The following is a 121,896-nucleotide window of genomic DNA, read 5'->3' on the forward strand; positions in this document are numbered from 1 at the left end:
AGAGAGAGAGAGCAATGGCCATGGGGAGCTCCTTTTGGTCCAATACAGAGGGCTGAGGTGTGGCTAGAGCTGTCATCTCATGCATTCGGCTACCCCTTAATATTTCTAATTAACCCTCCTGCTCCTGCTGTGCCTGTGTTGCACAATTATTCTTATGAAAATGTTAAGGTTTAGCCTGGTGCATGGTGTGGGAGCAACTCCTTCCGCGCACTTAGCCCACCCATTGGACTGAAGGGAGCTCCCGCATCACATCACATTTGCATATCTGGTTTTCGTTAATTTCTTTCTTACTACTTTTAATTTATTTCTGATTGTCATATTCTTCCATGCATTCTCATCCTTGTTACTCTTATGCATGCAGTCCTATATACTTTGAAATAAGGTTTGATTGGCTTGACACACAGGAAAGACGAAGAAATAAGAGTTGATGAAGCTCCGAGCCTTGGGGGAAGATGGTATATTCTTACCTCCAGCATACGCTTAAATGGTGTCCGTGATGTTTAATCCATTCTCACTCTCAAGTTATCTTGAAAAATTGACACTACTTTTCTGGTTTGTCTTCTCCGATCACCACGTTAACCCATTCTCACTCTCAAGTTAGCAACGTCAGCTTACACCATCGAGAGGGAAAGGGGCGGAAGGTGACGGATAGCAAACTATTGCAACCAAAGCACAGCAGAACATGTAAATATCATAAGTAATTGTATATTGTTTCCGATGTTGTGCATCTTAAAACAAGCTAACTTTGGAACTTCTACAAACAACATTGGAAACAGTCTTTGAATATGCCAAAGCCTTCTCGATTAGGCCTGAATTTATTTATTTTTACCAGGTGTATATCCATTAATCTTACATTAGGCGCTCGTAGATTTCATCTCTAATGAGCAGATCGGGTCCTGGGAAAATAGAAATTGAAGAGAGAAGAAAAAAATAGCCAGTACCCATAGAAGTATGCTACAATAACTAAAGCTCCATTCACCATTCCCTTTAAGCAAATGCATTGCAAAGTTAACAACTGTTTTTCCTTATCAATTTAGCAACGCAAAACATTTCTGATGCATAACCAAAGACAAGAAATTTATTTTTTCATCTAGGCACAGGCCCAGTGCAAATCACCTTCACTTTTTGGAAGCTAACAACCAAGATAATCTAGTCAACAGTCGATGCCTGAAATCTGGCCTTCATCTGTAACACGAAAGAAAAGAGAATACTGGTATGACAAAGTCTAGATAAGACAGAACTGAATATCAACAATGCAACCAAATCGTGATGTATGTGATCCCCAACTTCCCTCCAATTTAAGCATTTCCTCACACGCCAAACTTACTCACCTGCATGTCGAAAACATAAATAAATAAAAACCCCAAATTACAACTTTGCAGACTCCTTTCATGCACATGCATTGAACATACCATGTCAAGCAACAAATTCAAAATTCTATTAAATCTGGATGGAGAGCGATGACAACAAAGCTCAGTATTCATGTCATTCAACAAATTCAAATTAAATGTTCCAGATAAAATGAAGTTGCCAGAAAGATTGGGCAAGCAAACCTTTTAGCTCCATAACCCAATCTCCAATCTCCAATCTCCAAATTCAAAATAAAATGAGTAGATTGACAGACTTAAACATCATACCAGGAGGCCCCAACGACAGCATACATTTAAAAACAATTCATCAAGCTCTTTGCTTTCTCAAGTTAGACCCTTATCTATTTGTTTACGTTAAGTCTGTACTGAAACTAATTGTAGACCTACCAATTTAAAGACGATCAGAATTCCAAGGTGAAGACTTTCGGCTTGCTGAGACCTTTCAATGAACCATCCAAAAGTTCTGAAGCAACCCAATCCAACAAGACACAGCATGCCATGAAAAATGCATCAAAGATACTAGATATGCAGTAAATCATAATAACAAATTCATGTAACATCCCCCTGACTAGTTAATTGATGGTTGCAACATGGATGATAGGACAAAGGGACTCCATCAAAAAGCCTCATGAAGCAATAGGGGAGATTGTAGGGGTAAATCCCCAAAAGTCTGCAGACCCATGTATTTGGTATTCAGCTCCAAGTGTTCTCATATTTATCATCTGAACTAAAGTAAAGCTGGGTTGCAAATAGTGATCCGAACTAACCATCAATAATTGCGTTTTGTGATTACTATCATGCTTAATTAAGTATTTGACATTCATTTCCTAGAAACGTCTAGAGTTGAACATTACTCTAATCTAAAACCCTAAAGCCTATGCCTCACCAGAATGGAAAGCACAAGCAAAATCCAGTGCAGCTTCGCAGCAGAAAAAAACAACAATTGAACTGAAAAAGTTTCTAATTTGATCAAAACTTTGGCCCAAAAAATGAACTTTCAAGGGAATTCGACAAGCATTCAACTTAAAAGTCTAAAAGTCCCCAATTTGACCAAAATTTTGGCCCAAAAAATGGAATTTCAAGGGAATTTGACAGTCATAAATTGCAATTCCAAGAGGCAACACAACACCAAACCTTGAAGAAACGGCAACAGAATAAGAAAGGGCAATTACAGCAACAAATTGAGAGGTCCAAAACAAATACCTCAAAGAAGTGAGGATCAGTCGGCCTCAACAGCCTCCACCTTGGGACCTGAAATTCACAAAAGGAAAAAGAAAAGGTGAATTAATGAAGAAAAGAGGGGAAATGATATGATAGGAAAGGAAAGGATAGGGTAGGGTAGGGTAGGGAGGCGGACCATGGAACTCATGAGGACGATGGTCCTTGCCCCAACCGATGCCGCGAGTCGACTCGAGGTACTGCTGGACGAGGTGGCGGCACTTCTGGAGGTGGTTGATGCCTTCGATGCGGTAGCACCAGCGGAGTTTCTCTCTGATGATCTTGGCCTTCTCTATGTCGATCCACTTCTCTCGCACTATGTGCTCCCTCATCTCCAGCATCGCCACCGGGTCCTTGTACGGATTCGCCGGATCGAAGTCATCCGGCGGCGACTCGTCGAAGTCCACAACTCCCTTCCTCCTCCCCATTTTCACACTTCCACTCACTCGATCTCTCTCTCTCTCTCCCTCTCCCTCTGTGTGTTTTGCCTTTGATTTCACAGCTCTGCTGTCTGTAGCTGCAACAGGCTGTTTGCCTTTGGGTGCTTGGGCTTAAGATTCACTAGCGGTTGGTTTTGGGCCTAGTTAGATGGGCTACTAAGCTCACAATAGTTAGATGGGCTACTAAGCTCACAAATTATTGGGCCCAAAATTATTTGGGTCGTGGAGGTGAAAACTCGAGACCAATTTCTACGTGTGATTGTTGATGATGACCACCACAGAGATAGCACAGAAGACGGACCGTCACAGTCGGGTTGAGGACACGTGGCAGAAACCCACCTGATGGATTTTGAGACGTAGAGCTGAGAGAGTTGTGCTCCTAGTTTCACGGACTGGTTCGGAAGTCTCACGGAAGATCAACGGTGCACGGAAAGACCAAACAAACCAATATTCCCAAGAAAAAAACATTTGAACAACATAACTAAAATTTTCAAGTAAAAAATTCAAGTAAAAGATCAAAACATTTTTTGACGTGACAATCCTTAGTTTAACCTTAATCAATGTGCGTAGCTTGACGTCTCTTTCAGTTTTCCCAGGTTAGATTCTGTTCTCATATTTTCTTGCATTTCGTAATTTGCATATGCATGATTGCCACCGACATTACTCATTTCGTATGAACAGCTGAGCCAAGTTTCTAATGTATATTGGGTTCTAGTCTGGTTGAATGTTTCAGGGTGGTTGTTCCATTTTACTTTTCTCTTTGCATTATTGAGGAGCATACATTATTTTGTAACTAGAGTGCAGTTGTAGCAAATTGTGTCTCAGATGTTTGAAATTGCTATTTTCTTTTCAAACCGGCCTTGTGATTAACATTTTCTTTTCTTCTTTGCAATGCAGGCTGCAGCAATTAGTAACTCGGGGCTTGACCGCCACAATTTGCACTGCAGCTTCTTTTTCAGGTCATTGTCTCAGAGTTATTATAAAAACCATTCCAGGTTTGTTTTGCCTTTGTCAATTTCATTGATTATGAAGTATGAAATATATAATGTTTATGATTACTATTGGTACTCGATATTATTCCATAGCAACAAGACATTAGTGATCATCTTTTCATTCAAGTATTAAAAGGCAACTCTAGCAAATAGCTTGAGCTGGCTTTTTATCTTCAGCCCCTTTCCTAAATGTAGGCAGGAACACTTCATAAAAAGCCTTCGACTAGTATATGCAATTAGTTTTGAATAAACACTTACTTGCTGTGCAGCAGCCATAGAAGTTTCTCTCTCTAGTGTTCAAAAGGAGCAGACTTGCCCCAACCAGAGGCACATAAATAATGTTTACCATTACCATGAGTTTTATAGTTAAGCTCCAAAGCTAGATGCCACTCCCAAGTAGCTGATCATGGATTCCACATCAAGTTACAGCAAAACAGAAAATGGAGGGGTCACCAGCTCAAGTTTTCATGCTGGCACAGATAGTTCAGAACAAGTTGTAAATGGTAATGGTGAGACTGAAGGTGAGGAAAGCTAGCTGTCTCCAATTGACACAGCTATACATCTCTAATGTGTAACAATCTAAAACTTTTTCTTGTTTTTGAAATTGATTTTGCAGGCAAGCGGCGAACATATTTAGTGGAGTGGTTAAATAGTTTACTTCCTACTTTAGGTTTACCAAAAAATGCTTCAGATGAGGACTTGAGATCATGCTTGATTGATGGTACCATTTTATGTCGGATATTGAACCGGCTTAAACCTGGTTTTGTGGATGAGGTTGATTGATAGTCTTTTCTCATCCCCTTTTTTACTTTTAACTTTATGAGTTGTTCTACAAGTTAGTGATTGGATGTCTGCTTTACTTTCAATTTGCATATTCTATTATAGGGGGGTAAATCAGATCAGGATTCAGTGCCATCCTCAGAAAATGTTGCAAGGTTTCTGGCAGCTATGGATGTACTGGGGGTTCCCAAATTTGACATGTCGGACCTAGAGAAGGTATCTGTCAATATCACTTGTATATTTACAGTTTCTTTGCAATGTGCATTTGAAATCCAGTTTTAATGTTTTGTTCTTAAACAATTTGTAAGTATATGCTTTTCGTGCATATGTAGGTTTATATAGCATAATTTTTTGGTATATGCATTATGAATACCTGTATTGAATGTTATTTTGGCTTAACATACTAGTCATAGTGTACTTGTTGGGTAATTGCCTCCCAAAGATTTTCTTGTTCGTGTATGTCTTCTGCCCTCCTTCCCACCCACATGCTCTCTCTCTCTCTCTCTCTCTCTCTCTCTCTCTCAGCCACATTTTTCGGATTCATGTTATGCAGGGATCTATGAAGACTGTCACAGACTGTCTTTTAACACTTAAAGCACAGTTTATGCCAAATGTTATGGGAGATGGCTTTTCTATAACAAGTCCAACTACTAAATCTGACAACCAATCTACCCGTGGCCTTTTATCTCCATTATCCGTAGAAGAGAGGCGGAAGGTCTTGTCTGAGTCAAAATTTCAGCGCGCATTGCGCAGTCCTGTTATGTCAGGTATGGTTATTCACTTATACAGATTATATCCGTTGTGCATGGTAACTGGCTTATAGATAACAGTAAAATATCATTCAAATAATAATTCAAGTTAGCATGGTGTGATGGGCAAAAGAAATTAGAGATGTAGCACACTTTAGCAGTTTGGTGCCGTATCAAAACCATGTGCTAATTTTCCTTAGTCAAATTTTGGTTTTGCTGATATGATATACCTTTGTTTGGTTCAGTTGAAAAAAAAAAAAAAACTTTTGCATGCTGTTTTCTTAATCCAAACAGTTGATGTTTGATGCAAATTTACTTTCCACAGAGCCATCAGCTGCACTAATGCATCACGTTGGACATAAGTTCCACGAGGTGTTTCAGATGAAGCAAGGATGCTATGCTGATCTTCCTGCTGCAAAAATTTCAGAAATGATGAAACCCAACAGTTTAGATGTAAGTTGTCAATGGACCAGGAAACTGAATCAGGTTTTCGTTTTGTGATCTCATCAGTTTGATGCATCCTTAATGCATTTCAGCATCTCTTGTTGCAGAACGCGCCAACTCAGTCACTTTTGAGTGTTGTAAATGGAATTCTTGATGAAAGTGTTGAAAGAAAGAGCGGTGAAATACCTCATGTATGGAAATCAGAAAGCACATGATTGTGAAAAATAAGTACCTGTATTCAAATACAGTATGTTACATGCATATTCAAGAAATACATAGTTTGAAAAATCTGGTCTGACATTGCATTTGTTGCACAGCGTGTGGCTTGTCTTCTGAGAAAAGTTGTCCAGGAGATTGAGCGACGTATATCAACTCAAGCAGAGCATTTAAGAACTGTAATATGTTTTTATGAACATTTTTCACTTGTGACCCCATTAAGAAATGTTGTGTTAATTTCTTTATGGTTTTGTTTATCCAGCAAAACAACCTTTTTAAGGCTCGTGAAGAGAAATACCAGTCAAGAGTCAAAGTACTTGAAGCCCTTGCTTCCGGTACAAGTGAAGAAAGCCAGGTATGAAACATAATTCGAATCAATAGACCAGGAGCTGACAGCTTTCTATACAAATGTTTTGATGCGGTACCAATGCGTTACTTTTTAAGTGAAAATTTTCTGTTACAGCTCGTCATGAACCACCATCTTCAGCAAATTAAGGTATTTTTCAGAGACAATAAATTTATTTTCTTTCCTTTGTGCTATGCTATCCACTTCACCAATTGGCAGCACCAAATTTTCTTTTCACATGCCTTTACATTCTTGCCAAATTCTCCTCAGAGTTTTTTCCATTACGGATGTAAAGAAATTACTTTACACCTGATCATCTATCTGTTTAAGCAGTGAAAGAATATGTATAGTTTTGCTACTTTCCACCTGCAGTTAGCAATCTTTCCTCATTATATGCATTTCAGAATATCTTTTAGTGGGAATGTTTACCATTGGCAGAATGAGAGAACCAGATTGGAAGCAAAGAAGAAAATCGATGATGAGGATGTGATCAGATTGCTGAAAGAGAAGGATCAGAGCAACCTTGAAATTTCAGGTTTAAAGCAAGAGTTGGATATAGCCAAAAAGACATATGACTTGCGTTGCTTGCAAATGGAGACAGAAGCTAAAGGCGCTAGAGCAGAACTTGAACGTCTCTTGGAAGAGTCGACGAATAAGGTAAAAGAGCTTGAGGCAAATTCTGAGTCAAAGTTTCAGCTTTCTAAGGCAGAGATTGAAGAGAAAGTAAAAGGACTTGAAGGTCTCTTGGAAGAGTCAAAGAATAAGGTGAAAAAGCTTGAGGCAAATTCTGAGTCAAAATATCAGCTTTCTAAGGCAGAGCTTGAAGGGAGAGTAAAAGAACTTGAACGTCTCTTGGAAGAGTCAAAGAATAAGGTGAAAGAGCTTGAGGCGAATTCTGAGTCTAAATATCAGCTTTGTAAGGCAGCGCTTGAAGGGAGAATAAAGGAACTTGAAGGTTTCCTGGCAGAGTCAAGGAATAAGGTGAATGAGCTTGAGACAAATTCTGAGTCAAAATATCAGTTTTCTAAAGCAGAGCTTGAAGAGAGAATAAAAGAACTTGAACGCCTCTTGGCAGATTCAAGGAATGAGGTGAAACAACTTGTGGCAAATGCAAAGTCAAAATGTAAAAGTTGGAACAAGAAAGAGCACGCTTGCTATAGCTTTATGGATTTTCAACTTGGTTCATTGAAGGTATTTTTTTAATGTTAAATTGTATTTTTAGCTTTAATTGTATATGATGAATAGTATACATTTTTAGAAAATTTATGAAATATTCAGGAACTGAGATTATCTTCGGAGTCCATTAAGCATGAAATTTTGAAGGCAGGACAAAGTTACACGGTGGAATTTAATCAATTAGGTGGGTTTGTCTATTGGAAAACTCTGTCTGTTTCCTACAGTTAGTGCTATAAAATTTTCATGGCTTATAACTGTCTTTTTTCAGGAGTGAGGCTTCAAGCGTTAGCAGATGCTTCTGAGAACTATCATGCACTCCTTGGTGAAAATAGGAAGTTATTTAACGAAATTCAGGATCTCAAAGGTGCCAAAAAGATAAATTAGCTTTCTTTGGCTTGCATCTGATAGAAAACATTAGAGTTCTCTTCTTAACTTTCTTGTGCAGGAAACATTAGAGTGTATTGTCGAATAAGGCCATTTCTTCCGGGACAGAGAGAAAAACGGACATCGGTAGAACATGTTGGTGAAAATGGGGAACTGGTAGTTGCAGACCGCTCCAAACCAGGGAAAGAGGGTCATCGATTGTTTAAGTTTAATAAGGTCTTTGGTTCAGATGCAACTCAAGGTTATCCACTATATATATATATATATATGTCATTTTGTGTCTTCAATGTTGGATAAAACTTGTTTGATTGATCTGTTTTGAGAAACTTTTTCTTGAACATGATTTGGTCATGACAAACTTATACGACTAATTTAACTGTTGGCAGCGGAGGTATACTCTGACACACAACCGTTGATTCGATCCGTGCTTGATGGATATAATGTTTGTATTTTTGCTTATGGTCAAACTGGATCTGGGAAAACTTACACAATGGTACGGACCATCGTTATATCCTGATTTTGATCACACAACAATATTTTGAAAAGTTGTGAATGCTGATGATCTTTTATGTCTATTGTTTCCTCTCAGACTGGTCCTAATTCCTCAACTAAAGAGAACTGGGGGGTCAATTATCGAGCCTTAAATGACCTTTTTGACATCTCACAACGTAGAAAAAGCTCCATCACCTATGAAATTGGAGTTCAAATGGTTGAAATATATAACGAACAAGTGCGCGATTTACTATCCGGAGATGGTACTCAGAAAAAATATCCTTGTCAGTTATGAATTGTGCTTAAAATGGTGTTAACATTTGCATTTTGTTTTCACATTACTCTAAAACACTATATTATGTGAGTCAAAATCGTAGTTTCATTGATTTTGGTAAGAATCCGTTGCTTCCCTTGATTTCCACACACTTGGGATTATGACACACTCTCAACCGAATGGGTTAGCTGTGCCAGATGCTAGCATGCACCCTGTCAAATCAACCTCGGATGTGATACAATTAATGGGTTTGGGACTTAAGAACAGAGTTGTTAGTGCCACTGCCCTAAACGAAAGAAGTAGTCGCTCCCATAGGTTTGTACATTTCATCTTGATGGAAACCTATCTGCACATTATATATTTTCTAGTGGTTTGATGTTCACTTTGAATATGTGTATGCAGTGTTGTTACTGTTCATGTACGCGGGATGGATTTGAAGACTGGTTCTGCTTTGATTGGTAATCTTCATCTTGTAGATCTCGCTGGAAGCGAAAGAGTGGACCGCTCAGAGGTAATTGGAGATAGGCTAAAGGAAGCACAACACATAAACAAATCTCTATCTGCACTTGGAGATGTCATATTTGCTCTTTCACAAAAGAGCTCTCATGTACCATACAGAAATAGCAAGCTTACTCAAGTCCTTCAAAGTTCTCTCGGTACTACTTATTTGCTAGTTAGTTTCATTGAGTCAAAGACTTGCTATAGAGTTGCTTTCTTCTTCTTTTTTCCCTAAGATTTGTCTTCCATCTTGCATAGTTTTATAAGATTTATATAGTGCTAGAATTTTCTGGTGTTTTGTAACAGGTGGGCAAGCAAAAACGCTTATGTTTGTGCAGCTTAATCCTGAAACAAGTTCATATTCTGAAAGTTTAAGTACTCTAAAGTTTGCTGAGAGGGTTGCTGGAGTTGAGCTGGGGGCTGCACGAAGCAACAAAGAGGGCAGGGATGTTAGAGAATTAATGGAACAGGTCCTCATTGTGAACTCGTTTGATTTGCTTTGAAGATCAAAAACTTTTTAAACAGATCAACTACCATGTATGATTGATGCTAAGAAATCCTTTTTCAACCGAGAAAGTATGCTCGTTATAGAAAACAATATTTAACATTCCTTCTGAAATATCAAAGAAAAAAATTGTAACTAGTTTATTGGGCATGAGATATATAGTCAACAGCAATAAATAATGCATCAACAAGAAAATTGTTGCTTCCTGGCTTTGCAGGTGGCATCTCTCAAAGACACTATTGCTAAGAAGGATGGCGAGATCGAACGGTTGCTAAAAAATGATGTCCACGGTGAGAAGCGTGGGACAGGCTCGTTTAGGTATGAATCTTCCCATCCAAGCAGAGTTTCTAGAGGCGGGACTACTCCTAAGTGAAGCCAAACACCGTTAAGTGGGAAGGGCTTAGGACTTAAGGCAGCTTCTGATCCTGAAAAATGTGTGTTTTGTACAGTCATAAGCATTCTGAAGCTGAGCTCCAGAAGTCCATGCATGACATTAAACACCAAAATGATTTTCTCCGGCAATCAAAGGTTGCCGGAGGTGATATAGGTCAGCATAAACATGCAGATGCTGAGATGTTAGCATTTGGAGATGCAGATAGTGAGGAGAAATTAAGTGACATGTCTGACGGTGGTCTTTCTGCTGGAACAGAAACTGACGGCTCTGCAGACAGCATGAATTACCCTGAAAGTGCAAAATCTGATAACTCGGAAAGGTGTGTTACTTTCTCACTGCTTTCTCTCTTGCATTGCATACTGTTAGGCAGATTAAAATCACCCTATGCTGATTTATAAAACTTTATGTAATGCTTTTGGACAGTGCTTAATTGGGTTAACCAAACACTTGTCTGTTCATTTATTAAAATTTTCTGTCCTTGTAAAGGAATGACTAAAGATTTGAAACTATAAATTCAGTGTGCGTTGGATTGGAGCCTGCCTCATATGTGAGCAGCTAGTATATATAGTATATATAAAACTGCTGTTTGTAATTATGAAAGGTGGTTTTATTTTCTGCAGGCCTAAAAGGCTTAGTAGGATTCCGCGACCGTCACTAAAACCAGGACAAACTTCAACATCTCTAGCATCAGGATCAAAGAGCTCTCCCAAGGTACCACCAGGTATTTTTGACCACTCTCTGCGGCGATTACTGTTTTGCTTAGTGGATAATTAAATACACGTTTAGAATTATGTTGTAGAGTAATTAATTATTAACATTTGCCACAATGGAATTACTGGTTTCAGGCTTAAGAAAAAGTAACAGCTCTTCTTCACTGAAGCCTTCTTCCAGAAGATGGCAATAAGTAGTAGGGCAGTCGACGCTACCATTTGTCATTTTGATTTTACATGTATAGTTTTTTTTTTCTTTTCCATGGTTTTCTAGTTAGTTGTAATTGTTTGTTGTGAGGTTTTAACAGCTGCCCTAGCTTTGTAATTGCTGAATTTTTTTGCTAAGTAAGGTCTAAATCAACGTATAGAAGAATCACACGACGGATTGAAGGCTTGTACAAATCCAAATCTTAGACAACAAGAAATGTGGACAGGAATAATACAATTTACACTTGATAATGAAAAATTGAGAATGTTTTTCAAATTGACAGAATCGTACATTTTGATTGATTTAAACAACAAAGAATAAATAATGCATATTACATGTGTGACAAGCAAAAATGAAGGTGAACCCCAAATTGACAAAAGTTTTAAAAGCATTTCACTGAGCCTGAACGAATGCTTTCCCAATTTACTACTCGTCTGTATTATTGGGTCTAACTCAAAAAGGTTCCATATCAATGACCCTTCAACTAGGGGCAGGTTGGGTGGATTAGCAGGCCAACCTAATCTTAATTCATCTTCCAGTTGCAATTCTAGCTGCCGGAACAGGGAATGATCTGGCTAGAGTTTTGTCATTGGGATTGGGGGGAGGTGGTTTGGGCTCAGTGGAGAGACAAGGAGGCCTTTGCCCAGTTTTGCACCACATAGAGCATGCTGCCATTATCACTGATGTTGTTGAGAATGGGGAGACCAACCATGTAGTAAGTGCTGTGCAGAAGCGAGCTCTTCTTCAAGAAATGGCGCTTATGCTGACTTAGAAATTTCCTCTTGCTGCTTGCTGGTTAGATTAGTAATCAAAGTTTTCAGTGTTTCTCAACAAGATTAGGTTGAATTATAAGGTGCTAATGTTGTATTTAACGAGTATAGCCGCACGGCTATACTTTCTAAATATTTAAACAGGACGGCTATACACTTTAAATATATTTTAATATTCAAACGTATAGCCGCGCGGCTATATTTTTTTAATGTATTCGAATACTGAAATAGTATAGCCGCATGGCTATACGGGTTAAATTTATTTTAATATTTAAATAGTACAGCCGCGCGGCTATACGTTCTAAACATATCCTAATATTTAAATAGTATAGCAGTGCTGGAATACGCTTTAAATATATTTGAATATTTAACGAGTATAGCCGTGCGGCTATACCGTTTAAATATACTCGTATTTACCTTTGAAATATATTTTAATATTGAATAGTATAGCCGTCCGGCTATACCGGTTAAATATATTTTAATATTTTAAAAGTATAGCCGCCCGGCTATACGCTTTAAATTCCGCGCAGTTATATGCTTCAAATGTATATTCAAATACAGATTAGCGCTTCAAATGTATATTCGAATTGGATTTGGGTTTTGCTTCGATTCCTACATTCTGAACTTTCCCTCTCTGCGTGGATCAAGCTAATTCCAGGGTTTTATCTGATCGGCATCTCCACGGAACGTCACTGTAAGTTCCCCTTTTTTTTTTTTCAAAAACTTTCACTTTTCATTTTCTGAAATCTTCAATGTATTTATTGATTATTATTTCAAAATCGAGAAATGTATTCGTAGTTACATATTAGAATATATGTATGTAAGTTATGCTTTGCTTTTAGACTATTCCGTTTGGTTTCTGAGAAATTGGAATAGAAAGTGAAGTATGAAGCGGGTTTTGTGTGAAATTAAAATATCACTAAATTATGATACAACTGTGGTGGACTTTGTATTTCCTTCATGTTTACATGTATTTTGTATCTCTCTGAATTTTGATATGAAACTAATCAATGATCATGGTAGCAAGTGCTTTGCATTTGGAATTATATTTGTTTTACTTGTGAAACGTTTTCAGTTTTTTTATAGGTTGAAGCGCTTACAGTAAGTAGCACCTATCAAAAGCATTGTTCGAGTCTCTGTTGCACATGATGAATTAAGTAGGATGATGAGCTGGGTTGTCAAATGAGTTTAAGGCTTTTGATAATGTTATTGAATGACGAAACCATATTGGAGGATATATGAGTTTGAGCCTAGTTAAACTGGGATTGGGCAGTTTGATGCTTATGTGAATGTAGATCAAACAAGTAGTCATTGAGGATGGATGATGATGGTGACGCTGATATTTTTTTTCTCCAATTGGAACAACAAGAATCCAACTGATCGCCTTTTTGTTGTCTCTTGCCTTATCGCTGTTCTAGTTGGAATTTTGACTGTACCCTACTCTGCATTCCAATGGAGGAGAAATATCAATCTAAGTTGGATGAAAGCAATAGCCAGGTCAAAGAAAAATCCAAAGGCACGTCACAAAGTTCCTATAGCTCCTCATACTTGGGTTTTAGAATCGGTATCTTGTGGAAAGAACTTGAATTCCTGTGTATGCTTTAAGTCCAGGAGCCCTTCTCAAACTCTTGGGCCGATGACAGCTTCAGACAGTTTGTCACCATTGCAGTACTTGAGGTGCAGCGGCTCACCTAAGCTGCTCTTCTAGTGCGCACAAGGATTGCAAGTGTGTATCCATGATGGGGTATGAGCATGTGATGCACCAATGGACTGTCCGTAGGAATGAGGTAACAGATCAACCTGATGAAACTTCTTTTTGCAGCTATTGTGAAGATCCATGTAGTGGGTCTTTTCTTGGTGCATCCCCAATATGGTGCTGCTTGTGGTGTCAAAGACTGGTACATGCGGATTGCCACAGCAGCATGTCCAATGAAACAGGTGATATTTGTGATTTAGGTCCATTCAGAAGGTTGATTTCTATCCCATCTTCATGTAAAGGAATTGAGCCAAACTTCCGCTGGTGGATTTTTGAGCTCCATTACTCAGGGGGCCAATGAGATAGCATCTTCAGTACGTGCAACTATTAGGAGTCAGAGCAACAAGTCCAAGCATGGAAATGAAACCTCTGTTGACACGGGAAATAGTGGTAGTACTGGGGATATGTCCACAGAAAGCACAGCTGATACTCATCAAGTTGTTAATGGTTCTCATGAAATTGAGGAAAACCGTAATGGTACTGTAAACGTGGATTTGCAGCACCAAGATGGTGATGTAGATAGGAAATTGGATTCTAAGCCTAGTTTCAAAAGGAGCTCGTCAAGCAATAAGAAGGATGAGTCTCAGGTTTTAGGGATGAAACAAAAATACGAGTTGATTGATTTGTCACCAGATGCAAGACCCTTGTTAGTTTTTATCAACAAGAGGAGTGGGGCTCAGCGTGGGAATTTACTGAGGCAAGGATTGAATATTCTTCTCAATCTTGTTCAGGTTTGATTTCTCTACCATCTTGATTATTTGGAAAAATATATTTGCCTTAATTTGTTTAGCCAAGTGAGGTCTTTAAGTAAGGTTTAAGGTTGAAATTTCTGTGGTGTAAAATAGATTTCCCTTCTTTTCTTTTCAAGTGAGCCAAGTAAGGTTATTACTAAGGCTTAAGGTTTAAATCTCAGTGGGATTGAAAAATTAAGATTTGCTAGTTTAGCCCCCTAGTGAAACAGGAAGTCCTAACTGTACATTCTAATTGCTGATGATTATCAACATCACATGCTGGGCTCTCTCCTCAGTTGATTTCTATGGAGTTTGGTGAACCTATTCTCTATTAATATTTGTGATATATCATATATTGTTGCTTAATTGTTGCATGTTTTTGTGTTTCATGTAGATTTTTGAGCTGAGCTCAACACAAGGACCAGAGGTGGGTCTTTTTTTATTCAGAAAGGTGCCGCACTTCAGATTTCTTGTTTGTGGGGGAGATGGTATTGTTGGTTGGGTTCTGATAGAAAAGCAAAACTTTGTGTCTCCTCCTCCAGTTGCTATTCTACCTGCCAGAAAAGGGATTCATCTGGCTAGAGTTTTCTCATGGGGAGGTGGTTTGGGCTCAGTGGAGAGACAAGGAGGCCTTTGCACAGTTTTGCACCACATAGAGCATGTTGCAGTAACCATTCTTGATCGTTGGAAGGTAGCAATTGTAAATCAACATTATATCCATCAAGCACGGATCAAGCAGCTCCAATCGGCAAAGTTTATGAACAACTGTCCGGGTAAGTAATCATATTACCTTGTGATCATCTGGTTTATAAATGGGATACACTTAGAGTAGTTAGTTGGAGTGCTGGATTTTGGTTGGATTTTTCTGGTTCTCAGGTTCATAGAATGTCTGTCTGTAGTTATTGACTTGAGTTATGGCTCCAACAAACTTCACAAATCAGCTCACATTAGTTTTTCCGCATCGATGGGGAATTTTGGTGCTACCATTGTGCCCGGAGCTCATCCACGGAAGGGAAAAAAAAAAAAATATATATATATATATATATATAGCCGAGCGGCTATACTTTTTAAATACATTAGCCTAGTGGCTATACTTTTTAAATATATTCGAATATTTAAATAGTATAGCCGCCCGGCTATACCTTTCAAAATATATTTTAATATTTAAAAGGTCGCCGCGGCTACACCTTTTGATATATTTTAATATTTAAACAGTATAGCCATGCGGCTATATTGTTCAAATACGCTCAAGAAACCCAAAAATAAAAAATTGAAATAAGAAGTGAAAAAGCCATGCTCTGGATTTGGGTTTTACTTCAATTCCTACACTCTGAACTTTCCCTCTCTGCGTGGATCAAGCTATGGCTGATCGGCGCGATCCATCTCCATCGCCATGGAACGTCACTGTAAGTTCCCTTGTTTTTTTTCAAAAAGTTTCATCGAGACACGCTCATGAATATGTATTCGTAGTTACATATTAGAAAGTATGTACGTATGTTATGCTTTGCTTTTAGACTATTCCTTTTGGTTTCCGAGAAATTGGAATAGAAAGTGAAGTATGAAGCGGGTTTTGTGTGTTGCTTTGGTCTCTAAAGATGGAGGTGCTCTGTTTTCCCACAGGACTGTCATTTAAATTAAAATATCACCAAATTGGGCCTCTCATAAAGGTTCCATATCCTCCCTTTGGTAAAACCTATACAATCGCCCCAAATTGAATTAAGAAAAGAAAAAAAAAAAAAGCAAAAAAAGAACAGCCTTAGTCTCTACTATAGCCCACACCTTCCTACCTGCTTGCTAGCCCAACTAATGACCCTTCAGACCCTTCAACTATGGGCGGATTGGGTGGATTATTCATGTAGTTGGTAAAAATATGAATTCAGTCCAACACAAATAACTTCGACCCGAGTTACAAAAGGGTTTTTTTATTTCTTTGTAACAGTTTTTTTTATTTTAAATATAAGTAATTGTCTAAACTATAAAGGAATGAGATAAAGAAAAAAAACAAAAGTGACACCATAATTTAGGGCATTTGAATAGTCAGTCACTTTATCAGCCCTTGACCATTCGAAAATTGAAAGGCCTAATAGCAATCCTCCACGTCAATACTAAGTCAGCCAAAGCCAGGAAGTAAGGCCAAACATAACAAACAAAGAAAGAGGCCAAATCCACGACCACATGTTATACGATGCTTCCAAAGACAGAAACCCATTACCCCACACTCGTCGTCCTATCTTCCACCCACCTTCTTCATCCTTTCCCCCCATCCCCCTCCCTCCCTCTCCCTTTCATCTCCACAACTACTTGGAAATTTCTATTCAACTCTCAAATCGCAATTTAGCTTAGCTTTAAATCTGGTCACAAGGCCAGGCAGCCGCCCCTACTCAATGATTTATTTATTTTTATTCATGGGCCCATCAACTTTGATTTGCCCCTTCTGTACACAAGAAAACACAACTAAAAACCCAGAAACAAATAATATAACAAATTCCAAATAAGATCCAATACTCACTTCCTCCAAAATACAATTACAAGCGGAGGATTATGAGAACCCAAACAAGTCTTTAGCAGGAGATTACAAGCTTGTCCCATGAAATGAAATCTCCCAACCAAAAGTCACATACCAACCATCTCCCAACAGATAATGGCTGACCACTTCTATGAAAGAAACCAAAACAGCTCTACCCAGAAAGAGAGAGGGAGAAAAGACTTGGCCCCTTTCCCCAACACTCTCTCTCATTCTTAAGACCTTTTATTCCTCAAAATGGAACATCTCCCATCACCTTAATTTACATATACATATCTTTGAGTTTACACAAAAAAACTCTGAAGAAATAACATTAGATTGGACTTGACTTGTATATACAAAAATTACACACTCAACTCAAAAGACCCCAAAAAACCTTTGCTTCCTCCTCCTCTCGATGATGATCCCAAAGCACCCTCTCTCACAAAACTCTGCTTTTTTCCATAATGAGAGACAGGGTTCTTCATTCTTGTGTGAGCCTATAACTGCCTAAGCTACAGCAGAGATGCTGCAGTTTCTGCGGTCCCTGCTAAGACAATCAAACCCTTCAATGCGCACAGCAACAGGCTTGTCCCCTGATTTCATCCGAACACACCCTCCGTTGCGCGCAGACAATGAAGACGGCGGTGCTGGAAAAAATGAAGCCATCTTGCTGCTGTTGCCAAATTGCTCATCTTGGATTACAGGGTTTGATGCCCTGCTTGGTGGAGACCCACAGAAAAATGGTGGCGATGAAGCCAGTTGGTTACTGGATCTCTCTTCACAATTTCCCTGTACTCATGAATTAACCAAAGAAAAATTGGGAAAGCATTAGTTTTTCTATTCCTGGATTTGAATTCAATTTTGGAAGTTTGAGCTAAAACATGAAACAAAATTTAAAAAAAATTATGAGTTCAAGGTAGAAAAAACAAACTTCAAATCAATTGATTGTTGACAAATCACAACCAAATATAAGTCGGAAAAAAAAAAAAAAAAAAAGACAGCCCGATACTAGAAATTAATAAATGAAAATTAGCTCAAAATAAACGTTCCATGATGAGAGAGAGGAACCTTGGTGAGAAGAAAATCCAGAAGTTCATCAGACCCTGCTTGAGGATCTCCGATTTCCGATTGGCTGTGAGAAAGTAAGAGCGAAAACCATGAGCCCGAAAGAACAACCTTTGACTCTAATAAATGAAAATCTAAACAACGTGATTATAAAAAACAAAACAAAACAGAGGAGTGTGAGAAAAAGGTATATACTTGAAATATCTGAAGGGTTTGATGGAGTCGTTAAGGGAAGGATTTATGATGTTCAAACGACGTGGCTTTGGGCACACAACTGAATCCACCATCTTCATCCCCTCACAACCTGCCATGGCGTTCTGCTCGTAAGCGCACCTGTTCATCTTTGTCTCTTTTTTTCGAGATCTCACCACCAACGCCTACGCACACCCAGATTTTCTTTCATCAAAATTAACTCTAACCAAAAAAAAAACAACTTTGGGATCAAACTATAATTTTTAAACAATTTATGTTTTTCTGTTCTTCCATGTAACAAAGGTTCAAAATTTCCTGAAAACCAAACAAACCCAGAAGGCATATGAGGTAATCCTCAGTTTTTCCTTAGAACTTCGCAGATCTATGAATAAACAAGCCTCTGGCTTATGATATAGGACACTTATAAAGAAGAGGGAGAAACAAACAACCTTGAGCTGCCACAGGAGGCTCCTCCGAGAGGAGGAGGAGAAAAAGATTGAGCGAAGAAAAAGGTCTGTAAACAAAATATTTTTTGGGCGTCTGAGAAGGAGAGAGAGATAAGGGTTGGGTGGGCCGAGTATTTATGATTCACAGAAACAGGGGAGGGGACAGAGAACGAGTTATGTTAAGCTGTGTGAGGGTGCATGGTTTATCCGATTGTAGACAGTACGATATGTGTGATGATAGCCCTTTGTTTGTGGGGTCATTTTGACATCGAGATTGGTGGATGGATGAGACCGATTTGGTCCACACGATACACGTATGCTTGCTCTTTAATTAAATTGAGATCCGGCCCTCCAGCCTCTGTTCTTTGCATCCTCGGTAAGAATCCAATCAATAAATAAATAATTCCTGTTTTACCACAAGCCTACAAAGGAAAATATCTCATTTTCTCATATATTATATTTATAGTAGTTCACTGCACAGTTGACCAATCACCATTGAGCACGTATGATGCTGCACAATTGAACCGTTTATTTTCTTTCCTGATTAAAGAAAAAGGCCCATTTTGACAAAAGCTTTTCTCTGAACAAAAAGCAAGATTATGATCGAGGAAAGTCATATCTCTCATCCAAAACTTAGATTTTTTATGACTTAAAATTAGTCTATATTCAAACAAAATCCACCATATTTTGTATTTCTTTTAAAATCAATGAGTTTTCTAATATACCCAAATTTTTATGAAGTCTTTTAAAGTCGTGATTGAATATATCCAAATTTGAATGGAGTTTAAAAAATCCGAATTGAATACACCCAGAATTATATAGACTTCTATAAAATCATGATTGAATATACATGAACTTTTAAACTTCTTTAAATTCTTTTAAAACCTAAATTGAATACATCCCCCCTAATGCATATTTTTATTTACGTGATAAGGTGATGTTGATATAGATATCACGTTTGCGATGAGGCTTGACCAGCTGACCTTATCATTTGAGTATAAACTTAATCAATTGACTTAACTCGACTAACTGACCTTATCATTTGAGTATCAATTTAATCAACTGACTTAACTCACATTTGCTATGCATAAAAACGTTTATGGCATGCAGAAGAGGAAAGGGGTAAGAAAGAAGGGAGGGAGGCTCCATGATTCCAATCCAAAGTGGAAAGGACAGAAAGAGAGATGTTATGCAGACAGAGGAATGGAAGTGGGAACCACAACCCAATTTGCTTTCCTTTTGCGTTCGATTTCTTCACATGGCCACTGCCCATCAGCTGTTCAGTTGGTAAGCTTAAGTTGGCTTCTATTAAATTTGAAGGCAGTGGTCCACGGCGTACCTACCACCAATCCTTTCAATTGCTGAGCTCATATCATATCATATCATATATGCATAATATTAATGCACACATTTTTATATATATACATGTGAATAAAGCTCCAATGTCTTGGTTGGGCTGAAGGATTTGCCCAATGTCCTAAATATAAGGCCTGTTAGGCCGTGGGTTATGAAGCCATAGTTTAACGGGCCTATTAGGCCATATGAAAAACATTAGCAGATGTTTGCATGCCCCTTTACTCGAATTCGAATCTTCGATCATTCTTTTCTTATATTAGAGTAGTTTAAAATATCGTCATTGTCAAAATAAAAAACAAAAAAACTGCGTCATTTTAATGAAACTAGGGGGTTATAGTATCTGATCTGAAATGAAATCAAGCTACTTCCATCCATGGTGCAAATGATAATGCTTCATTTCCTTTCCATACATGATGATTGCCCAACTACAACAAGGCCATGGAACTTTAAAAAAAGGTCAATAAATCTCATTGTAGCTTCAGGTACACATCTTTAAACTAAAACGGCTGATTTATTGGACTAAATTTTATTTCTTTTTTCATTTCCCATGTAAGTGGGTCCATATGATATGAGCCTACCATATAATTTGATAGATATATATCCCTTGAGTGTACCATGTGCCCTTTTTTATTCCACTGCATCTGCATTGCATGTGTAGCAGCAGCAGCCTTGCCCTTTTGCACACCTTCTTCCTCGTCAGTCTTCTCTCCTTTTGATTCAGATCAAATCCCAGCCTTGTAGATAAACTCTAATTTAAAAAGCTAATAAAGCTAAAGTTATTCTTGTCTATATCTCTTCATGTTCCTTGCTTTCTTCCCCTCATCTTTCACCTTCAACCAATATCCTCTCTCTCTCTCTCTCTCTCTATAAACATTCTCTCCTTCCTGGATTCCAAATCTCCAAAATCCCATGTGGTTACTTTTATTTGTAGGATCCCTCCATCATATTATATAAAAATAAAAATAAAAATAAAAATAAAAATAATATGTATTAATATACAAAAGGGTACCTATAGCTAGGAGGATATTCATGTTTGTGCAGTCCTCCTCCTGGTGCACATTCATGTCGTGATCTAGTCATCAAAGCAAGCTGTGGGTCATTGTGCAGGGAAGAAAAGTGGTGAGGAATCTCTGTGATATATCCCATCCATTATTCTCACTTTGCTCATCTTCGCTTCACACCAATGCAATTGTTCTTCACTTAACTCTGTCATTCTCAAAACCCTTGAAACTAGTTTTAGGTCAATTAGACCCATCAGTATCTCCATCTCTTCCTCCACCTTCAACTTTCTTTTTCTCAAGCATTTGTGAGAACGCCGAAGATCTTTCACTTTCATCTTCTTCTGCTCATCATCCAATGGAACAATAAAAAAGTCGAGAACCAATATGATAAGCTGATAACATTACATATAATTAAGCAGATGTGATTAATATAATATATTCACTTACTTTTTGATTAATTTTCTTCGTCAAATGGAGAAGAGTTGGATCAACTGAACCTTTTCGTTTCCTTTTAAACATGGATGCTAATTTCTGGCAGGGTTTCTCCTTATCAGCCTTGAGAAAATTCATGAACGTCCGGATTCCATCTTCCATTATCATTAAAAACGCAGCTGACGAGATTCTTGAGCCAAAACCTTCATCCTTTTGATTACCATCATCTTCTGAAGCTTAAAACATAAAAAAACCAAGGCATTAATTATTTATTTATCTTTGATTGATTTGATCCCTAGACCTTTTGCATTTCTTTGTTACTCGTGAATCGTGATGATGTAACTATTACAACTTTAATTTAACTATGATGCGCATACATTCAAATTATTGTTAAAGAAAAAGGGTATGAAAAGAAGTTTAAAGTACAATCTGGCTGCAGGACTACCTCGATATTCTGGCACTTGCAGTAACTTTGGTGCCAAAAGCCTCATCCTAGCATAAATCTCTGGTCTCCTGCCCTGCTCATAAGGTTCATTCTCTATGTATCTCTGCAGAAGAACTTGGAATTGCTGAAACTGCTGCGCTAATTGGCCAGGACAGCCGGGATCAAAATCGCCGTGTGACGCTCTTTTTTGTTCGAAATTCTTGTAGTTCCAATTAAGTGCTTCCCATGTTAAGCAAATTTGAGCAACATAAGCAGCCTCCAGTTCATGATAAGGGTTGTGACGTACGTCCGATGGCCTTTTTGTAACCATGGCGATTTTATGAACTATCCTCTCCGAAATTGATCTTGGACAAACTTGAATAGACCTGAGTGATTCTGGAAAATGAAAATATTGCGTTATGATTATCAGATTAATTAGCTTCAAGCTCCCAAAACAAAAATACATCCACTTTAAAAAAAGAAGAAGAAAAAATATAGCTATAGAAACAAAATGACCTGTTTCATGGAGCTTTTGGGCACTAATTCTGTCTAGGAACATCATTTCTTCATCGTACTTTTGAAAAACTGTGTAAGACTCCCACTTGGGGCAGCTTCTCCGGGACGACGAAGAAAATGGATCTTCTGTCGCAGAGTCCCTGCAATTAATTGAGCTTCTCCATTCAGAAGAGCTTTTAGAAGTTGATCCAACAGTTGAGTCGCCAAAAATCTCATCCTCTTTATTTTCTTGAACTTGGAACTTGTTGGTCTCCAATTGGTGTGGCCTAAACACTAGACAATTTTCATCACCAGGCAAATGTGTCTGATCTGCCTTGTTTTTTTCAGTGTTCTGTTTCCCACATTTACCTGCATCAATAGCATAAGCAATTTCAGGCTGCAGAGTACATGTACAAATAAGATTACAAGTACAACATGTGACTAGCTATAGCTAGTGTAACAAACGTAGATGCTTGATGTGTTCGTCACCATTTTTGGCATTGCTCCGCATGTCACTTTTGCGTAGGTCTATAGTTATCGGAGCGGTGGACCACACTTGATCATTTTGGAGAGAATTGTGAACCAAAACGGTCTCTTTCACTGGGATTTCCTCCGCATCATGATCATAATATTCAGATTCGGTAACTTGTGGTGAGCCATGCAAAGATTCATCTTCTTGGTCTTCAATTATTAAGCTCTCAGGGGCGCTAATGAATTGATCTTCAGAAGAACTTGTTTGATGCTGGCTCTGAAGGTTGCTGTTCGGCAAAAACATCAGTGATTCACCGCCAAGAATGATGTCAGCCACCAGATCATGATCATTTTCTGTGCAGCTCTGATGACCATGAACATGAAACTGCCTTTCTGCTTCTAATTCCCCTTCCTCTTCTTCTTCTTCTTCTTCTTCCGAAAACAGATAGTTTTCGTATCCATTCTGGTTTCTGCAATATAACAAATTAATGCATACAAAACGGTGAAGATTTAAGTAATTAATATGTCAAAGGAAATAACTAAATAAGCAAACACAAAGTGAGCAAGAGAGGTATTGATGTGTAGTAGCATGCCATGCAAGGTTAATTTGTTAAGACCTCGGGAAAATTGGGTTGCTGCCAACAAAGTAGAAGAATTTGGCAAGAACAATGGAGGAGACATAGAGGAAGAGCAGGAGGAGGTGCAAGGAGGATGAGACATTGTAGAAAAGCCTAGCAAGTGCTTCCTCTGTTGAACATGGCATTTTTTTTTTCTCTCCAAAATGAGTTTCTATCAGGCTCCTCTCCTTCACAAAGCACATAGCAAAGTGGAGTGGTGCCCCTTCAAAAAAGTTAAAGCGTGTGCTTTGGTTGCTTTCGTAAAATCTCTTCCTTCTTGTTGGTCAAAATGGTTCATTTGTTTTCCAAGAAATGCCCCATGTGTCCTGCAATGTAGCAAGTGCCAACTTTACCTTATTACTGATTAATTTTATGCTCTATACATACACCGTATAGTATAGTTTCCCATTGTACATTGATTTCACAATCTATCAATTGAATACACACCCTTACATTTTTTTTGTTTTTTATTGAATTGCTTTCTGAAAATCTAGTCTTTGGTAGAGGGTCAACCCAACGCTCTTATGAATGAGAAAAACTTATCTATATCGGGAATACCACCGTTACATCATACATGTAAGTCCTTCTCTGAATAAAGGGTTTAATTTATTTTACATGTGCTTACATTGTGTGAAACAAATAAGGAGAATTATTTATAATGCGATAGCTTTGTATTAAATGCACATCAACCTTGTATTGTAGCTTGTATTTATTTAAAATATAAAACATTTTTTCTTTTTCAGCTTTGAATCAAAGTAGAAAATCCTATTCTACAAGAAAGGGGCCTATGCTATATCCAGTCCAAATAAACAAATGTAAACAAAAATAAAATAAAAAATAAAAAGAAGAGACCAAAACCAAGCCCCACGCATTGGTAGACATGTATGCATGCCACTTTTTTAAAGAAGTATTAAGATATTATTTCCCAATAAAAAGAAGTTAAAATCGTATATAATTTAAGTAAATGTGGATTGTGGGCAGTTTAAAGTATTCTTTGCCTCCTAAGTCCTAATGGAATAAAGAGCCTTTTATAAAGGTAAGAATGGGGGTGTTGTCAATTGGAGCTTCTGTTTTGGAAATCTTCTTAGTTGTTTCTTGTCTTTAACTTTGCCTCTAAGATTTCTGCGAACTTGTAGTTGTTGATCCACTCAGCGGTTGATTACTCAAGCAGGCACGAATCAAATCATCAGATTAAGTGCTAAACTATTTGTATTAATCTAATCATCGCACTAAGTATCTTTGCTTGACAAAGACCCACACATCATATCGGATATGTTAGTTGACACAAAGCCCAAAACTTCCCATTTCTGGATTGCACACAAGTCCGAACCCCAATTCTTGGTACCCCAATAGTAAACACTCTCCTCTATATGAGTCTTTTTTTTTGGGTCCGGCTCCTCTATATGAGTCATTGGAAAGCCCAATTGCATCATTATGTGAAAATCTTTTTATTTGTTGTGAAACACATGTGTGGATGTAGCAAGGAAGACTTTTTGTGCATGCAATAATAGACTGATGTAAGTGAAATAATGTTTTTGGTGGGTGGAATGTTTTCACCTCCAATTCTCCCGCAAAGCATTAACTGCTCTGTTCTTGTAACCTGCTCTAGAAGAGAAAAAGTGAGAGAGCAATTAGAGAGTTAGAAGGTTTTATCCGAGAGAGAAAATTCTATCAGTATAATACATTAAGAGTAAAAATAATCTCATCCTAAATATTCAATGGTACTTTCATACTCTGTCTATTTTATAATATTATTTTTTATTTTTTTATTTTAATGAAGGTCTCAAACTTAGAGAGAATGACAATGACCTTCTCAACTAATGACATGATTACTTATCAAGAATGAGTATTGGAATGATTCTAATTTCTAACATCCTTTGATAACATATAAGGAATAAAAAAAATTATGTGGTTCTATTTTAAAATCTGTAATCAAATATCCTCAAAATCAGGAATGGGATCAACTAGGGGGAGTAGTTGATCTAATTCCAATACCCTAATTCCCCTATCTAACTTCCTCGATTTTTCCCAATTCTTGGTAAATTCTCCGATTCATGGCTTTTCCCATTCCTCATTCATATATGAAGTCCTGTGTTCGAATCCCGTTTTCCCAATATCATTTGTATTAAAAAAAAAAAAAAGTTGGAGAAAACAAGCCAACTCTTATGGCACGTATGAATGGAGTTGCAAGTTTTCAAACCAAAAGTCATATCGTCCTTTTTGTTAAATAATCAAACGTGGGTAATGTAAAAAAATAGTTGTATAATGAACATGTTGTAAGTTTTCAACCCAAAAACATGTGGATGAATATTTGTTGTTTCTAGAAGCACCGGCAAAGATGCAGGAAAGATATGTACATGAAAAGTTGGGAGTTAGGATTGAAATTGATGTGAAGCTTGGAAGACAAAAGGAGGGTGGTGAGTGAGGAAGAAAAGATCCAACAAAAAAGCTTACCCAAGCAAGATACAGTCGTGTGGGTTGGTGACCATTTTAACCACTCTCATGTAAACTTTTGCCACCCTTAATCATAATTTAACTAACAAAAAGTACATAAATAAGCCACCTACAAGCTACAGCCCACAGGCTACAGCCCACAGCCACGCACATGAAAGATCTTTTAACTGTCAATTATGCAATATTCTTTGTCACAGAGACAAAACTATCATATCATGATTCATGTGCAATTCCAACATGCCACCTTAATATATTAAAATACTGCACTGCACCGTATCAAGCAATCTTTTATATATTTGATCAGATTATAATGTTTATGTACATTTGAAAACATAGCCAATGGGAGGGGAGGGTAGATTAAGGGTTCGTCTAGGAGTGATTTAGGTGATTTTAAGTGATTTTATGGAGAAACACAGGCGAAGAATTCCTATAGAAAATGATTCTAGCTTATTCAAAATCACTCCCAAACAAGTCCTAAGGAACTATATTTAAAAGGAAAATGCTAGGCTCACTACATTTTTCATATCACATCGTGTACCACCTCTCTAATATATGTGGGCCCCATTATATTGGTAGGCTCACCTCTATTAGAAAGGTGGTAGACAATGTGGTATAAAAATGTGGTAAGCCTAATATTATCCCATTTAAAAAGAATATCCACAGTCACAAGAGAGATGATATCATACGTGTGACATATTTCAATATAAATGAAAAGGATGGTTACTGTGGAATGTAGGTTCCCCATGTATTGGGATGGTATAGTATTCTAGTAGTAGCGTAGCCAAATAATTATTGGAATGGTTTCGGTGGGTAGAAATGGGTGAAGGTGGTTGGACTGGATCATAGAATTATACAAACAAGTAATAATATAAATATATATCTACTTATGAAATGAAATCTGCTAAGACATATGCATTATTAACAAAGGCAACCCTCGTGCCCAAATAATTGCCACCATCTCTTGAACAAAATTTGATTTTAAAAAGACATGTACACAATCTTCATATCCACCTTGATTGACTAATTCCTAGTCAATGCCACACCACAGGTCTATGTACAGGTCTATGTGGGTTTTTTTGGTAATAATAAAAAATCTCATAATCTTACAGACGACTATCAGAAGAAATATGCATATACCCCCTCTTACTTGTTCATATACATGTATATACAGCAGTGGTGTTTTGGTAATTTAAACTAATTAAGAAAATTTGTACTTTGCAATCACCATCTTTGTCAAAGTGTTAGCTGTAATTATCAAAATATAAAAAGACTACAGGCTAATGGCTATGGCTGCTTCTTCTTGAAGATTTGAGCTCTACACAATCCAAGGGGCACACCATTAATACCTCATCATCTTGGTGGATTTATTTGAAGCTGGCCTGCTAGCTACTTGCTTCTGCTGATTGCTTTCTTTTGCTTATCAAAATTATCCCACTTGGTTCAATATTTTTCTGAATCAGAATTAAGAATATGCAAGACAGTCTTCCTCCAGGGTTCAGATTCCATCCCACAGATGAAGAGCTGATCACGTACTATCTGTGCTGCAAGGTTTCTGATGTTAGCTTCACATCGAAAGCTGTAGCAGTTGTTGATCTCAACAAGTGTGAACCTTGGGACCTCCCAGGTATACATATATATATATATACTCCTGAGATTAATTATAAGCCTCATCATCTGTTATAATTGTGTTCTTCATACCAGATCATCTGCCTTAATTCCTCTATTACATCTTATTTTCATATAATATACGCTTGTGCCTGGAAGGTCTAGGATTTCTTTCGTTCTAATTCCTTGAGGCTTTTAGTAATGATATCTTCATGATCATGATATTTCTTTCTTTTTTTTTCCTGATGTGTTTGCCAAAAAGAAGAATGGAGTTTGGAAATGAGGAAAATTATGTTTCTCTTCTTTCCTCTCTGATTTGCTTGACCAAACCATACCAAATACCTAGACAGAACTAACTCCCACGACATTTTTTTCTTAGTGGACTTTCCTTAGCTGTAGGACTATTTTTTTTGTATTTTAAAAAATGCAATAAGACCTTTAACAGTATCTTCAAACACGGCATGAATATTTCCTTCCGATTTTGTTGATAGCATCAATATGATATGCAAAGTGATGACATGGTGATTTTTCTTCAAATTAATAACTAACAAACTAATGATGTGGTGGTGCAGGCAAGGCTTCGATGGGAGAGAAAGAGTGGTACTTTTTCAACTTGAGAGACCGAAAATATCCAACTGGACTTCGAACCAACCGAGCCACAGAAGCTGGGTATTGGAAAACAACTGGGAAAGACAAGGATATCCATCGAGCAGGTGTGCTGGTTGGGATGAAGAAAACCCTAGTTTTCTACAAGGGTAGAGCTCCCAGGGGTGAGAAAAGCAACTGGGTCATGCACGAATACAGACTAGAAAACAAACATCCTTTCAAATCCTCAAAGGTAAACTAGATAAGCACAACAACATATAATCATATACTTAATTAATATTTGCTAATTAATTCTTGAGGGCTAATTATTTCTAACTTTCTCATGTAATTAATATGCAGGAAGAATGGGTGGTTTGTAGGGTGTTTCAAAAGAGCATATCACTGAAAAAGCCACAGCAAACAACAACATCCTCACAGCAGCAGCAGCAGACATCTATTGAGTCCCCATGCGAAGAAACAAACTCAATCGTGAACGAATTTGGAGACATCGAGTTGCCAAACCTAAATAGCAACAACATTGCAAATTCATCCAGTGGGTTGATCAGCACCATGTCCTCAACACAGAGCTGTTACAATAATAATATTAATGATCATAGTAGTGACGTGAACATGAGTTTGAACATGAACTGGGGCGCAGCAAGAGAGGCAGCTGCAAGCGCTCTTCCGACGTTAACGTGGCCATGGCCATCGAACTTGCTAACTCCGTCGAACCTTTCGGTGAATTCATTGCTTCTTAGGGCATTGCAACTTAGGAGTAGTAATACAGGTGCAGCTACCCTAGATCCCTCTTACTCATATAATAATAATAATATTAATATTAATATGGAGCAAGGCATGCCGCGGCCAATGTCTCAGTTTGGGTCCGGCACTAGTGCAGATATGAATTCAAATTTCCAAGCTTCTTCATCGACGAGAGATATGATGGAAGCCGTGCCGCCACAGCAGCATCCGGCGCAACCATTCAACTTGGACTCCATTTGGTGAAGTTTTAGTTGGCCTGAGATCGAATGAATAACCTAAATAACATCTTGTAAACGAAATGCAACTATATATATATGACTCACTCAGTACACGGATCGACTACTTATGATCTATTCATGTAGATCGATCCATGTCGAAAAATAAGGTTAACTGCCTAGTTTATGGTTCTGTTTAATTATGTTCCGGAGTAGTTAAGTGGCCCAGCTCAATGCACGTCAGCTGGTGGGGAAAACTCCCCAAGTCATCTGTTGTTCTTCTGTTAATCTTGTACGTAGCTCTTATATATTATGTATGCACTACTTATAATATGTATCTCAACACATGAAAATCCTTGTTAATTAAAAAGCTCTCTCTCTCTCTCTCTCTCTCTCTCTCTCTCTCTCTCTCTCTCTCTCTCTCTCTCTCTATATATATATATATATATATATATAGGAAAAGTTAATATAATCTAGTAGTATAGAAGTTGATATGGCATATTATTATTGACTAGATTGCAATTGTTACAAATTACTCGCTTGTTCATCGAGAATTTCTAGTTGCAAGAAGAAAAATTGGAGTTAAGAGACTATATCTGAGGTCCTGTGTTTATATCATTCCTTCTCCAATATCGCTCGTATTAAAAAAAAAATGTTACAAACCATTAAACTCTTTGATTACAAGGACCTTGATTTCATTGATAAAAAAGAATCAAACTCTTTTACAAAAAATAAAATAATAATAGTAATAATAAAAATGAGTCATTCTATAACGCCCTTATATGAGGCCATATATCTTAACCATTAGATCAAACTAACCAATTTAATTCAACGGTTAAGAGATGGAGCCTCATCTAAGGGCCTTATAGAATTCTACTAATAGTAATAATCCAGCCCACTTGTCAAAAGAAAAGAAGAGTCCAGCCCAAACATAATAAGTTGTCCTTAAAAGCGCCAGGCCCATTAAAGAACAATCACCGCACCCTCTTAAAGCGCGCTCTCTTTTTTTATCAATTTTTTTTTTTTTTCGCTTTTGACATAAGCGCGCTCTGTAGTCTCTCTCTCTCTCGCAGTCTCAGCGGACAATGGCGGGAAAGCAACTCGCCGGCGACAGTCTACCTGCGGATTTCGCCGGAATGTCGAAGAACCAGCTTTACACCATCATGTCTCAAATGAAGGCATTGCCTTTCCCTCTCGAATTTTTCTTTTTCAATTTTCCTTTCAAAATTTACTTGCCTTCCAAACACCTAAAGAAGACCTATGAGTAATGTTCGTGTTTGTTTTCTTTGTGTTGTTAAATACAGAATCTTATAGAGCAGAACCAGCAGCAAGCCAGGCAGATCCTCATTCAGAACCCGCTTCTGACCAAAGCTCTTTTCCAGGTTACTAATTTTTTCTTTAGGGTTTTAGGGTTGTTTTTTCCTCTTTCGATTTTCCCCTTTATGCATAGATATGTAAATTTGTAATGTCTTACTTTTTCTTTCATTCATATGGTTTTGTGTAGTTAGGTTTAGTTTGTGTCAATTTTGTTCTTTATTCCTTATTGCCTTCGTTGAGAAAATTTTGTGTGATTAGGATTCAAATGATATGAATAGCTTTGTTTCGAAGTTCCTTACAGTAATTGTTTCTTTGCTAAGTGCTAAGTTAGTGTACGATTTACGTTTCTGCTAAGTGCTAAGTTAGTGTATGATTTACGTTTCTGCTAAGTGCTGAACTTTTACCAAACGGCCTGTCTGAAATTTTTTACTGTCCATGTCAAGGGACTTACATCCATCACTTCAGGACCTTGAGTTTGTCTCATGATGTTGAGAGTTCATTGCTTAGTGGTCTCTAATCGGTTTCTTAATTTAAGTAGCTTTTGTCTGCGAACTATCCCTTTTACCTTCAGCTGCTTGTATTAATGCTGACTGTATTTCTGCAATTTGTATCCGTTCACCAGGCACAGATTATGCTTGGAATGGTGCGCCCACCTCAAGTGGTATGCTTTTGTCTTTGGAACCTTATCTTTTTTCTGTTTTTGTGTTTCTATTATATGCTAAACAGAGGTTGCCTGTAGATTCCCAGCATTCAGCCATCAGCATCACAGCATTCCCAGCAGTCTACACAACCAACTCAGCAATCAAACATTCAGTCTGCTTCCGTGTCGCTGGGTCAAGTTGGTTTGCAGGACCAAACAGGGCCATCTCAGATCCAAGCTCCTCCGAGAAAGCAATATCAAAACCAATCTGCAATGCCTAGCTCATCAGCTGCTGTTCCATCAATAAATCTTCAGTCTCAGCCTATGCCTTCACACCCTCTGCAGACCCCACAGCAGCCTAAGGGACATCTGAGTCATCAAATGACCCCGACATCGCTTCCACAGTCCTCTCAACTTCCAAATATACCCTCACATCCTCTTCATTCTTCTTCACAGCCACCTTCGCTTCATCAAACCCAAATGGCTACTGCTTCCGGCCAGTTGCAACAGTCATTACAGACATCAGGAGTTCTGCATATGCCAATGCAACCACCGTTGCCACCACAACCAAGACCACCTTCCATGCCTAACTTCCATCACCAGTATCCGCAACAAATGGGGCCAAACATGGGTTACCAACATGCTAATTCTCAACATCTTCCACAATCCATGTTTCATGTAAGATGAAGTGTATAGTTCACCAGTCATTATCAAATGTATCGCATATGATGGGATTGGGCTAATTGTCTTTTTCACTGATCTGCTCAGTCAGGTACAAAACCCCCTGCTAGTGCTGGGCCATCATTTCCCCAGGGACAGCCACCACTTCCAAGTCAACCACCACCTCAATCTTTGTATCAGGTAAATGTGTTTGGTTTATGTTTTTTCTTTCAATTTAAAAAATTGTATCTGCATAAACCTTGCAACTGTGTTCTTGATGTTTATATCATTAAAGAATAATGTTTGATCTAGTGAATGGGTTACATTCAATAATAGGAAAATACCATTTGCACCAAAAGATTGGCAAAGTTGGGCATGTTGTTAAGAGTCTTGTATCTAACAGTACTGTATTGAAGAAAAAAAGGGTCATCATTATTTTTATGGTTGGAGTTGCTTGGTTATAGGAAATGTTTCATTAGTTGCCAGAATAAAATTTTAGTTTGTGGGCATGGTCGGTCTTCATTTTTCCGCTTCGAGCTTTCATTGAGAGTCGTTTTTGTGTTTGGAATGTCAGTTTCTGGTGGGTTGGGGTTCGCCTTTAATGCTCTTCTAATTGGGGTTTCATGCCAGGTTTGGTGGATAATAATAATTGAGCTCACCTGATGATTTTCTATTTTAGGGTGGAGGTATGCATTTAGGTTCAGAGTTCAACAATCAAGCTGGATCTTCCATGCAAGTGGACAGAGGATCATGGATGTCTGGCCCTTCGGAGAGTTCAAGTTCAGGACCGCCACAATTGGTTCCTGGTCAAATGGGCCCTGGAAGCCAGTCGACTCGCCCCCCACCTGTAACATAGCTGCAACTTCTCATATTTGACTTCAGCTGGAGCTTTTATTTATAGCTTGAGTTTTCCTGTCACGCCATCTGACTTTTGTGCTCATTGTGCAGTTGACCCCTGATATGGAGAAGGCACTGCTTCAACAGGTCATGAGCCTCACACCAGATCAAATTAACCTCCTGCCTCCAGAGCAAAGGAATCAAGTGCTACAGCTACAGCAGATATTGCGCCAATAAACTTGTGTGAATTTTTGAAAATTTTCATACGGAAGTTGGACGGACAGCTTTAAACTTAATTTTTTTTTTTCTCAGAGATACGATGGGCTATTTAGTAATCGAAGTTATGTCACATAAATTTGTTACTTATCAATGAGTTTTTAATTGATTGTATGCGGAGGAAGTTGATGCAGAGTGTCTTGTAACGCGAAGGTGTTGTAATTGTATCTTTGGAAATATGCTGCCAATTACTTGGCGAAGTTTTCTTGTTAGAATATAAGACTTGAATTTCCTTCATCTACTCACCTACGTCCAATCCAGTACAAGTGTTGTTCATAGGATCTGATGGCACAATTTCTCGAAACAGAGCACTAATCTTTTTGTTCTAGTTGGCAAGAGCATTGCTTTGCTGCTTTTGCCTGATTTTCGTGTAATTACAATACCAGTCCAATCGTCAGAAAGTTACAATGTAAAGAATGAATGAATGAACTACTAGATGTAACCTTCTGGTGTTAAATCTACATCCACTGTAGTATACACATACAGAAACGAACAAATGTTAACAAGACTAAACCAATATCACCTAAATATGAAAACAATGGGTTGACTAACTACAATATGGGACGCCCTTCTATAAGGAAGAGAGAGAGCTTGGTGTTAGTGACATTGGATTAATGTTGTTGAGCAACAAAATACATTAGAATTGTACGTATGCTAAAAGCCAAGAACAAGTAGATGTGTGCACTCTCGAGTCTCAATTGATAACATCTTGTTTCAATGTTTACTCCGTTGCTGCCAACTCCATCCTCTTCGAAGAAAAACTCCATCGCATCCATGTCACGGTCCAAGTCTCACATAAACATTCGCATTTTTAGACAGAAGCCACAACGCAGCATGATTAGCATCACATGGCTAATTCTCATAAGCATATTTTGCTGTTGTCAACAATTCTTGCTCAAGATGCTTTTCAAAATGCACAACTATTTAATCTTCGTCTTCCCAATCAAAGCCTTCATCATCGTCACTACCATCTGAACCCATGCGTGAAGCTTCATCCTCACTCTGCAGATAAGAACCAAATATTTTACTCTCATTGATGCATAAATTCATAACAGGCTCTTATTTTTTCAACTGATCCTACATAAATAGTTAAGGAAAACAAAAAGCTGTCCTAGAGAAAAATTCGAACTCCAACCCAGGCCATCTAATCCCACAATTTGAGAGACAGGATGGTAAATAGATGACAATGAGAAACAGCATATCTCACTTGGACAAATTCAGAGGCACCATGAATCTGGTCGGGATCTCTTGAGCTCCAGGTACTCTCATCAGCTATATCTTCAGAAACACCCTGCTCAAAATAAACAAAACTATGGTCATACACATGAGCGAACACCCCCCATGCAAAAGCACAAAATCTACCCTTATATTGCACAAATAAATTTGCTTTAAATAATGTCAAAGACAAAACTAAGCAACATATAGGAGCATGCACATCACCACACTGGTATATTAAAAGATTCTTTTTTCTTTCAAAAGGGGGTAAAAAAAAAAGGTAATGTGACTATTAACTTACAATTTCTGAACTCATTTGCTCTATGGTCTTCTCCAATTCAGATATGTGCTGACTAAGAGCCTACATAAGATCAAGTATGAGGTGAAGGCCACATCACAGAGAGAAAAATATCAGTGGACATGTAATTCAACAGAAAAACTGGGATAGAAGAAAAGAAAAAGAGAAACCTCATGGCGTTGTATGGCCACTGAACGTTTTAATGCTTTTGCCTTAGTTAGAAGGTTCCTTGGCCTCAAGGTAATGGGTCGCTGATAATTCTTTCCACGATAGTAGATTAGAGCATATCCTTTGGGGACTCTTTCTATTGCCACAAGTATTCCACCACTCTCAAATTCCAATAACCTAGCTGTATCTTCAACAAAAGCAAGGGTCTTTTGCTTGCTTATTAATTTCACAAGTTCTCTGTGCTTCCAGTGCAGATGCATGTTTTCGACAACGCCATCAAAAACACCGCGTATGCCTGGTACAATATGAGATAAAGACCATCAGTGTTTCAGCTCAAAGTTCCATCTTCACCCAAAAATTTAAAAAAAAAAGATTACTCACCAAGAGGCAAGTATGCTTTCATTCTCAAACCAACCCTGCGAAACATAACCCGTTCCTCATCAGTGACTGTTTCCTGATCATAATCAGGACCTGCAGGAAGCATTGACGATTCTATCTTGGATAGGAGTTTCTCTGCTCTTAGCTTTTTGGCTTGGGCCTGTCAATGGATTCAGAATCTCAAACTCAGATATATTTGTGAATCTACATACATATTTTAAACAAAGATTAAGTTATATATCTAAAGAGTGTAAATGGTATATTTTGGAAAAGACAACGTATGTTGCAAAAAATGGCACCACCCTCGTACACTGGATCTGGATGTACACAACAGATAACACAAAGTCTAACTCCCAAGATTCAGAAAGTCTACCATATCGGGGAATACAAAAGAGAAATTTCAAAGACAAAATCAGCATATAGTGACATATGGACAGGGTTAAAAAGATTACATATAGGCATATATGACTTAAATACATATACAAGTTACAACATGCCTCTCCTTTTCTGAGATTAACAAGCCTTCTTAAGATTCAAAAATAATTATGTGAAACTTAATTCCGGAGCTACGGACAATAATGAAAGAGGCCCAAAGTCAATGGTGTACTTCAGAAGGAGTGGGAGTGTGAGACCCTTACAAGCTAAAAGAAGGATAGAGAAAATACTTACAACACCTAGTTTATGCTCAATTCGTTTCACAAGCCTGGCATTCTTGGCTTTTGAATCTTCTTCAATCATCTTTTCACGTTCTTCAGCCGATATTTCTCTTCCCCAACGGGCTTGGGCCTCATAAAACTCAGCCAAAGTTCCTGCAAGTGCCTGTCCTTCCTCTGCACCTGAAGAAGCTGCATCTATTGCTTTGATCCGCATTTTCTCTTCAACATCTTGAACCTGTTTCGTCAATTCCTGTCTTTCAGCCAGAGCAGCAGCTACACTTGTAGGGAGAAAGTCCTTTCCACGGTAAAAGACAATGTAATATTTGTTTCTGAGCAGTAAAACGCCACCTGTTAATGTCTGCAAAATAGAAGAAATTATAAACCAGTGCCCTTTCGTCTTTATTCTACACAGGTTCCAGAAAAAGATTGAAACCCCATAAATAAAATAAAATAAAATAAACCTTAAACCTATTTGACAAAGAAAGAAAGAGATTGTGAACTAAGATTTGCTAGAAAATGCAAGGGAAAAGTGCTTCACATCAATATCAAGTAATAACAAAAAAAAAGTGAAGAACAAGAGACAATGTAGGACGGACCTTCAGCTCTTCAGCCATCAATTTGTTGTTTGTATTCTGGATACCTCGTTTGACAGCAATCTTTGCCACAGAGCTTTTCTCCCAAAGTTTAATAATAGCAGATGCCAATCCTTGGTGGTTTCTATTTCTCCCTTCAAGAAGTTAAGCATGAAGTGTTATGTCAAATATTGACGTGGTAAACTAAAGAAAACTACACAGAAGGAGAATTTTACCAAGGGCAAAATGACAAGGAAGTGATTTAGCAAGTTTCCGTAAATTAGTCATCTCTGCATTAGTCAGCCGTGATCGCATCCCAGTAGGGAGAAGCCTGAAAGGTGTTTTGTAACCAGGAATTGTCTTGGGAAGTAAATCAGCATCAACAGGAAGTACTCCTGTACCCCACCACTCAACAAAACGCGGACCTAAATCATCCAATAGGCTGTTAAATTCAGCTTCCTCCTCCGTCATGTTCGGAAGATGTGCTGGGATTTTTACAGCTTTCTCATTATTATCTGGACCTGAAGTTGCATCATTGCCACTTCTTGTTGCCGAAGTTTCAGCTGAAGAAACATCTGGGATAAATAGAGCACCTCCTTCCCTATCAACAGTTTGGGATTTAGAAGGCCCTTTGTAGTTGCTCCCACGGTACACGACCATGACACTTCCCGATCTCCATAAAACTAACCCTCCTGTTCGACGCTGACCATCACTACAAGCAGTCAGTTACATTAAGAAAGTAAATTAAATAAACAACAGTAATAGAAAATGGTGCCAACAACTCCTTCCTGTTCATTTCTAAATTCAAGACAGGGTTCCAAGTTGTATTCAGCAAGAATTGCATCCAATGCACAATGTAGACACAAATGTAAAGAATGGATCATAACACCATGTAAACTGAAAATTCAAGAACTGAACAAACCTCAACAATCTCGTGGGCTGTCTTCATATCTAATGCTAGCACCTCATGGAACTTGAGCCTCACCAGCTCCTCCTTCCTCCACGTATCATGAATCTTCTCCAGCACGGCCTGCGTGATCCCGGCCTTAGGCACACTGATCCTTTCCCTAAGCACCATGCCCATTCTCCTCAACCGCTTCAGCTCCTCGTCCTCAATTGTCAATTCTGCCAATGACGGAGCTTTCACTCTCCTCTTCCTCAATCCTTTCACCTCCTCTTCTTCACTTATTTCGTCCTCCTTCTCCCATGGCAGTGCCACCTCATCATTGCTCTTCTGCTCGGCCAATACATAATCGGGCCGGACCCACTCGCGCTGTAACAAATCGCCGAGCTTCTCTTCTCCGCTTTCGGCCGGCTGCATTGAATCCTGACCGTCCAATCCAAGACCGTCGTCTTCTTCCTCATCGTCGGACCCTAACCCTAGGTTCCGCAACCTAAGCACGATTCTCTCAATCGCACTCTGGCCTTTGTTCTTATCAAAGTATCGAGTGGTGTTTGCTTTAACGGCTTGGTCACGGCCGTGCGATTCGTTTACCTTTTCGTTGACTTTTTGGCAGGGTAATTCGGCCGGAGAGTTTCGAGGGGGCCACGTGTTGAGCCAAGGAGCGGAGGGGGGTTTGGATTTGTGTGAGGGTTTGGCGTTCGGGTTTCCGCTGTGTTCGGTGGCTTTGAGAGAAGAGAAGGGTTTAAGGAGGCGAAATGACGGTTTTGAGGCTGAGAAGAGGAAGTTGAGAGAGGAGGATGAGTGAGAAGTGAGTGGGAGTGAGCTCCTCAGTGGCATTTCGGAAATTTTCGCGGTTGTGAAGGCCATTGTAGTGAGTAAGAAGTAGATTGAGCTTATTGTCTCTGCTGCTGATGGTGGTGTTCGATTTTCTCTAACATTCTCTGATTGCTCGGAACTGAGAAAATTGTGGAGAGAAGGGAGGTTGCAGAAGACTGTCCCTGTAGTTACAGTTGGGGGGAAGAAAGAAGATGATAAGATATTTCTGGGAAAATTTCGGATATGTTTCTTTCTATATATATACCTATGGAATTTGATTGGGAGGGCGCGTCTGTAATTTTATCGGTGGAGCACTCCTCGTGATTTACATTACATGGACAATTGATTTTGAGAGTTTCTTTTTCTTTTCTTTTTTCTTCTTTTTATTTTTTATTTTTTGAAGTAATGTTAAATACATCTCACTATATATATGCGTGTTAATAATTTTCATTAAAATTCCTTGGCAGAACAAAGAAAGTTAAAAAGCTCTTTATTTCATATATATATTAATATAAAAAAATACAATTATGCAGAAAAAGAAATGCTCTTTTTTTTATTTAAAAAAAGAGCTAATAAATGGCCAAGGCCTTGATTTGGTGCAGAAAAATTGATCAAGCATCCATGACAAGACATGACCCATATACAATTATGCAGCTTTATGGTGATGAACCTCAACTGTTAGGGCTCCATGTACATATACGTACTCCCTATCTGTAAAGGTCTTCGTGTTAATTAACTGGAGTTAATTTATATATACACACACACACACCCCAGAAATAACCATTTAGGTTAAAACTCAAAATTGAAAAGAGAGTGGCTCAGATTCCAGAAGATCTTCTGCTAAGAGAAGGAGATGAGTTAAAAATTTCCTGGCCAAGCTCCTTGATCTTGTTAAGAAGTAGTGTTTGCTCAGTCTCAAGTTGAACCATGTACTCTTCTTGTGTATCCTCCAGGGCTTCTAACTCACTCATTGCTGTTGACAGCCCTTCAAGATTGCCATCCTCAATTAGAGACTGAAACTTCATCATCATTTGTTTCATCTGACCAAACTCACAAGTGTCAGAAAGAAAGAAAAAAAAGCTGTTGGAAGTCGTTTCGTAAAAATTCTAAGAATCTAGCAATGGAAAACAAGTATTCTCACCTCACTAGAGATTTTGTGTGCTTTATTTATAGATGGTTCAGAATCTAAACTCGATCTTTTCTCCAACTCTGGGACTCTTCTTGTGACCTGAACATGGATCTCCCCCCTTTTCACACCCTGAAGGGGTATCCACTTGTCTGACATCTGGTTTGGAGGCAATCTCTGATATTCCACGACACAGTCACCTATACTTGACGTCGGTAGTAATGCATTGTGGTCTTTCACATGCAAGAGTAGGGGACTGCCATCATCAGGGAATTCCAGGGTCTGATTCCAGTGGGGATTTAGAGTTTTGTACATAACCTGCAAGGCAAGACATCAAGCATCTAGAAGAGACCTTTCCTTCTGTTCTTTTATTTTTCTTTTTGGGACCAATAGCAAAGTAATAAGAGATCACAAAGAACATAAAAAAGATCATCACTATGAATGTGATTGCTCAAACCTTTGTTCTTTTCTTCAAGTTCCCATATTGAACCCTCACATACGGATCACTTGTCCCTCTCAGATCAGCAGCAATAAGGTCTTTTGCTTCAATGAGAACAAGTTCAACCCAACCATTATTTGAACCCGCAGCCTGAACATGCCAAGAAGAGGAGCAAAGGAACAGAACCAAATTAAACAAGACACAGTATAGCAGAACAATCTAGCCACCAACACACTGATAATAGCAGTAACATTGATCCACACACATATGAATGAGCAAACAGACTGAAACATTATGTTCCCATACCCTTGATCCTTCAGAGCCTTCAACTCTGACTGCTTCTATTTGAAGCCTTAATTCTCCCGAATTTACTTTTTCCAGAGGGATCCAAACGTCCCTGATTGACCCCTCTACCAGTCCCTCTAAATTAACTCGTGCACTGCCGATGCTGTCGTCACCAAATGTGTCTTCATTGTAGCATTTTATCATTAGGTATTCACCATCTCCTATCTCATCAAATTCAAACTTCTGATTCCAGACGGGACTCAAAGCATGAGCAGTACTTGTTCTTTGGAGACTCTGAAAAGAAGGTTACCGTGCATATATAGTGTTTATAATGTTAATTTTTAATTCGCACATCCAAGGAAATTATGAAGGGAAGAGAAAAAACTACCTTTCCATATTGCAATTTAACATATGGATCGCACTTTCCAGATCTGTCTTTTGAAACAAGATCTTTTCCTTCCAAAACAGTTATGTTCACTTTCCTTCCAGTTCTTGGTAGAAAATTTGATGACCCAAAAAGTGATCTTCGTGAGCTAACAAGAGAGTTATCCACATGCGAACCATCAGAGAATTGCCATTCTTTTAGGACAAGCTTCACTGTCAACTATATGATGCATTGAGTAAAAACTTGTTAAAATTAAAGAAAAACAAGAGATATAGAAATCAGTCATAAAACTTTAAAAATGTTACCTCCCCTGAATTGACCCCCTCAAACGGAACAACCAATTCAACTTCTTTTCCGCAGAACTCAGCATGCTTCGCTATCACACCAGAGTCGGGTCCTATTGCCCAGAATATTGTTGAATCATCCTCACAATACTTTATCTGCTCACAGGAAGAACAATTCAACTTAGTTCACACTCAACAAGTTGTTGACTTCTGTGCGGAGAATATATACTGAGACTAAGGGCTAGTAAGGAAAAACACTTTTTATGCATCATTAGCTAGCTGTCATGTGTTTCTTGCATTGTCAATTGGAGTCATGGATAAGTTTAAGTCACTTCTCGAAAATGACAAGCATAATTAACATTTCAGCTTCTCAACCTAAACAATTCTATTGGAAATTTGGAATGGAAATTGTGCTACCTATCCCCTTTTGTGGTAATAAATTTAACCCTACTACAGGCTTAGGAAATACAGTACATGAACAACACTCAACAAAGGTTTTTAAGCACATTTTTCAGCTTTGCATGTCGCATGTATCAAACTGTAACTCAAAAAGTACTTGTCAAAAACCACCAAGAAACAAAGACTACATATCATTGTACTGACCATGACTATAATTTGAAAATAATTAAATTTTTGCATCTTAAGGATAGTACCTTAATTTCACAACTCGCCAGATAGTCATACTTCACATTGTTTGGCGTACACTCGTATAGATGGAATCGAAGATTTCCTGTTTCTTCATGTAACACCATGTTAAATTTCGAATTCCAATTAGGGTTTGAGCCCAAACTCACACGTGTTTTCCTAGTTAACTCTTCAAGTTCAACCTCCACAAATGTCTGCAGATCTTTATCAACAAACTGCTCTTCTGAACTTTTATCAAATTGCCTTCTGGATGGGCTTCCTCTCAAACCATTCCTAGAAAGTTTACTTGCTGAGATGACTGTCACATATATAATGCCTCCAACGGCCTTTTTCTTTAGATTTACAGCTGGCATAGTGTGACAACGGCGGCGAGGTTCAACCATCGTCTTAACTAAGGTGTCACTAAAAAGTTTAACCTGCAGAGAAAGCAATATATTATTTGTCAAATTATCAAGCTTTGCAAAAAAAATGTAGCTGATGCATGGTTTTGACCATCTAAGTTTTCAATAATATAAGGTCGTATGTTTATTTACAGCCAGACTAACGTATGAACATGATACAGTTTCTTAGAGACAAAAATACCATTGTGATGGTCCCGGTGATAGAATAATTATTAGACCAAAGATTATAGAAGAAGGAGCTTTCCATGACCATTTCATGGAATGAAGCTTTGTAGAGAGGGTTATCAAATTAGTACCAAAAAGTCTTGAATAATCTTTTTAAGGAGGCAAATTCTAGAGAATTAATTCAGCTGAACTTAAGTTAATGCAGTACAAATCAACTTTCATGCTTAGGAGTCAAACCAGCCAAGAAGAAACGCCAGGAAGCTCTGTAGCAGGCAGCGATTGGCTTCCACCACTTCCAAAGGCAACTCCTATCCTCACTTCAGGAACTGACAGAAATGTGTACAAAATTGCTTTCCCATTCAAAACCGGCATCAGGAGAAGCTGCAAAAGGCAATTTAGTGGATAAATAACTACCCGAAAAAGACAACTGAAACTGCTTCCTAAACAATCAGTGCCTTCATAAACAGTAGAATATTGTAGACTCGTAGAAATATGACATTACATTCACAGAATTCCCTTTAAATACGGTATTACAAAATACATAACAGGAAGACTGCACCCAATGATCTGTAGTTTACATATCAAAAATCTTGACGAAGAATAAATAATGCATGTCTGCCTGTCTATGTAACTAGTTTCATTTGATAGAATCCTTTCAAGCTGAACTGTATGAGAAAAATAGAAAAGGCGGCTACTTTACGTACATCACCCTTGATGTGGAGACTATTTATAACAATCCGTGCAGTCCCCATAAATGGCTTGGCAAGCTTTGCAAGCAACAAAATGCTCATATCATTTGTATCCCAGTCAAAACCCAAACGCATGATTCTCTGTCAAAATGAGCATAGACAACGTATACAAAGATGTCAGGAATTTAGTACTGATATATCAATATCCTTGCTTCAAGAATAAATATGAACCACTGAGCAGATGTAAAACAGTATAGTTCAAGACAAAACACTACATAAGAATCATGCTCAATAAAGTTTGATAAAGAAAATAGAAACCAAACCTGATCACCTGAAGTGGACCAACGAGTCCCATGGAGACCCAAGCTAGGCGGGGATGAACCTAATGAAAACTCCTGCAATTCAACTCTTTCCTACATGAAAAATGGTCATTCTTTAGTTACTCTTCAAATATAGCATATAGTACGGATGAATTCAAAGGTTCAAATTTTTATAAACAAACAAAGGAATAGATTACTTACTATAAGCCTTGATTTTCTGTGCTTCAACCGTTTCTGCACAAAAGAAACTTATACAATTAGCTTGATCCATTGACAAAATTTGTCTCTGTGCATGTTCAATGGACAAACTGAGACGTCCTATTAAAAGCACAAAAGGGCAACGATAATGACCAAAACTTCTTTCAGCATTATAAGCATTCAGTTACTGAATTCAAATGACATTTAGGAAAATATACAATCAAGGAGTATCTGAAATTTTCTGCTCTGCAAGAACATTCAGACATTGACTAGGCATAAGTGAAAATCTTAAAAACCATATTTAGCCTGACATAAAAATAAAAGGACAAGAATATTCTCACCTCAACAATGGATGAAAATCTTATTGAAAGCTTTGGGTTCATATAGTCAGGCCATGTCTCAATCAGTAGCCTATTCAGCCATTCGCAGTGCTCCAGTGGAGTAATGGGCTATATAAATCAAAAGGATCACAAAGAGAAAATTCAGCTTTGATAAGCTAAAATTTCATACAAGAAAAGGGAAAAAAATGAGAACAAATACGGCACCGAGGTGTTCAGTATGACTCTCTTCCATTTCTTGTTCAAGTCTTCAACCAGTATCCGACGCTGATAATTCCCATACTGCAGATAGAATAAGTGACAGCTTATGTTACATCCAAGTATGTTTCCAATAGTTATCATACTTATAAAAAGGACCATCTTCAATATAATCTCTTCAAAGTCCTAATTTCATCAGTTTGGAAAAACATTACATCTCAACATGAGGAAACAACTTTATTTGGACTGAATAAGGAAACAACTTCACGCATCTTTTTAGTAAAATTGAGGTGCAAAGTATTCAGACGTGAAACGCAACAGAACAGGAACAGTTGCCAAAACAAAACAGAATCGAAAATGATGGGCACTAATCAGTAATAAATGAAAATAAATCACAACCATTGTATAAAAATTTTAAATTCCATATCATTTATGAGCCAATGGAAATCTTGAAAAGGGATGATAAGATTCCCACCTCTACAGACGAACTGCCTTGAACTTAAAATTACAAGACTCTATTAGAAAACAAAAGGAACAGAGTCACAACACCAATTGACAGAGAACTATAATACAAACAATAAAGCCAGCCAGCAGGATTAAAACACTTCAAAACTCCAGACCATAAGTCACATTGACCTATCAATTCTTCCTTCCAGACTTACATAACCAACAAATATAAAACAGAAGAAGCAAATTAAACCTGTATAGTCGCCCACACAGCAACGGCAAGTGGAACCCAATTGGAGAAAGAGAAAACCCATCTCTCAATACCCCAAGCAAACAAAACCAGAGGTATCAAAAACGGAAGAAAAGGCTTCTCTTCCATCACATAGTTGAAGAACTCAACAGCATCCTCAACGCTCAAGCCTCTCACTTTTCTTCTACTCATTTGAGCAGGAATCCAGATATCTCAGACTTTACTTTCCTCTCTCTCTCTCTCTTCTCTCTCACTCTACATATATATAACAACTAGAACCAACCAAGTCTCATCCTTTATTAAGAAAAAGCACCGAAGACAATAAACCCACAAAGGGAAAATAAATTCTGATCAGTTTTCTTTTTTCTTTTTGCTAAGAAATTCCTGATCAGTTTTAGACTTGGTTTTATGAGAAAACGGATAAAGTTGAAGATTATATTCACTGTTTCAGATACTTTGCCAGTTGAAGAAGCTTAAACGGTGAAAGAGCTGAGAAAGAAATCTGAAGCAGTTGGCTTTGCCTTTCCATTTTTAGAGAGAGAAGAAAGAGCGGAAAAGTCAAGCCAGGGACACGGAGGAGAAAAAAGCCCAACCTTTTCTTTTTTGTTAAAAACTATGAAACGAGGCGTGAGCTAAATTGTCCGTATAACCGCAGCTTATAGAAACTTAAAAGCGCTTTTGGTCCCCGCTTTAGCGTTTATCTATGTGGGCCCCCACCAAGAACCCGTCTTTTACTCCTGTTGTGGCTCTCCGATTTGGCTGGGCGGGACCCACATTAAGAAAAATAGAAGAATCTACTTGGCTTGATTGGATTATGAGTCTGATGTTGGAGTGATCCAACGGTTGATAATCATCTGATAATGTGCTTATACCAATTCTTTTGATGCGCGAGTTTGGTTTGACCTGGTGGGATGTATAGGCACTGTACTCGTCAGAACTGGTTGGCAGCAGCTTGGGCATTATTGACGTTGAAGCTGGGCTAACTCCACTTACCACCCACTCGCTTTTTCCCACGCCACGTCTGCATTTATGTGGAACACCATTTGTTGTTTTCATACGTGGTAGCATTTGGGAGCAACCACATGATTTCCGTTGCGTTGTCATTTTCTCACTACGTATTTCTTCATGTAACTTATTAAAGAATGAGACAAATAGGAAAAATAGGGCGACGCAACGAAAGTAGGGAAGTATTTCTCTTACCACTTACATTTCTATGTGAAGCGATTGGATTGTGTATTACATGCGCAAATTATACTTTGTGTAAACTCACATATCTCCGGAATGAAATAAGAAGAAGGGAGAATACAACAAAGGTGTTGAAGTATTTATTTAACCATAGGTACTTCTCTGGGATGCGGTTCTCAAATTAGCAAATTAGCAAATTAGCGTTAGTGTAAACTCCTTGAGCCCCCGTCCGTTGACCGTACAGCCTGAAATCCATGGATCTAGATTTGGTGGGTGTGTGTCTCTTTACATGGGACACCAACTATCTTAAGTTTTCACTTTTACTAAGGGTTATTTCCAACTTCTAGGACCAAAGAGCATTCGAATCTGTGTTTGTGTAACCCCATTGACCAGCACAAACCATGGTCAACCAGTCATGCTTTTTTTCACATGATTATTATTCCCTCAGCTTAAATAAAATGGGAAAATATTTTTAAAAAATATTAGGGAAGTAAATTAATAATAAGTGAGTGTGGCAAAAAAATAATAATAAGCAAGTCAGACGAGATTGGCTATAAACCTCGACGTCTCAGACTAATCAAGTTGAGTTCGGGAATCGTAGAAAATATCTAATTTAATTTGATTCTTAAACATGGCTGTTTGGTGGTGCAAGAGACAAAGACAACTTGGCTACCTACCGCCTCCACACAAAGCAATAATTAAGTTAGCGTCAACCTTCAATTATATTCTGCATATATATGTGCTTAGTTAAATTAATTAAAGTGAATGTAATCCTCATTCTACATTCGAGTTTAAATTTCTCTTCTCATAATTTGAATTAAATTAAAATAGAATATTGCTTGTATCAAAAGAAATGAAACTTTATAGAAAACAAAATATTTTAAAAAATGAGGCGTATATCCATTACAATTGAGAATGAATATAAAAGAATATAAAGATGGCAATTGAATAAATTGCAAACATAATATACAAAATGATTATAAGTTGCAACAATCAAGAATATGCATATACCGCTTAAAAATGGCACATCATGTATTTTTTGAGAAATTTAGAATGATTACTCGTTGAAAGCGATGATAAGGATACATTTAAACATGTCAAAAGGGTGTTAGTTGGATTGGTAATGTGTGTGAATTTTCCCCCCCTCTTTCTTCTTAATTTTGGCAACAAAAAAAAAAGGAGATGTTTAAACCCATCCTTATTATCCTCACCTCCTTTGCAATAAAGTGACTTTATTTGTAATTTTATTTATTCTATGGGTCAAGACTAGATTAGAGAAAGTGATTGATCATGCAATACATTCACATATACTTTACAAGGATGATACAATATTTATTAGAAATAAACTTTTTAATTAAATACCAGACACAGCCAAGACCTAGACTTTTATTTTTTAAGAGTTCTCTAGAAGCACATGTCACAGACTCATAATGACAATAATTAACAATGATCTATCCAATTTCAATGTGTGAACATAAGGGAGTGGAGTACGGGTATCATTCCAACTTTATGTCTCTCATTCTGGTGATGGATTAAGCTCTTTCATTCAATTCAAATACGAGTCAAATCAGGCACACTAAAAAGAATAAATAAAAAATTACATCGTCATAATCATGAGATCATCAAGTTTACGGTTCGATCGTCACTGTGGGGGATGATGAGATGAGATATTATTTCCCACCCATCTTTTAAATTGACAGATGTTTTATCAGCACTAGCTAGCTAGCTGTATCCTATATGAATGAAATCATCACTGTGGGGGACGATGAGATGAGATATTCCCCACTCATCTTTTGAATTGACTGATGTTTAATCAGCACTAGAAGATCATAGATGAGTTTATTGAATTATTAGATTACTGTGATGATGAGATTAAATTAAATACGGATAAATACACGAAATCTAAATGCAAAAGCTCGAGCTCCTTCCTGCGCGTCACTCTCTCAACCTGCGTGCTGTCTGTTTCGATCAAATGTGAAGAGAAAAGTATATATGTTTAAGAAAAGCTATATAGCTCATGAAGGAGGGCACAGATTATGAGTTCTTGGTGGGTGGACCGCATATGTATTAATCATGACATGTTCTTCGGTTTCTTCCCGGCCGGGGACCAGCTATATATATCAAGGACTCAATCAACTATGTGACTTTATGGACTACAGCTTGGCACTAGCTTCATTTCGGATATGTGTCAGTTATATTCCTTCTCCTTGTAAACGTAGTTAACTGAGTACTTTTTGAGAAGAATAATTCATTTATAAAACCACAGACAACTTACGTGAGCATATGAAATAATGTGAACACCAGCAGGAATTTCATTAATGCCGCAGATCGAGCTGCCTAGCCCATCCCATTCCCATGCGTGCAGCCCTGTTTTCACAAAGAATCACTGTTTAAAGTCATTGCCTTAGGCCCAATGGGATAGACGGCATACCACTTGGAGCTAGTGGCAGAAGAAATGAGGTAGCTAGGTAATGCGGTTGACATTGGGTTCGGGTGAGAGAGGATTGACTTATAATCCTGTGCTGTGTAGCTAGCTGGCTAGTTAGGGACACAACTGTGTTTTGGTCGAACAATTAGCCAATCATTTGGACACCAAAAGCTTTAATTAAGCAGTCTTTTTCTAGGAGTAGTTGCACAGGAAGGAAATAGATGGCAATTGTATTTTGTTCTCTTTTTCACGCATTTGCTAATTAACTAAGAAAATTGAAACCACCTGCTAATTGGCACCATAACCAATTTTAGAAGTTCTCCTCTAGCTTTTGCTCTTGGAGAGTCCAAGCCTTCTGTTTTTTTTCTTTTTCTTTCTGGGTTGAAAGTCCAAGTGGGAGATGAGATTTGAATGCATGGAAAGCGTGTAAATGGATGCAACTCGTAAAGAGAAAGAGGCAGAGAGCTACCTAAGAAACACGAGAACATCTTGCTGCTTTGTCTTTGCCCCCAGCTTCCTAGAAGATGAACTCGGGAAAAAAAAAAAAAAAAAAAAACTCCCAACTGCTCCACCGATAAGCCCTCAGATTCCAACACCTCACCTCCCATCCCATACATATCTCAACGGTCATCCCATCTGTCACACCTCAATTGGCCCAATCCCACAATGTCGGAAACCACCAGCACACACATTTTAAATACATATATCGATCCATCCAAACACACATATGGCAAAACACGAGAGCCAATTCCACTCATCCAATCATAGGCACGCCCGCACTCGATTCATGATCACGATACATTTGATTTGAGTACGGAGCTTCCTTCCCAAAATTCTACCCTCTAAATTTGTTTCAACCAATCCCACCTAAATAGGAGCAAGGCTTCATCACCCTCTTGAGCACACGTACGTTTCCTTTATTTTCCAAATTCCCATGCCTATATATATTTCACCCTCATCTGATTTCTTGTACTTTTGAGAGGCCCTTGCATGCGCTTTGCTTTGCTTGCGCTAAAAAAAAGTGTCCCCCCAAGTGCCAAATTCATAGTTTTGATATATTTACAATGAGCCCACATGCAACCAACAAAAGGGACGTCAACGTGATCATCAACAACAATAACAATAATAATAATGGTTTGTATCCGCCTCCCTCATTGAAGATCAACAAGGACTCCCATTTCATCAAGAAATCGCCCTCCTCCTCCTCTTCCTCCCCGTCCTCGTCCGCCTCCTCGTCCACGTCATCGCTAGTGAACGCCGTGGCGGGATCTGCTTGTGCGAGGCCGCCGCCGCAGCAGCAGCAGCGCCACCCGGTCATTATCTACACGCATTCGCCCAAGATCATACACACGCATCCGCGGGATTTCATGGCGTTGGTGCAGAAACTCACGGGCCTCTCGCGCTTCGACGAAGATGCACAAGTGGCGCCCCCGCAGCAGCAGCAGCAGCCGCAGCGGACGACGAAAGCCGAGAGGGGGGAGGGTTTGTTGGAGGAGGAGATGATGAGTGGTAAGGGCGCCAATGTTGTGATGAGAAACGAGGATAACGACTCGTCGTCGGTGATCACGGCGGAGGAGAATTGCAGCAGCACAAATATTATTAATAGTAATATTAATCTAGGGGTCAGCGTAGGCGTAGGAGGAGGAGGGGATGGGCATGTTCAGATGAATTCATGCTTTGTGCCGCCCAATCCTTATATCGGAGGGATTCCGGTTTTTACCCCCAACGCCGCCGATTTCTTTAGCTCCAATCCCATCAACCACCTTTTTACAATATGATCATCATCATCATCATTATCCACGATCCATGACGATCCATGAGGAGGAGGCCTACGTACGTGACCAATTAAGGGAAGGATTTTCACTCTTTTTGTTTAGAATTAATGTTTGATTATTGGTTTTGGTTTTTATTTATTTATAAATATGGGTGCCTGTCATGTCAGCTGCCAATAAAAGTTCTAATTTTCTGGGGTAGAACCTTTCTTCTGTGATGAATATTGTCAAAACACTGTTGAAATTTGAGTTAGCGTTTGATTGTTCCTATCACTTCATAAGTACCGTGTTTATATCTTAATCTAATATATATATATATATATATATATATATATATATATAAATAGCTAAGCTATACAAAATTTTGGTTCCTCTCTCTTGCTTCATTCTTCCCTTTTGGATTTCTGTTTATGCAAATGAAATGGATGGATTGATTTACATTATAGACATTTACGAAACAGGCAAAGATGGAGAATTTGTTAGATTATTGAACAGTTGCAGCAGCAGCTCTACGATTTATCCTTCCTTCCCAGTTGCATACCGAGAAAGCCGGAGTTGAAGCAGATCCTAATTAAAATTAAGTATAAAATGGACAGAAGAGATAAGTTAACCCACATTTGCATTTTCTGATCAGGATTCTAATTATTAACAACTTTATACAGAACAGCAGGGATACAAACCAAACCTTTTTATTTTTTTCCACTTTTCTTAATTTTCATGAGTTTATTTCGACTTCCTTCCTTGTTAAGATATACACTCACTACTCTCTATGTGACACAGAAACCGTTACATAAACATACAATACAAATAATTACAGCATCATTTCTTCTTTTTCTCTTCCTTTTCTCTTTCAAGTATAACGGGAGCCGCCGGTATGCTGAACCACCACTCTCGCAATCTTCTCATCCATCTCTCCGTGCTAGCTCTTCTCATAGGCGAATACCTCGTGAACATCTCCAAAAACATTAATAGAAAAACATATCTACTGGGCATGAAGGCCAGAGTCAAAGCTGCAACTACAAGAGCTACCGCAAATTTTTCGCTTGCCTGATCACCATCACACAAAAACCCAACCAAGTATGAGCACTTTACCAAAAAGTCAAATATAGCAATAGAATTTACTACGAGCATACATAATGATACTAACCAAAGTCGATGTGTTTATAGTAAATATATTAGCCATAGTAGAATGGTGGAGGAAAAAAGCAAGGACAAAAAGAGAGAGGAACCTGAGGAAAAAGGGACAGTAGCAAGGCGCGTATCTTGAGAAGAACAACATTCCCATCCTGGATGATCCCTTCAGCTTGGGAAATTGCATTCTGAACAGCCAAAAGCTGTTCCATTGTATTCATTGCCGGAGGTGCTAACACCTTAACCTCATGAATAGACTTCCCTTGGCTAAAATATCGGGTGAGGACCATGAAGACCGCAATAAAGACAAGCATAAGTGCAAAGGCATAGCTCAGCCATCCCCTGAAATACACACCTTTGTAAGCCTACAGGAAAAGAAGCCTACCAGTGTGCTGTGTGGAAAGAAACACAAGAGCATCAAAACCCTAAGAAACCCCATTGTCCATAGTCTCTTTCTTCTCTAGCTACCCCGCTTTCTCCCGGCCACATTTCTCTCCCATCCCATAGAGTTTTTAAGAAATTTAGTAACATATTTTACAGAATGCATTTCTAGGGGTTGTTTTCTATAACCCGAAATTATGTTGCCCCCCGAGCTCCTGCATAAGTCTGGATAAAGATTATTGAGTAAAGCAAGAAAGTGAAATTTTAACTGGCGGTTTACCTGCAAATGATGTAAGTGAAAACACCACAGAAAACCAAAGACTTCATTGGATCCTCCCAGAATGCTAAAGAAAGAAGGCACTTCCCCAGTTCCATAAATGGAAACAGTAACTCCTGCAAGTACTCAATAGATTTAGAAAATGGAGCAACTCATAAGCTAGGTGAGAGAAGAGTGCAGTAGATTCAGATTCATCGCCCAAGGGCATGTGATAAGCATCAAGTGGTTATTTACAGTAAAAATTAAAGGACTAATGGCAAACAATGCCTCAAAGGGAATGATATGAGAGATTCTATGGCGTCTTCTGTCCACTAATTAGGATCACTAATCAAACATATAACCAAATACCTTCATCACTGCAAAATTTGTATCGATGCCTTCCACTTTGACTCCATCTACTGTTGCTTGTGCTTGCGCCACTTTTTCATAGTTGTTTTTAGATTCCTTAACTGCTCTTTCCAGCAGAGTAACTTCTCCCACAGTTATCTCACCCACGGCAAGCCCAGCCTCAACAGAATTATTAGAACTTGTTCCAAATGCAAAGCCCAAGTTAGAAATCATATCCAAGGCTGAGATTGAATACATTCCACCTCCAGGCTTAGAATAGCTAGACCTATCTAATTCCCTTACAGTTGACATATCTGCAAGGGTTTCAAGTATCAAATCTCCACCTGGTAATTGATCACAAAGATTGAACATTAAAAGAGCCTCGTAGCGTAAAGGATTTGCAGAACAAATTTCTTGAATGGCCTGTAGTCGCAGAATCCCAAGCACAGCCTTTGAAAGAGCTTCATCCCGTTTAACCCCCTTGATCTGGAAATTATTTATAAATCTATGAACATATAAAATCTCTCTTATGATTGCTAGCCAATAATCACGACGAGTATGCCCCTTCAGCTCAGGAAACTCAATTACAGCTGGTTCTGATCTACAGAAGAAACACTACGGAAAGTTGATAATCAAGTTCTAATAAGAAGACTTTCTTTAATGGCTAGATCACAGAACAAGTTTAGATACTAAAACAATAATAAGTATATAAAAAACAAATCTCGCCAAAACAAATAAGTAATGCATAACTTACAATGAAATTGATTTATAAAAGACTGCCTTGTCAAAAAGTCTAGTACCCCATGGGCCAGTCAACTCAGGTTTCACAACCTGTTTTAGGTCATCTGATAGATCATATCGTTTTGCCTTGTCATAAGATACAACACGTAGAGCCTCGAAGTAAAACGCATGGTCTGTCAGAATTAACCTTCCTGCTCACAAATGATAAACATTAAAAAAATGGCTAAATACTGGATTATAAAAACACAGTTAATTTGGAATTACTTATCTTCATGTGTAGTAAATGCCATAAGAAGAAATGACATGGATTTGATATTAGGTATTTAAATGATTTAACAGTCCCCAACCTACCAGGCCATGTAGAAATTCCTACATGCTCAAGAACTGGTTGGGTAGTGACTGTTCCATCCACTTCCAGAATCTTCTCTCCTCTTGGTGATCGCATGGCAGAAAGAAGTGATGACTCTGATTGGGTCCTCATTTTCCTTATTGCTCTGTATGAGAAAAATTTCAAAATCGTAGAACTAGATATGAACGTCTGGTACAGGGTACAAGAAACATGCTTCCAGAAATCCCATAAACTTGAACTTTAGCAAATCCCTTGTGGAATTTGAATTCCATCAACTAACCAAAGTATGCATTCTTGGTTATCATAAGACCATTTCAATTAACATCCACTTGAGAATGACCCCAACTCTCTGCCAGTGCAGCTATAATAGAATATTGAATACGTTGCCTTGGTGGATTGCTTATCTCCTTTCGTATTTCTGTTCTTTTTATCTATAAAGTTCTAGCTGCCTATCCTGTGTGCATGTGTGTATGTGCACACCACCAAACAAAAGAGGCTTTCCATCTAAACAATAGCTTATGTCAGCAGTTCAGAGAGAAAGTTGATTCCTAAAATTCAGAAAAATGAAAAGGATAATAGCAACCTCCACCTTCCTCTCCCTCCCTCCCCTCAACCCTTAAGGCCCCTGGAGAAGCATACAGGTATACCCAAAAGAAAATAAAAAATAAAAAGGGAAAACGGCAAGTTAAAGGGGGAAAGAGGGAGAAAAATGAAAACTCAAATGGAGAGTGTGTACCTTTCTAGTCCACTTAGGTACTTGTCATATGTGGAGAATTGAAGCCTTCCACCAGTTGATGCTGTAAGCACCTCAAATATGTTCTCACTGATAATGACGTTTGCAATAGTAGGAACTGCCGAAGCTATTCTAGAGAAAGCCTCTACCCCAACTGATAAATCCTCATCTAACTGCACAAAAGCCGTGGGCCCCTAATGGACACATAGACATTAAAATTAAAATAAACCAGAGTGCTAAATAATCCCTTGAACACTAAACTATTATTTACCCAAACAGTCAAAACACTTCTTATTAAAAAGAATATGACAAAGATCAGAGATGTATATATAGTGATATCACTGATATGCACACTAAGGAACTTAACCTACTTAAGTGTTTAGTAAGCAATGCAAGTAACAATGGGCATAGACATCTCCAAGCACTGGGAAAAAAATTTCTAATGAAAATTGCAATAAGGTAGGGTAACATGAGATTTTTCTAACTTATGATTTCAACAATTTACAATATATATCAGGATTTAAATATCAAAATATCAACCATATAAGATATAAGCTTCTAAGAAAAAGGAAACAGCAAAACTCACAAACAATTAAAACTTACTGTTAGTATAGCTTGGCTTGTTGCAGCTGGAGCCTCCCAAGCTAGCATCATGTCATAAGTCAGGCGTCGAAACTTTCTATCAGCCAGATGACCTGTTACTTGAGTTGACAGAGCAAGTGCTCGAAAGCAGCAATATTCCAAAAAGTTTTTTGCATAGCACAGTGGAAGCTTTATAGATTCAGAAGCCTCTGAATTGAAGCCTTCACGAAGCTCAGTTGTAGGAACACCAAGGATTCTGCATAATTTATTTGTTATTATTGGCAAATCATTTCTTGAAACTAGTGACCATATTTTGCAAGTAAGCTATGAAGCCTGATATTCATATGAAGCACTCAACAATGAACAACAAGGTTCTAATGGAACCAAGAACATAACTTGCACAAATTTCATCCACTTTTACTGCGATATTGTAAGAGTTAAAAAGAGTATAAGGTGCACAGCTGCAAACTTACTTTGAGCATCTACGGACAACTATGTTTGCAATAGGAGATAGCTCTGGTACCCAATTGGTCTGGGCTGAGGGAGACCTTTCCATCTCCTCCAATTCTTCATCAAAAGGGCTTCGATTTCCAAGCAACCATTTAAAGGATCCTTCTCTTACAAGATTCTCGAGCATATTTCTGGTTTTGCTTGCCATGGCCATCCCTAGTTTTCCCCCTCACTATGTATTTAAACTGTAAAGGAACACACTATCATATATGTCAAAGTTCTTAAATTTAACAGAACGCAATTTAGCCCTTCAATCTCTGAATTACTTTTCATAGTAGTCAGTAAAGTTTAGCCTTTCAATATTATGATCTCACTTATCATAAGTTGATAACAAATTTCAGAAACTACAACATCTACCGAGCCAGCAAGTTCACATAAACAACCAGATTAATCAGCAAAATCACTTGCTATTCGAAATCCCAACAACCAAATTTCAGCAATAACATTACCAATATCTTTAACTTGCCACAGACCGATTCTAGATTACTTACCACAAGACCAAAATCAATCAACCCCAATAATCAAATTTCAGCAACAACCTAAACCCAACAACTACTTTTTTGGTCGAAAAACCCAACAACTACTACCAGCCAAAATATAATACACTTACCACAAAATGCACTTTCAAGCCCGCCCCTTTCTCAGCAATCTCAGCTTTTGAGAATAAAATTCTCCAAATTTCTGCAACATTTCACAAAAACCACACGTTCTGGACCAGCATCTACGAGCCCACTTCACCAATTTCCGAAATTAACAGAACAACAAGAACATGTGCTGCTAAAGCAAAGAAGAGTCGGTCCGAGCAGCCACGTAGAAGGTGCATCACTATTCTGTCGTGGTTTGGGGTTTATTATATCACTATACATGAAGGAAAACTCTGATTCTTGGATAAGAATAGAATTCGCGGCAACAGTGACAAAGGAGTTTTCGTCATCTCAAGCTTTCTTCGTTGAGAAAGCGGTAGCGGGTTATGATCGAATGAGCTAAGGTGCAGTGGATACTTCAATAGGTTCAGTAAAATAATTTCTTCTTTTTCTAATACACGGACATGAATCATGCGTTACGGCAGTCGATATTGTCATACGATCAAACCAAAATCGACATCGCCAAGTGTCATTCCAAATATTTGCCACGTGGCACAGTGATGGAATCAAAACAGTACACAATGCCACCATTTACATCACATCATTATTGGTCTGATCATCATTTTCTTTCTATTTTTTGGGCTTGATCTGATCTTCATCACTCCCAAAAAAAACTTACTTGTAATGGTAGTAGCATTATTTTACAATCATCGACATACGTTATTATGTTGTTAGTCGAGAATAATAAAATAATGATATTTATATGTTATTATGTTATTAATTAAAAATAATAAAATAATATTATCCTCATTATATGAGAGTTTCTGTTCATCATCACATAATCTTTCTTCATATCTTCATCAACTTGTTTAGCTCAGATTCGGAAATTCTTTTAACAGCAGCCATCCTCTTGCTTCAAAAAAACAAAAGGTGGCCTTTTGTTTTTTTTTCTCATGTTCGTTTTGTCGGAGAGATGTGAGGAACTAAAAGCCCACCTCGGTTGAATATGTAGTGTTTCAATTAGAGCCCATTTGTGAAGAAAAATAAGAAAGCCCGCATGGCCTCCCATTTCTACATTTCCACAAGAACCAAATCCATCCATCCATGTGTCGCAACTGGGCTGACAGAAACTAAAACAATTCTAGGGATTCTTGCTGCAGTCTCTTCTGCATAAACAAATACAAACAGTCCAACATGTTTCCCTAGCCAATGCTGCCCTGCATGCAGAGGTACTAATTAAAGTAATGATTAATTATGGGGTATGTTTAGTTTTAGCTTAACCATCACCATTTATTTTAGATTAGAGTGGTAGTGGTGAATCCAATTACATTGACGACTCTATGCAGTGCAGGTGTTATCATGACTCTATGAGATGCATGCATGCACACACTAAACACTAGAGGGAGGTTTAGGTTTCTTTTTCTTATTCTTATTCTTATTTTTAGTTTTGCCATGTAGTAGTTAGTGGGTGGTACAATGATTTAACATTTTGGAGAAGCTAACATCTTCCACTTCCAATTCCAAAGTTGTATTTGTTCTAGGGTCCTTGAACTTGCCCATATAAGTTGTTACTACTTTCCCAACTACACCTAATATCTGATCTACTCAATCCAATCCAAGTTGGGAATATTTTGGCACTATCCATTAACTATATACCATGGGACCCTTGAGTCATCTTCCTCCTCTTTGTTCATGCATATGCTCCAAAAGACAAAGCATATACCTGGTCAAAAGGGGGGGTCAAAGAAAAGAAGAAAGATTGAGTTTTTGAGTGGGATATGAAGAAGAGAAACAAATTGAAAGTGGTTTTCGATGGAGGAGGTTCAAAAGCCCTTATCATTTTGAGAAGCTGGGAGAACCCACATTGCCCATGCTCTGGCCCATTCTAGCTGTCCTCTGCCCCTCCAAGTTTCATGGATGCAATGCATCTACACCTTTCCTTCCTCTCACAACAAACTTGAAGACAAAAGAAAAAAACTATCCTGTCTATCTTCTCTCTCCCCCTAATCATTCACCACATGAATTGGCAACCTCCATCAGATTTCATGTATCCATCTATTTGTGGGATCAACAGCTTCTTACCCCCCCTGGATGATGGATTCAAGTCAAGAAGTTGCTTTGCTTGTCAGGTGTCCCTTTCAAGTCTCTGAAACTTTGGCCATCTGTCTCTGCTTACTACAAAAGCGAATTTGGTTCATGGGTCGTATTCAAACCATTAAGTGCCAGTGAATTACTTCCAATGTTTTACCAGACAGAAGATATATGTGTCTCAGTTTTCCAAATTTCCCATGATCTTATATACACAACTTACAAGTTGATGCCAATAATGTCGTTCACACATTAGACAACATGTACTCGCTATTACTAATCATCAAGTTGACAACTTACTGCTTATCCACCACTTATATAGTTTATGACTCAATCTGGTTTCAGACAAAGGGGCTGTTCAACTTATTTACCTGCAGACTGATAACCCTTTTTGTTTTTTGGGTTACATTGGGAGGAAAGAAACCTAGGTGCCAAGCTAGGAGGAAGGGGGAGGGCCACAACCACTGTGGTAACTAGGGCTCACATTTTAGACCAAAAACCGCAAATACCAATCGAGGTTTTACCACATCTAAACCGACCTATCACGAAAACTGATCGCAATATACGGTTTATAGAATCGACCGCAGTATGCGGTTACGGTTGTGGTTTCGCATATCCAAATAATGTGGTATACCACAAACCGCAATATAATTTAATTAATTATTAAAATAAATACTTATAATTATTTTATATTAACTAATAGAGGCTAGGACTTCATCATTTAGATGAATCTTTCTCTCTTCTTTTTTTATTTTTTTTTATTTTATTCTTCCTCCCTCTCTCTCCCCCTCATCTTCTTCCTGTCTGTGGGACTCACCTAAGCTTTGAATGTATTAATAATGAAGTGTATTCTCCGCCAATCTTTTGAAGTCCCTCTATTGTTTTTTAAAAAAATATTAGCCTTTGTGAATTAATATAACTTAATTAGTAAATAATTAAACTTTTATCTAATAGGAACTTTTTTTTTTTTTGGACAAAGAAGCTTTCATTAAAAAACAGAATAGGCATATAATTAGTGTTGTTATTAGTGGGTTAGTCGAGATAATCTCAAACTTGCAATCAACTATTTAGTTGATTAATTGTGCTTTAGCAGTATTGTTGATTGTATTGGTTTATTTTTAATAATAAAGTTCATTCTCTCTGTATATAAGTTAAAGAATATATATTTTTTATTTTTAAAAATAGAAAGTTCTTATTTCAGCAATATTTTTAAGCATGAATGTCCTTTTTTTTTTTTTGCTGATAAAAAATTCGGTAATGTTATGTTGTTCCCTATACCAACAATTGTGATATATCGTAATATGTCGGTCGATTCACGATTTCATTGAAAAGTTGCTGTAACCAAACCGCAACCACCTCTAGTGGTAACCCCGCTCGACTGATAACCTTTTTTTTAGTTCTACATAAATGTGGCCCAAGCTGAATTATGTTTGCCCATTGAAGTAAATGATATTTACTCCATTTACATCAACTTGATTTTATATGTCTTTTGATCTATCTGATTTAGATAATTGGATTTGCTAATTTATGCATTGTCTGCAAAGTTAATTACTGATTATAGTTATAGAACCACAATTAGGGGAGAAAATTTTGACTGTATATTAATGTTGATAAATTTGCCCACATGAGTGAGGGTGTTACAAGTTTTGGTTTTCCACCACTTGCGCCAGACATAGCAATAGCATGAAGTGGGGACAAATTGGATTTTAAAAATGAATAACATGCTGCAATGCGATGCAAATATTAGGACACGGAGCATCTTCACGTGTTGAGGGGCCAAGTTGAGTGGAAGCTACCATATCCTCCATATCCTTCTCTTTTCATTCTCTCCAACTCTGCTGCCTCGTAAACCTTTGCACTCTGCAACATGAAAAATAAAAACATTCCATTATCATGCAACATACACAACCAACATATTATTAGTGTTTGAATTTCAAAGGAATTGCAGTACCTGCATTGTTTCCATGTCATCTGTCTCCGAGTTGAAGTCGTAGAAAGAGCTTGCTGCAGTTAGCTTCATGGATAGGAACTGCATTCAAAGGGAAACTAAAGATTAGTTGCTTGAGAAGAACAAAAACAAGAACAAGAACAAGAATTTGGTCCTTAATTGTCAAACTAACCTCGACTTGGTTCTGCAAGGACTGGACATAATTAATTATTTCGTCCAACATTACCGCCATTCCCATTGTCTGTAATCACATCAATGCGTTCAAAATTCTAATAGACTCTAGATTTTTTTAAGTTAAGACATAAAGATTACTGAGAAATATCAAAGTTACCTTAGAGCATCCTGGGACAATGTTTTGCAAGCATCTGAGTCTTTCATTGATCTTTCCTCTTCTAACCTGATTGAGAATAAAGCAGCAGCAACCATCAACCCCATATTCACACAAATAATATATTACAACTGAACATGTAATTAGCAAAACTAACTAGGTCATTAATACAAGGATTCATTTGGATTAAAGAATCATATGCAAATTTACCCTTTCTGCTAAACTGTGACTATCAGTGGCTTGGCCTCTTCTGGCTCTGACATGAACCACGTCCTTTGGTTTCTCATCTTCTTTCTCGTTGCTTTTTTTGAGTCTCTTTCCTCTTCCTGAGCTCTGCAAATACACAGACCAAATTAGCTCATTCAGATAACATGATAAATTTAGTGGCAAAATAAGAGAAAAAGTATTTTAATGATTACATTTTTCCTCTTAACTCCAGTTTCAGAAACTGGGGGAGTAGAGATTCCAGAGCTGCCCTCTGATACATCATCCATTGCTCTTCTCTTCTTGCTTTCTTGGAATCCATTTCCAACTCCAGCTCCTACAAGGTGCTGAACAGCAGGAGCCTCATCATTCTGGTTGCTCTTGTTGTCGTGATCAAAAAAATTTGGAAAGTTTTGAACCAAGTTTCCCTGGAACTCAGGTCCCTGAGAGCTGAAGTAATTGTCATTGGAGAAAGGCATACAAGTCTGGAAATTCAAGCTTGAATAAAAGTCCAAGACAGTTGGGTTAAATTGATCTGTATACTGGTTTATTGGTTCCATGTTTGTGTTTGGGGCAATATCTAAGAAAGGAAGTGAAGGTGCAATGCTTTGCATATCTGCTGTGAATTCAGCCATTGGGTTTTGTATTTTACACAGTCCCCTGCTAGCTACAAGCTTAATTGGGTTTTTGGATAATGCGGGTGTGGAACTAGTATTTATAGGGACCCGGGAGCATGTAACCTCATTAAACAATTTACCTGAACATGAATGAGTGAGGGAGGAAAGCATTTTGAGGTGGGCACGTGGCAGAGCTCTGCCTTCCCTTGTAGGCCCCATTTCAGGAGATATATAATCCAATAAAAGAAAAGGGGTCCATGTAAGCTCTAGGCCCAGAGAAGAAATGGATTGAAAAAGTTTTGAAGGAGTTTGAAGCTTTTCTTTTGGGTGCATCTGTGCTGATAGGTTTTTGAATGTATAGAACAATACATTAAAGCCCAGAATAATCTTGTGACAGGAAGACAGAGCTAAGCTTGGCTTCTCTTGGGCTAGAGGATCTTAATTAGATATGTGGTAAGTCCAACAAGTGTCTGTTTACAGCTCTGTTTGGGCCAGAGGAGGCGCCATGCAACCCAAAGAAAAGTCAAAAAACTACTACTGGAGTCCTTTTCAAAAACAAGTGTCTGTTTACAGCTCTGTTTTCTGCATCTAAACTTGTTTATGTTTAGCCTTGATTTGTTGAATCTCTTACTAGTACTGATTGCTGCTGAGTCGCAATCACTAATGACTTCTTTTTTGTTATCTTAAGATTTGGTTACTGACTGGTCACTGTTACAAGGTCAAACTAAACAACTCCTGTAAGTTAACAGTATATTGCTAGCCACCAACATGTTTATAAGTAGTTAACTTTTTGATATAAAGAGTTAATTTGCTGAATCTGGAATCAGTCACTATATAATTACCAATTTTGCACAAGAGAAAGCAAGTTAGGCAGGAATATGAATTAAGTAGTGAATCATGTGCAGATAAAATATATTGCTGAAAAATATGTTGCATGCAGATGCAGATGCAGATGCAGATAGCCTGCTAGGTACATAAATGTAATTATTAATATGTTTGCGTGTGTATTCAGATATCAAATTTGTTGTTTTCCTGATGTATAATCATCATCCATCATGTGGCATTGGCAGATCCAGACTTGGCAACAGAAGCAGTCACCGTTGATCACGCTTCATTATCTCCATCAAATAGAGGTCAACATCATCATCTCTTTCTTTCTCGCTATCCAAATTAAATTGTAATTAATTTATGTCCACATGATTAAGCAGCCTTCTGTTCAGGTGTTGAAGCTTCTGCAGATAGAACAAGTAAGTAGGTGGCTGCTCCTGCTAGGGAATTTTGTCATCCCTCCAATTGGTATATTGAAAAAAGAAATAGAGCATATCCATTTTCTTAATAATGGATACCACCAAAGTTAATTACTATTTCTTAATAATGGAGCATGTCCATTTTCTTCCTTGATTTGATTTACGTCTTTGATAATTTCCAAATAAAAGATTGAAGTCATACTAGTTTTGTTGTTGAAAATGATACTTGGACTTTATGATTGTCTCTGTTACCAATCAAATGAATTGTGTTTGCTTATGTTTTCAAAGTGATATGAAATACACATGTATCAGCGAAAAGATATATGTCTTCAAGTAAGCACCAGCTTTAATGAGCAGAAACAACTTTCTAAATAACATTATTTTGCTATCTCCAACCAATAATACAATGACATGTAAAAAAGTTATCCTTCGTGTGATTGCACTATTGGTCGGGAATAACAAAAATTACTATCCCCGTTGCATGAAAATCTCTCTCCTTAATAAGCCCATTTTTAGGTACTTCAATTTATAGCTTAAGCTAAAGAAAAATTGACAGAGACATCAAGTACTGTGCAAGAAAAACGAGCCACTGTTGCCTACCATACCATATACTCATTTATATACAGTACATAAGAGAATAGTATATTTTTCTTTTAATAGTCAAATATAGCTGCCTGCACTGGAAACAAATTTTGCAAACTTTTCTCAATTTATCACCTCTTTTCATATCTCTGTCTCCGATGTTGATGGTGTGTGGAGGAACAGAAACCACATAGGAAATGCCACTGTTTTTCACAACAGCAGGCAAGCAACCAAGTAAGAGAAAAAGAGAAAAAGGCATGTTCTAAGATTCCTAGTAAGCTTTAAAATGCCGCCCCCTCAACAAGCAAACACCAATACGCTCAGCTCTTGTAAGTGCTGTAATATAATAATACCATAATATTTTGGTCAGTCAAGCACGTTTCATATTGAGCGTTTGCTTTGCAGTGCAGCGGATCATCTAGAAACAAGAAACTGTATGAACCTTGAATTATATGAACCTTTTCGTTTTCAAGAAGTTGACAACTCATCCCTTTCTTTCCACCTCTTGCTTTGGCCTTATTAATAGCGTTTATAGGTAGGTTGCATGATATTCCATTGAGTGAACGAATGAAACTCTACGCAGATGGTCAAAGTAAGAACATGATCTAATTAAATGCTCGAAATATATGTTTATTATTCCATCTCTTGAGATTGAACCCTAAACATTACACCTTTGGTGAGTGGTATTCGACTCGATTATTTCAATTAAAATTGATAAGAATTCTGATCGTCGTTTAGTGTGTTGAGATTGAATTTATTAAATTAAATAACAATTCAACATATTGTATCTTAATATGTCCCACTTTTCTTGACCTAACTAATAACAACGCAACAAAAAGAAACATTGACATCAAACCCATTTGGGTTTGAGTTCAGATAACATAATTAACGTTAATCAAATCTTATCCTGGGCACAAACGACAAGCTTACTACGCTCCTCTAGCTAAGGGCTTGGGTTTAAGAGACGTGGCTGGCTGGTGTCAACCCAATTAAACAACGTCCCTCTTAACATAAATATAAATATAATGATATATTTATTTTCATAACCAGAATCTACCATGTCTCCAGAGTGGTTTGGTCTCTCCATCCTTGTTGAAACTTGGACTTGTTCTTGTTCTTGTCTCGTCCACGAAAATAAACATGTGTTTCTCCGTACTAAATAAATCTTTTTAATTTTATTGCTGACATACATATGCTTACGATGTACAAGGTACCTATCTTAATGACCAAAAGAAACGTTTGATCGGCCTTCAATATGCAAACGACTGTCTATTAATTTTATCATGAAAAGTGTGGAAATCGAAGAGGTCGACATTTTGTTTGGAGTGTTACATGCGTTGCACCCACCATCAAAGTTTCCAAAATTCGTTTGTATTTTGCTTTTATCGTGTTATCATCATTATCTGGCACTAGCACAGAGTTTTGTCTCTTTATAATTTTTATTTATTTAACAAATCCATAATCTAATCCAACCCATTTTAAATTAACGGTTTTGAAATTATGAACAATTGAACATGTTTTACCTTGACCAAGAATTTTAATTAGTGTTTCCTTCCGAAGGTCATTGTCGTTTCACTGTAAAAAGGTAAAATATTCCCTTTTCTTTTTCTTATTTAAGCGATGGACTAATGGGAATGGAAGCTCAGTGGAAGCTACAGCCTACATGCATGTAGAATGTGGTTCTTCTACAACAAGTCACCTTATTTGAAAAGTTTTTGGCTTTGCATACAATTTCTTTGTTCTTCTGTCAAATAAAAATAAAAGGAGAGATTTTGGTATATATATACTGCCCTGCAGCCCTGCTAGTCGGTAGAGCTTTGGCTGTGTTTGCTTTAAGTCTAGCTGATATGTCTAGTAATACTAAAAGCTTAAGTAGCACAAGTTGCAGCGAGGATGAAAGTGAGCTAAGGAGAGGGCCATGGACTCTTGAAGAAGACACTCTTCTGATTCAATACATAGCTCGTCATGGTGAAGGCCGATGGAATTTGCTAGCAAAACGTTCAGGTAATCAATCACTTAATATAATCCATAACCCTTTTGCAAGCTGATTATTTCCTTTGTTGATCTTTTCTTTTTCTTCTTATTTTTTGCGGTGCAGGGTTAAGGAGAACTGGCAAGAGTTGCAGACTGAGATGGTTGAATTATCTGAAACCGGATGTTAAGCGAGGAAATCTTAGTCCAGAAGAACAGCTCTTGATTCTTGACCTCCACTCAAAGTGGGGCAACAGGTGTGTTGTGTTGTGTGCTTTTTTGTGCAGATTTGATTCAAACTTGGCAGAACTCTCTTATCATTCATTTCTGTGATTGCAGGTGGTCAAAAATTGCGCAGTATTTACCGGGTAGAACGGACAACGAAATCAAGAACTACTGGAGAACAAGGGTGCAGAAACAAGCACGGCATCTTAAAGTTGACACCAACAGCACAGAATTCCAAAATATTATCAGGTGCTTTTGGATGCCAAGATTGCTGCAGAAGATAGGAGGAGAATCATCGTTTTCTTCCCCCATGTTAATCCAAAACCCGATGGCTTTGCAGCCTCTTGACAATGTTTCTCAGCATTTAACAGCAGCAACAGCATCACCTCCACAAATTCCTGGGCAGGGAGCTCTTAATATGAGTGGAACAATATACAATTTGGATAGCATCCAAAAGCAGAACGCAGAGTCAGTGTTCTGCACCAGTTCCTGCATTTTGCCTTCAGAACCAATAGACATGCCAAAGATGTCTCAAATTCCAGAATGCCCTCCTAGTCCTTTTCATGCCATACTTAACAATGATAATGCAAAGGGCGGCTTTTGTGTTGACGACAATAGCTATGACATAGAAGCCTTCAATCTGCAGGGGTCTGTTTCAGCACAAGGGTTTGCTGGAAACTCTGCTGGTGATTGCTATGTAGCAGAAAGCAACTGGCTTGACAGTGATTTTTCATGCGGCATGTGGAGCATGGACGAATTGTGGCAAAGTAGGAGCTAACACCCCCACCACCATCAAAGAAAGAACCAAAAAGAAAAAGGAAAAAAAAAAGAGAGAGAAACAGAGGTTATTTTTTTTGTACTCAAAGAGAGAAACAGAGATTGAGGACCTTATTTTTAGGACAACCCTCAATCAACTGATGACTTTTTTTTTATACAGATTAGTTTCTAGATCATCCATAAAGTGAAAAGCATTTGTTAATTTTATACCCAAACTCAAAATAGTGTAAGTTGTTGATTTAAGCTTTCGTTTATGCAAATAGACTAAGGGTTCTGATGCCATTTTGTGTCCATGAGTGCAGTTTCATATCAGTTTGATAGGTCTAGCCATGCATGTGTGTTGTGTGTTCATGCCATATATGATTCTATTGATATCAGAAAACTGCCCAAGCTGGTTTTCCCTGTGAAAATTATCTGAAGAATCTTGTGATGTACTGAGAAACAATATTTAATGTATCAGATGTCTCAGTCTCATAACATGTTTCAAGTTTTCCCTCCTACCCAATTAGTGGGATGGTGAAACTTTGACCAGTCAATTTTAGGAAACAAATTCTTACTGCAATAATGCTTTTAGACTCTTGTAGATAAAGACTCTACCAACTATGAACGCACTGAAAAAATTGCTGAACATTGAATTTAAAAATATGAAGAAAAAAAAGTTGCTATTTCTGAGAAAGACATGCTCTGGGATGCACTTACATTGAACTTAGCAGATTTGGTTTCCAACCATAGCAGATTTGTATATATCAAGAATCAAGACTGCAACTTTAGCGTGTGGTTGATAGGTGAGCTTAGCTCTTCCTCTCTCACTCACCATTGACTCTGACTAATCATGTAAGCTGTCTTACTCAAAACTCTGTCAATTTGCATATTTGGGTGGTTTTCAGTTCCACTATTCAATTCAGCCTCAATCCACACAAATTGTAGATGGAAGTTAGATAGAGCCACCCATGATGGAATTGACAGATTCTTCTTCTTAATTAATATATAGATTGAAATCTGGCTTATTTAGTAGAAAAGAAAAAAGAAATTTCAGCTGATTGGAAAAAGACTACCAGGCATGACAATTGTCATGATCACCAAGAAGAAATTTAGTTTGTCTAAATTTAATTTTAGTTGACTAGTCAGAAGTTTTTTATCACAACATAGAACTCTGAAGTATGTTGACTATTCTCATCACAAATTTTGTGGATCAATAGCTATGATGAAATGAATTTCCACCTACACTAGAAGGACACGATTGAGAAATAACCAAGGAAGAGGACAACTCTAGTTGAAGAATCTTATAGAGCTCTTTACACTTCTCAACATCACTTAAGAAAATCATGGAGTGCATGGTCTTATTCTTACCATTGGTTTATCTTTTATAACAGAATTTATTAATTATTTCACATGATTAAGTTATAGAGTTAAAAATTATTTTATCTATCTTCTATCTTCGGTTGTCTATCTTTTAGAAGACCTCAAGTCTCGTTTGGTGCATAAGATTGGATTTGATTTGATAAGGTATGTTGAAGGAGGAAATGAAGGTAGAGATGAATGATTCTCATTTTAAGGAGATTAACAGGGACAAATAAAAGACAAAACAACCACATTCAAAATTTTAAGGTCTTTCTCAATTTTTATGAGAAACTTGTATTTATTTTTGAATTGCCAAGGTTTTTCACTTTCTATTGTGCCTATAAAATTTAAGAAAGAATCAATTAAAAAAAGAGGAAAAAAGAAAATTTTCCGAGTGCTAGTTATTTTCACAATTTCATATCGCAATATATAGGGAAAATAAAAAATACTGTCCAATAATGACCCGTGATTTACCATTTAGTGCATCCAGCTAATCTCAACCGTTCAGTTGTAACAATACGCCATCCAGTCGTCCATTCTATCCCCTTAAAGCTCTTTTATTCCAACATTAGGGTTTCTCAGCACCGCCGAAGCCATTCTTCTTCACGGTTTTCAGTTACTTGAAGCAGAAAAACGCTCTGAGTCTCTGATTCTCTGGTTCTCCTCGAGGTAAAACCAAACCCCATTTCGCTTTCTCGAGTGCAGCTATGCATCTTAGATTTGTTATGTTGTTTGTGATTGAGATTTGAAGAAGCTAAGCCCTTTGGTTTTACTTAGACTGATGCGATAAGCTACCCTAGGCCTTTACGTTTTCTATCAGTCTCTGATACAGTGTAGGGTTATGCTTCCCTTTGAAAAGAAGTTTTAAAGATGTTATCTTTGTTAACTTAGTTTCCGAGCGGCAAGTTTTTCCAAAGCCAGTTACCTTTTGAAGTCAGAACTAATTGCTTCAATAGGGTTTGAATTCTGAAAGCCATTTGTTAGTTTTCTCCACTTTTCATTTCATTTGCATAAGGATTTTGTTTGAAGATAAAAACTTTGTCTTCTACCTTTTTCTTTTTTCAAACTTTAATCTGGATAGATTCTTTTGAATTTCCATGCATGCTTCATTTGATGCCTGAACATCTTACCCACAGATTTTAAATATTAGATTATTATGGCAATGTTGGGGTTTCGAGTTTCTATTGAAGAATAAAATCCTCACATCTACTCTCTGTTTGTGTTTCGTTAGTCTCTGCTATATCAAACTCAAATAGAGAATTATGGATCATATTAACATTTTGCCTGGATTTCATCAGTTTTTTCATGTCCTTGTAAGCCAAAAATGATATTATGTTTCGTGCCTTGTTTAGTCAGATTTGTCAATATGTTTACTTCAAGGAAGAAGATTCACAAAGATAACAATGCTGAACCGACTGAATTCGAAGAGTCAGTTGCACAAGTAAGCTGTGCAGCTGTTTGCTTGCTTTCTAGTCACTTAATTGTTACAATTTTGAGTTTTGACCATGAGTTGCTATCTCTGCAGGCAGTAATTGAATTGGAAAGTAACAGTGACCTGAAAAGTGACCTGAAGGATCTATATATCAACTCAGCAGTGTAAGAATGATTTTTACTGAATTCATATGTATTATGAACTGTTGCCAATGGTATGAGTTGTATTCTTCCTTTCTTTTGCAGTCAAGTTGATGTGTCTGGAAACCGGAAGGCCGTTGTTATTCATATTCCATATAGACTGAGGAAGGCTTATCGCAAGATCCATGTTCGGCTCGTGAGGGAGCTCGAGAAGAAGTTCAGTGGGAAGGTGAGTAGTGATTTATGTTCTGTAGTTGTCCGTATTGCATAGAACCTAGAGGTAATTGAGTCTAGTGTGTGTGTGTGTGAATTTCTAGTGGCCTTGCTTCTAGGCATATTGATCTTTTAGTTACTAGTTTTGATCTGCTTAGCTAGCTTTTCTGGTTTTCTTGTCTTTTTTGTGAGTGCCTTTTTTTTTTAATTTTAAAATTATAGTTTTTTTCCTCTTATGTATATCTGCAATCTAGGCAACTAATCTCTCTTATACACACATTTATATTTGTTTGCAAAATTTGATTGTGTCTGGTGAGGCTTATAGTGCCCTTTTGGTTTGTCATATGGTAGGATGTTATCCTGATTGCCACACGTAGGATATTGAGGCCTCCAAAGAAGGGGTCAGCTGCCCAACGTCCCCGCACTCGTACTCTAACTGCTGTGCACGAGGCAATGTTGGAGGATGTTGTTGCGCCTGCTGAGATTGTTGGTAAGCGCACCAGATACCGTCTTGATGGATCCAAGATAATGAAGGTAAACTATCATAACTTTTTTTAATGGAAATAAATTATTTAGTCTCTGCTATATGACATCAACAATAAAAAAAAATAAAGTCTGCTCAAAAGATGTCTGCCTTGCAAAACAGGCACTTTGATACACAAGTTGATAACATAGTAGACTGAGTAAGATAGGCATTGTAACAGATCTTTATTAAAGTGCATGTATCCATTGTACCAGTTGCTCTGTTGTAAACGACTGTATTGTACAAGTTTCTCTGTTGTAAACCATTGTGTTTCTCGATTAAGGGCTGAGTTCTGACAACCCCTTGCTTGATCAAACAAATTAAAGCTTTACTTCAGAATTTAATGCTTGTTTGATACAACTCAAATATGTTCTTTTGTTCGATCAATACAATATTTATCTCTCTTAAAGATATTAAGTTAAAGCTACAATATTTATCTCTTTTTTCTTGATGTTGGGCAGGTGTTCTTGGATCCCAAGGAACGAAACAACACTGAATACAAGCTGGAGAGCTTTTCTGCAGTTTATCGGAAGCTTTCTGGAAAGGATGTTGTGTTCGAGTACCCCATCACTGATGCATAGAAATATTTTGTGCAATCGTACCTTTTAATTACTCCTCCCCTTTTCCCTTTTGTTCCCTGAAGAACTGCAATTCAGCAGGCAGACAATTTAAAATTTTGATGTTGAGGACGTCGTTTAGGATAGCCTTTGAAGGATTTTGTTCTCTTCATTATTAGCATATTTATGTTGACGTGATATGGTTTACTGTGATTTTCAATCTCCCTTTTTGATAGTCTTATTTTAATCCGAGCGTTGAATCTTTTCAAAATTGCTATCCATGATATGTTTGTTTGGTGCCACTTAATTTACTCTTTCTGAGTAGATATTTGCTTTTTAGAAAAAAATATAAGGCTTAAAATAATTTTTTTTTCATGTGATTAAATCAAAAAATTGGTTAGGAATGTCGGTTGTGCGGCCAAAAAACCCAAAAAACTAAAAGCCCGAGAAAAAAAAATGTTGAGGGAAGTGCTAGATTTGTCTCGTGATATGGTGGATATGTCGGCGTTTTTATTGAAGAAGTATATTTCTAGGGAAGAGAAGGTTCCCATGCCCAACTCAACGTGAATGAGAACAATGTCATTGCCATAAAATATAACTATATGGCGGAAATAACCAGACTAAATTCTGCTTGTGATGGTTACACCAACCCTGAAACGCACTTTCTCTTTTGTATTTCAGTTTTTTTATTTGTTAGGTTGGGGGAAGGGAGTAACTCACACTCAATCCAACTTACACAGCATTGGTCTCTTTAGTATTTCAGTGAAACAATATCAAAATTGTTCTTGGTTATCTGGAAGTGTTTTGCTTTGCTGAAAAACACTTCCAAAGACCATGAGAACACTTATACAATCCCCATAAACAAAATTCATTGGCATAAATAAGATATCTGAGATCTACACAAGTTAGTATGACGAAAAAATCTCCTCGCATAGACAAGTTGGTGTCAGGACTTCTCACCAACTGAATTTTTTTACCAGATTTTGTATCCTGCTGCACTGCACAGATGGAGGGAAAGTGATTGAACTAATAGGCAATAAGAATGATAGAAATATAACCATTTTAGTAATAAGTATTTCAATTAAGCTATGGCATAACATCATAATCACAGAAAGATCCGAAGGGGGCTCTATATCAAGCAGTCAAGGACTCAAGGTATTGTGGAGCAAAGCATACCTCAAGACAAAATCACAAGACCGAGGTACATGGCTCCGCAGAGAAACAAGAAAGATATAAACCCCCTACAAGTAAAGCTCTTCAGAGTCAGAAAAAACCACACAAGTACGGCATAAGCGCATCCATTGTAGTTTGTCCAGCAAAAAAAAAAGGAAAATGCAGAAAAAGCAAAGAAGGAAAGCTCTCAGGCATAAATCTTATTAACAATAAGAAGCTGACCAAATGACACCCCATCCACAACCAGTACAGCAAGGACACTCTTCTGCGAATTTCTCAGCATCACTAGAATGAACTCTACGGGATATAAGATCATCATAGATATCTGCATTATCACAATTAAACATTATAAGACAATACATATACAAATATAGACAGTTAACTTGAGGATCAAATAATTTGTTTCTTCCCATACCATAGACTGAAAACAAGCTGTTCATTACACCTGTATTCCACAAAATAGAACCAGGAGTCATTAAGTAATCCCATCTTATGTGGGGAACAAAAACGATTTGTAGCCTACTTTAGTAAGCCACACATGAAAAAATGAAACTAGAAGAGTTGCAATTACCAGTGAACAGAATAATATACCGAAGTATACGAACTTTTGTTGTTTCTTGCAGAACCCAAATTATACCGAGGAAAAGAATGAATCCTGGTGGTCAACATGTAAACATGAAAACATCCAAATGTCATATTGCATCCTGTGCTAGTCATAGGAAGATGCGTTACTGGAAACTAGAATACATACCTATACAAAGTCCTCGAAGTGTCCACTGCACATTATCACGCAGCACAAACACAACAGGATAAGGATTTTAGGCAGACATTAAAGCAAGGTTAAATTCCTTGAAGACATATAAAAGCATAAGTTCTGGAATATAAGGAATGCAGAGGTTTCTATAATGTCATCGTGTGAGAAACTTATGCATTCAGTATGCTTGAAATCTAATGTTAAACTGTTGCACGTACCCACACCGATGCTCATAGGTGCATTTTAGCATAGAAAGCAAGGTAACAGGCAAAATCAAGTAAAAGATATGTGAAATAGTACTTACATTTTTAGCTATAAACAGTACAACCAGTAGAGCAGCAATAAAACACCCAGCAGCTATTCGTGCAGTAAGAAGATTTGTAGATGCAAGAATCAAAAGCATCCCCCAAAAGGATGAACCAAGATCTGGCTTGCAATGTAAATGGAAATATTACATCAGAACTATTTGGACACAGCTCTCAAATGGAGGAGAGCTAAAGATGCAACTAACTGAAACATAAAATAGGTCAGAGATAAAGTGGAATTACATCCAGCTGGCAAAATCAACCAGTATACACCACCACGGGTTTGTGTGGTTCCACCCTCATCTGCATGAACTTGAATCCCTTCCACCTGCAAACTAATCTGTATCATTACCTGCCCCAAATAAATGAAAGACTTTCTAAACTTGGCCAATTACGAAGCCACCTAGGTCAAAATTTGACCTCACCAGAAATTACGAGTTTTCATTAGGATATCGTAGCAAGGCATTCTGCTGCAATGTATCAATATGAGCAATGCAAACTTAACAATGTACTTCCATTATAACTCTACTATTGAAGAAAATATATGAAATGGCATTAGTGCTGGAAGAAAATATATGAAATGGCATTAGTGCTGGAAGAAAATTGATTTTTTCCTCACTTGAGTTATCAGTCACAAAAATTATACTACATAAAATTCATTAATTCAACAACCCTAGAGCAAGGCAAGGCAGGCATTCTGTTGCAATTTATCAACACAAGCATTATTAAAATTTTATAGGAAAATATGAAAGAATAGAGCTTCTTACATGACCACATGTAAGTTTACAAGCAATAGCATGGCTCGCCTCATGAAGAAACACAGTGACAAGCTTAAATGGTCTCAGCAGTATTGTCCTCCACAGCTACAAGAATCGAAGAATGATTTAGTATACATGACTTGTAAACAGTACAGCAGAAGGAGTATTAACACACCAACAAACGTCATAATTCGATAGAAAATATCCATGAAAACATCTTGCTTTCAAAATGATTGTAGTTAAGATGATTCTTTAAAACAACGTATCACCTATGTTGTTGTTTAGTTTCTAGTTCTTTTGAATCTGTTTCAGCTTCTGCGCCATGGGACTACTTTCTGTTTTTATGTTTTTTGGGAACTGACAAGGGACTTCAATAAGCAAGTGAAATTGAAATATGGATTTCATTCATATTTAAAATATACAACAAGAAAAAATGAATAATCCTGAAAATTACTTTAGAGTGAGAAATTCCAAAGTTTCCAAGCACCAAAATTTGTTAAGGACAAGAAACCAATCTCCCATTGTATCAAACTGTCCTTCATTCCACAGCTTAAGAAGAAATTTTATGAGCAAAAAATCAATCTCCATGCACCCCTGGTTTAATCAATGCAACACCACCCCTCTTGAAAAACAAAGCTCTACTCAGATCAAACCAATACTACAACTTCTCAAATACATCAAAACCCATGAACAGCACTGAACTCTCTCTCTGCCCAGAATCAATGTAAGAGAGGAGCATTCTTATTATAAGAGAGAGAGAGAGAGAGAGAGAGAGAGAGTTTAGTGCTTTACCGCAAGTATAACGACAGTGCAGACGGAAACGGTAATGAGAAAGACCACTTGCTCATGGTTGCAGCAGTTAGTGAGTTCCCAATTGGGCCTCATCTCCGATTCTCTTTTCTGCTTTGGTTACAGAGAGAGGTGCTCTCTCTCTCCGACGAAATCAAACAGATTGTGTAAGGTTGAGTTTAGATTCGGACCCAGCAAATAAAAAATGGTCGAAGTTAGATTAACTGAGAGGACAGTAAAGAAGACAAATTAAGAAAGGAGTTCTTGGGCACTCTCTCTCTCTCTCTCTCTCTCTCTCTCTCTCTCTCGTGTTTTGAGCCTTGAATTCGAAGTCAGAGTCAGACAGACCAAAACATAAGTTTGAAAACGTTTGAACTTTGGTATTGGCAGACCAATCCGGAACCTACATGTCTAGAAAAGTAGTAAATCCCATGACTTTTGTCTGGCGGGATACACTGTTCCCAACACTACTTTCAGATCCCGTTATTTTAAAATCCTGCAGTTAAAAAGGCTTCTTTTTTCTTTTGTAGAAAAAGAAAATAAGAAAAATTGCATCTTCCAGTAAAGACGTGAATGTGTACGATGAACTGTCAGAACAGGCTTTGCTTCCAGCCTTCCATTCCACTAATAAAATAGATAGCTTTAGGCATAGAATGATAGTAAATGTGATTTCTTTCAACAAAAAAATATTGGGTTTGAGGATTTCGTTTTTTATTATGAAAGAATAAACAAATTATATTATATTTGTATAAGCTTTACAATTACACAAAATTGCATCACATCATCACACCTTCACATTGTAGATGTAGTAGGTCATCTACCCTCATCAAAACAAGAATAAGACACTGAATTCCTAGAAAAATCCTCAACAAAACTAGTCTCCCCAGAAGCCTTAGGAGCACCGTTGAATCCAACTAGTAGCATGAGCTTTGGTAATAGCTGAAGCAGAGGTAGTTGTCTATCTTGAAGTCCAGGTTTGCCTGGTCTGGCCAAAGTAAATAAACCGCTCGAAAACATGAGATGAACAGAGTTCATGTAGGGCCTATCTGCAACGCTTGCTTCACAACAAAAAAGTAGTAGCTGAATGCACATTGGTACCTTTCAAGGCGGTTTTTTTATGTTTCTGTGACAATCAAGAACTTGGAATCATTGAAGCAAACCGTACCTCAAGCCAAAACCACAAGAGCAAGGTACATGGATCCACAGAGAAAGAAGAAAGATATGAACGCCCTACACATAAAGCTCTTCATAGTTAGAAAAAGAACAGAAGATGGATAAAAAGAAAAGAAACCAGGCAGAAATTTTAATAAATGAGAAGAATCTCACCAAATGACACCCCATCCACAACCAGTGCAGCATGGACACTCTTCTGCAAATCTCTCGGCATCACTAGAATTAACTCTGCGAGATATAAGATCATCATAGATATCTGCATCATTTCATGGATACATTACAAGGCATCTATGAGTACAACATACAGGCAGCTAAATTGAGTGTCAAATAATATTGTTTCTTCCTGAATAAATACCATAAACTGAAAACAAGCTGTTCATTACACCTGCAATCAGATAAAAAAGAGAGTAAGCATTGATGGCTTTAGCTCATGATACTTGGAAAAAAGGAACTATAAGCTACTTTCGTAAGCAATAAAGAATAAAAATAGCAGGGCCGCAATTAATTTACCAGTAAACAGAATTATTTCCCTTAGAATACGAACTGGCGTTGTTTCTTGCAGATACCAAATTCCAGCAAATAAAATAATGAATCCTGGTGGCTCAAGAAGAAAACACAAAACATCCAAATGTCACATTGCATTCTGTGCTAGTAGTAATAGGAAGATGTTTAATTGGAATTGTGGAATGCATACCTATACAAAGTCCTCGAAGTGTCCACTGTACATTATCAAGCAGTACAAATTCAACGGGATAAGGATTTAGTTAGCAAGTTTTACATTCCTTAAAGGCATATAAACGAATCATTTTACGCTTTTCAGGAATCTAAGGGTTTCTAGATCTTCATCAATTACTTTCCGATTTAATTTTATGTGAAAAACTTATGCATTTAGTTTCCATGATATCTAACGTCAAAGTGTTTCCTGTCCCAAATGCTTCATAGGTGCATTATAGCATTCAAAAAGCAACTGTCAAAACCAAGTAGAAGATAGGTTCACTAATACTTACATTTTTAGCTAAAAATAGTACAACAAATAGGGCAACGATGAAACAGCCAGCAGCTACTTGTGTAGCAAGATGTTTTGTGGATGCAAGAATCAATACCATCCCCCAAAAGGATGAACCAAGATCTGGCGTGCCACAAAATGGAAAGATGATAAAGGTAACAACTATATCAGAAATTATTGGTATCCAACTGAGAGAAGAAGTCATATTGAAGCCAAAAATTCTAAACCACGAATATGAAAAATCATGCATCATGCTAGATCATTGAATGAAATATCACATTGAAGCATGGATTTTGAACACATTTGATTGTCCTAAATGGAGAAGAGCTACAGGTGCAAATCAACTGGAAAATAAATACAGTCGAGGTTAAACGAAATTACATCCAGCCGGCAAAATTAGCCAGTATATGCCACCACGAGTTTGTGTGACTCCTCCTTCATCTGCATGAACTTTAATCCCTTCCACCTGCAAACTAATCTGTATCATTACCAGTCTTAAATAAACATGAACATTATGAAAAATTTACGCGTAAAGTAAGAAAGAATTTCTCACCTTACCACATGTAAGCATACAAGCCAATGCATGGCTCACCTCATGAAGAAACACAGTTATAAGCTTAAATGGTGTCATCAGTACTGTCCTCCACAGCTACAAGAATTGAAGAACGATTTAGTATACATGACTTGTAAAAAGTGCATCACAAGAACGCAAGGAGTATTAACACGCCAGCAGACTCTAACATTAAATAGAAAATATCCACGAAAGTATTTTGCTTTCCAAGTGAATGAAGTTAAGATTTATTATTTAGAACAATTAATGTATGACCACTCTTATGAGAGAGAGAGAGAGAGAGAGAGAGAGAGAGAGAGAGAGAGAGAGGTTACCACAAGTATAACGACAGTGCAGACAGCAACAGAGATGAGGAAGGTCACTTGGTCGCGGTTGCAGCATCTTCTGAGTTGCCAATTTGGCCTCCAGTCAATCAAGTCCATCTCTTCTCTGTTTCTTTGAGACCCAATACTGCAAGAATTTTTCTTTTGGTAAGCAGCACAAATGGAGATAATCTTTTTGCTTCATCTTCATAATGCAAAACAGAGACCGAGACCCAGTTTACAGAGAGGAGAGAGAGATCGCTCTCCATAACCAAAATAGAGGTATAAAGCCTGAGTTTGATTGATTGAGAAGAAGTGGAAAACAAATTTTTTATTTTTTTGGGCAGTTTCCATATGCTCGACGAAAAAACAAAGCTTTCAACTTGAAAGGTTCTGACTTAGACCAAAAGAGAAACGTTGAACTTGGACCAATCAGGCCCCGACTAAATTTAATCATGTGACTTTTGCCTCTTGGGTACACTGTTTCCAACAAAATTGATTTTGTGTAGACTGGCAATGGCGGTAACCCACATTTGGCCTTATTTGTTCAGATTCAGGGAATTAAAAAAACACACAGTTGAGAAATTTGCATGTTCCTCCACACAATAGGGATTCAAGAAGTTTGTTTTGAAACGCAAAACAACATTTGTCTTCATACAATTATACAAGAAAATTATAAATGTAAATACGATGTGACACCTGCAAGCTGGATTTTAGCAGTTGATTGGTCGAGCCTAACAAGCCAAAAAGAGGGTGAGCTATGGAGGTTAGGCTCTTCAACCCCCACCCTCTGTGATTCTGATTCTGAACAAAGATGGCCTTCCAGGCTCCCCTGGGGATGAATTCAGGGAGCTCAGGGCTTCTGGGATTTGTTAATTGAAATTGTTCTTCTTTGTTATTCATGATCTCTGTTTGTTTGCTTTTCTATGAGGTTTGAGGTTTTTTCTTTTACGTGGTTGGTGTAAGCACACGTGCTTTTGTATTGAGCTCTGTTTTTGTTCTTGCCTAAAACAGAGGCTTCACCTTATAATAGTAAATTCACTTTGGTTTGAGGATTTCGTATCAAATGGTGGTTAGCAAGTCACATATTCTAGGAGCCATCTAACATATGATGAATTGTATCACGCGATCATAGACCCTTCTCGAGACATAAACCACAATCAAGATATTTAGACAGCAATTATTCCGAAGAATGTGATTAACTTATTCTGATCCCCAGTGCATGAAATGATTGTATTCCAAAAGAATAAAACAAATTATATTATGTTAGCCTAAGATTCATGACTGAAAAAAAAAAATTTACTTTACAGCACATAAATAGAGCTCGCAACACCCTACAAATCACAAATGCAGGTTATGAGTTATCTACCTTCATCAATCGAAGAATGAGAAATTGAATTTCTAGAATACTCCTCAACAAAACTACTCCCCGCAGAGGCTTTGGTAACACCTGTGTATCCACTACTAGCATTAGTATTGGTAAAAGCTGAAGTAGAGGTGGTTGTCCAACGTCCTCTACGGCCCTGAAGTCCAGGTTTACCAGGCCTTGGCAAGGTAAATGAATCACTCGAAAACATGAGATGGATAGAGTTCATGTCAGGCCGGTCTGCAACGCTTGCTTGACAACATAGAAGTCCTAGTTGAATGCACATTGCTGCCTCATCAGGATTGCACCTGGCCAGGGTTGGGTCAACTAGGTCCAGTGCCTTCCCTCCTTGATACAGCTTCCATGTCTGCACAGAAGAGCGATGAAAAATTGTAAGGATTAAATGAAATGGCTGAGAGCACATCTTCTTCTATTCATTTCCATAAAACCACTGGTTGTATGCTAATCAACACTTCAGAGTAACTTTACTTGAACATCAATAACAATTAACCTCTGCGTATGTGTAGTTAATTAAGTTCATACAGTATATTTCACAAGCTTCCACTTTGATAAATATTTAGGCATTCATTGCACTACTCTACTCTGCATTTAAAGTCGGTATGTGAAGTCCAGGTTCAGTTAGCCTATTCTTATGAAACAAATTAGCCTTCTGGGAAACGTTACAAATTTCAAAATTAATTCCTAAACATTAGAATTAAAAACAATGATGATTCGACTAACTGATGCTTCTGTTCAATTTTCCCCCTCATTTTATAGAGCTTCTGTTTTATTTCTTGCACAAGTTGCATCAAAACCTCTCCGGGGAAGTAACTTACATAGCTCAAGAGGTCTGCCTTTTCTCTTTCAAGCCGCCCATCATGGTTCTTTCTCCCGCTGACAATCTCCAACACCAAGACTCCATAACTGAAAACATCTGTCTTCACGGACAAATACCCATGCATTGCATATTCAGGGGCCATATAACCACTGCAGTTAACAAAAGAATTTCTCAGTTTCATTTTTCACTGCTACTCCTCACAGAATTCCCATATGACACAGTTACAGCAGGGGACCAATAGGATGAAATGGTAAAAACTTCGTATGGCATAAGGGCAAAAGGAATTGTTGAAAAGAAACTACTCACTGAGTACCAGAAATCCTAAATGTATTTACATGAGTGTCCTCCCCAGGAAAGAGTCTTGCCAAGCCAAAATCCGAGATTTTTGGATGGAGTTTCTCATCCAGTAATATATTACTAGCTTTGATGTCCCTATGAATGATCCTTTCTGGGGCCTCTTCATGAAGGTAACGAAGACCTCTTGCCACACCCATAATTATCCGAAACCTCGTCGTCCAATCCAGGGTTCCAGATTTCTGTTTATCTGAAAAAAAAATTAATTTCCCACTTATTATTACTAGTCCTACTACCTACTAGTTTAACCAAATGAAACAATCCATTCAATCTGATGCTGAATGTATGTAAATTCCAATAGGGGAAGAGCAGCATACCAAAAATAAAGTAATCAAGGCTTTTGTTCGGAAGATACTCATAAACCAGCATTGATAGGATTTTTAGTACTTGTGCAAACAGTGTTAAAAATCACATAAAATACTTGCAAGAATACAAGGCTATTGTAGTATAGATGCTCATGCAAGGTCGTTTTCCTCAAGGACTAATTAGCAATTTATGTAAAAACAAATTCCAATTACTACTTAAAATAAAAAGTCAAGAAAGATGATTATAAATTTGGTGGATTCTAAAAAACAAATATTAAACAAAAACAAATACGATTGAGAGAAAGAGTTTTGAATATCAATTTATAAAAACACTAGGGTTTCACCATCACCTAGCAATCCTATGAACTTTTACCAATTACTTATGATTTGCACATGCCACTTTGAAGGTTAGGTTTTCCTAATGTATATTCTACTTGGAACCTCCAACACAGAACGTGTATCCAACATGCAACCCGTCCGGACGTTCGGATCAAATCTGAACATGAAAGACTCATTAAGTTTTGTGAAAACCCTTTGAAAAACCATGCAACCCTTAAGACGTGGTGTTCATCTTAAGTGAAATTACAATTATTAATCACAAGAAGCTAGCATCAATTTCAGGGAACCTTCCGACCAAAATTGCATCCAATTACTTTTCTAAAGATCCTAATGGTGATCAGGCATTAAGACAATTAGATAGTTTAAAACAGTGATTAACAATTCAAAATACGCATGCACTCATCATAAGCAATTAAATAAAAATCACATATTCATGCTAAGGTTCAAGGCTTCACCCTAGCAAAAGAAATTTAGTTACGCATACTCATAATTGAAATCCAAGAAAATATCATTAAGAAGAAAAGAACGAAAACACCTGAAAGTTGTGAAAACCCAAAACCCTAGCAATTGCTCTCCACAATGCAAAGTTCAAAAGTGAAAAGGGAGTCCTAAATTCCTTGTGAGAAAGAGCTTAAATATCCCTTAAAACCTAGCTGCCAATGTACAGCTTTTCTATCCCCACAAGGAAACTAATTAAAGTAAAATAATACTAGGAAATAAAGTCCAAATTGGAATAGGAGAATTTGCCCAAAATCAGCCCAGCCACGTTTTGGCCCCAAATCTCCTCCAAATCTGGCCCAAGATAGCTTGTTTTAAAGATAAAAATGTTCTGAACACTTCTCTAGAAGGCCACAAACCCATCCGAGGTCATCTTGGGCTCCAAAAACGCAATAAAAGCCCAACACGTCACTATTCCAGCACCGCGCACTGCTCCTTTATTTTATTGCCAGAAAATAACCGCTTGGAAGAAAAATCTGAAATTTTGATACGATCAAGCTAAGTGACTCAAGAACGTCCTCCAACTGGAATTACTCCAAAATTCCTCAATTTGATTATGTTTTGCTCCAGAGAGAGTCGAAAGTCCTATATTGAAAATATAATTCAAAGTATCAAAATTCTTCCAAAATATTAACCAAAATATACTAAGAATGAGGTTAAATATATAATATAAAATATGTCCATCAAGCATCTTCTCAGGTCCTTCTACACAACACCCCAATAACATCACCAAATTCTTGTGCTGAACTCTCAATAACAACTTCACCTCGTTAGTGAATTCTCTAGCTCCCTGTCTTGAATCCAAAGAAAGCTTCTTTACAGCTATTTCTTGACCATTTGGCATCAGACCCTGCACACAATTGGAAAAAAAAATTTGACTAATCCGAAGAAAATAGAACAAAGTATTAGTAAAGCTCACAAATTTAGTTACCCAAGAAAAAAAAGATCAAAATTTTACTCTCATACCATAACCATCTGAAGAACAGACGGCACTGTTCCTCCAATAAATGATGAATGCAAACAGAAAAACTGAAGAAAAAAATTACAAAAATGAAAATAACATTCTCTCGGGTCAGATGCAGTGAGAACTCAATCAATCTGAGAAACTATCGTTCAATCTCAAAAGGCCAAATGTTTGTCCTCAAATTAATCCGCAATTACAGCAAACTACAGGGCTAATCTGGTGATTTGCGCTTCCGAGATTAACCCTGACTGAGCTAGTTATTTAGGAGACCGTACCTTGTAAACGGGACCAAAGCCTCCGTGACCGAGTTTGTTGAGGTCGGAGAAGAAACTGGTGGCGATTTGCAGAGAGTGGAGGTCAAAGAAGAGGTCAAACGAATCCAAGGCATCGTCGGCGTAGTCGGAGCGAGCTGAGCCGGCACCTCTGCCAGCTTTCAGCCTCTCCAAGCAGGCAAAGAAACCGGAGCAAAATCCCATGAACGCATAAAACCGGCCGCAAGTAGTACTAAGAGTAGGAACTGCTGCTTCAATCGATTGCAGCAACTACCATACAACGTAGGTCGCACGGTTACGAAGGAGCTGGCGACGACTGTCTTTAAATGAGTCTGTAACATTATTTGGCATCTTGTGTCCATATCACTTGGTTGTGAAGTTAAACCAATAATACTTTCTGCGTAAATATACAAAATAATACTTTCTGCGTCATTATACGAATAAAAATTCATACTTCAATGTAAATTATAATCTAAAAATTCATTCACATTAATTTGTTTGAACTTTTTCAAGTATGGGTTTGTTGCTTTGTCTTCTTGACAGGGACAAGTTATTACATAATTCTGGTCAAGGACACGTATTCCTTATCATGAAATCCTTGAGGTCAACGGCTCAACTAATCTTAAGTCCTCCTGTTCTTGAGGTGAAAGGATTTAGTTTCATGTAGGGCTAATTTGGTGATTTAGTCATCTGGAAAGGGTAGGTAGCAATAAACAACCAACTTTATTGACATCAGAAAAATGGTGACACGTGGTTTTGATAATGGCCAAGCTAGAATTTTTTATGTGTGAGGGCCTTTTACAAATTATAAAGAATCAAAAATTTGAATTCACAATACATATAAAAAATAGTGTAGATATATCACATATGTCAAGAATTATATTGCTTATTGGTTGCAATTATAATTGTTCTCTACAAAGGGATAGACAAATACATTCTGAGCAAGAAAAATTGCAAGAGACAGACAAAGAGTAGCGATTTAGCAAATATCTTTAAAGTTTTTTTCCCCATTAAACCCAAAAGAAAGAAAAAACAAAAATCAAAATTTCCCAAATTAAAAAAAATCTTAAACCCCTTCATACGTTCATATCATACATGAAAAAATATTGACTAAGTATGAAAAATGGTTTTTCGGAATAATCATTTTCTCAAGATAATTTTTGGCCGCTTTTATTCCTTACACATCAAATAAGAAAACTTGATTTTATAGGATTTTAGTATAAAGTATATATTGACTTAATCATCCATCATTTTTAGCCTAAATCGTATTTTATACTAAAATCGATTTTTCATATTTTGATTTGGTGGGAATTTGATTTTCTAGCATTTTTATTTGAATCCAAATAGGGGGTACTTCCTTATTTACATGTAAACTTAAGTAAATGGAGTAATATAAAAATAAATTAAAGTAAAAAGACAAAGACATTTACTTAAATGTTGAAAATGAAAATAAAGTAATCTGTACACTTGAAGTGCACCACCACAATCTGAGCAAGGGTGCAATTTGAACTACCTCCTTATGCCTTCATAGGTCCGCCACAACACATGTGGGTACATGTCAAAACGTAAAGTATTTGAAATAATATACATATAAAAATACATAATAATATATTACTTTTAAAAGAAAAACAAACTTGAGTAAGGGCTCGGAACCACACTAGTCCTATGTGGCTCGGGCCCTGGTTATGATGATATACAAACAAAATTGTTGACCACAAGCATAAAGTATTTGCATCGTCATTTTCTATTGTCAGTAAAATTTGTGTGATTTTTATCAATGGTTAATCACTCTTGACTTCACTATTTATCAGTGCAAACCATCTAAAGTCAATTAGTCAATGGAGTAGGTTTTTTGAAGTACAATATGTACATAATTATGATGCCGTGAAAATTCAAATATGAGATTTCTAGTTTGTAAGTTAAGATTAATTTTCATTGAACTAATCCTTTTATGAGTAATTTTTCTTCTGCTAGTTTATTCACAATGAATGTTAAAAAGTCTTCACACGTTTAGTAGTTGTCCAAGCAATGAGAGTTTTACTTCTTTTTTCTTCTTTTGGTTTAATGAGATAGTTGTACGTATGAATGTTTGACTTATGTTATAATTTGTTAACAAATAAGTTACCATCAAATAATAAAATATACACACACAATAAGTCTAGGCCGTATGGAAATTCAAAGGATTGAATGAAAAAATTATGATATCCTGGTTTTATTTGTGTTGGCGGCCTCTCAATGTCATGGTGACAATTATTTCATCATTTACAAGTTATTGACCCAAAAAAAAGAAGGTCATTTATATTTTTTTAAGGCTCGGACTAATTCAAGAGTCGGACTCGTAAAGCAAAAAACCAAATTGAATACTGACTTGATATAATAACCACTACAGACGGCAGACAACCATGTGTGTGAGTTTGTTATCGTCAAATTCAAAACCTAGTTTGACAATCTTATTATATTTTATGATGTTATGATTCTCGGAAAAAAAAAAAAGACAATAACAAAGAAATTAGAGAATGACAAGTTAGAAAAATACTCTTATTCACTTCTCAAAGAAAATATAGAATATTACTGTATCTCCTCATAAGAAAGGAAAATTCATAAAGTGCTTCGCAATAATACTGATGATATATCGTATTAATAATTTTATATATGTTGTAATTACTTAAATTTAATAAAACAAAATATGTAACATTACGTGATATGTCATACATAAAATGTCTGAATAGGATAATCATTTGAAAATCCACGTGGCATTGCGAATGTGGCGTTGAGACAAAAATGGGAAAAATGTGAGAAGTGGGCTCGAATGTTGTTGCAAAAAGAGAAAAAGGGTTGGCCCAACCCATTAAAGTTGGAATTGGGTATTGGGCTTTATTGGGTTAGGAATTGCTTATGACAAATTGATCCACTCCCAAGACGGGCCTTTTCATCAGCGTGATCCGAGTTTAATTTCACATTTCACATCATAAGTTTGACTTGTAATTGAATTTTCCACTATTTTACTCTTTGCAGGTAGCCAAAAAGGCCCCTCATTTGTTCGTCTTTCCATATTTACCCCTACGAGAGAGCTAGAATTACCTCCTTGGTTGTACCGCACCCTTGTCTCCCTCTTTTCCCTGAGCACAAGCCGCCATTGACGACCACCACCTGAGCTTTCATGCTCAGAAGCAGGCATCAGAGCGTGGCCGTAGTTACTCGATCCTAGAAAATGTTGTTTGTATAGAAACAACGGACATAAAAAGAAAAATTGCTTAAAGAATTTCAAGATGAGGTCGTCTTGTTCAGATAGAATTAACATTGCCGCGAGCGCTCAGAAACTCGATGTCGACAATCGGATTCCTCTGCGTATATACTTTCGGATCGCTAATAATATCCTCAAACAGGTTTCACTTCACTCTCTTCATGATTTAGTAGCAATTTTAAATTCCTATTAATTTTGAATTAATTTAGGTTGCGAATTTTGAATTTAGTGTGTTCATCAAATTATTTTGGAAGTGGAACCCTAATTGTTGATGCTCTGTTTGTGCGCGCCCGCTCGCGCTTTTTATGTTCTTATTTATTTTGGATTATTTTAGATATGTGAATTTCAGGTAGCTCAAATATATTGTATAGATCAAAATGGTTTATTGAGGTGCCAAAAATTGTAATTGGTAGCTTGCTGTTGATAGGACCCGAAGGATCACTGGAATTAGTAGAATATAGTAGAAGAAGATACAAACACAACAAATTTGATCACTCGAGGAGTTCTTCCTTCTAAGTAGGACATAAGTGAAGAAGGAAACTGATAGCAATATTCTTCGGCCAAAACAAAAGCAATATTCTGGACACTTACCATATTCAACACACTAAAATTGTGGAAATGTATCAGTTGTATAGTGAGTTGTAGCTAAATTGAAGTGATTATTTCAGTTCAATTATCTAGAGCTTCCTATATAGGTGCCAATGCCTCCTCTCCTGTGCATTCATATATGTTGCTAAAATGTACACCAGAAATGCTTTTTTCTCTTAATATTGCAGCCTGTGCTTTTTCTTATTTAATTTGTTATATTGATGTTTTGTCATTCCTGTAATCTTCTTGCCCTTTATTTTCCTAGAAAAATATTCACACATGAATTTTTTTCCCCTGGTTTAGTTTCTTGCTTTCGTCTTAAAATGTCCTTGCTCCTAAAGAAGTTGTTACATTGTAGGCGGACATATTTCGACAAGAGAGGAATATTATAGACCTATACATTATGCTCCTAAGGTTTTCAAGGTAAGTAACAAAGATATACAACAAATGTGTCTGTGTGTGTGGATATGCAAAATATGTTTTAAAATAACACTGAAATTTGTTTGTGTGCTTCAGTTTGGTATCTGAGACAATACCATGTCATCGAGACTACAGAGCATCTGTTCAAAGGGAAAAAGTTTTTTTGAAAAAGGTACAGTTATAATCTCATCTTTAATTTATAATAAAACAATTTTTTTTGTTTTGCTATTATTGTGCACAATCTGATTTTAGTTTGTTGCTCAAGAAACTGTTTAATGCTCTAAACGAGCTGGAGGAGCTAAAGCCAGCAGTGAAACAGAAGAACGATGAGTTTAACAGAAGGAATGAAAATCAAAACAATGGGTGGGGCCGCAATCACCAAATTGCTGCTGTGATTCAATCTCCTCTTAAGAAGCAAACTTTGAGTAGTTATGATCTAACCAAGGTAGAGTTAGTGCTTCATCATACTAGTGGAAATTACTATGAAGGGTGTGTTTCTTATCCAAAAAAGTGGAAACTACTTGTCTCAATTTTCATGTGCTTTGTTCATTGCCTTTTGGTAAACTTTGACTTCAATCTTTTATCCATCGACTCTGTTGCCTGCCAGTGTTATTTTCTCATGCAACTTTGTTGCTTATTTCTTTTTCCTACTGCTATTTTATATGTTTCTTGCTTACACAATTTTGATTCCTATGCTTATTATACATCTGATAGGCAGGACAGTTTTCCTATCAAACTCCAAGGGCTCAACAGGTTTCCTATTCAAGGCCTGTGGAAGATCAATTTCGCAAACTGTAAGTATTACATATTTACAAGGGTATCTTCTTTATATTCTTATACCAACACTAAGAATGTGCATCACATGCTTTACTCGCAAACTTTAGTTTAATTCCATGAGAGGGTAATTCAATGATTTTCAATATTTATGGGGCAGTGAGAAAATGAGTTGAGTTTGAATCATATTATGAATGCTCGAGGCTTGATCATCCTTGTTTGTTGACGTCTTGCAGATCTGTTAGTATCCCACTTCCAAGGGAGGAAACTCTTTCCAGGCATTCTATTCTGGGCCCAAACGGGCTTCATGGACAGTGGCAGCCACCTAGAAGTGATATAGGGGTATGATGTCTCTGAAAATTTTTTTTTGGGTTCAAAGTAGAAAAAATGTTGACTTTTCTCTTAATTGCAGGTCCGATATCCAAGCATTTTAGACTTGACTCCTATTGAAATCCCCAGGTCTCTCTCCTGGTTAACTTTCTAAAGTTCTTTTTGGTTGTTCTGTACCTTAAGTTAGATTGGATCTAAATAATGGGAGATGCATTCTTATATTCATGAAGGCATGATGTGATTGTTGAAATTGGGACTTGATTATTTTTTTTAAAAAAAAATTCCTGAAGTTAAACATTTCAGGCAGTTCATATTCCATGATATATTTTACTTCTGTTTTTGAAGAGTTTATAGCTATATATATGCGTCATCTGATAGTCTTATATTTTTGTTATGGGCAAACAGACTGGGACAGTCCATAGAAGAAGAACATACAATTATAAAAGACACTAGCAATTCAGAACCTGAAAAGTCAACTTTGGACCCAATTCTTACCCAAAATACTGATGATGGCCCGATGCTTCCTACTGAGGAACTTCACTCCCTTATTTCTTTCGAATCAACAGAAACTCCTGATCATACAAAAATTATTAGACAGCCTTCTCCTCCACCTGTCCTTGCCGAAGTACAAGATTTGATCCCAGCAGTTTCACCTCAAGTCCCTGAGGTAGAATGTGGACTGGAGACTCTCTCATCGGATGACTTACTTCGTGCTGAATCTCCCCTGCAATTACACATTGTGAGATTCATGACAATTTCTTTTGTGTTAACAATATTTTCTTTAATTTTTGGGCTTTTAGCTGTTTTCCAGGACTGGAAAATTGGAAATTTTGAATATGTAAGATCGTTCTGATGATAAAAGCTTTTAATAACTACTCTCTCATATATGTGAAAATCAATTACATTGACATAAATTTGTAGGTGCTCCTATTACATAATCATATATTTCTCTCTGTAGTCAACGACAATGATGGAACATTTCATGAAGCTGGCCAAGTCAAATACTGATAAGAACTTAGAGACTTGTGGCGTCCTAGCAGGCTCCCTTGTAAGTCTGCATAACTTAATTACTGTTCTCAGTGTTTAACTCCTTAAGATTCTAATGTTTCAAATATTTCTGTTTGTCAGAAAAACAGAAAGTTTTTTGTTACTGCTCTCATCATACCAAAGCAGGAGTCAACGTCAGATTCTGTATGGCAGTTTTAAATCATTGGCGCTGTTTCCTTTTTCTTTCCTTACTGATATACATGTGTATATATATATATATATATATATCAGTGTATTTTATATTATATTTGGCCTGGAGATAGAACTCAAGTCAAATGTTCACTTTCTTATCAGTGTCAGACCACGAATGAAGAGGAAATTTTTGAAGTTCAGGATAAACAATCTCTTTTCCCTCTTGGCTGGATACATGTGAGTGCTTTGTTAATTTTAATTGGTAGTATGGTTGTAGTTACATATGTTTCAATGCCTAATCTATATTATGCTTATTACTTACTCTTTAGTTTTCAACCATTATGCTGACCAATTAATTGTTCGCTATGGCACAATTTTCAGACTCATCCTACACAGTCTTGTTTCATGTCGTCGATTGATCTTCACACCCATTATTCATATCAGGTGAGTGCAATTTACTGGTAGTTGAGATATTTGCTACAGATTGAATTCATTCTCCAACTGGAACGTATGTTCCATTTTTTAATTTTAGGTTGTGCATTTTGTGTTATCAAAATGTTTGTAACAAATGAGGGTTGTAATCAAAGCATAATAGCTTTCACATTATTTAAAGCTTGATTTCCATCTAATTCCACCCCTAGGCTAACCCAGGCCATGCTATTCAATGAATATTGGAAAAGTGCCAGCATGATGTAATTAGTATTGAAAATGAAAAATGTAGATTGCAAAGAAGCATTCTAGATTCCTTTTCAATTTTTTTTGCATCAAAGTTCATTTAATGTTCTGCTGGCTGAAATAACCCCCTCTCTACAAAAGGGGGAAAAAGGAAAATCCTACACACTGACCTTACAAAATGAACCCTTAAAACCTTTGTTAAGAACTTGCATAGTGTCAGTTGGAAGCCACTTTTGATTGCGTAAAGGATATGAATTCATTTGTGATAAACAGAGGCTAAGCCGTTAACATGTAAAATCATAGTTTACACAAATACTTATTTCATCTTCAGATTATGTTGCCAGAAGCTGTTGCAATTGTCATGGCACCAAAAGGTGGTACAAGGTAAAAACATCACAGCTCCTTGAAATATGATAGCAGAAATAATTTTTGCTTACCGCTGTATATATTATTTTTGGTACATTGTCTTTTGTTTTTTCACTGTGCAGAACTCATGGTATATTCCGATTGACAACCCCAGGTGGCATGTCAGTCATTAGACAGTGCCAACAGCGTGGTTTTCATCCACATGATCAGCCACCGGATGGTGGGCCCATTTACAAGACATGTGCAGATGTTTATATGAACCCCAATCTAAAGTTTGACGTCATTGATCTTCGATAGTTTACCCAAATGATATTCAGATGGCTAACCTTCATTCATGCAATTGTTCATAAACATGAGTACAATATTATTGGTTTTACTATCAGAGTTGGTCTTTGTATCGTATGTAAAGAATGAAATGTTTCTAGCTGTACATTGGATGGCATATGGACCAATTAGTAGGCCATCCTTGAACTCGAATGGCTAAGTTTTTAAGGGCATAGGATTATTTCCCAAGATGTATGACTTGCATTACATTAAGGTTTGTATTGGAGTCAAAAAGTGTAAAGAGAATGACTTGCATTTTACGGGTTTTATTATCAGCTGCAGGTATTTTGAAGATATTCTCGTCTAGAGAGCTAAAATTATATTTTGCTTTCCTATTGGTGAAATTGTCTGTAAATTGATGATAGTGATATATTTATGTGAAGGGAGGAGAGTTGGCTGAAATCCGTATCACCTTTCCTAAGAAAGAGAGAGAGAGAGAGAGAGAGAGAGAGACCAGAAGTGAAACTATAATCCTCCTCAGACAATCTGTGTGAAGAAGATGACAACTTCAGATGGTGGTTGCTTTTGAAATGAGCTAGGTTTCCTTTATCATTTACCCTTGGAAGCAGTCTTTCTACCTGCTTTGTTTTCACATGAACCCACATCATCTTTTTCTTCCAGAAGTGGACCTTTCCAATAGACTCTGAGAATTACATTATCTGTCTTGTTTCATTTTTTGGTTGATGGAGAAGCTTCCTTTAGCAGGTGAAAGAAAGAGAGCATCTTTATTTAAACTGGGTTGGGTACCACCAAACCATACGACAGGATAGAATGATTCCTCATGGAGCTATGTTTGTTTACGTCCACCTCATCGAGTGTTCTTGTGTCACCAACCATGCTCATTGCTCAAGTGGGCCCCTCATCTCATACAGTGGCAGTGAGAGTGCTTATCATGATTCATCATGTCCTGCCAAGCCAAGTAGAAGAATTGCAAGTTAGAAGAACCTTTGTGGGTTTGTGGGGAGTCTCTCTGTATCTTAATAATCATCCACCCAAAGAAACGAAAAGAAGAAGAAAAAGAGAGAGATTGGTTTGGTCACATCACATGGCCAGTTGCCAAAAATGGATTGCACGTCCTCTACAAGCTACAAACAGTTGCAGCCTTTTGGGTCCATGACTCCCTGCTATGCTCCCATCCCATACCTTTCTGTTTTGCCCATCAACCCAAGGAGTGATTGAGCTTCTACCTCCTAATCTAACTTCACCTCACCCATGTCACCACCACCAAGAAAGAAAAACCAAAATTTAAGCCTTGAACAATACGTATTGTATTTTGAGAAAGATAAATAATAAATTTTATTCGCTTTGATTACAACTTGTCAAGTAAGAGACTTTTATCTCAAGTGGTTTAGAGTAGTTATCGTCGTCGTGTGTTCGAATTCTCATTCCAATATTGTATAAACAAACAAAATTACAACTTGCTAAGCCTAAACCTACACTTGAGTCCTATATTAGACAAGTCAAAATATAAGAAAAGGATCATATGGGCCTACAAGGACAGTGAGGGCTTTAGCATACCAGTCGTCTGTTCCTATCCGTAACTCAATTTTTCTTAAATGAAACCTTTTTGGGCCTAAACTGGAGTCCTTGTGAATATTTATAAAATGGAGTCAAAGGTCAACAATGCCGAACAAACGTGCTTATTCAGGATTATCCTTGTGAATAGAGGTATGACATTTTAAAACGTAAAAAATGTTAAAATGGTAGGAAAAAGAAGGTGATTTATTTTTTTTTCTCGGTTTCACTTTTGTTGAGTTGAGCACAAGGCAACATAAACTCTTGCTTCAATGAAACTTTTTAGAGAATGTCAAACACATCCTCGCAAGCAATAGTTTAGTTTATTTATTGTGTGTGTGTGTTTGTGTACGAAGAGACGAAGAGACGAAGAGAGGAAGATGGATTGCATGTCTGCAAAGACAGAGTAGACTGCATGCATTTTCATATTGTGTTGTGTGTATCTCCTACCTACTACTAAGTCAGTCCAAATCTTTCATTATATATCATCACCACCTCAATTATTCAAAGTATCTTTCAAGTTTCAACTAATCCTACCCTTTATAATTAATCATCATTATTATAATTATTAATGCTTACTCAGTCATTTTGTTTACCAAGTCATCCTCAATGCTTGATTAACCCAATTACAAACAATTGATGATGATGGTACTGCATAAATAAATTCTGGGCCCAGCTGAGGCAAGACAACTAATTCTCTTTTTGAGGGCCAAAAATGAAGCAATTATCATTTGATCATGCAGAGATTGGAGGATACTATATATAATTGTATTCACATGAACTGCTGTTCAATGATTTGCAGCATCAATCAAACAAAATGCTTATTAATATGAGTAGTTATAATGATTGGCAAATCTGTTTTACCATTGTCTAGCTATTGCCAAACCAATTAGTACCTCCATTGTTGAAACCATGTATTTTAATTGTTTTTGGAGCAAATGGATTGCAATTTAGATTTGGTTGGTTGGTTGGTTGGTTGGTCTGGTTCTTTCATTTGATGTAACCTGACCTTTGAGAGATAATTAAGTTTCACGAAAATAGTTTTTGAAATCTTTTGCCCGTTTTCAGCTCATTTGTGTATATAGGTGGGTCGAGCAGCTGTCATGTTTTTTTTTTTTTTTTTTTTTTTTTTTTTTCATGATGCAACATCCCATCTTACAACATCTAGTCAGCAGCACCACCTTTTTGTTTTTGTTCATAATTCATTCAAGCTTTGATTAACCACTGTTTAAAACTTGAGGCTGTAATTAGTTGAGCTTTTAAGTCACAGGGTTGACACAATTAATTAGTGTTGGCATAATAATCAGGTACTTGCCATGAATGGACAATTCAGAAATGCGCTTCAAGGAAAAGACAAATTATTGAAATTTAGAAATTGACCTTATACCTAGCTAGCTATTATGCAATTTCTGTCTTGTGTGATGCAAGAATTCAAAAGAACAAAGCAAGGGCATCAATCAAAGCCTGTGATTTGTGATTTAGTTTCCATTGAAATGCAGAAAGAAAGAGAAAGATGTGATTGGATTGGAAGGAAGAGAAATTTCAAACCTAGAGGTGGCAGAATGTTCTTCTAACCTTTTTGTTTATTTATAGTTTAATTTGTAATGATTTTCTCTATAAAGAAAGAAAGAAAGGAAGGAAAATTTGAAAGAGAAGAAAAGGGCCTACTTGGTGGTTAGGACTTGGGACGGCATGGCAACCTCAAAAGTCTAACATGTGGTAAGATGAGGGACCGAATGAGCTTCCTTAACTTCTGGCTTTAAAGAAAACTACTACAAGATTAAGCTAAACATTTCTCATAATTCTCATAGTCTTGCCTGGTTTATAATTCTCTCTCTCTCTCTCTCTTCTTTTTTTCCTTTTTCTTTTGAGTCACTCACATCAGTACATTTTCCAATTGTTTCTACCTTTTTGGGATCATTCTCTTTAGTATATATACTACTTTCCTCAGTGCTGTTTTTCTTTGCCTCTCCGCAAGACAGTAACTCTTGAAACTTTGTCACGTCTCTCTCTCTCTCTCTCTCTCTCTCTCTCTGTGTCAACGTTGAGTTTCAAATTCTCATCTTTAATTGCAAGTTGCAAAGTTGTTATCCAAAGCTGTCACAAACAAAGATTTCTTCTTCTTAAACAACAATTTCTTTTCCCTATCATATTCTCCCTCTTTTGTTTCTACTCTCTGTTTTTTTTTATTACACAAACAAAAATATTAGAAACTTTCCTCCTCTGCTTCATTTCCGGAGGAGGAGGAAATCCAATTGATCCTCTGATCTTAGAAATTTCCATAAATTACTCACAGTTCTTGAAACTTGTGCAGAAAAGCTGCCATTCTCTGTTTTTGTCCCCTTTGTTCCTGTAAATTTTCAAATTTGCCTTTGTTCCTCTTTTTTGACTTCCAAGTCCACCCCATCATGTCAATTTTCAAGCCCTCATAGTTGAAACCTCAGCATTTTCATATGCCATCACATTCTTGAATTCATTCAAACTTCTTCAACTCTTGTTGATTCTTCTCAAGCTCATTATATCCTTGAAGGAATCTTTGTTAGTTAGCTCCTTTTCGTCTGCTTAACTACTTTGATCCAGTCATTATTTCCTCTAGACACCATTTTTCCTTCTGCTTCCTAATCAAACATCAATATGTGCTCAGAAGCCAGTCCTCCCAGATTATCATTTTCGCTTGATCTTGGTCAAGCAGATGTTTTACCAGTTGGTCACAACCAGCCTCGCAGGGACACATCACTCTTGGACTTGAATTGTGACTTTGAGTTTAGCATCAGCGGCAGCTTCAGGCATGAATCTTCTTCGGCAGACGAGCTTTTTTCTCATGGGGTGATCCTTCCTATGCAGCCTAGAGAAAGGATTGACGAGGCACCGAAACGAATAGCTAACAGTGAAGCCAGACATAGTGCTTCCCTCCCTCCTCTTCCAAGTCCCCCATCAAATGAGAACCAAAAGAAAGAGAGCGTGAAGGAAGTTGTTACGGATATGAATCCTGATCATCTGGAGCTGCACAAGCCTCAGTCCAAGTCTTTCTGGGGGTTCAATAGAAGCAGCAGCCTCAACCAAGACAACAAGAAGAGTTTGCTTTGCTCCCTGCCACTCTTGTCAAGAAGCAATTCAACTGGATCGGCTCCAAATCCAAATCCAAAGAAAACCACATTTAAGCAAAGCTCGTCACAAAAGCAATCATCAAATATTTCTATGTCAAAGTCGTCTTCATATTCATCATCGTCTTCCTCCTCATCGAACCCGTATGCAACGCTGCCAAGGCCCCCATCAAAGAAGGGTTACAATGGATCATCTTACTACGGCAATGGTGTTCGGATTAGCCCCGTCTTAAATGTACCATCTCCTTACATTTCCAAAGGAACTGCAAAACTCTTTTGTTTGGGTTCTTTTTTACACCCCGGCGGGAAAGATAAGAAGGCCAAGAAATGATTTATTCGCAGAAATCTTGTGAGTTTACTCGGAAAGAAGAAACAGATTGTTCAGTTTGTACAGTAAAAAAAAAAACACACAGGATGGGTAGGAGGAGGGTCTTGGCAGGCTGACTGAAGCATGTTAAAATGTCATTAACTCAGGTGACACAGCAGGTGCCCTTATTTTCAGGATTTGTCTTCATTATGAGGGAGGGTTGCTTTTGATTATTCTAAAAGTACTTTTGGTCTGTCTTCTTCTATGCTAATGAACATTGAACATACACACACTGTTTGTTCAGCTAACCTTTTTGTTTGTAAACTTTGTAGTTATATATGAATCAAAGATTATTCACCTTTTTCCAATAAGGATTTGTTGTGGTTGAAGAGAAGAAGGGTGAAGGAGCTGGTTTCAGGGGTTGGGTTTGGAAAACAAGTCCACGTTGAAATGGCCTTCGCTTTCTAGATTTCTTGTCTGGATTAACTTTTAGCTGTTGAGCTAATTTAATCACGGACCATGTGTCTTCGGTTCGTCATCAAACTTTTTTTTATGTTGGGGTCTAGTCTAGCATAGCATGGCTAGATGCCTTGTTCTCCTACAGTATACGGTACCAAAGGCTATACATAATGCTGTATCTACTTTTGGTGACGTTGGCTTGACATGACCATAATGAATGAGACCTATTATGAATTTATCTGGTAAACGGTAACCTCATGTGAAGGTAAAACTTCGTAGAAAAAGAAAAACACAACTAATCTCCCGAAATTACTATTATGTATTTGCCACTTAGTTTCCTCTTGTCCGACTGTCTCTCCTCTCCTTTACATTTGAACTTATACCGACAATTGGCAGTTGGCACTGAAACCGGGGAAAAAAGATGAAAAAAACTTGATTCTTCCTTGTATTGATGTACTTTTCCCTGTTTAGTGGTGTATACATCATAAGAATTGTATGCAAAGGTTAACAGAAGGATAACAGATTATAGATTGACAAAATTTACCACACCATGGGGAAAAAAAAAAGAAGCAAATTTCTGTACAGAAGGCATCTCAATGCGCTCTGTTACTGACCTGTGTAAATATTCTCGAAAACGAATCTTGAAACCAAGGTAAGATGATATGATATTTACTGGGCTTCTACAAAATTGCTCAGTGGAGGTAACGAAACCAGTTTTCTGGTTGTTGGGAAAATTGAATTGCCTATACAAGTATCTACAAACTAATAAGTATACATCTCTTTGTCGACGAATAAAACCTGTTGTTAGTGTGATGCAGGGCAGTCGGTATTTGTTGTCTCGCCCTTGATCACCCGGGTATTGTAAGATCCACAGTTTCCACACTTGTGATATAGCCAGTGAAACCGTGAGGAACCCTTTCGATCACAGTCGTTACAAAGGATGTCCTGGATTGCAAAAATTATACATCAGATGGTGCCTTCACTACCATTATGCTAATTATAACATGCCTCTAATTTTGGACAAAGTGATGCACATATCAGGAGCCAGACAAATGTAATCAACCAAGAGAAAAAGAGACCAACTACCTTAGAGACCAATGACTATAATAAGAAAAATAGAAGCAATGTACCTGACAACGGTTCCTGTATTCCTCTGGAAGCTGCTCGGCAGCCAATAATGCATCAAGCATGCCAAAGTAAACCTGAGTGGGTATAGAGGTTAAGGAAGATCTCACAATTGGGTTTCATATATGATCTCAAGATGATGACAAAGCAGCTACAACTAATTCTAGAAAAATATACGTTTTTAAAAAAAAGAGAGAGAATCTTACCGCCATATCTCCCAAAGATTTGCTGCAAATTGGACAAGTATAGTGACTGCATGTGTACGCCTACCAGAAAATACCTGGTAGTTAAGACTCACTGTCTTCTAAAAAGAAGGAAGGAAAGTACATGAAAAATGGTTCAAAAGAAGTTTAAGAAATCTACAGACCTGAAAGCAAGCAGAATGCATGTAATGGCCACAGGGCAGAGCTCTAACTGTTGCGCTTGATGTGAATAAAAAATCACAGCAAATGGGGCAATTTGTTTCTAAACTTTTCTCCAGGCACTTGTGGTTCACTAACTTTATCCCCAGGCAACAATTGCATGTCATGCAATGAAAGAAGTCAATGCCAAGACCCTTTCCAAGGCGGCATAAATTGCAAAACGGGCAATGATATACAGTCCTGAAGAAAAAAGAAGATTTAAATTTACATAAAAGAATTCACTAATTATTGATTATTTACAAATTTTAATTTTCCAATAAGAATTCATGTACCTTTCATCATCAAAAAATTTGCATATATTGCAGTAATACTTTGCCATGGATAGTTCATTGCATGAAGGTGTAGTGCATATTGGCCCAACCGGCTGAACGTTCAGGCAGCGCATGCACATCATTTCTGATGTTGCTTTCCTGCAATGATTAAAAGAACATCAGAAGTCTTAACCAAAAAAGAAAAGAAAAAAAAGAAGAAAAAGAAAAAGAGAACAGATATATTATAACATAACTTGAAATGTAAGTGTTGATATTCGAAAATTACCTATCCATTGAATGATCGCTCACATTATCATGGCAAAATCTACATGCAAATAACTTGCCACAGCAAGCAGCTCGGAGTTTGCAGTTTCTTTTGTAATGTTCACACCCAAATTCTTTTTTCTCTGCATCTCGATATGATGGTGAGCGTCCAATTGCGTCTTCACCAGTAGAAGATTCTCCTGCTATTTCTTGAGGTAACTTCTGCTGAGTAGCAATCCAGCGGCTAAAACAAACGAGTCACTGATTAATAATTTAGGAATTGGGGAGTAGGGCTTTGTATATTTAGATGTCATGATCTAATTTCTGTGTCAAAATAAAGATAATGTAGCAATCCGAGAAAAGTTCTAGAAGGTCAGACCTAGTCATAAGATTCTGCACAAGATATGCCTTTCTCCTTGGATCAAGAGTCGCATCACGATAAACCTTTCTGATCTCTGACTCAAGTTCATTTTGATTCATACGGAAAATATCCTTCCAACCAGGTTTGAACATCTGATCAGTCTGGTCCAAGCTTTCTTGAAATTCAACACCTAGAACAAAATAAAAGTTCAAATGAGTAGGATGAAATTGCAGCCCTCGCCTTAGCTGTGCGTTTATCTCCACGTTTGATACAAACCTTTTTGAGGAATGCTGCTTTCCCATGTTTCAGTTCGTGAAGTTAACTCTGAAGTTCCTTTCCAACATTCATTGAGCCACTCACTGAACATTGTATTTTTAGTTGCTTGCTTCCACGTATCCATCATTTTGTTCTGTTCATCCTGAGTAAGTGCAGAAGTCACCCATGGTAACATTGATTGGAGCACCTCAGCACCAGTGGTCCCAATAATGCGGCCCACTATTTTGTCTTGCTCCTCGACAGTGAAGTGTCTGCCAAATAACGGCCACAGCTCAAGTTCTTCCCTGAAAATATGCTGATCTAGTGTAACTTTTATAGATTTGCACATCCCTTGAAGCTTTGTAGCTAGCTCATTATACTTTCTAGTATAGTTGATATCATTAGCATCAAGAAAGTTAATGCTACTTCCAGCTAAATCCTCATCCATGTGAGCCTTTTGCAAGCTTTCATGAAGGTGAGAAAGTTCGGAAAGAACATGTGAGATATCTTTAAATAAATTTTCCTCCTGTTTATGGTCCAGTGTGTATGAGTGACTCACATTATGCAGCGCCTCTTTGGATTCCAGCGCAGGAAACACTATATCATCCTCTGCATTACTATGTGCTCTGTATAAGCCCCACAGCAAGCGAAACCTTCCTATAAACTGCCGGAGGGTGGTTTCATCACAATAACTAAGCTTCCCAGATTCAATATCCAAATACTCCAAATCTTTGCGTATGGCTTTATGAAATTTGAAAATAGTATCAATAGGTCGTTCTCCACAGCCAAAATCAGAAGAGGAACTATCTGTTTCCCAGACAAAAAGACTGGAATTGAGAGATGGGGCACTGGAGCTGAAAGACAAGGATCGCAAAGACTTGGCCCCAAAAAGAGAGCTTGACCCAAGATTATTGCTGTTTACTCCTAAACCTGGGACACAGCAGGACTGATCACTACAACATGGTTTCTGGGCATTTACAGTCTCTGAAGGTTCAGAGGCATCACTGTGTTTGCATGACATTGAAACATTTCGTTTGACCAGCCTCTTCACATTATTTGCTTGAGCTGATATCAAGCTGTCTCTAGCAGACAATGCAGAAGCACACGCACATGCTGAACGAACAAAATCGTCTTCAATATCAGTGAAACTTTTAACAGGACAGCAACCAATTGCACTTAAAGACAAGCATGAACCCTGATTACGAGCCTTGCATGCCCATCCAGAAAAGAGTGTTACCAAAGCAGAATCAGGCACTGGAGCTGAATCATAAAACTAGCTGTTGTCAGAATATAAAGAGACTAATAAACTTTTTTAGTAAAAAGTGAACACACAAAAGATAAATACAGAACCTGCTAACTGCATGTTTTTGAGAAAATTCTTCATTTCATCTTCCGTCAACGACCCGACTAGCCATGGCAAAACACGCTCAATAAGTCTTAAGGGCATCATGCACAAACTTTGATACAAAAGTTCGCGCTGTCTTTTGAAGCTGAAGTGCTTTCGAGCAAGCGGAAGAACCTACATATGCAGGAAAAGGAGCAGGTGGTTTTAGGACTTAGAGGGCATATTGGTTCTATAGTTTCTAGTATCCAACACTGATTAAACATGTTGTATTACAATGATCAGAGAGGTTCTTAATCTTTTTCTATAGGTACATGGTTTCTGATTTCTAATCATTTAAATACAGATTATATGAGGTAATGCCCCCGTACAACTTATATGACTACTCTCATCACTATCATGCAAAGAGCCACACAAAAATGCAAAAGACAGCAAGATTAAATATCAAAAAATTAAATTTGTGGGTTAACCTTGTTATGAATTTGGTCTGATTGGACTTTTGATTGGCTACTGATTTTTATATTTACATCTTGATGTTACTAACACGCTAGTTTAGTATGTTGATTCACCCAAAAATAAAACATGCTACCTTAGTTTCATGTGTTCTCTTAAGTTTTAAGACTCCATGGTAGATCTGTAATTTTCCCTATCTGCTGGAGATTCCCAAGTCTTATTCGGGTTTTATTATGTCATTCGGCCTCATATTCTGGTATTTTAAGGTTTGTTCAGTTTTAAGAGTTTCCTATTTAGGAATGCAGATCCTATTAGGATTAGGATTAGTAGGAGTCTTCATATTTGGTTGTAATTTGTTGAAACTAATAAAGAAATTTTACCTGAACTTCTTCATTGCTAAAGTGCCTCTGGATAGTTTCCATTATTTGATCAGCATGTGAACATAACTTTGCATAAAAATCAGCTGAAGTAGAGATTGCTCCTGCACTTTGAATAGTTTCAATCAAGCACCTGAATTCATTGAATTGACTTTCTTCTTCAGCGTGCTCTTGGAAAAAGGAAATTTTTCCATCGACTGCAGGAAATATGACTTTGTCCTCGGCAATACTGAAATCAGCAAATAAGTGATATTCAAATGGAAGGGAGAGAAAATAGATATACAATATAAAATCTCCACCGCATGTTTGTCAATGGTTACCTCTCACTGCAAACGAATATAGTTTAATAAATTTGTAATGATCACCTAAGAAATCAGTCCTAAAAAAATAAAAAAATAACAGGCACATGCAAGGATTCATCGGGAGAAGACTCTAATATCACACATCAAGTGATGCAAACAATTCCATGTGTGGAAAACAGGGAAAACTGGAACTATTAATGCCAAAATTGAATTTTACCCTATGACATATTAACTTAAACATATGCCATTACCAGTTTATTGCGCCCATAATAGGAACTTTTTTCTAGTCGCACATTATTCATAAAAGAAGAAAAAGAAAAACTTCAGTTGATGAAAATGGTAAGTTTTTCGAAAGGAAAGATTTGACTTTCAATCAAATACATGATAGATATGTAGAGATACCTGTGAAAGATGCAAACTTCAGCAATAAATTGCAACCTCTCATTGAAAGCTGATAGATTAGTAAAATCTCCAGACAGTTGTATCTTCCTAGCCTCCTCAGCTATCTCATTTAATTCCCTTTTAATGGCATTATGCCAAAGCAGTATTTCATTTATTGGATGCCCCGCACTGGTATCAGAAACATCCGTACTTGACTCTAAATACTTCCTCTTCCCAGTCCTGCACTCGCATGCACAATTTACCTTCTCCATATGTTGACTTGATGTGCTAGCACCAGAATCCACACAACATTGGAACTGAGGGGAATCTAGAGAACTTTCAAACAAGTCAGCACTTCTTCTACCTTCCATCCAGGTGAAAATTACCTTAAACAACAAAGATCTGTAAGTTATGTGCGGTTTTCAAAGCCAATAATAGAAGGAACTCAATTATTTGACTAAATCTCAAACATTACTTGTTGAAGAAGCTTTTCCTCTGGAACTATCTTGCTTAAGCATTTTCGCAAATCCAGATGTTCGTCAGGTGAAACAGACGATGAAAGCCATGGAAGAAACTCGGCCATCATATTGACAGGAATGCTGCACAGAAACTGCCAGACCAGCGATGCCTGCTCTTCAACTGAGAACTTCTCAATGAGCAAGGGAAAGACCTGCCAGGACAAAGGAAAAAAAAAAAAAAAAAAAAAAAACTGAAATTGGGTTCCAATTTTACTGTAGTAGTTTAGCATATGAAAATAAAAATTCTGGAAAAGAGATCTCCCAAGCGATGCCTTAGTTGGCAACGGAGAGTTCCTCAAGAATCGTAAGTCCCGATTCAACTCTTCCCAGTCCGTAAGGAAAAATATTGTGGTTCTCATAACTATTGGGCCCAAAAGGTGCACGTGAACAGGGGTGTATATGTTTTGCCCGTAGTTTCCCCTTTCCCCTCCCACCAATGGATGGGATCAAGTTTTCCATGTCATTAATTAGAGAGAGAAAGAAGAGTCAATTGTGTGTGCATGCTAATGATGTAGAAATAACTTGATGCACATGCTAGTGAGGGAATTTTTTGGGGGAAATTATGTGCTTGCTACCAAATGTGTTGTTGACCAGACGGTTATTGTCCTTTTTTGTAGCTTCTAATAAAGAAACATTGCCAGGAAGAGTTCAACTAACTATATATTAGTGGTAGAACTGTGGGGAAGCTTTGTTGATCATATGTTCTTACTTGCCATAGATCCTATTAGAGAAAATTTGCAAAGCCAAATTTGAATAATCAGTGCATATTAGTGATGGAATTTTATGAGGAAAAAGTAAGTCAACTAACAAAAGTGAAGATGATTAATGGTTCTTATACTTTCCATAGAACGCCACCAGGGGATTATTGCAAACTGACATAGTATTACGTCATAAGCTCCCACATCAGATTATAAAGGAAAATTGCAAAAATCATTTTCACCACTAGAAAATACCATACCAATCCCAACTCTTTTAGAAATTCTCTTCCATTTTTTTCATATTATAAAAAGCAAATACAAGAGGCACGTCACCCAATTGGTGGTATGAACAAAAAAAATAAAGATTCAATGTGTAAAAATGAAACAGCACCTGTTCCTCCTCCTTAGCCATGTGCTGGCTGACCGATGTTTGTAGGGCTCCTGTACAAGATGCTAACTCCCTCGGGAAACTTTCATCATCTTTTGCATTAGAATTTAGCAGCTCAAATAAATGATCAAAAAGATTGGTTTCGCCCTTATGTTCGAGGGAGTATGTTTGTGCTACATTCTTCACACGTATATCAAGAGCTGGAAAGATTACCTGCAGTTCCAAAGTTAATGTCGTCACGACCTCTAGGCATGACGAAATAGAGATGGAGCAAATTCACAATAAACAATGCCTCATTTGCAAAGAAGCTCAGTGTGTTAGCAAAAGCTCAACGTCATACTAAATGATAGTCATTTTGTGCTTTGGCTTTCACCCAATTGTTGTTTTGATGGCACTAAACTGCGAATCAATTTCATAATAGTAGAGAATATGCAAAGGAAAACAAATATTCCTTTGACGTCACATGGCCGATCTGATAAATAAATTAAACAAGAAACAGAAATTTTGAAAATTAAAATACAGTTTAAGCGCAACCGTTGAATTTTAACTCTCATTTGGATGAGAAACGTGAAAACATTATCCAGGTTCGCAAATAGAACAACGCCATGTCAAGATATGATCATAATACCTCAAAATGTCAGAAATAGAAGTGCAATCTTTACCAACGCACACACAATTACAGCAACATATTCACTGATATCAAAGATTGCACACACTATTTATATAAGTGAAGAAAAGAAAGAAAAAAAAAAAAACAAGAAACCAAATGCATACAGCTGGAAATCAGCACCGCGTTTTCTTATAATTGAGAAATCACAACTAATTATTAAAATCCAGAATAAATTCTTTTCTTCAAATAAATTGCAAAGCCTCAATGCAATTCGAAACTCGGCGAAAATGAAAAAGAAACGAAGGAAAATATATTGACCTCGTCTTCAGCATTGGAGTGGTGCTTGTAAATCGATCTTAAGAAATGGTAGCGCTCGAGCAACGGCCTAATATCGGTTCGCTTTCCGATGGCGAAGGCCATGGCCAATCTGTGAAGCGCATCGAGCTCTTTACGAATTGCTTTGTGAAAGAACAAGAAAATCAGAATCGGAGACCTCGGCTCCAAGCTCTTTAAGCAACCATTGGCCGAAGAAGACGAAGAAGAATCGACCTTGTTCACGGAATTGGACAGCACCGCCACTCCTCCGCCTCCGTCCATGTGCTGCAACCCCGTTAACGGCGTCGCCATCTCTGTCTTCCTGAAATCTTCTCGTACTTTATCGGAAAAATCGTCTCTCTCTAGCTCGGTGCTTGCTTTATAAACGGAAAGTTTCCCTCTCTGAATCCTTATCTTGAAGGAAGTTGAGGTTCCACCCCAAAACCAATTGGCAATGGGGGGAGTAACCCAACTCCTTATAAGCCCTTGCTAGGTTTCTCAACTTTCCAATGTGGGACTCTTTACCTTCACATTCTCACACGCCCCCGCACGTGTGGCGAATTTTCAAGCCTAACACGTGGACAACACATTTTGGGTGACGTGGAGCACGTGTGGCCGTTGGGCTTTCACACGTGGGCAACCCGCTCTGATACCATGAAGGAAGTTGAGGTGCCACCCCAAAACCAATTGGCAATGGGGGGAGTAACCCAACTCCTTATAAGCCCTTGCTAGGTTTCTCAACTTTCCAATGTGGGACTCTTTACCTTCACATTCTCACATATCTTAATTGAATTTTTAATTTCTATTTATTTGGAATTGTCTGTTTTTAAAGCTTTGGGATTGTTCAACGGAGATGAAGGTGGGGGAAGGTTTGGGTTAGAGTGAGGTCGATAAGACTAGGAAGAAAGCGGTTTATATAGTCGGCAAGGCGCCACGTGGCGCGGGCGTTCCACTGTGGACGCATGTGTCATTAACGGCTAGTCACGTGAGGCGAGAGCAAGTGAGGCACTTGGAAGACATGTTGGTAAGCAAGGTGGATCAATAAGCTTTGATCGTGAACATGTGTTTAATACACTCATATGTGTATCATCTTCATGTATGGTTAGGAAATTATTAAAGATTTTTTCAACAATAAAAGATTTGTTCCTCTTCTCTCTTAGTATATTGAAGATTTTTCTAAGAAATTTGTTTCCAAATTTTACTACTTTTATATTTGCTAAGCTATAGAGTAGATATGATTTTGTTAATCTTCAATTCAAGGTTTATTTTCTTGGTCGAAATTAAATTTGAAGTTTATTCAAATGATACTGTTCTTTTTGGTACTCCTCTTTTTTCATTTCTTCTTTATTTTCCATTAACTTCTCTCCAATTTTGACTGCATTTATGATTTGTCTTTGACGTGTATATTATGTCATATTTGGGAGTGCTTTTAAAAGGACTAAAAACCCTTCACGACAATTCCAACAAAAGCATTTTCAAACGAATACTTAATGTCACTATTTCGTATGTTATGTTTTTTTTTTCCTTGTGAATTTGTATAACTCTCTCACAAAGATGAATTACACCCACCTTTGGCAATATAACAAGTCATTCATGTGTCGAATTTCTTTTGTATTACGATTATATTGCAATATGGTGTTATTAATCTCGCCATGTTATAATGATACATAATGTACATGACATACATATTAATCATGTGAGAAAGTTGAGTTTGAAATTAGTTTAAGAAGAATTAAAGAAAATGGGGCAAGTCTAGTTACCTTGATTTGTTCTATATTTATCGCAGCTATTTTGATAGATAATAAATCAAACCTAAAAGAGTGCTTAAAAAGGATATGCTATTTCGGGTGTGTTTGCTATATGTACCTAAAATTCTTATTATAATGGAATTGCGAATGATCGACTCGACAGCATTGTTAGATTAGTGGCAGAGTTTGGTGACTCAACTAGACTTTTGGTGAAAAATAATACTTGGTTGGTCGTTGGCTTGAGCCCCCCAACCTTAATAAAATAAAAGCTATGGACCAATTGCTTTCACATTCTCTATTATTAATTAATACATCCTACATTTAACTATGCTACCTTTGAACAATTATGGCCCAGTAATCAACTCCAAATTTGCTTACAAAACTTAAATTTAAAAATTTAAAAATATTTTTGCTTACCACTTTAACTCAAGGTGTATCTTTATTATTCTTTTCAACACTTGGCACATGTCTATTGGCATAATCATAGTTAACTCTTTACTTTGTATTTATGGAACTATAATTATGTCAATAGACACGTGTCAAATGTTGAGAAGAATAGTAAAAGTACACATTGATTAAAGTGATGAGCAAAAATACTCTTAAAAATCAAATTGCAATTTGCACGCCTTAATTCTTAACCATTTTAGGAGTTGATGAAAAGACAAAACTTGTAACAAATAGTCAAAGTGCCTCTTATTATATTTCTGTCTTTATAATTTTTTTTATTTTTTTTATTTTTTTTATTTCGCATCAGATTATACACTCTTATATATTAAAATAAAATGAGTCGTTTTCGTGATGGTTGGAGATTTTGACTAGGAAGGGAAACACATTGATGACTGAAATTAAGGTTAATGGCAATTAGGAAGGCACACAGGGTGCTCGTGCCGATTGTGCCGTCGTTGAGTAGGCACGTGCCAGCCCACGCCCACGCAAGCACCACATATTCCTACTTGACTTCGGCTCGGCACCTCTTTTCTCTTTGCGTCATTTGCATTTGTTTGAAAATTGACACGATTCTTGAAGTTGAGCTCAAATTTATATTCACTCAATCATTAGTTTCTTCGCAATTTTGTTCTTTTTTTCCCCATTTATTTTAATTTTTATAGTCCCATGGCTAGCCTAGTCTCCTTTTGTTTATCTATTTGCTTAAGCAAAAACAAAAAAAAAAAAAAGTATATTTACCTTCTCTGTAAGTTCTCAAAGAGGTCTTGATATGTTCTAACCTGTGATAGGGTAGTCTCTCCTCTTTAAATCCTCAAAAAAGTCTATGTTTGATGAGCAATGTACATGGAAATTTTCAAAATCTACCCCATATACGATTGATTTTGGAGAACTTCAGTGGCCTCTTTAATTATATGAATTGAAACGATTCCACTACAAAACTTTTCCACTAGAAGATCTTTCTCAACCCCTATTAACGAATCTCTTAAGCTTTAACCTTTTTCTTTACAATTAATTAGTTAGTTCATGTCCCTTCCCACCTTTGCCACCATCATGCTTTGCTTTGGCTTTTTTATTTTTTTGTTTTTGTTTTACAAAAGCAATATTTAGGAAAGGAGATTCGAACACGGGACCTAGAGTCCATGAATAACTACTCTTTAACCAAAATCTAGTGTCCAAAAACTAATAGTTCTTCCATTAAGTCATGAATTGACCCAAGTTGCTTATCTTCTCTTGTCTTTAGCACTTATCTGTTCTGTTGCTTTGGTTATGCTTGCAGAAGAGGAAAGCTGAAGAGATAAATCTCTTTTTTATTTTTTATGAAGGAGAAAAATCTCTTTAGCACTTATCTGTTCTGTTTTCCCTATCTTTCTTCTAGAGTAAGTGACTAGGAATGCACATGAACCTACCTCTCAGTGAATCGTACTCCGGGGAAGTGCCTCTCTCTTATGGGATGAGCCATTTGTGCCACAGAAACCATCTTTTTAATTCACTGTGACTGTATACTTGGAGCTGAAAGTAGGTCTGATTTAACCCCACTCATCATGTGACCCAGAGTGATACCACTCCCTTTAAATTCACCTTTAACTCACCTCAAGTAATTAATTAGTAACTGGGGTCTTTTCAAATGGTAGGTAGCCCTGTAAAGAGACATGCATAATAGACAAAAAATTGTGTATAGTGATAATAATAGACAATAATTTATGTACAATAATAATGATAATAAATTTGTCTCGTTTTGAGAAGTGAATTTAGATAGGCTAAAAAGAATTTTTATGGAGAATTACTTCTTCAAATAATCACTCTAAGCGGTTTTAAGTAAAAGCATTTTTAAATGAAGTGATTATGAGTATAAGCTCCACTTATGTGTTTTTCTATAAATTTACGTAAAACTACTTGAAGTAATTATTTAGAAAAATAATTTTTTATAAAAACGTTTTTTGACCTATCAAAAATCACTCTCAAACGAAGTAGAATATATATGACAAAAGTAAAATAGAAATAGAATCAGGCCCAGAAAAACTAAAAAAACACTGTGTTGAACAAAAAAGTTAACATAGGTTAAAAACCTTGACCATTTCAGCCGGGTTCCGATTTCGGTTTATGTCATAAAAAACCCACTCCAAACTAAACCGGATCAGCTGTATCAAATATATATGTTTTTATAGGTATCGAATCCTTTGAGCCCAACTCTCCTTCCGACCATTTCAGCAGCCCAATTTTCCTAAACTACCCAAGCAGCAGCCCAATTTCCCTAGCCTTGTTCACGAATTAACCGAAGTCTGTTGTGGGAGAAGGACATCAAAATGATGATCTCAAGTGAATTGCAGCACCAAAACGATGTCGTTTTTGCCCACAACTATATAGGGTTGGATTTTCCTAATTTGTTTTTAAATTTTCGTAACAACATTCAAGTGGATCCAATCCAATAAACAAAAAAACACACACACTCGAACACAATTTGCCCAAAGCCATCACCTTTTCTGTACAATTCCCACATTCTCTCCCAGAGTATAGCAGCACCAATTACCAAATCTCAATCTCAATCTCAATCTCAATCCCAATTTCCCAAAATCCCAATCCTCCTCCCAGAGTCTAACCATGAAATTCAAACAAACCCATTAACACCCCAACCAAAACACCAATTTTCTCCATCGTCATCTTCCTCTCATTGAATTGGAATTTGGCTTCTTCAAAAACCAATCCAAAACCCATGGCAGGGTCTTCCCTCATGGAAAACCTCTTCCAGCGCACACTGGAGGACCTGATCAAGGGCCTCCGTCTCCAACTCATCGGCGAGTCCGCCTTCCTTTCCAAGGCCATAGACGAAATCCGCCGCGAGGTCAAGTCCACAGACTCAGACACCAAGGCCAACGCCATCCACAAACTCACCTACCTCTCCTCCCTCCACTTCTACGACATGTCTTTCGCTGCATTCCACGTCGTCGAGCTCCTCTCCTCCACTCGCTTTTCCCACAAGAAGATTGCCTACCACGCCGCCTCCCACTCCTTCACTGACGACACGCCCGTCCTCGTCCTCATCACCAACCAGCTCCGCAAGGACCTCACCAGCACCAACGAGCTCGAGGTAAGCTTGGCACTTGAATGCCTCTCCAGAATTGCTACCGTAGATCTTGCTAGAGATTTGACCCCCGAGATATTCACCTTGCTAGCTAGTAGTAAAGTTTTTGTGAAAAAGAAAGCGATCGGTGTGCTTTTGAGGGTGTTTGACAAATATCCGGATGCTGTCAGGGTGTGCTTCAAGCGTTTGGTTGAAAATTTAGAGAGTTCAGAGTCGCAGGTTGTGTCTGTGGCTGTTGGGGTGTTTTGTGAGCTTGCTTTAAGAGAGCCCAGATCGTATCTTCCATTGGCGCCTGAGTTCTATAAGATCTTGGTTGATTCTAGGAACAATTGGATTTTGATTAAGGTGTTAAAGATATTTGCAAAATTGGTTCCCTTAGAGCCTAGGTTGGCTAATAGAGTTGTTGAGCCGGTTTGTGAGCATATCAGGAGGACAGGGGCCAAATCATTGTTGTTTGAGTGTATTAGGACTGTGGTGACCAGTTTGAGTGATTATGAATCTGCAGTGAAGCTTGTTGTTGTGAAGATTCGGGAAATGCTGGTTGATGATGATCCGAATCTTAAGTATCTCGCATTGCAGGCGCTTTCAGTGGTTGCCCCAAAGCACTTGTGGGCAGTGTTGGAGAATAAGGAGGTTGTGATTAAGTCCTTGAGTGATGTGGATCCAAATATTAAGCTGGAGTCCTTGTGTCTTGTTATGGCAATGGTGTCTGAGAGTAATGTGGCTGAAATTTGCAGGGTTTTGGTAAATTATGCCTTAAAATCTGACCCCGAGTTTTGCAATGAGATTCTTGGTTCCATTTTATCAACATGCGGTAGTAATGTATATGAGATTATTATTGACTTCGATTGGTATGTATCGCTTCTGGGAGAAATGTCGAGGATTCCGCATTGCCAGAAGGGGGAAGAAATTGAGAAGCAGCTAATTGATATCGGTATGAGGGTGAAAGACATTAGACCAGAGCTTGTTCGGGTCAGTCGTGATCTACTGATTGATCCTGCATTACTTGGTAATCCTTTCTTACACAGGATATTATCAGCTGCTGCTTGGTTGTCAGGGATATATGTTGAGTTCTCGATAAACCCATTTGAACTCATGGAGGCACTATTACAGCCTCGTACAACTCTCTTGCCGCCATTTATAAGAGCAGTTTATGTACAGTCTGCTTTTAAAGTTGTAATCTTTTGTCTGAATGCTTACCTTTTGCAGAGGGGGAATGCTGCTTCCTCCTCATATATTGATAAATTGGTGCCAGATGTTCCAGGATTGGTTTCGGAATGTGATGAGCCAGAGAGTTCTGACTTGGCATCATGTGATTCTCCTGTGCATTGCAAACAGGATGAGGGATTCAACCCGAGGGTTTTAAATCAATCTTTTGAAGGTCTTTTGCCGGAACATTGTGGGGAGGAAACTGCTACTCGTGGGCAGGTATCTGCATCTTCTTCATTGAAGGACGGTTTCACACATGAATCTATCATAAACCTTTTAAATCGAGTTGAATTGGCTCTGGCTCCACTAACAGGAAGCTATGATGTAGAAATTCTAGAGAGAGCCCGAAATATACTCTGTTTCATTGAGTTGATTAAGCGAAAAATGCCTGATTGTCTAGTCCAGAAGGAAGAAAGTTTGGGAAGAGAAGAAGCACCAGCGTCCCAAATCATCAGATTGATGCATAATGCATTTTCAAATGATCTAGGTCCTGTCTCAGTAAGTGCTCAAGAAAGAGTTCCTGTACCAGATGGGTTAGTGCTTGCGAAGAATCTTGAAGACTTGGAAACAATCTTTAGTGATGTTCAGCTGCCTTCGTCAAATTCAGTTTCTCTTGGAAGCCCTCAATATGAGGACAGGGCTGGTTTTTCTCTCCCTATCCTACAGAGTAAAGAAGAGCCAGGACCATCAAATGAATCCACATCTCTGCTTGCAGATCACCGTAAGCAGCATGGTCTATATTATCTTCCTTCTGCAAAGAATGAAGATGAGTATCCACCTGCCAATGATCTTAAATTACAGGCTGATACTAATGATGGCGATGAAGATCTAGTTAAGCTTACTGAGCAATTTCTAGTTTCAAAGAAAAAGCCAAACCATGCGAAGCCTAGGCCTGTGGTGGTGAAATTGGATGGAGATCAAGTACATATTGCAGCCAACCCTGATCGGAAGGAAGATTTGTTGTCTGGTACTGTGCGAGATGTTCTTTTAGGTAGTGACACCAATCACACATCCTCTCAAAGTAAAGTATCTACCAAGTCATCGACTCAGAGAAAAGGGAAGGATAAACTAAATGTTGATTCTGTTACAGAATCTAAAGAAAATTTGGGTGATATTGAAAAGCATGATCAAGGAAACCCAAGTTCAAGAAAAAGCAAGCACCATTCGCATGGTAAAGGGAGAAGACACAAAAGCCCGGGAAAGAAGGGAGATGAAAGAGAAGAAAATGGTCAGAAAGTGAAGCAAAAAAGTAGTCATAGCCATAGTAAGCACAAAGCTCGACAACGAGCAGAGGTGCCCCTGAATGTGGTTGCACTAACACCAGGCATTCCAGATTTTCTTTTATAGTGTTAAAAGGTTTGGATTTCTTTTTTCAATCATGATGTCACAAAACTTGCCCTTGTATTTCACCATGACTAAGGTCAGTCCTGCTGTAGATTTTATACATTTTGCTTTCATAATCACAGTTTGTAGTTGCACAACTGTTGGATTCCTTTTTTTCAATTTTTATGCCAAACGATGCGAGTGAACTTCATTCAAGCTATGAAATTTGAAGGTTGAGATTGTCTATGAATTAAGTGTTGCCCACAGAGTTCTTGAAGTTCTATCTACTTGTGTTTTGAGTATTAACAGTATGAGATTGACAATATGATTAAGAGTTCGATATTTTTGGTTTTATTGCTCCCGCTTCCTCACATCTGCGCTCGTCAAGCCAACTTTGCTTTTTGGGAGGTGAAACAGCGGTTGAAGCGGAAAATTCTCTCTCTTTTGCGGTCCTGGAGATCGGGGAGATAAGAGTTCGTCCTCCCTATTTTGAGTGGGTGCTCGCAAGGTCAAAGTAAAAAATTCTATTCATTCATTAATACAGGGGTAGTGGGGAATAAATAGTTTAAGTAATTCACACCTCGAAGTAGAGTGTGTAAATACCGGATGCATAGGTGAGTGTGTAAATACCGGATGCATAGGTTGAGTCATTCGCTAAACAACTCTTTTGTTGGGCGATCAATTAGGTGCTCTAGACTTTACCATGCTATTTGTAGCTGATTGAGAATTAACTTTTAATTTGATGTGTGGTTGACTAAAGTTCAGTGTGTTTTTGGCTAATAGGCATCGGTTTAACTGTCACAATCAGCTTTCAACTGTTCCTTGACTAATTTTTTTCCTTCTTTCTGTATTTCTCTAAATATGAGGCAAGTTCTATATTCATTAAGCTAGGAGCCTAGGCCTCGTTTTGTCTCTCCTTATTTTTCAATTTTTGGCTTTTTCGGATACATGGGTGTGTGCTAAAGGCCCAACAAAAACCTGGGCCGAGCAAGTAGCAACTGCTTCGAGCCCACAAAAGTAAAAGACCTGATCTGCCCATACATATCCTATTACAGAAATAAATAAATAAATTATAAACAAATACAACTCTCCCATCACCCTCCATTCTCTCTCTCCTCCTGGGGACCGTCGTCTCTGTAACTGTAACTGTGCCGGGGTTTGCCATGGACGAGATGACAAAGGGAGAGGCAGCCATTGCTTGGGGTTGGCTCCTGGAAGCTTTGGCAGGCTTCAAAGAAGTTGGGGTATCGCTTTTACATGATTTGATTAAGATGGCTCCGGATTTGCCTGAGGATTTGGAAACGAAAGTAAACGAAAGGGTTGCTTTGAGATGTTTGGAGGATTTATTTTCCCCTGGTGATGTTCCCGCTCCTCTTCCCTCTACTTCTACTTCTACTTCTACTCACCATTCAAAAGTCACCTTTGATTTATCGGAAAGTTGCGACGATGTTCTCCAACGCATCGTGAACGAGGTAAGATTTTAAAACCCAACAAAATTTTGAATTTTCAGTTCAAATATTGTGTAGCTGGGATGTTCGTATGTTTAAATGTTAAGCTTAAAGTTCAAATATTTGTTTTGTCAGACACCAGAATCGGATTTGAAAATGGGTGGCCCTGGGCTGTTGAAATGGGATGTTCAGCCCTTTATCGTGCACAAACGAGCTTCTATGCCTAAATGTGCTTTGAGCCAGCTCAAAGATTCAATTCTTGACGGTACACATCCATATGCTGATTTCTTGATTAAAAAGAGCGGCTTAACATCTACCAGGGACGGTGGTAATGATAGACTTCCTGTCAGTGATAGTAGTAGGAGGAGAAGGTTCAATGGGAGCTGCTCTAATGCTAAAAACACGAGCGTAGAAGGAAATGATGCAAATGTATTGCTTTCCAAGAGGGCTATGATTGCCTCAAATTCTGAAAATTTGGCAGATGAAGACCATGGTGGAGTAAATGGCTCTGATGATTTGCGTAGAAATGTCAAGAAGGTGAAGTTGGATGCCTCTTATGTCTCACAGTCTGTTGAACACAACACGATTTCTTTGCCTCAGAAAGAACGTTTGGATGATTCATCTGAAAGAGATGGTCCAATTTTCGAGAGAGAAAGATGTGTTTTGGCAGAATATCGCATGAGAATGTTGGAGGAAAGCAAGGTCTTAGAGGATGATCATGATAATTATACTTGCTCAAAGCGGTCTGGACAGAGCACTGAGATTGCAATCCATAAGAGTCAGTTAGAAATTCCTTGTACTGCTGAAGGCAAAGAGGATAGTGAGCATTGTCCTGAACCAACAACATCAGGTGTTGTTCCTCCGGATGTAACCCAGCATAAAGATCCTGAGCATGGTTCTCATGTTAAAGTAGCACATGCTGCATCTGCAGATGGATCCCAGCAGAAGACCGTTGCTGATCGAGCCAAAGATCCCATGGATTGCCATTGCGAGTCAAGTGATAGCTATGGGTTTAATAATGAGAAGATTGATGTTGCCATGAAGAAGCAAGATTTCTTGACCTCACAATGCACGATAAATCGTGCTTACTCAGACACAATTGATTGGACAGAGGAAAATTTTTGTATGAAGTGTAATGAAGGTGGTCAGTTGTTGATATGCAGTACCAGTGATTGCCCTTTGGTATATCATGAAAAGTGTCTTGGTTCTGAGTTCATTTGTTATAAGAAAGGTAACTTCTACTGCCCCTTCTGTTCGCATTCTCTTGCTCTTAAGGAGTACCTAGAAGCTAAGAAGAAAGCTTTTCTCTTAAGGAAAGATCTAGATGCATTTATGTGTAACGTTTCGGAACATCAGCCAGCAAAGTTTCTTTGAAGGAATTTTGATGAGGATCTTCTTGAAGAAAGTTATCAGAATATGGTGAAGCACGTGTAAATGGAGTCGATGACCTTCATTCTGAGAATACGGTGGTAACCAACAAGTAGCACCACCTGGATCATGTATTGATGCATGTCAATAGAGTTTAGAGACAAAAGGCCACTGCATTTTGTACAAAACTATGAGCTGGTGAAAATGAATGGGAAAAAAGAGGAAGAAAACAGAGTGGAAACCAGCGTTGTATATACAGTTTGATGATATTATAAATATTTGGGATCGTTCTCTTCTTTCTTCTATTGTGAAGCCTTTGCACTGCTGTTTGAGTCTCTTTGGTCGAAGCTAATACCATAGTAAACCCAAATCATACGCAAAGCGCATTCAAACTGCTGAACCCTTTCCTACCCTAACCCCTTATTCAGTGGCTAAACTAATTCGTTTAGAAAACTGAACATGAAATATGCGTAAGATGAACTTTTTCTATCCAAGAAAGAACAGGGGAAGCATCACAAATACCTTACTTTCTTCAATAATTCTGGCCCCAAATCTTGGAGCTCATGCCAACTTGCTGACATTTGCACCGTAACCTTTAGTTAAACTTATTTGTCAAGTTTGCGAATGCTCGAACTGGTGGAGAGTGGGCATGAGATGTCAACCCTTTGAAGATCTGCGGTGTTGATTGTCAACAAGACTTTAGAAACCCTAGGTCGGACCAAAACACATGCATGCCATCTTAACTTTCGCTTCAAGTGTCTTCTTTCAACAACAAATAACTTCCATTCCAAGTGTCCTAGATTATTAAATTGTATGTAGTAGCTAAGCTAGCTACGGTCTTCATCTTCTGCCTAACCCTTCACCTATCCTCTAATGCTTTCAGCAATGGGAAAGGAACACCGAAAATCTCAACCAATTCTAAAGCTTTTGCTCTCCTATATGCAGTTTAGCCATGCCTTTGAGCTTGTGTTTTTTGTCGTTGGTTTGTGCCTTGGAGTCATGGTCAGTTTATACTGCAAGACCTTCCCATTCAAGTTACAAACCACTGTAAATGTTTTCTCTTCGTCACCACTGTCGCTGTCGCTGCCAACTCCAGCATCGCAATTGCTCCCACAACCACCCTCACTGTTGCCAACTCCAACATCACAATTGCTCCCACAACCCTGCTCACCACCGCCTCTCCCATTAGCACCAACATCACAATTGCTCCCACAACCCTGCTCACCACCGCCTCTCCCATTAGCAGACTTGGGTACTGAGGTTACATCTAAAATTGAGGCATTTATGTTGCACAAGATGGATGATGATGATGAGTTGCTTTGGAGGGCATCATTGGTTCCAAGGATTAGAAAGTTTCCTTTTAACCATGTGCCTAGAGTTGCCTTCATGTTCTTGACAAAGGGAAATATACCTTTGGCCCCATTGTGGGAAATGTTCTTCAAAGGTCATGAAGGACTTTATACCATATATGTTCACACTCATCCTTCCTATGTAGATTCATGGCCTCAGAACTCTGTTTTCTATGGAAGGAGAATTCCAAGCAAGGTTGGTTTCTCAATTCTCACAAATACACTAATTTCACTTCGGTAGCTTTTAAGTTCTGTTGATAAAAATGGTGAATTTTCAATCATGTAATAATTTGTTACACACACATATATAAACTAATGATTGCAGGAAGTTGAATGGGGAAAACCAACAATGATTGATGGTGAGAGACGCCTACTAGCAAGTGCTCTCTTGGACTTCTCTAATGAGAGATTTGTGTTACTGTCCGAGTCTTGTATCCCATTGTTCAACTTCACCACAATTTACAGCTACCTCGTGAATTCCAGTGAGAGCAATATTGGTTCATATGACGACCCGAGGAAGGTTGGTCGGGGCAGATACAATCCCAAAATGTGGCCTGCAATTAACATATCGGATTGGCGCAAAGGCTCCCAGTGGTTTGAGGCCAGTCGAAAGCTTGCAATTGAGATCATATCAGACACCAAATACTACCCCATATTCAAAGAGCATTGCAATCCTCCTTGTTACATGGATGAACATTACATCCCTACCCTAGTCAACATTCTTGGCGTCGAAGACAACTCGAATCGAAGCATAACTTGGGTTGATTGGTCCAGGGGTGGCCCTCACCCTAGAAGATTTGGGAGGAATGATGTTTCATATGAGTTTCTGAATCAAATAAGGTTTGGCACCAATTGCACTTGTAATGGTATTAATGCCACCACTTGTATGTGCTTTTTATTTGCTAGGAAGTTCATGGGAGACACTCTGCGACCTCTCTTGCAAATTGCACCCATTTTGCTAGGTTCCGTTTCATAGTTATAATAATGTACAAATCTGATATAACATATGCATTTATGCATATCTATTTATTCCCATCCCATCCCATGACATTAAAAGGAATGGTTTTGTACGGTCTTACAATTTAATTTATTATAGTTAATTGTAATTTATTATAGTTCTTGTTATAACATTGTTGGTCAGTGATAGAAAATTAGTGTTAATACTCGTTTCATGAAAGTCTTTCCCGCATGCCTAGGTGGTCACTATTCATGTAGCCCAACCAGCGGTGTTCAGCCTGTGGCAGCTCAGGCATCTGTGGCCCAATAGATTTTATTATTTTCCTAATTGGAAATTATTCATAATAATAAAAAGTTAAGAAAGTTTTCATTCTCTATGTTGATTGAGTGGGGAGGCTGTCCCGAATGGTAAACCCAATTGTTTCTCTTTCCTGGATTGAAAAGAAAATGGTAAATGCCACAAAAATTTCATACATGATAAAATCTAAAGCTCTTCCCTTATTTAACCAGATTTTGATCCTAATTGATACTTATTTTGACACAATTCAAGGGATCCAGATTTCTCATTCACGCACGTCTTTCCCTACCAACAATACAACTTGGTTAACATTTTCAAGCAAGTCTGTTCTGTATAATTATTTGGGTTGGGTGGGTTGGGTTCATTCACCCAACCCCCCACAAAAGCACTCTCTGTTTATAGGTTAATTGTGTGTATATTTATTATTAATTAATTATGACAGTCATTGTTTTTATTTTTATTTGGTTAATTTAATTCTCCATGACCTTTCATGTTAACAAAATATTAAAAAATATATATATACACATATACTAGTGTGATGAAATCAAATCAATTTAAGAATCTTTCAAGAAGAGCAGCCCACATTTCATTCATTTCAAACCATTCGACTTCTCATTCTCTCTCATTCTTTCTCTCTCTCTCTCTGCGCTAATTATCACTCCAAAATGAAGAACAAACCGCAGCAGCAGCAGCAGCAGCAGCAACCACCCTCATCAATTCCCAAGCATTTCCTCAATGTCCAAATACACCTCCATAAAATCATCTCCAACTTTCTCATCTTCGCCTTCGGTTTAGCCATCGGCGTCTCCATCAGTTTCTACCTCAAAGATTTTCCCTTCCAGCTCTACGCCACCCAAGCCAAATACTCTCGTTCATCAAACACTCCATTGTTATTCTCTTCTGCTCCACCACCACTACCACCGCCGCCGCTGCCAACTCTCAATATCCAAATAAATAAAACCAAAACTTCTGCTGCGCCTCCCCCACCGCCAATCGGCTTAAAAGAATACACAAAGCCACCCAACATTATGCACGACATGGACGACGCTGAGTTGCTGTGGAGAGCTTCACTGGTGCCTCGCCGGCGTGGGCTGCCGTTCAAGCGCACCCCAAAAGTGGCGTTCATGTTCTTGACAAGAGGGCCTCTGGCATTGGCTCCGTTCTGGGAAATGTTCTTCAAAGGCCATGAAGGGCTCTACTCTATCTATGTCCACGCCAATCCGGATTTCAACGACACCATGCCTCAAAACTCTGTTTTTTATGGCAGAAGGGTCCCAAGTAAGGTCAGTACATCCATATTACAATTATTATTTTCCTTGATTTGTTTTCATTAATTCATTTTGATTCAGAATTTTAGTCTAATGTCTAGTGCATTCATTCTTAAGAGAGAAAAAAAATCTGTGATCAAAACCCATTACACTACTTGTAGCACCAAGCCAACCAACATGATGACTTCTATGTGAAAATAGCAAATTAAATTCCGGCACACTATAATTAGGATTTTTTGTGTGCATGTTTTTGTTTTTATTAAGAAATTAAATACTGATGGTTAGGATTAGGAGTGGAATGCGTTATGCTTCATTAAGTATTTAGTATGCGTGAAGTAGCTCTAATTTGTTCAAATTTAACTTTTCTCGTCAATTAAAATTGGAAAAAGAAAAAGAAAATACGAACCAACTAAGAAATACATGGATTGATTCAGTTGGTAAGGTCCCTGCACTGTGTGTCGCTCCACCAGTGTTAAATCTGATAAGGTCTTGATTTGCCTTAGTTGTGGATGTGGGGGTAGCCTCTCTCTCCCTCCCCTTAACTTTTTATTACCAAAAAAAAACATTAGAAGATGTCCCGATTTCCTAGTGACAGAGGAAAAGAAAAACATAAAGCGGATGTTTCTATATTGAAAAAAGAAATGATGAAAATTTAGTTATTCTTTAGAAATTAATTAGTTAGGATTTTACATACTTTTTGGAGGGATGTCAAATCAATTTGGATTTGGTTATGGTTGAGATTTTGAGCCATTGAGAGGTCATTGCATATAGAAGAGCTGGAGAATTTGATGCCCTTGTTTTATGATATTATTATTGTATTAGATACATACTGCATGGCAAGTCTTCGGAGGATCATTCTTCTCTCTTCTCCAAAAGTTATTTATATTTTTTTCGAAAGGAAACTGAAATATAATATTTGATAGTTGACATTCCCTGTCGAATGATACAATACATATATAATTTGCACAAGATATTAACTTGAGAACTTAATTTAGTTTCTGATTATTAATAACTAATATATTTTAAGGTATATAAGCAGATCGTAGTCTTTGAAATCTTACTATAATAATTTGGGGTGGCTGCTACATGTCTAGAAATGATTGGCCATAACAACATGGGAAAAACCTGTGTATGTGGAGTTTTGACAAATGAATAAGATTTTATTTGGGGGAATAGCTAAAGTTATGGAGTCGTGTTGGGCTATATGTAGTGATACAATTACTTTATGTTAAAGAAAAGTTTGAAAGAGTCATTAGGAAAACAAATAAATCAATCTTTGTGATTTTATCTATTTTTGGGTCAAAATCTCTTGTAGATACCAACCTAAAATGTCACCACCATATATATATATATATATATATATATATATTGTTAATTCACTTCTAAAGTTGGCATATGCATTGAGTGGTGAATTCAATTTGTTTTATCGTGCATTGCTTTGATTCTACTCTTTTTGGAACTGTAACAACAGACACAATTCAGAATTCTATCTCATCACCTTTCTAAATTCCTTTCGTAATGTTGTCTCTCACTCATCCCATCGAATGCAGCCAACAAAGGAAAGCAAGAATGCCCTTAGTTTCGTTCTTTAAGTACTTAGGAAGCAACAAAATGTAACACGTCATAATTTCTTTTGTTGAGGTAAAGTCGGCTGAGAAAAATGATTCGAAACTAGTTGGGTCATGTATTTTTACAAAACATCTAACATGTTATATTATCAGACCATCAACATAAAGTCTTCATATATTTGATTAATAAAATAAATACAATATAACACGACAAATTTTACTGAGTGCATCTTCCTTAATTAGTATCACATCATAATATAATTGGTGTGGTAGTAAATAACTCAATGTGTTCAATGGTGCAGAATGTGACATGGGGTGAGCCTAACATGGTGCAAGCAGAGCGACGCCTATTAGCCAATGCCTTGCTTGACTTCTCCAACCAACGTTTTGTGCTGCTCTCAGAGTCTTGCATACCGCTGTTTAATTTCAAAGTCATCTACGATTATCTGATGGGCTCAACCCAGACATTTGTGGAGGTCTACGACTTACCCGGCCCAGTGGGCCGAGACAGGTACAGGCCCAAAATGAGCCCACAAATCACGCTCGGCCAATGGCGGAAGGGCTCGCAGTGGTTCGAGGTGGACCGTGTGATTGCGGTGGAGGTGGTTTCCGATCAAAAGTATTTTCCACTGTTTACAAAGCACTGCAAGCCCTCCTGCTATTCTGACGAGCACTACTTGCCTACGTACGTGAACATCAAGTTTAGGAAGAAAAATTCGAATCGGACGTTGACTTGGGTTGACTGGTCAAGGGGTGGGCCCCATCCGTCTAAGTTTATGAGAACAGATGTGACTGTTGAGTTCTTGGAGAAGCTGAGGCATGGAACGAAATGCGAGTACAATGGGAAGACCACCGATGTTTGCCACTTGTTTGCCAGAAAATTCTTGCCCAACACTTTGGATAGGCTGCTGAGGTTTGGCCCAAAGCTCATGAAATTCAATTAATTTTTCGCAGTCAAGATTTTTTGTTCATCATTCATTTCTCTGTAAACTAATAAAGCTTAGGATCAGTAGGTTTTGTTTGAATTTTTTTATTTTTTATTTTTGGCTTTTTATGTTTATAAGTTATCCTTTGAAAACACATTAGAGGGGCGAAGCTCTAGAAAATGTTTGTGTGTGTGTGTTTTTTCCCCTTTCGGTTGGGGCAGTTGGAGGTGTATAAGTTGATTGATCCAGATAGTTGTGATAATAGAGTGATATTTTGTACCATCCACCTCTTGACACTCTCTCTTTTGTTTCCCCTTTTAATCACAATGCCCAATTCTAGATCACTTTGTCAAAAACTCCAAGATATAAGCACAGCGTCGTCTTTTGCACGAAAAGTATTGGGTCCAAATGATGATGATGTTGTGGCGGGTGTGGTGGTGGTAAACTTCTAGAGTCGAATGACTTAAGTTGTGTTACCACTCATCTCACCTCCAAACTGAAAAAAAATGGCAAAATATAAAATTGAGTGATTGTGAAAGAAAAAAAATGTAATAGTAGATCGCTATGCGAACTATGAAAGGCGAATGGTATGGAACAATTATATTCAGTAAATCCTAGAAAGAATGAGTAATTTATAATTTATATTGAGTCAAACGCAGTATATATAGAGAGAGGAAATAGGTTGGTTCTTTCTGCGAACTTTTTTGGCCATTTCGGATAACCAGTGCAGTTGGGAGTTGGGAAAGTGCCGCCAAACTTCAAAAGAAAACTTTTCTTTTTGTGGTCAGTCAGTCAAAGGAAAACTGAGAACGGAATAGTATTGGTCTTGCTCGATAATTAGCTTAATTTTGTTGTGATCTGTGGTATATGATGTATCAGAGTCAGTCAAAACCTAACATTGATCGACATATTTGGTTATGTCTCCAAGTACCAGTGCAGTTCCTTGTTCACATTTTCATATGCACCCATGCACTGCCACCTGCAAAACATTTTGAATTAAAACAATGAAAAGACAAGTGAGATAATATGCGTCTCTGTCCTTCCCAAAAGCTCTGAAATTTACCCCACCCCAACTGGCAATTCTTTTTTAGTCTTCCCACCATACCATTGGGGCATCTCTCTGGTTATTAATCCATAATCAATCATATAATAATGTTTAGGGTATTCTGCTGAATTGCCCCCTGAACTTGTACGTAATGCTCAATTTATACCCTGACCTTTTTTTTTAGCAAATTAAAGGCTCGAATTAAATTGTATTATCAATGTTCCCCCACCGTCAAAATTCGAACATTTCATCCATTAGTCCGTCTATTTGACCCACGTTGACGCTTGATTGAGGGTTATTTTCGTCATTAGGTGCGGATTGAATTAGCAACCTCTCCTCTCTCACACACTTCGCACTTCTCTTTCACATTGGTAGGGTAGGGTTAGAAAGGGACCAGAATTTGGGCGGGAAAAAGGACGAAATCGAAGGTTGGAATCGAACGAAATTGAAGGTTGCTGAGAGAGAGAGAGAGAGAGAGAGAGAGAGAGAGAGAGAGAGATGAGGACGAACGCACACAGAGGGAGTTCAGAGTTGGAAGATGGCAATCCATGGATGTTGCCATCACGGGTCTGCTACTGTGGGAAGGTTGCAAAAATTCAGACTTCGTGGACCTCTTCACATCCAGGACGAAGATTTTATGTTTGTGCACAGGTGAGTTGAATTTTGAAGTTTGGGTTTCAAATTTGCAGTTTTGAATTTCCACCTTTTAAAACTGTGTTTGCAGAAACGTTGTCAAATGTGGGAGTGGGGTGACCCTGATATGTGCAATAGATCTAAGCAAATAATTCCAGGACTGCTGAGGAGAATTAACAGTTTGGAAGCAGAAAAAAAGAAAGGGAATTCGAAGCTGAAAAACCCATGGTTTTGGGTGTCATTGTGCATGTTTGGGGTTATTTTGTGCTTGATTTTGAATGAAGATAAAGGCACAAATGGGCAGCTGTAGAAATGGATGGGTAGTTGGCATTTTGTAAGGGCTAGAAAGGGATGAGTGCTTGACATTTTGTAATGGTTAGAAAGATGGGTAATTGGCAATTTGTAATGGTGAGAAAAAGATGGGTGATTGACTTTTTGTAAGGGTAAGAAAGGGTGTGTAATTGACAATGTAAGAACTGTTTTGGTGAATGAAAATGCAAGCTGTCATTTTGACCATTGAAATAGTAACTATCACACCAAATGAACTGCACTTCAAAGGCCAAAATATACAACATTTGAATTCACATGTGATTACATAAAAGCTTGTCCAAATTTAGTTTTAAAAATACATCTTCATCCATTCACTTCATATCAAAATCAGTTCAACAATATACTAGCAAATAGATTGCAAACCAAGATGATCTAGAACACCAAAATAAACATAACAACTCTTGAACCATTCACTTCAAATTGCTGACTAAACTCTCCATGGCCTTATTCGTTTTGCTGGAGATTTTAACCTAGGCCTTTTTGGAGAAGTTACCATAGGTTGAGGTTGTGAACTTGAACCTTGATGAGCTTGCGAACTTTGGGCAGGTTGTGGAGGAGCTTGTGAGCTTGGGGCAGGTTGTGAAGGACCTTGTGAATGTGGGACAGA

At 37.7% G+C, this 121,896-nt stretch overlaps 23 protein-coding genes and 1 pseudogene across 36 annotated transcripts; 13 read left to right on the forward strand and 11 right to left on the reverse strand.

Annotated features, from left to right (window-relative positions):
* Positions 951–3,116, reverse strand: LOC18777616 (NADH dehydrogenase [ubiquinone] 1 beta subcomplex subunit 10-B). 2 transcript variants are annotated; one of them, XM_007209728.2, is made up of 3 exons: positions 2,728–3,116; positions 2,574–2,621; positions 951–1,185 (listed from the first exon to the last, which is right to left on the reverse strand). In XM_007209728.2, the coding sequence occupies exons 1-2, from the start codon at positions 3,014–3,016 to the stop codon at positions 2,590–2,592; spliced, it is 321 nt and encodes a 106-aa protein (XP_007209790.1). In that variant the 5' UTR covers positions 3,017–3,116; the 3' UTR covers positions 951–1,185; positions 2,574–2,589. The 2 variants fall into 2 exon arrangements, with proteins under 2 accessions (XP_007209790.1, XP_007209791.1); XM_007209729.2 differs by having other exon boundaries at positions 951–1,331; positions 2,728–3,115.
* On the forward strand, positions 5,492–11,532 carry LOC18776620 (kinesin-like protein KIN-14P). The gene is given in 20 exon segments (XM_020564249.1): positions 5,492–5,567; positions 5,875–6,002; positions 6,101–6,184; positions 6,311–6,388; positions 6,472–6,564; positions 6,673–6,705; positions 6,994–7,186; positions 7,382–7,746; positions 7,834–7,915; positions 8,000–8,095; positions 8,177–8,356; positions 8,502–8,608; positions 8,705–8,883; positions 9,032–9,196; positions 9,284–9,537; positions 9,686–9,849; positions 10,102–10,317; positions 10,320–10,597; positions 10,899–10,999; positions 11,124–11,532. Coding segments are annotated over 20 exon segments (2,862 nt in total). The 5' UTR covers positions 5,492–5,560; the 3' UTR covers positions 11,183–11,532.
* Positions 13,062–15,289, forward strand: LOC18775911 (annotated as a pseudogene).
* LOC18777846 lies at positions 16,834–19,003 on the reverse strand. 2 transcript variants are annotated; one of them, XM_007209656.2, is made up of 4 exons: positions 18,666–19,003; positions 18,220–18,401; positions 18,028–18,091; positions 16,834–17,748 (listed from the first exon to the last, which is right to left on the reverse strand). In XM_007209656.2, the coding sequence occupies exons 2-4, from the start codon at positions 18,363–18,365 to the stop codon at positions 17,467–17,469; spliced, it is 492 nt and encodes a 163-aa protein (XP_007209718.1). In that variant the 5' UTR covers positions 18,366–18,401; positions 18,666–19,003; the 3' UTR covers positions 16,834–17,466. The 2 variants fall into 2 exon arrangements, with proteins under 2 accessions (XP_007209718.1, XP_007209719.1); XM_007209657.2 differs by having other exon boundaries at positions 16,939–17,748; positions 18,220–18,438; positions 18,666–18,775.
* LOC18776556 lies at positions 20,389–23,649 on the reverse strand. Of its 3 annotated transcripts, none has more exons than XM_020563598.1 (6): positions 23,459–23,649; positions 22,860–23,311; positions 22,392–22,739; positions 21,897–22,271; positions 21,467–21,678; positions 20,389–21,360 (listed from the first exon to the last, which is right to left on the reverse strand). In XM_020563598.1, the coding sequence occupies exons 1-6, from the start codon at positions 23,602–23,604 to the stop codon at positions 21,115–21,117; spliced, it is 1,779 nt and encodes a 592-aa protein (XP_020419187.1). In that variant the 5' UTR covers positions 23,605–23,649; the 3' UTR covers positions 20,389–21,114. The 3 variants fall into 3 exon arrangements, with proteins under 3 accessions (XP_020419187.1, XP_020419186.1, XP_020419185.1); XM_020563597.1 differs by having other exon boundaries at positions 21,467–21,681; XM_020563596.1 differs by having other exon boundaries at positions 21,467–21,687.
* On the forward strand, positions 27,238–29,463 carry LOC18777092 (protein CUP-SHAPED COTYLEDON 1). Its single transcript, XM_007209239.2, has 3 exons — positions 27,238–27,536; positions 28,090–28,355; positions 28,463–29,463. Exons 1-3 carry the CDS (start codon positions 27,383–27,385, stop codon positions 29,105–29,107), a joined length of 1,065 nt encoding a protein of 354 aa, XP_007209301.1. The 5' UTR covers positions 27,238–27,382; the 3' UTR covers positions 29,108–29,463.
* Positions 30,100–33,020, forward strand: LOC18776167 (cleavage stimulating factor 64). Its single transcript, XM_007209163.2, has 7 exons — positions 30,100–30,257; positions 30,384–30,461; positions 31,019–31,057; positions 31,136–31,714; positions 31,805–31,897; positions 32,376–32,543; positions 32,645–33,020. The coding sequence occupies exons 1-7, from the start codon at positions 30,165–30,167 to the stop codon at positions 32,768–32,770; spliced, it is 1,176 nt and encodes a 391-aa protein (XP_007209225.1). The 5' UTR covers positions 30,100–30,164; the 3' UTR covers positions 32,771–33,020.
* LOC18776096 (CRM-domain containing factor CFM3, chloroplastic/mitochondrial) lies at positions 33,220–38,262 on the reverse strand. The gene is made up of 9 exons (XM_007211246.2): positions 37,019–38,262; positions 36,333–36,798; positions 36,121–36,251; positions 35,538–35,882; positions 34,872–35,028; positions 34,493–34,785; positions 34,326–34,385; positions 34,017–34,100; positions 33,220–33,811 (listed from the first exon to the last, which is right to left on the reverse strand). The coding sequence occupies exons 1-9, from the start codon at positions 37,865–37,867 to the stop codon at positions 33,734–33,736; spliced, it is 2,463 nt and encodes an 820-aa protein (XP_007211308.1). The 5' UTR covers positions 37,868–38,262; the 3' UTR covers positions 33,220–33,733.
* Positions 38,349–44,598, reverse strand: LOC18778112 (synaptotagmin-4). The gene is made up of 14 exons (XM_007210836.2): positions 43,990–44,598; positions 43,299–43,373; positions 43,095–43,202; positions 42,757–42,789; positions 42,559–42,648; positions 42,251–42,376; positions 41,784–41,927; positions 40,989–41,396; positions 40,357–40,491; positions 40,055–40,270; positions 39,688–39,960; positions 39,400–39,531; positions 38,958–39,260; positions 38,349–38,856 (listed from the first exon to the last, which is right to left on the reverse strand). Exons 1-14 carry the CDS (start codon positions 44,176–44,178, stop codon positions 38,635–38,637), a joined length of 2,454 nt encoding a protein of 817 aa, XP_007210898.1. The 5' UTR covers positions 44,179–44,598; the 3' UTR covers positions 38,349–38,634.
* LOC18777706 (VQ motif-containing protein 20) lies at positions 48,022–49,623 on the forward strand. Its single transcript, XM_007210707.2, has one exon. The coding sequence runs from the start codon at positions 48,664–48,666 to the stop codon at positions 49,375–49,377; it is 714 nt and encodes a 237-aa protein (XP_007210769.1). The 5' UTR covers positions 48,022–48,663; the 3' UTR covers positions 49,378–49,623.
* LOC18777578 lies at positions 49,965–55,425 on the reverse strand. Of its 2 annotated transcripts, none has more exons than XM_020564088.1 (10): positions 55,013–55,425; positions 54,366–54,587; positions 53,914–54,148; positions 53,314–53,504; positions 52,580–52,722; positions 52,242–52,419; positions 51,509–52,088; positions 51,164–51,276; positions 50,601–50,844; positions 49,965–50,418 (listed from the first exon to the last, which is right to left on the reverse strand). In XM_020564088.1, exons 2-10 carry the CDS (start codon positions 54,554–54,556, stop codon positions 50,191–50,193), a joined length of 2,103 nt encoding a protein of 700 aa, XP_020419677.1. In that variant the 5' UTR covers positions 54,557–54,587; positions 55,013–55,425; the 3' UTR covers positions 49,965–50,190. The 2 variants fall into 2 exon arrangements, with proteins under 2 accessions (XP_020419677.1, XP_020419678.1); XM_020564089.1 differs by having other exon boundaries at positions 50,075–50,418; positions 54,366–54,602.
* LOC18777136 (transcription factor BEE 1) lies at positions 58,662–60,217 on the reverse strand. Its single transcript, XM_007210795.2, has 6 exons — positions 59,770–60,217; positions 59,561–59,683; positions 59,354–59,419; positions 59,195–59,263; positions 59,026–59,103; positions 58,662–58,934 (listed from the first exon to the last, which is right to left on the reverse strand). The coding sequence occupies exons 1-6, from the start codon at positions 60,187–60,189 to the stop codon at positions 58,836–58,838; spliced, it is 855 nt and encodes a 284-aa protein (XP_007210857.1). The 5' UTR covers positions 60,190–60,217; the 3' UTR covers positions 58,662–58,835.
* LOC18777666 (transcription factor MYB62) lies at positions 63,637–65,255 on the forward strand. Its single transcript, XM_007209313.2, has 3 exons — positions 63,637–64,004; positions 64,099–64,228; positions 64,311–65,255. Exons 1-3 carry the CDS (start codon positions 63,848–63,850, stop codon positions 64,972–64,974), a joined length of 951 nt encoding a protein of 316 aa, XP_007209375.1. The 5' UTR covers positions 63,637–63,847; the 3' UTR covers positions 64,975–65,255.
* LOC18776239 (40S ribosomal protein S7-1) lies at positions 66,859–69,450 on the forward strand. 2 transcript variants are annotated; one of them, XM_007209580.2, is made up of 6 exons: positions 66,859–66,983; positions 67,667–67,755; positions 67,840–67,910; positions 67,992–68,115; positions 68,451–68,633; positions 69,084–69,450. In XM_007209580.2, the coding sequence occupies exons 2-6, from the start codon at positions 67,681–67,683 to the stop codon at positions 69,201–69,203; spliced, it is 573 nt and encodes a 190-aa protein (XP_007209642.1). In that variant the 5' UTR covers positions 66,859–66,983; positions 67,667–67,680; the 3' UTR covers positions 69,204–69,450. The 2 variants fall into 2 exon arrangements, with proteins under 2 accessions (XP_007209642.1, XP_007209641.1); XM_007209579.2 differs by having other exon boundaries at positions 66,883–66,983; positions 67,671–67,755.
* On the reverse strand, positions 69,786–73,363 carry LOC18776488. Of its 2 annotated transcripts, none has more exons than XM_020563385.1 (10): positions 72,962–73,363; positions 72,179–72,274; positions 71,655–71,739; positions 71,411–71,532; positions 71,104–71,128; positions 70,924–71,007; positions 70,768–70,797; positions 70,575–70,677; positions 70,356–70,420; positions 69,786–70,172 (listed from the first exon to the last, which is right to left on the reverse strand). In XM_020563385.1, the coding sequence occupies exons 1-9, from the start codon at positions 73,052–73,054 to the stop codon at positions 70,357–70,359; spliced, it is 702 nt and encodes a 233-aa protein (XP_020418974.1). In that variant the 5' UTR covers positions 73,055–73,363; the 3' UTR covers positions 69,786–70,172; position 70,356. The 2 variants fall into 2 exon arrangements, with proteins under 2 accessions (XP_020418974.1, XP_007209552.1); XM_007209490.2 differs by having other exon boundaries at positions 69,786–70,177; positions 72,962–73,361.
* Positions 73,662–76,375, reverse strand: LOC18777492. Of its 7 annotated transcripts, none has more exons than XR_002271557.1 (10): positions 76,023–76,375; positions 75,691–75,786; positions 75,519–75,603; positions 75,139–75,260; positions 74,826–74,850; positions 74,642–74,725; positions 74,487–74,516; positions 74,285–74,387; positions 74,057–74,188; positions 73,662–73,943 (listed from the first exon to the last, which is right to left on the reverse strand). XR_002271557.1 is itself a non-coding variant. In XM_020563383.1 (10 exons), the coding sequence occupies exons 1-10, from the start codon at positions 76,128–76,130 to the stop codon at positions 73,917–73,919; spliced, it is 717 nt and encodes a 238-aa protein (XP_020418972.1). In that variant the 5' UTR covers positions 76,131–76,375; the 3' UTR covers positions 73,662–73,916. The 7 variants fall into 7 exon arrangements, 6 of the variants coding, with proteins under 6 accessions (XP_020418972.1, XP_020418971.1, XP_020418969.1 ...); XM_020563383.1 differs by having other exon boundaries at positions 74,124–74,188; positions 74,285–74,359; XM_020563382.1 differs by having other exon boundaries at positions 73,662–74,016; positions 74,124–74,188; positions 74,285–74,359.
* LOC18777476 (putative receptor-like protein kinase At4g00960) lies at positions 77,230–81,307 on the reverse strand. The gene is made up of 6 exons (XM_020563405.1): positions 80,950–81,307; positions 80,402–80,560; positions 78,886–78,937; positions 78,521–78,758; positions 78,213–78,363; positions 77,230–77,743 (listed from the first exon to the last, which is right to left on the reverse strand). Exons 1-6 carry the CDS (start codon positions 81,148–81,150, stop codon positions 77,372–77,374), a joined length of 1,173 nt encoding a protein of 390 aa, XP_020418994.1. The 5' UTR covers positions 81,151–81,307; the 3' UTR covers positions 77,230–77,371.
* LOC18776070 (AMSH-like ubiquitin thioesterase 1) lies at positions 83,910–89,140 on the forward strand. The gene is made up of 14 exons (XM_020564378.1): positions 83,910–84,332; positions 85,137–85,201; positions 85,295–85,370; positions 85,464–85,643; positions 85,913–85,992; positions 86,209–86,314; positions 86,385–86,431; positions 86,708–87,041; positions 87,261–87,350; positions 87,431–87,493; positions 87,644–87,718; positions 87,863–87,925; positions 88,488–88,540; positions 88,645–89,140. The coding sequence occupies exons 1-14, from the start codon at positions 84,216–84,218 to the stop codon at positions 88,817–88,819; spliced, it is 1,524 nt and encodes a 507-aa protein (XP_020419967.1). The 5' UTR covers positions 83,910–84,215; the 3' UTR covers positions 88,820–89,140.
* Positions 92,035–94,467, forward strand: LOC18776811 (vitellogenin). The gene has a single exon (XM_020563803.1). The coding sequence runs from the start codon at positions 92,996–92,998 to the stop codon at positions 93,794–93,796; it is 801 nt and encodes a 266-aa protein (XP_020419392.1). The 5' UTR covers positions 92,035–92,995; the 3' UTR covers positions 93,797–94,467.
* LOC18775902 (zinc finger protein BRUTUS) lies at positions 94,798–102,605 on the reverse strand. Its single transcript, XM_007210428.2, has 14 exons — positions 102,297–102,605; positions 101,372–101,581; positions 100,240–100,434; positions 99,786–100,150; positions 99,085–99,310; positions 98,260–98,428; positions 96,931–98,169; positions 96,673–96,844; positions 96,316–96,537; positions 96,051–96,188; positions 95,724–95,958; positions 95,563–95,622; positions 95,362–95,433; positions 94,798–95,176 (listed from the first exon to the last, which is right to left on the reverse strand). The coding sequence occupies exons 1-14, from the start codon at positions 102,603–102,605 to the stop codon at positions 95,036–95,038; spliced, it is 3,753 nt and encodes a 1,250-aa protein (XP_007210490.1). The 3' UTR covers positions 94,798–95,035.
* On the forward strand, positions 106,864–110,360 carry LOC18777308 (AP-3 complex subunit delta). The gene has a single exon (XM_007210339.2). The coding sequence runs from the start codon at positions 107,199–107,201 to the stop codon at positions 110,121–110,123; it is 2,925 nt and encodes a 974-aa protein (XP_007210401.1). The 5' UTR covers positions 106,864–107,198; the 3' UTR covers positions 110,124–110,360.
* On the forward strand, positions 110,951–113,216 carry LOC18777221. The gene is made up of 2 exons (XM_020564865.1): positions 110,951–111,571; positions 111,683–113,216. The coding sequence occupies exons 1-2, from the start codon at positions 111,263–111,265 to the stop codon at positions 112,919–112,921; spliced, it is 1,548 nt and encodes a 515-aa protein (XP_020420454.1). The 5' UTR covers positions 110,951–111,262; the 3' UTR covers positions 112,922–113,216.
* Positions 113,288–115,339, forward strand: LOC18776924. The gene is made up of 2 exons (XM_007208818.2): positions 113,288–114,460; positions 114,590–115,339. The coding sequence occupies exons 1-2, from the start codon at positions 113,789–113,791 to the stop codon at positions 115,238–115,240; spliced, it is 1,323 nt and encodes a 440-aa protein (XP_007208880.2). The 5' UTR covers positions 113,288–113,788; the 3' UTR covers positions 115,241–115,339.
* Positions 115,999–119,560, forward strand: LOC18775756. Its single transcript, XM_007208847.2, has 2 exons — positions 115,999–116,802; positions 118,658–119,560. The coding sequence occupies exons 1-2, from the start codon at positions 116,185–116,187 to the stop codon at positions 119,297–119,299; spliced, it is 1,260 nt and encodes a 419-aa protein (XP_007208909.2). The 5' UTR covers positions 115,999–116,184; the 3' UTR covers positions 119,300–119,560.

Source organism: Prunus persica, chromosome G5 (genome assembly GCF_000346465.2).
Source record: "Prunus persica cultivar Lovell chromosome G5, Prunus_persica_NCBIv2, whole genome shotgun sequence".
Classification (NCBI taxonomy): Eukaryota; Viridiplantae; Streptophyta; class Magnoliopsida; order Rosales; family Rosaceae; genus Prunus; species Prunus persica.

What these genes read in the sequence shown, in the direction of transcription:
- LOC18777616 (XM_007209728.2), bottom strand. Translation starts at nt 3,016, where the DNA reads ATGGGGAGGAGGAAGGGAGTTGTGGACTTCGACGAGTCGCCGCCGGAT. An exon ending in TCGTCCTCATGAGTTCCATG is followed by an intron (nt 2,622 to 2,727) that starts GTCCGCCTCCCT and finishes TGTGAATTTCAG; the next exon opens with GTCCCAAGGTGGAGGCTGTT.
- LOC18777846 (XM_007209656.2), bottom strand. Translation starts at nt 18,365, where the DNA reads ATGAACAGGTGCGCTTACGAGCAGAACGCCATGGCAGGTTGTGAGGGG. An exon ending in AAACCCTTCAGATATTTCAA is followed by an intron (nt 18,092 to 18,219) that starts GTATATACCTTT and finishes ACTTTCTCACAG; the next exon opens with CCAATCGGAAATCGGAGATC. An exon ending in TGGATTTTCTTCTCACCAAG is followed by an intron (nt 17,749 to 18,027) that starts GTTCCTCTCTCT and finishes TCATGAGTACAG; the next exon opens with GGAAATTGTGAAGAGAGATC.
- LOC18776556 (XM_020563596.1), bottom strand. Translation starts at nt 23,604, where the DNA reads ATGCCATGTTCAACAGAGGAAGCACTTGCTAGGCTTTTCTACAATGTC. An exon ending in GCAAGTGCCAGAATATCGAG is followed by an intron (nt 21,688 to 21,896) that starts GTAGTCCTGCAG and finishes TTATGTTTTAAG; the next exon opens with CTTCAGAAGATGATGGTAAT. An exon ending in CGAAGAAAATTAATCAAAAA is followed by an intron (nt 21,361 to 21,466) that starts GTAAGTGAATAT and finishes GATGATGAGCAG; the next exon opens with AAGAAGATGAAAGTGAAAGA.
- LOC18777092 (XM_007209239.2), top strand. Translation starts at nt 27,383, where the DNA reads ATGCAAGACAGTCTTCCTCCAGGGTTCAGATTCCATCCCACAGATGAA. An exon ending in TGAACCTTGGGACCTCCCAG is followed by an intron (nt 27,537 to 28,089) that starts GTATACATATAT and finishes GTGGTGGTGCAG; the next exon opens with GCAAGGCTTCGATGGGAGAG. An exon ending in ATCCTTTCAAATCCTCAAAG is followed by an intron (nt 28,356 to 28,462) that starts GTAAACTAGATA and finishes ATTAATATGCAG; the next exon opens with GAAGAATGGGTGGTTTGTAG.
- LOC18776167 (XM_007209163.2), top strand. Translation starts at nt 30,165, where the DNA reads ATGGCGGGAAAGCAACTCGCCGGCGACAGTCTACCTGCGGATTTCGCC. An exon ending in TGGTGCGCCCACCTCAAGTG is followed by an intron (nt 31,058 to 31,135) that starts GTATGCTTTTGT and finishes GGTTGCCTGTAG; the next exon opens with ATTCCCAGCATTCAGCCATC. An exon ending in CACCTCAATCTTTGTATCAG is followed by an intron (nt 31,898 to 32,375) that starts GTAAATGTGTTT and finishes TTTCTATTTTAG; the next exon opens with GGTGGAGGTATGCATTTAGG.
- LOC18776096 (XM_007211246.2), bottom strand. Translation starts at nt 37,867, where the DNA reads ATGGCCTTCACAACCGCGAAAATTTCCGAAATGCCACTGAGGAGCTCA. An exon ending in TCCTTGTCATTTTGCCCTTG is followed by an intron (nt 36,252 to 36,332) that starts GTAAAATTCTCC and finishes AACTTCTTGAAG; the next exon opens with GGAGAAATAGAAACCACCAA. An exon ending in TTGAGCATAAACTAGGTGTT is followed by an intron (nt 35,029 to 35,537) that starts GTAAGTATTTTC and finishes ATCCATTGACAG; the next exon opens with GCCCAAGCCAAAAAGCTAAG.
- LOC18778112 (XM_007210836.2), bottom strand. Translation starts at nt 44,178, where the DNA reads ATGAGTAGAAGAAAAGTGAGAGGCTTGAGCGTTGAGGATGCTGTTGAG. An exon ending in GATTTTCATCCATTGTTGAG is followed by an intron (nt 42,790 to 43,094) that starts GTGAGAATATTC and finishes TCTTTTGTGCAG; the next exon opens with AAACGGTTGAAGCACAGAAA. An exon ending in AGGGGGTCAATTCAGGGGAG is followed by an intron (nt 40,271 to 40,356) that starts GTAACATTTTTA and finishes TGCATCATATAG; the next exon opens with TTGACAGTGAAGCTTGTCCT.
- LOC18777706 (XM_007210707.2), top strand. Translation starts at nt 48,664, where the DNA reads ATGAGCCCACATGCAACCAACAAAAGGGACGTCAACGTGATCATCAAC.
- LOC18777578 (XM_020564088.1), bottom strand. Translation starts at nt 54,556, where the DNA reads ATGGCCATGGCAAGCAAAACCAGAAATATGCTCGAGAATCTTGTAAGA. An exon ending in TTCACTTACATCATTTGCAG is followed by an intron (nt 50,845 to 51,163) that starts GTAAACCGCCAG and finishes TGTGTATTTCAG; the next exon opens with GGGATGGCTGAGCTATGCCT. An exon ending in TACTGTCCCTTTTTCCTCAG is followed by an intron (nt 50,419 to 50,600) that starts GTTCCTCTCTCT and finishes GATGGTGATCAG; the next exon opens with GCAAGCGAAAAATTTGCGGT.
- LOC18777136 (XM_007210795.2), bottom strand. Translation starts at nt 60,189, where the DNA reads ATGGCTGAATTCACAGCAGATATGCAAAGCATTGCACCTTCACTTCCT. An exon ending in TTGTCCCAGGATGCTCTAAG is followed by an intron (nt 59,264 to 59,353) that starts GTAACTTTGATA and finishes ATGTGATTACAG; the next exon opens with ACAATGGGAATGGCGGTAAT. An exon ending in CCTTGCAGAACCAAGTCGAG is followed by an intron (nt 59,104 to 59,194) that starts GTTAGTTTGACA and finishes CTTTGAATGCAG; the next exon opens with TTCCTATCCATGAAGCTAAC.
- LOC18777666 (XM_007209313.2), top strand. Translation starts at nt 63,848, where the DNA reads ATGTCTAGTAATACTAAAAGCTTAAGTAGCACAAGTTGCAGCGAGGAT. An exon ending in TTTGCTAGCAAAACGTTCAG is followed by an intron (nt 64,005 to 64,098) that starts GTAATCAATCAC and finishes TTTGCGGTGCAG; the next exon opens with GGTTAAGGAGAACTGGCAAG. An exon ending in CACTCAAAGTGGGGCAACAG is followed by an intron (nt 64,229 to 64,310) that starts GTGTGTTGTGTT and finishes CTGTGATTGCAG; the next exon opens with GTGGTCAAAAATTGCGCAGT.
- LOC18776239 (XM_007209580.2), top strand. Translation starts at nt 67,681, where the DNA reads ATGTTTACTTCAAGGAAGAAGATTCACAAAGATAACAATGCTGAACCG. An exon ending in AGAAGAAGTTCAGTGGGAAG is followed by an intron (nt 68,116 to 68,450) that starts GTGAGTAGTGAT and finishes GTCATATGGTAG; the next exon opens with GATGTTATCCTGATTGCCAC. An exon ending in ATGGATCCAAGATAATGAAG is followed by an intron (nt 68,634 to 69,083) that starts GTAAACTATCAT and finishes GATGTTGGGCAG; the next exon opens with GTGTTCTTGGATCCCAAGGA.
- LOC18776488 (XM_020563385.1), bottom strand. Translation starts at nt 73,054, where the DNA reads ATGAGGCCCAATTGGGAACTCACTAACTGCTGCAACCATGAGCAAGTG. An exon ending in GTATATTATTCTGTTCACTG is followed by an intron (nt 70,798 to 70,923) that starts GTAATTGCAACT and finishes TGTGGAATACAG; the next exon opens with GTGTAATGAACAGCTTGTTT. An exon ending in CAGCTTGTTTTCAGTCTATG is followed by an intron (nt 70,678 to 70,767) that starts GTATGGGAAGAA and finishes GTGATAATGCAG; the next exon opens with ATATCTATGATGATCTTATA.
- LOC18777492 (XM_020563380.1), bottom strand. Translation starts at nt 76,130, where the DNA reads ATGGACTTGATTGACTGGAGGCCAAATTGGCAACTCAGAAGATGCTGC. An exon ending in GCACTGTCGTTATACTTGTG is followed by an intron (nt 75,787 to 76,022) that starts GTAACCTCTCTC and finishes CAATTCTTGTAG; the next exon opens with CTGTGGAGGACAGTACTGAT. An exon ending in CAGCTTGTTTTCAGTTTATG is followed by an intron (nt 74,360 to 74,486) that starts GTATTTATTCAG and finishes TATATCTCGCAG; the next exon opens with AGTTAATTCTAGTGATGCCG.
- LOC18777476 (XM_020563405.1), bottom strand. Translation starts at nt 81,150, where the DNA reads ATGGGATTTTGCTCCGGTTTCTTTGCCTGCTTGGAGAGGCTGAAAGCT. An exon ending in CCTTGATTACTTTATTTTTG is followed by an intron (nt 78,759 to 78,885) that starts GTATGCTGCTCT and finishes TTTTTTTTTCAG; the next exon opens with ATAAACAGAAATCTGGAACC. An exon ending in TTTAGGATTTCTGGTACTCA is followed by an intron (nt 78,364 to 78,520) that starts GTGAGTAGTTTC and finishes TGTTAACTGCAG; the next exon opens with TGGTTATATGGCCCCTGAAT.
- LOC18776070 (XM_020564378.1), top strand. Translation starts at nt 84,216, where the DNA reads ATGAGGTCGTCTTGTTCAGATAGAATTAACATTGCCGCGAGCGCTCAG. An exon ending in GTAGTTATGATCTAACCAAG is followed by an intron (nt 85,644 to 85,912) that starts GTAGAGTTAGTG and finishes TACATCTGATAG; the next exon opens with GCAGGACAGTTTTCCTATCA. An exon ending in GCACCAAAAGGTGGTACAAG is followed by an intron (nt 88,541 to 88,644) that starts GTAAAAACATCA and finishes TTCACTGTGCAG; the next exon opens with AACTCATGGTATATTCCGAT.
- LOC18776811 (XM_020563803.1), top strand. Translation starts at nt 92,996, where the DNA reads ATGTGCTCAGAAGCCAGTCCTCCCAGATTATCATTTTCGCTTGATCTT.
- LOC18775902 (XM_007210428.2), bottom strand. Translation starts at nt 102,605, where the DNA reads ATGGCGACGCCGTTAACGGGGTTGCAGCACATGGACGGAGGCGGAGGA. An exon ending in GAAGTTTGCATCTTTCACAG is followed by an intron (nt 99,311 to 99,785) that starts GTATCTCTACAT and finishes TGCTGATTTCAG; the next exon opens with TATTGCCGAGGACAAAGTCA. An exon ending in AATACAGGAACCGTTGTCAG is followed by an intron (nt 95,177 to 95,361) that starts GTACATTGCTTC and finishes TTTGCAATCCAG; the next exon opens with GACATCCTTTGTAACGACTG.
- LOC18777308 (XM_007210339.2), top strand. Translation starts at nt 107,199, where the DNA reads ATGGCAGGGTCTTCCCTCATGGAAAACCTCTTCCAGCGCACACTGGAG.
- LOC18777221 (XM_020564865.1), top strand. Translation starts at nt 111,263, where the DNA reads ATGGACGAGATGACAAAGGGAGAGGCAGCCATTGCTTGGGGTTGGCTC. An exon ending in TCCAACGCATCGTGAACGAG is followed by an intron (nt 111,572 to 111,682) that starts GTAAGATTTTAA and finishes TTGTTTTGTCAG; the next exon opens with ACACCAGAATCGGATTTGAA.
- LOC18776924 (XM_007208818.2), top strand. Translation starts at nt 113,789, where the DNA reads ATGCTTTCAGCAATGGGAAAGGAACACCGAAAATCTCAACCAATTCTA. An exon ending in GAAGGAGAATTCCAAGCAAG is followed by an intron (nt 114,461 to 114,589) that starts GTTGGTTTCTCA and finishes TAATGATTGCAG; the next exon opens with GAAGTTGAATGGGGAAAACC.
- LOC18775756 (XM_007208847.2), top strand. Translation starts at nt 116,185, where the DNA reads ATGAAGAACAAACCGCAGCAGCAGCAGCAGCAGCAGCAACCACCCTCA. An exon ending in GCAGAAGGGTCCCAAGTAAG is followed by an intron (nt 116,803 to 118,657) that starts GTCAGTACATCC and finishes TCAATGGTGCAG; the next exon opens with AATGTGACATGGGGTGAGCC.